The following is a 121,896-nucleotide window of genomic DNA, read 5'->3' as shown; positions in this document are numbered from 1 at the left end:
TGTAGGATCATTAGGATGCATTCATTTTTGCAGGTATTTTTAATAAGTAATGGATTGCTTTGGTTTATTTAAATGCACATGCAAATGTTACATTTTTTTTACTACGTTATATGCATGTTTATCATCTTTATATTGTAAATATTTATTTATACAATTTTCAATTTTTAGTTAAAAATAATAACAATTGTATAGATATTGAATAATACTCTTAAATTATAAATGAACAACTCTATTTGGAATTATACATTCAATTCCATGTGAATGATATTGATATGTAAGATGAAAATTCACTAAAACAATCAATATTTTAAAAAAATCCCACTTTTATGAGTATTTTAGCAACAATAGTTAAAAAAACAACGTCTAAAAAATTAATTTCACACAGGTTTTACACATTTTATGTCGATTATGATAATAATTATAATGAAAAATAACATTCAAAATTTCAATTTTTACACAAGTTTTACACACTGTACAATAATTTATTTACAATTAATATAATATATTTTTTTATCTAAATGTTTAAATTTTTCATATCATATGGATTTATGTGAATTATATAATGAATTTAAAAAGACTTACTTAATCAACATAAAAATATCTAGAGTAGTAGCATTAAGTGACTATAATTTACCTAGTTCAATAATTAAGATGAAAACCTTTGTCAAAGTGTAGATAACCAAATTTCTTCTCCTATCATAATTACAAACAAATGACCATATGTAAACCTTTGCAAGGTTTGATAACTAGGATTTTACATGTTTAAAAAAGTATTTTCAATTCTTAGTAATTATGTATCTTACACTTTTATATGATTTTACATTTTTCTCTTATTTTTTAATATATTATGTGCATGTGAACCAATAAATTATCATAAAAACGAGATTTTCAAATACACCAACACCAATAGAAATATAAAAAAATTGTGTCCTCATCTAAGATTTGACATTTACTTTAATGTAAACAAAAAATACATATGATGGAAAAATGTATTATTCCAACACCTAGAGTAAATATAAAATACGAACATATTAGTTGTTAATATATCATAAATACAATAATTGTATTTAGAATTTAAGTAGCAAAACTAAATTATGGCTTTCAAGAATCACTACAAATGATGAATCTAAAAACATTAAACCATCTACTAATGTTAATAACAAGGGCACAACAAATTTAAGTTTTAGAAAGAAAAAATTGAGTTAAATGAAAGAAATACAAGACATATTTAAAAGTAAAAATAAATTATCTCAGAAAATAGATCTATATATTTTTTATTCACCCACTTATAAAATTATTTATACTTTTACTAATTTTAGCATTGGAAAATTTTATATAAACACTAAAATAACTTAAAAAATTATGATATTCAACATATAGAAAGAAAAATAACTCATTATCAATAAGAACAAAAGAGCTTAATAAACTAAAAATAATAAATACTTGAAAATAAAAAAAATGAAATAAAGATAAAAAAACATAATTTAAGATATTTGAGAATTTTTGATTAGATTAATTCTTAAATTAAATTAATTAAGAAGGAGATTTGAAAATGAATAAGAAATAATTTTTTTTTCATTACTACACCTCCACGTAAGAAAACCATGTCTGAAAATTTGAAAATACCGAAATTACCCTCCGTAGATGTTGAGGAAAGGGTTTTGTTTGTTCTCTCACTGGATAAAGTAAACCACACTGATCCATCGATTCAAAATCGCACAGAATTTGATAACAAGAAAAATTCAAATTCACCACATCTCAACACAACGCAGCACTTGTTCATCGATTCGATTCAATTCAATCCAATTCTCCTTCTTCTTGTTCCAGTTCTTGAACTCACCCAGCTCAACTTCTCACCTAATTCTTCAAATTCCGAAAAAGCCCTTTTTCTTGTTCCCAAATGCCCCACCCCTCTTCCTCCGTTTAGCCGCCACCAACACCAACCACCCGCCCCCGATCTCCGCCAAAGATGATCGTGCGCACCTACGGCCGCCGCAACAGACCCATATCCGGAACGTGCTCGGGATCCTCATCGCTCAACGACGACGTTTCGGAGCCCTTCTCGCAGGAGACCGGCGACCCTCTCTGCGCCTTTGCCTTCTCCTCGCAGGACTCCTCCTCGCAGCATTGGCCCCTCTTCGATTCGGAGAACGACGATTTGTGCGCCGAGAGGAAGTCCAAGCGGGCGCGGCGCGCGGCAGGAAAGCGCGAGGCGGCGGGGATTCCGGCGACGTCCACCCTCATGGAAGCGCAGGAGTTCGGTGAGATGATGGAGCACGTCGACGAGGTCAATTTCGCCCTCGATGGCCTCCGCAAGGGCCAGCCTCCGCGGATCAGAAGGTCGAGTTTGGTATCGCTCTTGACAATTTGCTCCACTACGCACCAGAGGAGGCTTCTCAGGACTCAAGGGTGTGTCAATTTCTTTCCAACTTTCTTCTTTCTCGCGAATCTGAAATGGGTCTTTTGCCTTGAACTTGTTCTTCGTGTGCGTGTGTTTATTTTATTTATTTACTTTTCTTTTTTTTGTTTTTGAAAATTTTGTTGGGTTTGTTTCAAAATTTTAAATTTGGCACGAGGGGAGTGATGGGGTGGTTTTAGGTTCGTTGGATGTGTGGGGTTTTTGAATTTGTTGGCGCTTTCGAATTGTTGGGGATGAATCGGGAGCTGTAAATTCTTCGTGGATTTGAGTAATTATTACTTATTTACTTCTGCCTGAGATGACGAATTGAAAGGGTTGATGTTTTTTCAGTTTTTGATTTTGGTATTAACATTGCTGTTAAGGTAGATTTCATCTTGGGATCTCTTTGGCTACTTTTTAAGTGGAAATACGAGTTGAATTAGATATTTTACCGTTTTCAAGGATTGCGCTTGTTTATTTCACTTAATGGACTATGTTGTCGGGTTTTTTTATTCCTTAATTTTTACGAGGTAATCCCGTGCCCCTTTTAGGTGTGATATTAATCATCGCCCGTAGCCTCCTTTGCCAGTGCTTTCTAATGTGGTCGAACCCAACCCGGAGGTGCTGAACCCTAAGTTTGCTTCCCACTCTAGCCACCCATTATGGGTGCCCTTTCTTGCTATTTGATACAGTAATCATAGTAATGTAGAATTTTCCGTATCAAGATTTACGAGATTATAAAGATCCATAATATTGTTCTTATCATAGCCCCAAGTGCTATGTAATTGTCAGTGAGTGAGACAGGGTAGTATTTTCTTGAGAAAACTCTCCATTAGGTCCTCCTAAAATTTTAGTTGCCAAATTTGTTCCTCAAAATGTTTTTTTTTGGTCAAAACTTTAGCTTCTCGAAGATCTTTTTTTTTTGTCAAAACATTAGTTTCTCGAAGATGTTTTATTTGTCATTGCTCTACTCCTTTGAAGATTTAATCCCTTATAGTTTCCATGTGTCACAACTTTTGTCTTCCACAGGGATGAACACGTGCTGACATTTTAGATCTTTGAAAACTATTTGGCGATAGATTTAATTTTTAAATGAGTAATTTGGTTCCAAAACCTTTGGAGGACTACTTTAGTGACCAAAATCTTTGGAGACTAATGGGGTGTTTTGGATTTAGCTTTCGATGACTAACTCAAGTGCTCTTTTCCATGTCCATAAATCTTCATTTAGACAGAAATTTAAACTGAGTGCATGGATTGAACTCACTTTTATATTAGAAATATACCTCCTATATGGATGTTTAGCTGATGAACCCTGATTTTTATGCTTTATAGGTTGGCAAAGACAATAACCAATGCCATTTTGGGTCTCAGTCTTGATGATTCTCCCAGCAATCTTGCAGCTGCAACCCTTTTCTACATTTTGACCAGTGATGTAAGTCTTCTTTGGTCTATGGAAATGCAGATTTTGGATTTTGAATAATGAAAGAAGCTATGGGCAATACGAGCATTACTGTTGTGTATTTTACCAGATACGTTTTTGTTTCAGGGCCAAGATGATCACCTCCTTGAGTCACCTGGTTGTATTCAATTTCTAATCAAGTTTTTAAGACCAATTGTCACCACAGCCATTAAAGACAAAATACCAAAATTTGGCTATAAACTTTTATCACTGCGTCAGAATGGTGACATGCTAAAAAATACAACGGGAAGATTGGATTCTGGTTCTGCAGAGGTTTTTTCCAGAGTACAAGAAATTCTTGTAAATTGCAAAGACCTAAAAGCATGTCAGAATGACAGCAGGGTGGAGAGACCGGAGTTATGCCCAAAGTGGTTAGCATTGCTGACAATGGAGAAGGCTTGTTTGTCTGCCATTTCTCTTGATGGTATTGTAAAGAACACTTGTGTCCACAGTTTGTGTTATTGGCTGAAGATGTTTTTTTTCTTCTATCGTTATATCATGTTCTTTTAAATTTCAATGCCATTTCTCTGTGCACAAAAATAATAATAGATATTCAAATTTGTTCATGTAGTATTTAGTGTTTAGAATGCATTGATGTCGAGTTTATGTACCTGTCTTGTTAATTTTACTTCTTCCCAATTTCTGTAGTAAAATCCTGATTCTGAAATACAGATAAAATTAGTGAGTTTTCAGCACAGTGGTGCGTAACTTGATGGAATCTGGTTTTTTATATACACATTTTAGGATAGTAATATATTATCTCTTGCATTTTAGTGGTATTTGTTTATGTGGACTTCCTTCCCAATTTTTTTAAGCTTTTGCTGTTTTCACTTGTAAATTATGATTTCTGCGGTATTCTTTCTCTACAACAAGTTTTAATTCATGTAAGTAGTTTATGCTGCTTCTAGTTGATCAAGAACTAACTTCAATCGTCTTTGTAATGCTCCTATGGTCCCGTTGAATGTGTGTGTGTATATATTCTTTTGTGGAACTTTTATACTGAAACATCTTCTGAGTATTTTTATATTCTTTTTATATTCAGAAACCTCAGGATCTGTACGGAAGACTGGTGGAAATTTCAAGGAAAAATTAAGGGAGCATGGAGGACTTGATGCAGTCTTTGAAGTCACCATGGATTGTCATTCAGATTTGGAGGTGTGAGCTTGTATGTTAGTTCATATATATGCTTTACCATATTTGTAGTTGACACATGACTTTGACAAAAAGAAACTGACAGAGACACTTGATCTTACATGAGATATTGTGTTTTTTTTCTGTGCATAACCAATTCATTTATTAGCCTGTTTGGAAAACTCTATAAATCACATTTTTTGTTGATAAAAGAGATTGCAAAGAAACATGAGTATTTGGTAACTTTTTAGAATTCCAATTATTATTCTGCTCAGAATAAAATTGGTTTTGACAAAAAGAATTTTTTGACTTTTCTGTTAAATAGGTTCTTGCTATGGGACCTATAGTATGTTTATTATATACATTTACAATTAAGATCCATTTTACATTTTCATATAAAATGATCAATTAATCTAAATTCACTTTGAAAATATCATTCTTAACACAATTTTTTTAACCTTAATTCTTTCAAAAATCAATTCTTTAAACATTACTTGTAACTGAATTGTAATCAAATGCACCTATATTTGCTTCCCCAAATTAGAAACTATTGTAGCAATTACATGAAAACTCTGAATTTGTCTTTCAGAACTGGATGAAGGATAGTTCTCTTTCTACCAAAGGTTCAAGAAATGACAAACGAATGAAGAGCCTAACCTTACTTCTCAAGTGCTTGAAGATAATGGAAAATGCTACTTTCCTAAGCAATGGCAATCAGGTTTACATGTGTTATTTGCATGTTTACTTCAAAACATGTTTGCTTATTTTTTATAGATATCTGTATTGTGTAATGTATGATGCATGGTTTGTTGCATTCCTAGCTTGGTGAACATGTTAATTTACCAATAATTTAATCTTAACATTTACTCTTTCACTGTAGACTCATTTGCTTGGAATGAAAAGAAAATTGAGTTCTCAGGGTCCCCCAATTTCTTTTACGGAGGTGATTATAGCTATCATAAAGGTCCTCTCAGGTAATGATCACTCAAAGGGGTAACTTGCTTTTTCTAGCTGTTCCTTATTAGTTATTTTATTTTCAGCAATGATGTTGGTTTGTTTTGATTAGTTTACATTTCTGGTGGTTCTTAGTTTTTCTTCTCTCTCTCATCCCTGCCAACAATATTCTTACATGTAGATCTATGTTTACGTCGGTGTGTCTCTGCTCCATCCAATAATGATAACAAGTCCTGTGAACCATTCTCTATGGCCAGTCATGATTCTGAATTGGGTCAGCTCAGAGACTATAAAGGTACCAGATTATTATTCTTTGGTTGGAGTTTTATGCAGAAATTTGCCAAACTATTTTACAACCTTTATATTCTTATCCTTTTATATGAGATAGGATCTATTTCTCGAACTGTTTCCCCCTTTTAGGAGATAACTATTATCTCTTGCTCTGTTTTTTTATTAAGTTGCGGAGATTGATAGGCCTCCATTATTGAGGCATAAGACATTTGGAAAGGGGCAGGAAATAAAAGGTTAGCATAAACAGACACGGATGAGGAGGACATGACAGTAAATAAATGGATTATTTATGTTAAATATGGAGCATAACTGAAAGCTGAGATGGCAAGGAATAATGGGAGGTGAGAAATCTGTTGGGGAGAATGAGAATTTAAAAGGGAATAATATAAAAAATATAAAAGGGAAGAATAGGTCCTTGTGTAGTAGACATGTATTGAGAGGAGAAAGGGGAATGGGTTATATCTGGAGGTTCTGTGCATTTGCGGTACTCTAGATTTATCTTTTATTTTTTAACAGTTTGTTTTCTTGAATCTTAGAAGCTATTCTCCATTGTTTTGTACTTTAGTTTCTATCAGTAAGAAATGTCATTTGCTTTATTATTGAGTTTTGCAGAGTTACTATAATGATTTACCATTTAAGGTCTCATCTCACTGACAGTTGATTAATTTTTTTTGTCATCATATGGTAGGAAATTATTGCTTTAATTCAAAAAGAGAATTGAACATTAGAGTTGGGGTTGCTAATTTTTAGCTTTCTTACTATGCTTATATTCCATTCTACTAGTTGAATTTGAAATTTTGGACTCATGACTATGCTTATAGTCCACTCTACTGGTTGAATTTAAAATTTTGGACTCATCTGGCAAAATATTTAAGTTGAGCCCTTGATCTATTCCGATGATTATGTGTGGATTTTCACGCAGAATTTGCTCTGTTTATACTCCCGCACACCTTTCTCATAGTTTGATTTGAATGTTTTCATAGGGCAAACTTTATGAGAAAATGTAGTTTTGTTTAGGATGTAGCAATCTGTAGAATGACCTTTCATGGTTGTGCCTTGTCTTTCATTGTTCTGTACCTTTGTCATAAAGATAATTCGGTTCACATTCTAACTTCTGGAAGATACATTGGCCGTGACTTACTAATGTGGAAATAAGTTAGTCTTGTGATTTTCTGAATGCTCCTTCATTTGAATTTTGCAGAGAATGAGACTTTATCAACCAGTTCCACTAGAGAGTATCCTGGAGCAGAGAGAGGCTCTTATGTTAAGAGTTCTAATGCTTCTCAGATCAGCCGAATATTGACGTGTAACCAGTTGGAAAGTTCCCTATCCATTTCTGAAACTCCTAGCACTTCAACTACTGATACTTATTCACTAAAGATGAGGGTCAGTTCTTCCACGTCTGGGTCTTGTAGTGGTGCATCAAAAAGTTCATACTGTAAAACTTCCATGATTCAAAATGATCTCAGGAAGAATGTTCGCTTTATGGAATCTACCCCAGTTGTAATATTGGATGATAGCCAAGATCCCTTTGCATTTGATGAGGATGATATTGCACCCTCTAAGTGGGATCTGTTATCAGGAAAACAAAAAAAACCACATTCTAAAAAGCATGTGGTAGCAAGCAGAGAGTTCGAAATTGAATGTCAATCTAACACTTCTGTCAGCCAACAAGAATTAAGTAATGGAGACATCAACTGTTCCAGCTCTGATGATGGTGATGAAAAAGATTCCAGCCTTCTAACTGACTGCCTTCTTGCTGCTGTAAAGGTACTTTTTTTCTAATTTTGTTTTGTCCTATGTATCATTTAGATACACTTTCTCATAAATTAATGTATCAGTAATTGAGTGAAAGTAGAGGACAAGCTTCCCAGTAAACCATTTGAAAGTTATTTTTGTTTAATGTATAGTTACAATCCTGAGTTTTCTGTCATACACTGATCTTTTGGAGAAATATCTGCTGGATATAATTATTGTTTTGTTTATATATAATGATAGGACCTATCTATAGAACTATATGGCTTGTCCCTCTGCCCTCTTTTTTTATTCTCTTTCCCATAGGAGATGGTATTGTGTTTTTTCTCACACGGAAGTTAGTTACAATTTTTTCACTTGCTAATGTTGTCTTATTCTAGGTGCTCATGAATTTGACCAATGACAACCCTGTTGGCTGCCACCAAATTGCTTCCTATGGAGGACTGGAGACTATGTCTATGTTAATTGCCTGCCATTTCCCTTCTTTCAGCTCGCCTTTGTCCTTTGCTCAGATAAAAGAAAATGCTGCTGGAACCACGAAAGATCATCAATCTGATAGGCATCTGACCGATCATGAGTTAGATTTCCTTGTTGCTATTCTCGGCCTGCTTGTAAACCTGGTTGAGAAGGATGGTCATAACAGGTAATTTGAAAACCCGAAGCTGTTGGTAATGAACTATGAACAACAGATTTACTTGTTTTCATCCTTGAGTGTTTTTCTCGTAGTGTAATTTTTATTTCGAACAATTGAAAGCATCCACTCATTTCAAAAGTAAGTCTTGGGCACTTGTTCCACATAATAACCTTTTATAGGATTTGAATTAAATAAATGGAATTGTTGAATCGTGTGATAATGGTTGAATTTGTTTATCCTTATTTATTTTTAAAAAAGTGTTTTTTTAATAAAATAAGCAGATTTAAAAAATAAGTATCTTTCTGCTTTTTTTAAGAAGCATATCATATCTACTTATTAAATAAGTGACTTTTTTTATAAATTGCTTATTTAAATTATAGTGTGATAATGGGTGAGTTTGATTATGCTTATTTATTGTTTAAAAAGTGTTTTTCTTAATAAAATAAGCAGATTTGGGCTTTTTTATGTGTTTGTTTAATCTGATTATTTAGAAAATAAGCGTCCTCCTGGTTTTTTAAAGAAGCATATCATATTTATTGAATAAGTGATTTTTTTTTATAAATTGCTTATTTCAAAAATACTTATTTTAAATTTTACCAAACTAACCCAATATATTACTGATCATAAATACCAAAATTTAAATAAATTAAGCATATGTAATAAAAGTACGCTGTCCATAAGAATGGAGTGTTAACTAATTTTTTAAATTATGTGGATTTTTGTAAGCTTAATCTACTTAATGTGTATTTCTAATTCATTGGTTGGACTAATTAAGTTCGATGTCCATATATATATATGGAAATGTGTCTAGTGAAAATGCTATTCTTAAGAGAATGAGAGGAGCAAATTTTGGTCATACCATGATTAAGAGAGTAAGAATTAGAGTCATTTTTTGTACCATTAGTTGTAATATTGCACGATGTCAGGATCATAGGACTTTTGTTCGATTACTCTGTATTTGGTGGTGTGTTTTAACACTTTTATTCTATTTTTCATAATTATAATGTAGAAAAAGGATTTGTACCTTCTTTGTTTCTTCTACAAGTGTTTCATCACAGTGCACAACTATTGAATAGTATGATAAAAAATTAACAATTTAATCCATTTGATTTGGTTTATGTTTGTTTATGAATGAACGAAAGAACATAATGTCTTCCCACTAACTTTAACTTTGAATGATATACAATTTACAATATGCTTGTTGTTTTATGCAGATCAAGGCTTGCAGCAGCCAGCGTTCTGCTACCATCATCAGTAGGCTTGTGTCAGGAGGTTTGGGGGGATGTTATTCAGTTATTATGCTCCATTTTCTTGGCTAACCTGGGTGAAGGTGAAGGAGATGGAGAAGATAAGCAGTTGCAACTGGTGGGTAGAATGTTCAATTTTTTCTGAAGAATTCTTGTGATAGTTATTGTGTTTGTTCACATTTTCGTTCTGTATGTATTGGTGAGTGCTTGTGAGAAGCTATTGCTAATCTTCTCAACTTGTTTACTGTATCATGTGTGATGGTTCAGCGTTATCAGGTGATAAAAAGTTGTTTTTGTTTAATTAAGCTGAAATAGTTAAAAAAAAAAGTTAATTCAAATGAATAAGCAACGGGTAAAGAAAAATGGGTGTTGGAATCATGCTTCACTTTATTGCTCTGTTGTGGATAATACAATCTGATGCTTATGGAAAACAACCAGGAATTGGCTTCAAACTTCCCAGATACTGAAATGTTCTTCTGATTTATATTAGAAGCACTTGAAAGAGTTAGCGTGTCTTAGTTTTGTAATGTATAGGGGTGGAGATATATATGAATATTTTTTGCTATCAATGTATCTTGAATAATCTTATGTTTCACCATGCAGAACGATGAGGCAGCTGTTCTACAAAGTGAAAAAGAAGCCGAGAAAATGATTGTGGAAGCTTATTCTGCGCTGCTTCTAGCATTTCTTTCCACTGAAAGGTTGATTTCTTATAACTTCTCAAATGTCTGATGCATTTTTGAAGGTCTATAATTTACTTATCTTTTTGTTATACAGTAAGAGCATCCGTGCAGCAATTGCTGACAAACTTCCAGACCAGAACTTATCAAGTCTTGTACCTGTGTTGGACAGATTTGTGGTATGTAGCTGTTGGAATAGTTGTTTTACACATGGGGATGAAAATGTGAAACTTGCTTGACATTATTTGTTAGACACTAACTTTGTTTGGGAATGAGTGGTAACTGGGGTTCACCTTAATCATTTTGGGATTCCTGGGGCCTTTCTTACCTTTTAAATTTGAAGTGTTAAACACTGACAGCTTTGTGCCTTCATTTGCAGGAATTCCATCTATCTTTGAACATGATTTCGCCGGAGACTCATAAAGCTGTTAGCGAGGTCATTGAATCGTGTAGAATTCGATGAAAGCTCAAAGGGAAAAAACACTGTACAGCCACACCGAGTCTGACCAACTTTATTCTCGCTTCACATCGCTTATACCCTATTTTTATATCACCGTGCTGGTGATGATGCTGAGTTGCTTGTATACAAAAAGTCAATAGTGAGATCCGTACCTAGCATAGTTTGTGTAATCAATAGTGGTAATTTTTTTCATTATTCTTGTTTATTCATTCATTTTCTTGTATCGGAACCTTATATCTTTTGTTTCAAGCGTCCCTCTTCCTATGTTTCTTCATCTTTTCTTCAACTTGATACAAGCAGCAGCTTACTGAGTCAGTATTGTGTAATTTTTAATGCTAGTGGAGATTTGTGCACTGACATGTCTCGTTCAAGACCAAGTTTTGTCGATACCCAACATTGTGTGATAGTTATAAAGTCTCACGGCTCTTCTGAGATATTTAATAGAGATGAATCTTTCCTCCACCACAAATTGAGGCTTCAAAAAGCCAAAATTGGGCTTCTATGCAGTATAGATATGATAGGATAATAAAAAGAAAAAGTCAAATATATTTTTCCATCCTTTATTATATAATCTGAACTTAATGTTTATTTTTATTTCAAATTTTATTTCTGAATATTTATAATAAGAAAATTATTGGAATAGGTTTATACCAGAAGTGTTTTCTGCATAAGGATTTTCTGCAATCTTATCAGGAATGCTTTCTGATACAAGACTCTGATAAAATGCTTAGTGGCATGCTTTGGAAGAAAGTGCTGTATACTCTGTAGGAAAATCTCGGCACTAGGTTGCCAAGGGCTCTAGATCTTAGATGACTAATGTGAGTTGTTATAACTTTTTTATATTTATATAAACTAGGTTGATTAGTTATGCATATAAGTATGATTAATTTAGTCACGGCTAAATAAAAAATTAAATATGACTGATGTAGTTATTAATAATGTAGTTTAATATAATAATAAACTCTGGGAGGTTAAATTAATCATAATCAGATATCTTAGTGACTCATAAAGATATTGACCATTTTTGTAAGATAAAATTATTTAGAGTCGTTTGAATAAACTTCTTAAAGTTTTATGATTTTTTTAATAAAGTAAAAGCATACAAACAAGTAAATTAACTAATATGATTTAATATGTAAAAAGTAAAAGCGTTTATGAAAAAATATATCTTAATATACTCTTGTTATTACAATCAATTGTCACTTCATCATATATTTAACCACGGATATTTTTTAATAACTTTATCATAATATTAACCATGGTATTATTATTAATCACATAAATAATTGTAATAATTAAATTTATTTATTTTTAGTAACTCTTAAAACAAATGGGTGCTATTTTTCATTTCTGGTAAGGCAGAAGAAGGATACCAAAACACTCACCGGAAAGTACGAGTTCCCTCGTCCACGTGCCTTTAATGACACCTAGTAACGTGTTGGATATCATTTATGTCGTCATTTTGCCGACACAAAAAATGGTTCCAAGTTGGCTCCCTTATTTTAGGTTTCACTTTCTTAAAGATACCATGCACACTTATTGTAAAGTTATATTATAATATACTAAGAGCATAATCTTCAACTGATCCTGTGAAATTGAGTTAGTGATAAACATATTTATTAAGATCGTGCAAGAACTATTTTAGTTCCTATTCAAGTTTCATGGAAATTATTATGAGGGTACAATAAGTATTCAAAATATTTTTTATTTTTTGTTTAAATAGTCCGTCTTTTGTTTTTTTTTTCTTTAATGACATAATGTCACCATTAATTGCATCTTCTCATCTCACCGCACTTAGAATGACTTGAGTGACAAATTGAAACTCATATAAAAGAACAAAGAAATTCATCGGTGAATTAAAGACGAAAAGACAAAATTAACGATAAGCATTACATGTATTTTTATACATAAAATATTTTAAAATCTGATAGTACGAATTTTTAATATGAATTCGATTAAAAATAAAAAAAGCGATTTTTTTTGTTATTTTGGAGACGTTGAAAAGTATTATTTAAGGTAGTCATTGAATTTCCTTCAAAACCAGATGATATTTTCATTACTAATAAAGTGCCTATCCACACAAAACTTGTATTCATTCCAATTTCCAAATGTTTTTCTTCACTGTCTTCCTTCTCTTCCTTTCTCTTGTTTTCATCATCTTCAAAGTGTATTCGAATGAAGCAACCACCAAAAACTCACCCCCTTCACCTCCAAGGTTACCTCTCCTGGGCAATATCCTCCAACTTGGTCTTTTCCCACACCGCACACTCCAAACTTTGGCTCAAAACTATGGCCCTCTGATGCTGCTCCATTTCGGGAAGGTACCAGTGCTTGTGGTCTCATCTGCTGATGCAGCTCGTGAGGTGATGAAAACTAATGACCTGGTCTTCTCAGACAGGCCACAACGTAAGATCAACGATGTTCTCTTGTACGGTTCCAAAGACCTGGCAAGTTCTACGTACGGAGAATACTGGAGGCAAATAAGGAGTGTGGGCGTGTTGCACCTTCTGAGTACCAAAAGGGTTCAGTCCTTTCACCGTGTGAGGGAGGAGGAAACTGCCAGAATGACGGAAAACATTAGGCAGTGTTGTCGTGATTCGTTGCTTGTGAATTTGACAGACATGTGTGCTGCAGTTACGAATGATGTTGTGTGTAGAGTAGCTCTGGGAAGGAGATACCGTGGAAGAGAAGGGAAGGGGTTTCAGAAGCTGTTGTTGGAGTTTGGGGAGTTGTTGGGTGCTGTGTGTATAGGGGACTATGTACCTTGGCTTCATTGGGTGAGCCAGGTTAGTGGTTTGTTTCAGAGAGCCACTAGACTGGCCAAGCATTTGGACCAGTTTATAGATGAAGTGATCGAGGAGCATGTTAGGAATGGAAGAGATGGGGGTGTTGATGTTGATAGTGAGGACCAGAATGATTTTGTGGATGTTTTGCTTTCGATGGAAAAGAACAACGCTAACACCACCAATTCCCTGATTGATAGAACTGCAATAAAGGCTTTGATACTGGTGAGTAAGAACACCATCGTTTTCTTTGCATGGATTATTGTATACATACAGTTAGCTTCTCTCACTATTATATAAGTCTTTTTCCATTGGATTCTCTTTCAAGTTCTAACCACTGATATTTTCATTGAGAGTGGTATTATGTCTGGATTAAGGTGCACTTGGTTTTTTCTTTTCCCTTTCTGAAGTCTGTTTTGGACCTGTGAGGTTTTAAATGTGGTATTGCTTCTCCTTACTTATCGTGATGATTCTGCTTTTTACAATAAAAACATATTCAACCATTCTTGCAAAATTTTCATGAGCAAATAGCTTATTCAAATTGTTCAACGTTTATGACATGATGTATGATAGATTTGGTTTACCATTCAAAGTTGTCTTGTAATTTTGTTTTCTTTCGTTAAGGACATGTTTGTTGCGGGTACTGACACTACTCACACAAGCCTGGAGTGGACAATGTCAGAACTGTTAAAGCACCCAATTGTGATGCATAAATTACAAGAGGAGGTGAGAAGTGTGGTTGGTAACAGGACTCATGTAACTGAGGATGATTTGGGTGAAATGATGTACTTGAAGGCTGTGATCAAAGAGAGTCTTCGGCTTCATCCCCCAATTCCCTTAATAGTCCCTAGGAGATGCATGAAAGATATCAAAGTGAAAGAGTATGACATTGGAGCAGGCACTCAGGTATTGGTGAATGCATGGGCCATTGCAAGAGACTCTTCATGTTGGGACCAGCCTCTTGTGTTCAAACCAGAAAGGTTCCTCAGCAGTTCCATAGATTTCAAAGGGCATGATTTTGAGCTCATTCCATTTGGTGCAGGAAGAAGGGGTTGCCCTGGAATAGCATTTGCCACAACAATTGTTGAGATGGTACTAGCAAACCTTGTCCACCAATTTGATTGGTCATTGCCTGGTGGAGCATCTGGGGAGGACTTGGACATGTCTGAAACTAATGGTCTTGCTGTTCATAGAAAAATTCCTCTTCTTGCTGTAGCAACTGCATATGAGAGAAATTAGTATATAATGCCAGGAAGTTATGATGAATAAAGTAAAAACACATGACACTTTCATATTGTGGATGCATTTGTTTTTTTTTAATCAGCATTGTGGATGCATTTGTGTGGTTGAAGGTTGCTTAAACTTATATTCTATTTTATGATACCATAATTTATTCTAAATTAATTAAAAGAGTTGCGTACTAGGTGTAAAGAGGGTGTGAAAATATAATCACCCATTATTATTTGGAAAATGATTCTTTGACAATCATTGTTCTTTACATCCTATTAAATGTAAATATTTTAATTTTTTTTAATTTTTTTAATTCTAAAAATTATTTTAACATTTTACATTTTATCTAATATTTTATTAAACATATTTTTTATTTTTTAAATTTTTTTATTACAAATATTAATATTTTATTGTAAGTGTAAACTGGAGCAGGGTGTCAAAATATAATTACCCTTATTATTTATAGAAAGGGTTTAGTTAGATGTGTTGGAAAAAATCGAAGTCAATAGAAAGAACATAAAAAATAGTGTATAAATGAGATTAACCCTTCCTTTCCAACTTGATTAGGTAAGAATTAGTTGGATTTTTGGTGTCTAAGTTCTGTTTTTTTTATCTCCATTTCGTGTTTCTCTCAAGTTTGAAGATCTAGGTGATACTTCGCTTTTTGTTCCGAATTCTATGGTGTAAAAAGTTAAAATTTGGACAAGTCGGTGTATCTTGAGATCTGGGTTATTGACTTGACATGATTTTTGTTATCTTGAAAAGTCCTGTCAAATTAGTATGATTTAATTATTTTTTCAAATTTTTTTTTTAATAATTTTGTTTCTAAATAAATAATATTAATTATTTAATTTTAGTTGAAATTAATTAAATTTGAATAGTAGGTTAATAAAATAAATACATAGATAAAGAAAATAAATAAATTAATAATCAAAGTTGAGATTATGGTATAGAGAATGAAGTGAGAGGTGACGAAAATAATCCATCTACAGTGGATGACTGTGGAAGATTCGAATGGATGGATTGACCAACATTAAAACTATAACTGGAAAAAGAAAACCTAAGGGTGATAAGTTAGATGCAGAGACCATCTTATCGTTTCGTAAGCTCCTTAGATGTGTCATGGTTAATTTCATTATAAACATGATAATATTATATGTATATATGTAAAATGTTTTTTTTAATTTTACAACTAAAAAGAGTTTACTATACAACATTTAGAAAACAAAAGTATAAGTAAATTAGTAAAATGTTATAAATAAATATGATAATAATCAGATTTATTAGTGACATGTGTTCCAGTAGTGGATCATGTTTCATTATAATTAGATTCTTATATTCCTGAAGTTTTTCTAGTACAAAATTATAAAATGATATATTAAAAAATTAAAAACTATATTTTATCAAAATATATTTTAAAAGAAACTAAAACTTTATTAAAAAAAAATGCAACAGTTATAAAAAATAAAAAATAATATTTTTCATCTCTATAAAATTGTATATATATATCATTGCATTTTAAGATAAGTACGTGTAAGAATAAAAAAATATATCAAATTTTATATTTACTAAAATTTAGAATAGAAACAAAACAAGCAATAAGCGCATGACGAAAACAGCCTTTAGGCGCATGTTTTCAAGATGGACTAAGAACATCCATAACTTTTTATACCACCATCTTCCAATACTATTATTTTAATATTTTTTTATATCATTTAATTACAAATTTACCATTTATTATATATATTTATTTCTAAACATATACAACTCGAAGTTATCAACCTATCATTTTTCTTTCATATATTTTCGCCATTTAAAGGTCGCATGTTTTCAAAACATCATTTTCACTATTTAAAGGACCGAGACGCTGATTTGTCCTTGAAGGAGTAAGACGAACAGTGTTCACTTTCACTCTTCAGAAGAGTGATGGATCGCATAAAGCACAAGATTTTGAAGGTCGGTGATGATCTCAGTCTCCACGTTGCAGAAATTGGAAGCGGTAAGAATCAATCCAACGCCGTCGTTTTAAGCTCATGCATTTTGCTTCCATTGTTGATTTGTTCTGTATCGGTGTTTTCAGGTGAAAACGCCGTCGTATTCTTGCACGGTTTCCCTGAGATATGGTACTCCTGGCGGCACCAGATGATAGCCCTTGCCGATGCTGGATTCAGAGCCATCGCCTTTGATTACAGAGGCTATGGTCTCTCCGATCGTCCACCCCATCCCGACAACACCACCTGGTCCCATATTCTCGACGACCTCCTTCATATTCTTCAAGCTCTTCACCTTCCAAAGGTTCTCTCTCTCTCTCTAAAATGTTTTCACTCTGTAATTGTTATGTTTATTTTCTACCGGTCCAATTTTAGATTTTACATTTTGTTTCTAATTTGGACTGTTTACTCACTGTGCACATAAGACAAATGCTGGGAATGCATTATTCGGTAACACACTTCCTCTAGCTAGTTGAGATTTTTCAGAAATTACAAAATTTTGTGAGTCGTATATCCTATTTTATAAACTTATTTTTATAATTTAACTAATAAAGTGCTTATTAAAGAATGTGTTGGTACCACTAATTATCGTTTGTTATCTTGCCTCAAACAATTCATAAATGGGTGACCTAGTCTTACTAGGACTTATTCTGCATCGGATACACGATCAATTGAAAAATATTCGTTATTGAGTCAGGATTTGGGCAATTTTTTACTTTATACCCGCTACAACATTGATTTCTTTTTCTTGTTTTTAGAATCAGGTATGAAACTGTTAAAGTTAGAATTTAACTGAAACTGTGAATTCAACTCAAACTGTGAATTCAACTAAAACTGTGAATTCAACCCTACTCTATTTTATTACTTGAGTAAGATCGAATGGGTTGATGAGGTGCTAATGTAGGCATGAAGCGATGACTCCATGTAAGATAACTGAAATGATTGTATACTGAAATGTTGCCTAATTGATTCACACCCTTAATGCACTTTAGGTGTTTCTTGTTGGGAAAGATTTTGGAGCTCGTCCTGCATATCTATTTTCCATTCTACACCCCGAGAGGGTCTTGGGAGTTGTCTCGTTGGGAGTTCCATATGTCCCGTCTGGCCCCTCTTTGTTTCACAAATTCCTACCTGAAGGCTTCTACATTTTGAGATGGCAGGTAATTTTAAATTAAAAACTTTGATGCATGTGCACTTCCATAAATGCTCTTGGTACTGTTTTTTTAGTTGAAATTCCACCTTAATAACTTGTGAAATGACCTTTAGTTTTCGTTATACTGATTATCATGGGAAGCTTCCAATTCTGATTGGAAAACAACAATTTTTTGTACAATTTAAATTGCTTAGCTCTTAGCATGATGACCTGTAGTATCACCATAATTTTTATTCTATCTATATCAGGAACCTGGAAGGGCAGAAGCTGATTTTGGACGCTTTGATGCAAAGACTGTTGTGAAAAATGTGTACATCCTCTTCTCAAGAAGTGAAATACCAATAGCTAATGAAAACCAAGAGATCATGGATTTGGTGGAACCTGATACTCCTCTTCCCGCTTGGTTCACGGAGGAAGATCTTGCAATATACGGTGCCTTGTATGAGAATTCCGGATTCCAAACTGCATTGCAGATTCCATATAGGTGCTAGGTTTTGTTCTTTGTTGCCTTTTTTGTGAAATGGGTTTTCTTGCTTGCACAAAACAATGAAAGCGTAGTCTCTTGGACTCAATTTTTTTATCTGGTGAGATTCGTGTTAATGGTGTATTTGCATTGCAGGTCATTAGGTGAGGTGTTTAACTTACCAGATCCTGTGGTTAGAGTTCCAGCATTTCTGATAATGGGTGGCAAGGATTATTGTCTGAAGTTTCCAGGGATTGAGGATTTAACAAAGGGTGAAAAAGCAAAAGAACATGTTCCCAATTTGGAGGTTACTTTTATCCCCGAGGGAACTCATTTCGTTCAAGAACAGTTTCCCGCAGAGGTGAATAAACTTATCCTTGACTTCTTGGCCAAACACATCACTTGATATCACACTTAAGCTGGAAATAGCCATGAATGGTAAATGTTTTGTGAAGTACGGGGTGAAGCTAAATGATCTGGAGTTTGGTGGCAGGAAAAACTTCATTAGATGGATTTCTTGTTCATAAAACTCGTGAAATGTGGCACTGAGTTTTTAGTCAGCAAATAAATGTCCAGCTAGATATTTCTTTTTTTTTTTTGGAAGAAAATAGTTACATATTTCAATTCGAAACTTTACATAAAGCTTATAATTAAAGTATACAAGAGGGGAACTTTGGTTTAGAAAAGTTATTCGAAATACATCATTATGAATAGAATATTAAATATAACAAAATAAAAATACGCATGTTTATGTAAGATAAAAAAAACATGGATGTAGTATAATTTTGAATAAATCTCAGAATAAATTATGCTCAAATTTAAATTATACACTTTTTTATCTGAGAAATACATAAGTTATATTTTATATCGTATGTAACGTGGAGATCACTAAATAGTAGGTCATAGAAGAAAAAACTACATTGACCACCTTACGAATGAGAAATACAGAGCCATCATTTAGTTTCATGACTTCTTTCTAAATCAAACACAAAATATGTATAAGTATATTTTTTCTATATTTATTCACAAAATTAAACTTACATGATATATATATATATATAATTTTATTTTATTTTATTATTTAAAAAAAATGAAGCCAACGTGTATCAAGCTAAAACTGAAAGTGAGAAAGATAGAAGGAACAGATAAAAATAATATTAACATTTCCAATTATTAAGCACTTGACAAAAATTTGTACCCTAAAAATGTGAGGTACAAATAATTTCAGTTTTATCCTCCGTGTTTTGTGTTGTACACTAACAATTATTTTTAAAAAACACTAGATAAATATTTTTTTGTATTGTTCAATCCATTAAAATTTAGCAAATCAAACGAAGTCTAAGTTGTCTTACCATTGATCTTTGAGTTAGAATAATACCTTTGTCAGGTCATAATTGGTAGCATTTCAATGCCTTTAATAATAAAATTTACCTTTTATTAATTAAGTCAAATTTTAAATTGTATTATTGAGTAACTCATCCTTCAAGGATGAAGATATGGAAAAAATTAGAATGCACTTGAATTCATTTTATTTTAAGTATTTTTTTTATTAATGATAGATTTTTTTTTGTTTATTTAAATATACATATAAATATTACATTTTACCCTTCTTTTTATAATGTTTATCAATATATATAAATATGAATTTTAATATGCAGTCGAATAGTGGCTCAATTCCCTATCTAGCACCATTTACATATTTATTTCCCTATCTAGCACCCTTTTATTTTTATTTTTCTATCTAGCACCCTTTTGTTTTTATTTCCCTATCTAACACTCTTTTATTTTTTATTTCCCTATCTAACACCATTTTAAAAATAAATAAATAAATAATAAATTATTATTATTTTAATAATTTTAATTTTGAATGCATTAAAAAATAAATATTTTTAATGTTTAAAATAATTAGAAATATGATTAATGAATAAATAAATGAGTTTTTACAAAATAAAAATAATAAATAATAAATTAAAAATGTTTAGTTTAAAATTATTTTTTTAAAAATGAAGAAAATAAAAAATTAAACTCTACAACAACATAAAAGTTGAATCTCTAAACATAAATTAGTATTTATTTTTATTATTATTGATGATGTAATCATGTTAATTTCAAGTAAAAAATACAGGACATATTTATAAAAAAAAACAAAGTCAATTAGTATTAATTAATAGTGGACACATAAAAAATATTGAAGTGTTTACCTAAATGCAAAATTCTAAAAAAAAATAATACAAATGTTACACTTAATGCTTAAAAATGAGACAAAAAAATAAGTATAGAAAATAAAAACAGCAATAATAAAATAAAAACAAAAAATAGATATAAATAAAGAATGACAGAAAAAAAAACAACTAAAAACATAAAAGATATAAAATAAAGACAAAACAAAATAAGATAAAGATAAAAGATATAAAAAAAATTCAAACAAGATAAAGATAAGAGATATAAGGCGATATTAAATAATTATATGTTGATCATAAAAAGGAAAATAAATAAAAGATGATCATTCATTTGATATTTTCTTCAGTGGTACATTAAATAGTTTGTGTAAAATGAAACATAATTAATGACGAGAATTGCACAATCAAGTAATTTTTTTTATAATTTTAATTTTGAATGCATTAAAAAAATATTTTTAGTATTTAAAATAGTTAGAAATATAATTAATGAATAAAAACATAAATAGAAATAAATAAAGAATGGCAGAAAAAATAATAACAACTAAAAACATATTAAATGAATGATCATCTCTCATTTATTTTCTTTTTTATGATCAACATATACTTATTTAGTATCGTCTTATATCTCTTATATTTATCTTGTTTTGATTTATTTGATTTTTTTTATATCTTTTATCTTTATCTTATTTTGTTTTTCCTTTATTTTATACCTTTTATGTTTTTAGTTATTATTATTTTTTCTGCAATCTTTATTTATTTATTTATGGTTTTTGTTTTTATTTTATTGTTGTTGTTTTTATTTTCTAGACTTATTTATTTTTGCATTTTTTTCTTCTCATTTTTAAGCATTAAGTGTAACATTTGTATTAGTTTTTTTAGAATTTTGCATTTATGTAAACACTTCAATATTATTTATGTGTCCACCATTAATTAATACTAATTGACTTTGGTTTTTTTTTATAAATATGTCCTGTATTTTTTACTTGAAATTAACATGATTACATCATCAATAATTATAAAAATAAATACTAATGTATGTTTATAGATTCAACTTTTATGTTGTTGTAGAGTTTAATTTTTTATTTTCTTCATTTTAAAAGAAAATAATTTTAAACTAAACATTTTTAATTTATTACTTTTTTGTTTTTATTTTGTAAAAACTCATTTATTTATTCATTAATTATATTTATAATTATTTTAAACATTAAAAATATTTATTTTTTAATGCATTCAGTGTAGCATTTGCATTAGTTTTTTTTTAAAATTTTGCATTTAGGGTAGACACTTCAATATTATTTATGTCTTCACTATTAATTAATACTAATTGACTTTGGTTTTTTAATAATTATGTCCTGTATTTTTTACTTGAAATTAACATGATTATATCATCAATAATAATAAAAATAAATACTAATTTATGTTTATAGATTCAACTTTTATGTTGTTGTATAGTTTAATTTTTTATTTTCTTCATTTAAAAAAATAATAATTTTAAACTAAACATTTTTAATTTATTACTTTTTTATTTTTATTTTGTAAAAATTCATTTATTTATTCATTAATTATATTTCTAATTATTTTAAACATTAAAAATATTTATTTTTTAATGCATTCAAAATTAAAATTATAATTTATTATTTATTTATTTATTTTTAAAATGGTGCTAGATAGAGAAATAAAAAATAAAAGAGTGCTAGATAGGGAAATAAAAACAAAAGGGTGCTAGATAGGGGAATAAAAACAAAAGGGTGCTAGATAGGGAAGTAAAGATGTAAATGGTGATAGATATGGAATTGAGCCGTCGAATAGTACTTAGATAGATAATTTACTTTTATATTCTAAATATAGTTATTTTACCATCTTTATATTATAAATCTTTGTTTATTTAGTTTTTAGTTTTTAATTGAGTTAAGAATAATAATAATTTGATAATTGTGAATGCTATTATTATTTAATTTAATTATAAATGAACGAGTTTATTTGAGAATTGTGAATGCTATTATTATTTATGAAGGAAAACCACTAAAACAATAATTTTTTTTAAGCACCCCTACTTTGTATATAACAGTTATTAATAGAATTATTATAGGGTAATTCACATAAAAGGTAGTAGCGTCGAAAAAAACTCATTTTTACAGAGGTTGCATATTCGATTAACTTAGATTTTGTACAGTTGATAAAAAACTGACATAATAAATTAAATTTATTATATTTTTTAATTGACATTAAATAATTAAACTTTCTATATTGTTTAGATTTTTATTAATTCTGTCTTTAACATGGAGATTTCTGTAAAACTGACATAAAAAAATTCACTAGAACCCAATTTGTATGAATGAATTCAATTAAATCAAAGTGGTTGAGATGTTTGATTAGGGATATGAATCCTTTGCAGGAACCCAGCAGCAAGGGATGGAATATTGAAGACTACTTCTTCGGCGACATGGTGAATGGTATGGTGAGAGAATTTGTGAAGATGTTCAATCAGAAACATTTCTTAATAATGAAAGAAGATTACAGTAAAAAATTGTTGTAACTTAATATGAGAAGTCACAATGAAAAACTCAAATCAGAAAATATATATTGAATTTAATATAGTGCATCAACCTCTAAATATAGTATATCAAAGTTAAACTATTATTCTTATTTATTTATTCCAAAAATCATACTGCATACCTTAGTAATTCCCTATCCTACACAAGAAATCCATCAATAAAGTAGTTCTTTGTGTAAAGTTCACGTTATTTAGCTTCAGCTATCATTCATAGGCTCCCACAAAATAAAAAGTTTTCTCATTCTAAAAACCTTGCTAAATTCTCACACTCCACATAACCCTTCATGAAGAAAGTCCTGCACTGTTGGCTAAGTATCAAGTATGCTTGGCCAGGAAATCCAGAATAAGTCGATTCACCTGTTCGGGAAACTGTTCTTGAACAAAATGAGTTCCCTCAGGTATAATCGTAACTTCCAAATTGGGAACATGCTCTTTTGCTTTTTCACCCTTTGCTAAATCCTCAATCCCAGGAAACTTCAATATATAATCCTTGTCACCCATTATCAAAAGTGCAGGAACTCTAATCACAGGATCTGGTAAGTTAAACACTTCACCAAATGACCTACAAATACAAACAAAACCAACACATCATAACAAGAATGCACCCCTGCTTGTAGTTTTGTGATAAGAAATTGGATTTCACAAAAAAGGTAATAAAGAACAACTGATAGTACCTATATGGAACCTGCAATGCATTTTGGAATCCAGATTTCTCATACAAGGCACCGTATGTTGCAAGATCTTCCTCAGTGAACCAAGAGGGGAGAGGAGTATCAGGTTCCACCAAATCCATGATCTCCTGCTTTTCATTAGCTATTGGTATTTCACTTCTTGAGAAGAGGATGTAAACATTTTTCACAACAGTCTTTGCATCAAACCGTCCAAAATCAGCTTCTGCCCTTCCAGGTTCCTGATATAGATAGAATCCAAGTTACAGTAACATCATTATAGGTATCATGCTGAGTGTTCGATTTTGTAAGTTATGCTTATGTTTAAAGTTAACTTCTTGATACTTAATATCAAATGGAGTCATCTAGAGAACATATTTCTAAATTTTTCTTGAACTTATAATTGAGTTAGTTTTATAGTCCAGTTCTTAATGACAAGAGTAAAAGAATTTAAGACTTAAATAAAGATTCTCAATTGTTTAGTGTTTAGTGTTTGCATTAAAAAAGAGTAAGAAAAAAATAAATTTAAGTTAAAATTACCTTCCATCTCAAAATGTAGAAGCCTTCAGGAAAGGCTTTGTGATAGAGAGAGGGGCCTGGGGGAACATAGGGAACTCCCAATGTAACAACTCCCAAGACCCTTTCAGGGTGTAGAACGGAAAACAGATGTGCAGGACGAGCTCCAAAATCCTTTCCAACAAGAAACACCTAAAGGAGGAGAATCAATTAGGCAACAGATTAAGCATGGATCATCATTTCATTAAGGTGATTTCTTAAATTGGTTGCATGCATGTATAGAGGAAACCATTTTAGAGAGAGAGAGTACCTTTGGAAGATGAAGAGCTTGAAGAATATGAAGGAGGTCGTCGAGAATATGAGACCAGGAGGTGTTGTCGGGATGGGGTGGAGGATCGGAGAGACCATAGCCTCTGTAATCGAAGGCGATGGCTCTGAATCCAGCATCGGCAAGGGCTATCATCTGGTGCCGCCAGGAGTACCATATCTCAGGGAAACCGTGCAAGAATACGACGGCGTTTCCACCTGAAAACACCAATACAATACAGAACAAATCAACAATGGAAGCAAAATGCATGAGCTTAAAACGACGGCGTTGGATTGATTCTTACCGCTTCCGATTTCTGCGACGTGAAGACTGAGAGAATCACCAACCTTCACGAACTTGTGCTGGATTCGATCCATCACTGAACGCGGAGCGAAACTCAACTCTTGTCAGAGGAACTGTCTCTGAAGCTCTTCTTAGATTTTTCCGCTTGCAAGTTGCCATGTTTACTATAAAATATTTATTTATATACATTAATTAATGAAAATATGATATTATTTACAACTCCAATTTTTTATACTATCACATCATCACTCTTACTAATTAATTTTTAAATCTATTACATTAAGGTTCAATTTGGATCCAAATAAATCAATTTGGATTCAAATAAATACTATTCCCTCGGATCGGATCGAAAGACAATCATTTATAAAAAAAAAAAAGTTGCGTATGTTTCAATTCAATACTAAAGATCGTATACAATTTTTATAGTTTCCTTCTCTTTTACTGTGCAGTTTTAGACACGCTTTTTAAAGTAATATTTTCCTAATAAATCTAATAAAATTTGTGTCATCACCAATCCTAAAGCAATTAATTCTTGTAAATGTTTTTCTAATATTAGTATTTAAATTTTATTTTGGGAGTATTCAGAAAATGAAATTCTTTGAATGATGCTTGTATTGTTACTCCTGATAAAAAGTTGGTGGTTTTGAATTTGTTTGGAATTGATTAATGGAAGGTTGAAGGACAGGAATTGAGTTGGAAGAAAGAATAGAGAAGACTCTGTAATAATTCATTTTCAATAATCCATGAAAAATGACAAATTATTGACACGTCTTATGCATTGTACAAACTAATTAAACTATTTTGAAGTTTTCTTAACAGTGTACGCGTGAAATGATGTTCTTTTGGAGTCAGCGTGATTCTATTCCAATTTTTTTTTATTTAAAATTAATAATAATAGTAATTTAATAACCAAAATATGATATTATAAAATACAGTAACAACGTGTTTGATTCGCTGAACGTGTGAATTAATTATCCACTTTCTTTCTTTAATTGATATAATTGAATAACTGATAGGAATTGAATGGAACACCCAAAAATGAAAAGTATAACTACTATTTATACACTATTTAAATAAAGATTATTGTTTAACTTAATATTTTTTTCAATAGTTTTTAATGATTTATTAGGACACATTACACATATAATACTTTGTCACAGTTTATTTGTTATAATATATATATATATATATATATATATACTAAAAAACTTAAATGTATTTTCATGTGAAGAATATTTGTGAAATTAAACTTCTTAAGAATGTTATCTTATATTGATGTTATAATGCAATATCTTAATTAATGATTTTAGGGAATTTTTAGATGTTTTTCTTGGGTCTTTCAAAAACTTACTCAAGAGTGATAGTTACTTGTATCACTATTTATCTTAATAAAGGTCTTTCGTCTCAACCAACCATTAAGACAAATTATAAGTTCTAATGTCATTGTTGGATCTTTTACGGAGGTATACATTATGAAAATTTGATAAATGAGTTATTGAAAAACTCATATATAAGAGCTTATGACATCACCTCCAACTCAAAACATTAAGACAATGAGTTTATGTCTGTTGCTCAACTTTCTCATTTATGCTCTGTAACAGGTATCAAATTTGGATTTCTAAGACCTCATTCAAGTCCTCTTCTTCCTCATTCGAGATGTTGTCTACCAAGTCTACCATGGGCTGAGTGAGTCTCCTCAAGCTTCCCCCTAACTAGGTTTAGACAGAAGGTGGGTGGGCAATGTGTATCAGATTTTTGAAGTAAGCTAAGCGGGAGGTGTAGTCTTTATATTCTCCTGACAGGAATTAAATGCAGAAGATGAGGAGGATCAAGAAGAATAAGATCATCAACAATTTCAACTGCTACAACATTATGGACATTTTGGTATGCATGAGTGTATCAAATAAAACACTCATAAGTCATAGGTTATGCATGTGGTTCATTTGGCATGATGTTGAATTAGAAGTGGCCCACAAATGATTTTCATCCATAAAAGCATTCGTGTGTCCACCTATACTCAATGATACTAACTCATGCGCATAGAGTTCGGGATCTATCATCTAGCTCTGATAATGTTATGTATGGAGTGAGTTTCACACTCATCTTCCAAGTTCCAAAAAATTATTTCAATCGCATACAAACCATAAAAATCATTTCTACGATATTTAGTCATAATCTTTTGTCAAGTCACTTACATTCTTAACTTATCATATCTCGAGTTTGTTGTCACTTAAATTCCTAAAACTTGGTAAAATTACTTTATTTAAGTTGGATGATTTTGAGAACACATTCCATCCTTAACACTAAGGTGGATTCTTACCAATTGATGTTGACTAGTATTTACTATCGAGATTGTCAAATTGATTATGAAATCTTTTGTCATTGTTTTCCAAGACTAATAAACTTTATTATCTTCTTCTAAGGATATAATGTTCTCAATGAAATTAGTGTTTAAGAATTTGTACCTCACAATTAAATGACTAATAACATAATTTCACAATATGGAGACATTTCTCTATTACACAAACTTTTATCTAAATAACATTGTCCATCACACTAATCACAATCACCTGATTGGAATCTTCCAGAGAAACAATCATTTTCATCATCATTAAATAAGTTTTATGAAATATTTATTTTCTTAAAAAAAAATTCATACAAATATAACCAATTGATAATATATAAAACCCATTAAAAAATCACATAAAAGATGATTCTTGATGAGATAATTTGTTATTCTAAGAAAATTGAGGTTGACTCATAAATAACTTTTGAAAGCACAAAATATATAATTGATTATTTGTTGAAATAATTGACTATTTTATTCTTTTATCCTCTTAATTTTTTTTTCAAACCATTTACTAAAGTATACTCAATCTTACAATACCCAACATTCTATAACATGGATATATTTATACATTTCAAACACACAAATGATTTTTTTTTCCATAATGGGAGTAATGTATGAATAATTATTTTCTATATCTTTTTGCTATCCTATATTGTGATTCTTGAATGTATTGCTATTAACTGCTAATTAATAATGACATTAAGAGTAACCTTCCACCTTTTCCAAATAAAATTAAATTCTTATCTTAAACAACAACTCTATTAAAAAAGGTAATTAATAATTATCTACAGCAAATGGAGAAATCAGAAAATGACAAGGCAAAATGCACTAAGCATTTACACGTAAAAGGTAAGAAAAATGTTGACCACATACTTATTACTTTTTCATACTGAAACTCATACGCAGGAATTTGAAACGGTGAAAACCGCAGAGAAAAAAAGCGTTTTTCTCTTCTCTTATTTTCTTCTCATTTTCTTCTCAGTCCTTCTCACTCTCCCACTTTCTGCTTCTGCAAGGTATGTGTTACCATTTTTCATTTCTCCTGAATTTCACCACCTTTTTTCAATACTACAACCATCTCTTTTTCATTTTTGGTTGCATGCAACAGGTACGTGATTATGATGGGTGATTCACCACCCCAGAAGCATAGAGTTCTGATGGCATCTGATTTTTACTATCCCAACTTTGGTGGTGTCGAGAACCACGTTTATTACCTCTCTCAATGCTTGCTCAAGTTAGGCCACAAGGTCAGCGTCTTAGATTTTTCCCAGTTCATCATTTTGAGTTATTGTGGGAGTTGATATTCAGAACCCAAATTATAGGACTTCTTCATGTTACATTATTGGTACTTCGTTTTGATAGGGAGAAATTGATTTTAATTGTTTGTTGTTGTCAGGTGTGGTAGTATAGTACTCAGGATTGAGTTATATAGCTTCTTATTCTTCTTGAGTAATAAATTCAAATGAAGATTAATGTAGTAAATGCATATTAATTGTAGATGGCGTAGTTTACCATTTTTTGTAGCTTGTGCTGTGGTAAATTTTTATTAATTTGAACAGTTGATTTTTTTGACTATTTAGGTGGTGGTGGTGACTCATGCTTATGGAAAGCGCTCTGGGGTTAGATATATGACTGGTGGTTTGAAAGTTTACTATGTTCCATGGAGACAGTTCTTTAATCAGAGTACATTTCCAACCTTGTATGGGTTGCTACCAATTATAAGAACAATTCTCATTCGAGAAAGAATTACTGTAGTACATGGACATCAAACCTTCTCAACACTTTGCCATGATGCACTTTTGAATGCGAGGATCATGGGATACAAGGTTGTGTTCACAGATCATTCACTGCATGGTTTTGGGGATGTTGGAAGCATTCATATGAACAAGGTGATGCAGTTTACCTTGGCAGATGTGAGTCAAGCAATCTGTGTTTCCCACACAAGCAAGGAAAACACAGTGTTGAGGTCAGGTTTGGCACCAGAGAAGGTTTTTGTTATTCCCAATGCTGTTGACACAGCCATGTTCAAGCCAGCATTGGACCGTCCCAGTGGATCAGAAATTGTTATTGTTATTATCAGTCGATTGGTTTACCGGAAAGGAGCAGACTTGCTTGTTGAAGTCATTCCAGAAGTATGCCGGTTACATCCTAATGTGAGTTGTTGAAATTTGAAATCACTGTTCGTTTGTCTTGCATAATGAAATTTATGAAATTGGATTTTTGTCTAACATGGAGCTAAGGGTATTAATTTAAGACTCCTTTGGTAATGTATCCCTTTCCATTCTCGTGATTGTAGATAGCAAAAGCTGAAATTTCTGTTTGTTAACAAAATTCAATGATGCTTCTTCTGGTGCTCTGTTAAGTATTTGTTTTTGAGAAACATCTAATGACTGTTTTTCAAAAGAGCATTGCTGTAAGTACATTAAACACGTATACATCTCTACCTTTTCAAGAATTCTAACTTCATAATTTTCTAATTCAGTATCTATTAATTTTATATTTTTGTTGTATGATACTTATAGTTTTACAGTAACATGTACCAATAACTTATTTGATGGCTTGACCTTGGCAAAAAATTATATGGTGATCTTACTGTATATGCAATTATGCATAACAAAGATAATACTCTTTAAGTGCATTCTTAAAACCCTTTATGTTATAACCTTAACATCTTGGTAGAACCTAATGAAATCTGTGTTTCATGTGTATGTGATCACTACGATGTGAACTTTTTACCATTGACAGAGCAACCCCTCTCTATATTGCATCTGCCTCAACCATTCCTATGATTTGTGATCTCTCTGCATCTTTGCATGTAGCGTTACTATTTTATTGATTTCATCATCTAGGATTCACAGTAAATTATGTACCAAGAGAAATATGTTTGTCCAGAGTACATTATATATTTTAGCTTTTTTACTGAATACTTTCGAAGGCATAACTTATATATCTATTTGAAGGTTCGATTCATTATTGGTGGTGATGGACCTAAGCGTGTGCGGTTGGAAGAGATGAGAGAAAAGCATTCTCTTTTTGATAGAGTTGATTTATTGGGAGCTGTACCACATACACAAGTTCGATCTGTTCTAATATCTGGACATATCTTCTTAACCTGGTTCAGTTTCCTCCAAAACTTTACTCTTACTTGGTGATGAGTTTATAATTCTATCATAATTTGTAGCAGTTGGTCAGATCTTCTACATTTACTTTAACTATTGTTGTTACTTCGCTGGCAAATATTCACTACCATAGAACGTTACTAGTGTTAGAAGGACAGGGCGTAAAATATAATTTCGATAAATAAGAGGGACTAGCCATTGCAAAGTGGATGAAGATTAAATATTAGATTTGCTAACTTAGTTTGATGCATATCAACCTTCAAGAATTTCTTTTAGTTGTCATCTGTTTTACTTCTCAGCTATAGATTTGGATAACATCTTTAAGAAAGAAAAAAAAGGAAAATCTTCTGAGATTTGAGGGATTTATTTTATAGATCATTGAGGTGATTGCAGAGAAGCTTAGTATTTTCCTCCATCATGTAGGGTTGAGAGTGATCTCGCTATCTTCCTTGAGGATAAAAAATTGTTTTGTTTTACAATCAGCAAAAACAAGGTGCAAAATATGCTGTGCTGAGATGATAGCTATTTTTAAACCAGAGGATTGGTTAGTAAAATATCATTGACCCCCCCAAAGTATTATTTTATTAACTGTCATAAGTTCATAACAGAGGTATTTTTAGGCTATATACTAGCCTATACAATGATACAGATGGCTAAAAGTAAGGCTGACCTTGAACTAAGGGATTTGACGGTTGATCTTTGTAGTTAATGTTCATATTTTCTTGCGATTCTAATGATGCCTTCGTAAGAATATCTTCCAACTGGTTTTCGGACTTGACAAAAGGAAATCAACTAACATACTTTGAGATTCTGCATTATGAAATGCCAATCTACCTATGCATGCTTCGTTCAATCATATTGGAAAGAGATTTGTGAGATATGACAATTGCAACTTTATTGTCACAAAACAGGTTCATCTCCATTCGTAACCTTCTCTAAGCCATAATAGTTCATTCAATCCTTTTGCCATGCCCCTAAACTCAGGTTCAACGCTAGTCAAAGTCACTACCTTATGCTTTTTACTTCTCCATGTAACTAAATTTCCCTCACATATGAGAAGTAGCCAGATGTGAATTTCCTGTCAAGAATATTCCCTGCCTAATCCGCATCAGTGTACCCTTCAACATTCAATTCAAGTGATTGTTCTTAGAGAACATCAACCCCTTTCTTGGTGAGGATTTTAAAAAGCCAAGTGTTTGGTTCACTGCATCCATATGTTTGATCACTTGGATTGTACATAAATTGGCTCACTACGACATAGGTAATGTACACTGATCACATAGGTAATATACACTGATCACATAGGTAATAGGTAATATCGGGAACAAAAAAAATAAGTCTACCCACCAACCTTTGTATTTCTTTTGGTAAGACTTCCATTTCCTCTTGTATGGCTTGCGCCCACTTAGAATCAGCTAAGGCTTCCTCCACATTATTTAGAATATTACAGGACAATGTATCCGTGAAGATCTGGGTTGGCTTTGATAGATGTTGAGTAGACAGATAATTTGCAATGGGGTATTTGTACCACCTTTCTTCTACATCAGGGGAATATCTATTGGGTGGCTTTTCCTTGGTTGTTGTTCATGACAAACAATATATATCTTATAAATACATTAGCAAATGTGGAGATAATATGACAATTTTATCTCGACAATGGGGCTTTTGAGAGCACTGATCGTGAACAAGACTACGTTGTTGGAAGTATGGTTAACAAACGCCGCTCCATTATCCTACCGAAGGACTTGAAACCTTGCAAAGAATTGATTTTGAATCATGAATGAAAATTCTGAAATATTTGAAACATCTCATCTTTAGTCTTCATCAAGTAGAGCCACTTCATCAAGTACAGCCATGTCTTTTGCTTGCAATCATCCACAAATATTACAAACCAACGACGATTAAATACGATAGTTCCAGGGGAAGGTACCGGCACATTAGAATGTATTAGAGTAAATGGAACAAAGGTTTTATTCAAACTTGTCTAATAGAAGTTCTATGCATTTTAGCCAAAATGCAAGTATCAAATGCAAATTTGTTGTAAATGTAAAAATAAAAGTGCCTTAACTAACTTAGTGATGGATGTCCTGAAGGACTCTTGTTCTTTTCTACTGTGTTGATGATGCGACCAACATGTGCATAAACCTGCTCGACTGGGAAATGCTTCAGTTGGAGTATGTCACTCCTAATGTTATCGAGTCATTCATTCAGTTCATCCAGAAAGAGATAAACTTTCCTCATGTAGTAGAAGGTCATAAACCTGCTAAGTGTTAGAACCATCAAAACATGTGGTAGTAATGACTTCCCAAACCTGTGGGGAAGCTAATTAAATTCCCCATCAATGAGGAATCCGTTGAGTTTATCAACCATCCTTTCATATGGCATTCTCAGTCCATTTTTTAAACGTCATGATCAGTTGTTAACGATTGAGGGTATGATCTGTCAATATATCCCAGTTTGTTTTTGCTTGAGATGTATGTCTCAGCCACCTGGGACCATAGATCATAGTTGGATCCATCCAATTTGGTGCTGATGGGTACAGTAGGCGAATCAGAGATTGGGGATTGTGATGTAGCCTGATTTTTGGACAAAACCTCTGCCAATTTTGTCGTAAGGTTTTTCAAATGGAGTCAGCAAAAGTTTTTTTTTTTTGCTCCATTGTCTATGTGAGATCACTCATCTCTTCCAGATTGTTTGGGGTCCGAAGATCATGCTCGGCTATACAACGCTAAAATGATACACATGGCTAAAATTAAGGTGTACATTGAACTAAGCCGATCTTAGCAATTCTAATGACTCAAACTTGTGACCATGAACCTTGAAGAACCCCAAAATGATAAATGCTACGTTCTTTCTACCTTTTTTGTCATGTACACCTGGTTGGCTTACATCACATAAAGTCAATGTGGAACCTGCACATGCTGATACATGACATATGAGTTGCATAAAATATCAAGATCTGATCCAAGCTATTTAGTATTGCATTCTTCTAATATGAAATTATTGATTTTAACTCAGTATTGCATTCTTGTTTTGAGTACTTCTGAGTTATTTCCAATATTATTTCTTTTATATCTGTTGTCTTATCGGAGCTTTGCACTGTTATAGTTCCTTGACAGAAGCTTTTTGCATGGCCATATTAGAGGCTGCTAGTTGTGGATTGTTAACAGTGAGCACACGAGTTGGAGGTGTTCCTGAGGTAGGTATCTCGCATATTCTTTTTGCACCTGTTTGGTTTGAGTATAAATGTTTTTAACATAGTTTCTTTTTGATAAACTGTCTTATGAAATTTCATTTCTAGCCAGTTTCGCATTCATGGTTAATGAGTCAATTGGAAATACTATAATCAGTTGTTGATATATATTAAATCCCTTGCTGTAGGTTTTACCTGATGACATGGTAGTGTTGGCAGAACCTGATCCAGGTGATATAGTGCAAGCAATCCAAACGGCAATATCTATGCTTCCCAAAATTGATCCACAAGTCATGCACAATCGAGTGAGTTTGTAGTTTAAATAGCCTCATTCTGTTGCTTTCAGTATGAAAACTAGTTACCCTTCAATTGATTTATTTATTTTCTGTAGCTGAGGGAACTCTACAACTGGCATGATGTTGCCAAGCGGACTGAAATTGTATATGATCGTGCTTTGAAATGTCCCAATCAAAGTCTATTAGAATGTCTCTCACGGTAATACTTTCCTGGTTCTATTTGATTCTATCAGCAACACAAATTGTACAAAAAAAGTCCACTATTCATTCTGTTTCAATCATGTGAAATTAGCATTATCTAATCTTCTTGTAACGTAAGTCAGAATTTAAGCACTGTACTTTGGGATCTTCATTTAACTAAACTACAGCTTTGACAATTCTCTTGTTGGCGTAAGTGGTTCATATGTAAAATAAATACCTAAATTAGGAGTAGGAACAAAAGAATCTGAGTATTTATATATTGTATGCTTTGTTGAAATGGTGTCATCTTAATGTGAGAGCATTTTTTCAGACCCTACAAATATCAGGGGCTACTTCTACAATTTCTGATTGTCTCTTCTCTTTTAGATACTTGTCTTGTGGAGCTTTGGCAGGCAAGCTCTTTTGCTTGGTTATGATATTGAGTTTTTTGTTTTGGCATCTACTGGAACTATGGCAGGTAAGTTGGTTGTCTTGGATATGTTACAAATTTTATTCTTATTCATGTTTGGGAGTTGTGACATGTTTGTGTTCCATTATTAGCCTGCAGATGATATTGAGGAGGTGCCAGATGTTATATTTTCAAAGAATTGTGATGAAGATTTTTCGCAGAAATCCTAACTAATGAAGTACAGAATATTAGTGATGGTATTCCATTAGCTTGAAATAGGTAGTAATGTACTTGTACCTGTTAGTAGAGCCTAACATAACAAGTGAGGTAACCCAGAAATAAAAGATTGTGAACTCACTTCAAGCATTCAACTTTACTTGAGTACTCATGAGTGCAGGAACTTTCTGAAAATTAGAATGTAAACAGATCCTTACAGTGTTCTATAAAATCTGCAAGGAGGAATCTTCATCAGAAAGAAAAAGATATTTTGTTGTTGCAAAATATTGTTAAGAACTTCGCATCAATGCTTGATCGAACTTCTAAAAACTGCAAATAACAAAAGAATGCACATGTCTTTTGCCAAAAAATATATCCAGGGGTGTAATTGGATTCTCATTCATTCAAAGAACTGTGAAATAGTATATTTTGTAAAAAAAAAATTTTAACCTTTTTTTTCCTTTGTATTCTTTATATTTACTATCCAACTTTTTAATTTATATTATTTAAAAAGATTATCCACAAAAATTGAAAGTGTTTTTATTATATAATTATAATCATGATTTAAAAAAAAAAATACTTTATAAATACTTTATACATATTTCATTATAATTTTACTTTTTATTTTAAAATTTACATGTATTCTTATATCATAATCATAATATTATAAAAATTTAAAACAAAAAGTGTATTTATTGTATAATTATAATCATGATTTTTTAAATAAAAATTGAAATATAACTACTTTTTTATACATATTTTATTATAATTTTACTTTTTTATTTTGATGAAAGTTTACCCGTGTTCCCTTGATATAATTACAATGTAAAAAATTATTTTCATAATTGCTTTTTATCTATATAATTTTTTATAACTTTAATATAAATTATAGTACTATTTCATAATTAATTTTATTATAATAATTAATTTTCTTAAATATATTTTGTTATATTAATTAATTAAAGTGGATGCAGATGCCCGTAGTAAGATATAATTATTTTATGTTAAGTTAATTTAAAAATGTATCTAGTTTTAAATTAATCTATTTTATGTTTAACTTTTATTTAGAAAAAATAATAATTCTTGAATTAAGTTTTGGAAATCAAATCAGAATTTCCTTAAAAAAATACACTTTATAAAAGTATGTTTAACTCAATCATTTAATTAAGTACTAAATTTTTACTCTAATATAACACATGTCACGTGCCTGTGCTAACTCTTCAAAGGTATAATGAAATTAATTACTTTATTTTTTCAGTCCAACTTAATAAATCTTGTCTTAATTGGCTCTCCGTTGATCTTCACACTTGGTTTAATTCTACTTGTTTAGTGTAGTTTCACACGTGTTTGGATTAAAATAATTATACACATAATCATGTAGTTTTTTCTTCCTCTAACTTTTCTAATATAAAAAATAAAAATATTTAGCGTAGTTCTGTTATAATATTTTATAATTAATTTAAAACTATGTTTTAAAATATTTTTAATTATATAAAAATTATTCAAAATATACTTCAAATAGCATAATTTAAAATAATCATATTCTATGGTATGTAATTCAAAAGTATATTTAGAGATGATAACTAAATTCGTTTTCGTGGTATTATCCACACCTATACCAATTGTGATAATTTTTTTATATTAATTATGAAGACTAGGACAAATATAAGAATAAGTATGATATAATTTAATATTTACAAAGTTCAATAAAATCCATAATCTAGTTTTCCTTTTGTCGTAGTCTTATTAATATAATTTTTGTCTTTACGTGATTCTCTTCTAATATCTCACTCAAATCTTTAATCTTTAATTTAATTTTTCCTTTATCAATTGATAACATATTTTTTTTCTTCCAAGTTGTATAATGTATTTAAGGAATACAAATATCAAATTAAATGATAAAGTAGTTTGTAAGGTACACATTTAATATTTTTACTCTTTACACTATTTTTAAAATTTATGTAATTATTATTATTTAATTGATATTTGATATTAATTTTTTTTTTGTAAGGTACACATTTAATATTTTTACTTCATTACAATATTTTTTAAAATTTATGTAATTATTATTTTTAATTGATATTTGATACTAAAGAAAAAAAATTCTTTACTATTCATTTTGATATTCAACATTTAGTAATATCATATTTTATTTACTATAATTTTTTATAAAAACTTATTTAATTAATATTTGAAATAAAAATACATCCATCAGCCAATGAAAGAGATCAACTTCTATTTTCAAAATGAGATCAAAATACTTAAACTCATACTCAAGCTTAACTACACTTTAAATTATATGTTTTAAATTATGCAATTCGAGATATTTTATCAAAACTTATTATCTTAGGTTATATTGTTTAAAACTAATTTTATACTACATAATTTAAAACTATTTTCTTAATTAAATAATTTAAATACTAAAAATTACATAATTTGAATATTGTTATGTTAAGGATATGTTTGTCATATTTTATAAGATGGTACAAGATTGAAATAGAGGAACCCTCTGCTGTTTTGATAAGATTTAATATTAATATTTTCTTACAACAAATATCTAATATGAGTCATAAGAGCTTCCTTGTTCAGGTCAAAAAAATAGAACCCATTTGAAAAAGGACAAGAATTTTGCCGTGAAAAGAATACCCAATAGTGTGATTGTGAAAAGGAAACCCTAGACAACACAGGCAAGCCTCTTCCCTGAGCTTGTGCCGCCTCTGGTCGTCATAGTTGAACGAGCTTGGGTGGTGCAACCGATCAAAGAAGGTGTTGCTTCCTCCACAGTGTCTGATCTCCCTTTCTTTGCTCCCTCTGGCTTCTTTAATAGGTATGTCAATGTCTTTTAGAAACTGCATTTTATTGTTCAAATCTTGTTTTTCCTTGTACAGATCAAGTTATAAGAGTTGGTTCTTCTTGGTATACCTGTGTTTAGTGCAAAGTGCAGTTTTTTTTTATAATTTATCAAACCATTGATTGTGAGTTGTCTCAATTACAAAGAGGGGTTATTTTCTCTTGTATATCAAGTGGTTTGTCCCCTTCTCCTTCTCTCCATGCAATCACATATTCTCACTCACTCACTACTGAGTCTGTGATCATTGGGTGAACCTCCTTTCCTACATTGAATATTTCAATTACAATAGCAAATAATTAGGAATATATAGCTACTCTCAACTTATACATCTTTTTTTTTTTCAGTTTCTTTAGCCGTAAGCTTAAGCTTCCCGATCTATCAATTCTTTTTTTGTACCAAGATCTTGTTGTTCTTGAATATTGTTTAATGGAATTTTATGATTTGGTGTACTTTGGTTAATTGATTTTAGTTATGGTTTCTGTTGGCATGAGCATGGTTGCATTTTTCTCCCAATAACCCTAATAAGGGTACTGCATTCCTGGTTATTTATAGGAGAAGTCTTCTAATGATATAGTGAAACATGAGACCTTGCATACCTAGATATTGTAATTATAGTGTGAAAAATGACAAACCGCTTCTGTACGTGAACCATGTTTCAATCCGACCCAATTTCAACTTCCCTATATAGAATATCCATTTGGATGTATCGGGGATTGTTGTACAGAGGAATGCTAGCTGCACAGTAAACCATTAGTTAAAATCTATTTGAAACTACAAGATTTGGAGAGAGAGGCACATTGTAAGAGAAGTTTGAACCACCAACATTTGTGAATTTCAAAACATTTTAACCAATAATTGAGTATGCTCAAGAGATTGTGTTGCTTTACATAGTTTTCCATTTTTTATTATTCAATAGTAAATCATAGTTGAAAAATCCCAAGTAGAAAAGGTATGAACTTATTAAAATTGACAAGTTTGGATAAAAAAAAATGTGATGGAACCAGTCCGAACTGACCCGTGTCCTCTTGTATGGGTGGGTTCCATGGTAGTTGAATTGAGATATAAATGATGTAACGGAAAGATTCATGCATGGTAGTTGAATTGAGATATAAATGATGTAACGGAAAATTATATTTTGAATCGTGTCGTAACGTAAACATTAAAAAAATGGAGCATACACTTAAATATTAGTACGTGTAAAGTGTAAAGCAAAGGAAGGGAGCAAAACTGCAGCAACACGTGTTGTTCGGGAGTAGAAGGGAACATTACTAACATTTATTGTGTTTTTAGTAGACATGAAGAAAGGCAGAGATAAGTGGGTCAGGGGCGTAGGTGAAGAAAAGAGATTATGGATGAGAGGCTGGAAAGGAAAAATAATGAATAGAAGAAAAGAACGACATGTTGTCTCTCTTCCTGATCAAATTGGAACAAAAAATAAAGCATATCTAGGGTTTTTCAAACTGGGTTGCATGACCCTAGCCGTTTTGGAGTGTGACCCATGCACAATTCCACCCATGTGCACTGAATCAATCCAGAATCCTGATTCATGTGATTCTGAAAGCGATTCAAACAGTACAATATTGATTCAGGAAAAAATTGAGTGTTGCAGCAATTTGTATCGCTGCTTAGATAATTGTATCGTATAACTTTACGACACATGTACTAAGTACTGATTTCTCTTTAAAATTAGTCTTGTAGTAATAATGAAAACAGGTCAAATTGCATAAATGTGGTAATAATGCATGAGTCATACCCGTGTAAAGAAGTTTTTGTGATAATGTAAAAGAGATCATACTGCACACCTGCATTTGAATATTTTACACATCATAACTACTACCATATATGGCTTAAATACATTTATGCACCAAATTAATTGTTTTCATTTAATGTATGGTATTCTCATCTGCAACTGCCTTTGTGGATTCTTTTGATGCATGCAGGATAATATTTAAGTTGAAGCTGGGTCAATTATGGCCGATTTGGAGAATTTACTTTTGGAGGCTGCAGGGAGAACTGGCACATCTGGGAGAAATCGCCATTCTCTTCCGCCTTCAAGGAGACGACATGATGGAGCTTATTCAGATGGTGGGAGTGATTCTAGGGATGATGATTCAGATGATGAGCTCAATTATGCAAGCAGAAAGCCATCTGGATCACAAGTTCCTCTAAAGAAAAGGTTAGATCCATCAGAAAGAGATGATGATTTAGGCAGTCAGGAAGAAGCAGACGATGATGATGGTCACAGTGATCATGATGGCGATAGCAGTGATGAATCAAATATTGGTGATGATCTCTACAAGGATGAGGATGACAGGCGGAAGCTTTCTGAGATGACTGAACTTCAAAGGGAGATGATTTTGTCGGATAGAGCTACAAAAAAGGATGATAAAAATTTATTGGGGAAAATAGCATCTAAGCGTGAGAAAGGAAAGGTATCAGTGCCCAGAAAACAGTCTCCACCTATGTCGTCATCGCGAATGCGTGCATCAGCCAGATCTGCTGACAGGTCAGCCAAGAATGATGCACTAAATGAATTGCGTGCAAAGCGATTGAAGCAACAAGATCCAGAAGCTCACCGGAAACTGAGAGAGGCATCAAGAAATGCAGGGCCCCGGCATTTTTCTCCTCCAAAGCGCAAACCATTCACGTCAACTAGTCTCAGTAGTTCAAGTCATAGTGAGAGTGAAAGTAGGTCCCACAGCGATGATGAAGGATCAACTGGGGATGGAGGAATTGGTGACAGTGATGATGACAGGGCATTAACTGGGTCTGAGGGTCCTTCATTTCAGGATATAAAGGAAATAACTATCCGTAGATCAAAACTTGCCAAATGGTTTATGGAGCCTTTCTTTGAGGAGTTAATAGTTGGTTGCTTTGTAAGAGTGGGAATTGGTAGATCAAAAACTGGACCTATCTACCGACTCTGCATGGTGAAAAATGTTGATGCTTCAGAACCTGATCGACAGTATAAATTGGAAAATAAAACTACATACAAGTATTTGAATGTTGTTTGGGGAAATGAAAGTTCTGCTGCTAGGTGGCAAATGGCTATGGTTAGTGACTCTGCACCACTTGAAGAGGAGTTCAAACAGTGGGTTAAGGAAGTAGATCGCAGTGGTGGAAGGATGCCCACTAAACAAGACGTGTTAGAAAAAAAACAAGCTATACAAAAAGCCATAACATTTGTCTACTCAGCGGCTACTGTGAAGCAGATGTTACAAGAAAAAAAGTCTGCCTCAACAAGGCCACTAAATGTTGCTGCTGAGAAGGATCGGCTGAGGAGGGAATTGGAAATAGCACAAAGTAAGCATGATGAGGCAGAAGTGGATAGGATCAAGGCAAGACTGCAAGAATTAGAGGCATCCAGACATGCAAAGCAGAAGGATGCCAAGGCATTGAAGCTGGCTGAGATGAATAGAAAAAACAGGTTTGAGAACTTCAAGAATGCCTCTGAATTGAAGCCAGTGAATACTGGTTTGAAAGCTGGGGAGGCAGGTTATGATCCATTTTCAAGGAGATGGACTAGATCAAGGAATTATTATACTGGTGAAAAGGCTGCAGCTGGAAATAATAGTGTCAATGGCATTGTGGCTGGACCTGGCACCAATTCAACAGGAGCGCCAGTTACAGCGGAGGCTGGCCTGGTGGCTACTGCTGCTGCCTTGGAAGCTGCTGCTGACGCTGGGAAGTTGGTGGATACAAGTGCTCCTGTGGATCAGGGAACAGAGTCAAATATGCTGCACAATTTTGAGCTTCCAATTTCGTTAGCATTACTTCAAAAATATGGTGGGGCCCAAGGAGCTCAGGCAGGATTTATGGCAAGAAAACAAAGGATAGAATCAACAGTTGGATTTAGAGTATTGGAAAATGATGGCAGGAGGCATTCCCTGACGCTGTCAGTCAGTGATTACAAAAGAAGAAGGGGGCTTCTTTGAATATTTTTGCTGCTCTTGCAGAGTTGAGGTAAGTTCAAGCTTATATGGGCTGAAGATGGTTTGTGTTGACTGTGTAATATATGTATCTTGAATAAGTGGTCTTGTTTCCATATGTTTGTGTTTCTCAGTGATCAAATATTAAACAGCAGTTATTTGATTATTGGTAGTAAAGAATGCATATGATCTAACAATGATATTTGAGCCAGATCGGAAGTTAAAGAACGCCAAGAAAATCTGATATCATGATGAAGTGTTATTTCAGATATCTGTTCTTTTGAGCCGAGACCATTATTGTCTAGAAGAACACTGGTTTGTTTCACTTTCAATTTCGTGTGTGCCCGAGTCTTATGACACATTTTCCTGTGCTCTTGTTTTTCGTAAGGGAAGCTTCTCTTAAGATTGTTGTAGTTCTCAGGGCAACATTAGAAATGCCTTATTGTTGTATTGTTGATTGACAGATACAAAGTATAAATTATATTGTAAATTACATTAATCACCTTTGGGATTTTGTGAAATTATACAAACCAACCTTCTGTTTTTTGTATCCGTATACTTGTCTTCTTTCAATGTTGATATTGTTTTTACATTATATTAACTTCGTTGTGTTTGAGAAACATTACACATACAAGGAAGATTTATGTATGTGTTAAATAAAAACAGCAATGGTGAAATTCAAATTAATGGCATATGAAACCATAGCTTGTGAAAATATAGAAACGTATGGTCGAGGAGACATTCATGGTTGTGTAGTCATCAAATTTCCATCTAAATAGAGCTTTGTGGAAAATTGGAAGTGGCAAGGAGACTAGATTCAGAAACTTTTTTTTTACCGTGGGAATGATTTTTAGAAGAGCTAAATCTATGGGAGGTTCTTCCTGTAGCTCCAAAAGTCTACTTTATCCTTAATAAAAATTAAAAAAGACTTCTAAGTCCCTGCACATAAGCTTCTTCGTTCAATGAGAGCAGCTGTGAATCCTTTTTGGGAAAACTTGTGGAAGAAACCATCTTTAATACTTTAAGTGAAAAAAGTCTACTTTACCCTTAATGAAATTGAAAGAGACTCCTAAGTCCCTGCGCATAAAGAGAATAAAACTGATATGAATTTTTATAGAAAACATGGCTAAGCAAATTTTTATTTTGAATTATAGAGTTTAGGGTTTAGAATTCTTTTAATTTCCGATTTAACAATTTAAAATTATTTTTTAATTTAAAAATAATTTTTAAATTATAGAATTTAAAAATTAACTTTGTATTTCGAATTATAGAATTTAAAATACAAATTAGAAGGGTATTTTGGAATCACAATAATTATGGGGTGTAGTAAGTAACTATGAAGGTGCAAGAAGACATTCCCTAAATTAATTCTTAAATTGATAGTAAAGATTTTTCCTCCTTTTTTTTCTCATTCTTTTTCAACATGCAATTGATAATAAAAGAAAAAACAACTTTAAATTAGAATAGGAATTTTATATTTTGTATTGGATAATTCTATTTGATCTATATTTTTGTAATTATTATTTTTATAAATATTATTTTTTATTAGTTAATTAAATTGTTTATTGACCTGTCTAGTTAGCGAATGACTGTAGGTTTATATTATAAATAAATTTAAAGTCAAAATTTAAAATTTATTTTGAATTGAAGTTTATACTTTAAGAAAAATTCCATTTATTTTTTAATAGATTTTTTATTTTTAAATTATTAATTTAAAGTGATAAATTTTTCTTGAGTGTTCTTTGTTGTCTTTCCTTCATTTTTGTTATTTTTGTATCCTTTTAATTGTTTGCCAAAAATTGTCAAGGAAAAAAAAAAGTACTCTCTAATATTTAATCAGCTTTCATCCTTTGATCGTGGATTTAGACTACGTGTTTCGTAATTTTACATTTTTATAATAGATCCGGTGTCTCTGTATCAGTATCCAAAAGTTTCTGTAAAACACAAAATTGGACTATTCGGTGCGTTATTCAATTGGTGGATTCAAATTAAATTATGAATCGAAGTATGTTTTAGCGATTTGAAGTCTAAGCATGTTCAGTAATTCTGCAATGTTTTCGAATTAAAGCAGCATTAGTTTGATCTGTTCGGTGTATAATTTGATTCGTCGAACTGGAAATTGATCACGCAGATGAAGGCGCAAGCGCAAGCACAAGGTGGTATCGACTTGGAATTTGTTGGTGAGATTGATTGCAATTTTTAATTGTAATTTCAAATTCAATTGCTATTAATGATTACATGGATCGGTGCCTCCGTTCTTGATTTAAATAGGACAATTGGTTTTTCGTGGTTCAATGGTTGCAAACTGTGACAATGTAATTTTCCGTGCAATCGATAGTAGAAAATGCATTCGCATTTCCTCGCAGCTAACCGCGCCATGATGCCCGCCGAAACGGCTTGGTATCAAACGCCGATCTACATGCCAACTTTCCTCCGCCACCACCACAAAAAAATTGTTGGAGCGAACTCCGTCGACGGAAGCAGAAGGATCACAATAGCAAGGCCTGAAGGAGGCGGGCTGAAGACAGTGACGACGGGAAGGGAAGTACCAATCCACTGCAGGTTCTCATCGTTTTGCTGGTTCTATATAGTTTGGTTAGCTTTGCAGTTGACAATGGCGCTATCAATGGAAAGGATAGGAACCGATTGTGAAATTAGATGTTTGCATTTATTCTTACATTGCTGCAGTGAAGTTAGGATTTCTGGAATTGGACCGAGCGTTTCCTTTTGCACGTGAGATCTTTCTGGTGAAGCATGAGATTTGTTTGATGAAGAGAATTGGAAGGGAGAGGACGGATAATGGTCTGTGAAGTGGAACTTTTCCTTTCTATTTCCAATTCCATCTTACTGTACATTGCTGAGTTCAGTGTATGCAGGTTCAAATGTTCAATAAGAAGGTTGCGATTTGGGATTGCGAAGTGCAAATTCTCTTTGGGGGTGAGTTGAGTACCTCTTTAAGCGATATCTGAGCCGAATGCTTTTTTCCTACCTAACACTGGGGTGTCATCTTGTCTCCCTAAATTTCTTTTCACTAAAAATAATATTGAGTTGTTTAATTGGGCAAGAAGAAGTTTGTCTATTAATTATTAGTTTAGGACGTTTTCTCCTACTTATAGGAATTGGATTTTGACCTCTCGGCAAATATTAAAACCAGGACTTGTTTAGATTAACTTCTCCATACAGAATAAGAAAATAGGAAGAAAAAAATTAAATGAATTTCTCCATAACATAAGCTAATTTATAGAATTTCTCTCTTGTTAACCTGTCCAAAATTATGTTTTTAATTATATACAAAATTTATGGAGAAGTTTATCCAAAAATGTTATAGTGCAGACTGAGAAGCTATAGGTTGATTATTATCATAGATGTTTGTTAAATATAATATCTGTTTATTTTTGGAAACTAGAATTCCTTGAGGTTTTTCATTCTAAGCTATTTTTTAGTGTTTTGGAAACTATACAGATGGTTAAGTCAGACCTATATTTTGTTTAATAGTGAAGCATTCTATCGGTTTCAATTACAATGGTGTTAATACACAAATGATGGTAATGCCCATTTCATGCTGCCATTCTCTTAAATTTTAGGTTGTTGAGCAAGTTTAAATTCAGGACAGGGCAGAGCCAGATGATAGCTTGGATGAAGAATTCAGAAAAAATATTTGACAAATTTAGTTTGGCGATATTATAGGTTCAGAGGTAACGAGTTTGTGTCAATTGTTTATTTGTGCCTTGCATCTTCATATATTTCTTGCTGAATTGTTTACTTGGATGCAACCAGGATACTGATAAGAAGCATGAGTCTGTCGAAAAGGCAACTACCAATAAGAAAGCAGACTCTGATTCTAAAGAGGAAGAAAACGATCATTTGCAAAAAGAGAGGCATCTCAAACAAGGAGAGTAGGTATAGCGATTTATAGCATATTTATTTATTTGTTGAATTTGACCATTAGATTCCTTCCTATAATTTGCTAAAAGTTTAATTTTTATGTTAGATTCGACACCAAATGAAGATTTCTGAACTGAAACAGATTTGCTCCTGGCCTGATATTGTTGAGGTTGGAATACTCTGTTTAGTATACTTGGTTTTGAACTTCTGGGCCTTCACTCCTAACTTCTGTTTATTCGTCATTTGATTTTGAAAATTAAATATTATATGAACCAAGCGTATAAAAGCCATTACATAACAAGTCCAACCTTTCTTTCTTTATCTTCTTCTCACACAAACACAAATTTTCGACTCATTTATTTTCTGTTTCCAATCTAATTCATTTAATCCAAACAATCTCACTCTCCCTCTCACTTCTCTTCTTTCCCTCATTACCATCACACCATCCAAACAAGGGCTTGAGTGCATGATAATATGGCTGTTATATACAAGCACAGTATTTAATTGCACTGATTCTCATGGTACAGCATCCTGTTGCTCACCAAACTGTCATTGCACTTCATCAGGCCATCGCGGTGCTTTCAGCCAAAATTGCGAAAAATGGTATCCAAAGCAGGCAAATTGCACTGCACTGCAGTTCTACAGCCTCCATTGAATGTTTTTGTGTTGTGTTCGTGCATGCTTCCTAGTGGGTAAGAGAATAGAGATGACCCAATTCCCAACCCTTAGTCTAAATTACACTGTACCTACTTCAGTAACTTTTGTTTTATAGAGTTCCACCACAACAAATCGTGTGTTTGGATTGTCAGATGCTTCCAATTTGCTCAAGTGTTAATGATCTGTTACAAAATCACATTTTATTTATTCAAATTGTGGCCATGTTACTACTGGTCTACATCTGCAATTTGTTTATATTGGAAAGTGGACGTGTCATTAGTTTTCTGACTGGTGTTTTACATACTTTTCTTACACACGCTTTGTTGCTTTCTGCTGTTTCTTTCAACCGAACTTGATATAACGTGAAACTCTGTCTTTGCAATGTATCTGTTTCTCTCTTTTTAGACATTTAAGTAATTTTACTAAATTACTGTACTCCTTACTTATCTGTCGGGTTTTCTTTTGTTTTCTCGTGCAGGCTTATATTGAGAAAGAAGAGAGTAAAATGTTCAAACAAAAGCAAAGGGAATGCATGCAACCAAAAATGGGGAAAATGGATATTTGATTATCAGGTTTTATTATATACTTACTGTTAGAATCTTGTAGATATGTTAAAATCCTATAGATCTAGTAACTCTTGAATTAGGATCAACGAGTTTGATTCTATATTTATGTTATTAGGCTTAAATAGGGTAACTGAATATTTTGTAATCATGGTTTCTCTCCTATAAATTGAATAGCTCCGCAAGTGGTCTAAACACATGAAATTCATCATATGCCTTCTAAGTTTCTCTCTTTTCAACATCATATCAAGAGCCAATGTTCATAGGTATAAATTTTTAGAAATCATGTATGTTTTTTTGGATTTTGTTATTTTTTCTATCGTGTTTCACTATTCACCACTACTGAAACTATTGTTCATTACTGGAAAGTTTCTGGCAAGCTCTTTTCATCCTTGACCACCACCAATGCTAGGATCATCTGGCAAACACTGTGTATACTGAGTGTTTTTGCTCTTAGGTAGCTACGCACTCTCCAAACCTTTATGCTCTCTGGCAACTGTCGTTCCTTCCAAGCCTTTTTGCTCTCCGGCAGCCACTGCACCCTCCAAGTAATTTTTCCTCAATAGCAATTGCTACACCCTTCAACAGCCGCTGCAGTCTCTTAGAATTTTTGCTCTTCAGTAGCTGTTGAACACTTCAACCATTTTTGCTCTTCGATAGTTGTTGTGCTCTTCGACAGTTATTGTGCTCTTCTAGCATTTTTGCTCCTCAGAAACTGCCACACTAAACATTTCGATGCGCTCTCCATGCATATATTTTTGTTCTCCAGTAGTCACTGTGTCCTCTGTGCATTTTTGCTCTCCAACAACCTCTGATCAATTTTGCTCTCAAATTTTATGATTTTGTTCAATAGGACCTCTTGAGGTTCTACATTCCAACTTATTTGTTTCTTTGAGGAGATCAAGTACATATTTTCTTTAGGAGATGAAAATCTCCTGTTTTGAACAAGGAACTTCAAGGAAATACTTCAGTGTTTCCGCGTCTGTGAGTTTCAAATCTAAGAGGAATCTCAAGTCTCATCCAAAATTACTTGCTAGATCAAGAATAACTCGTATTCATCTTTGCTACAGGAGAAAAAGTCTCCTGATAGTCAATTCCATAAGTTTGAGTGTACCCATTTGCATCTAATCTAGCTTTATACCTATGTACTTACCCATCTACCTCCTTATGTTAATTTGTAAATATCCGCTAGTACCATAGGGTCTTTTTGGCTCTTGGTTTGTTGACAGTCTTCCATGTTGAGTTTCTTTCTAATGCATCAATCTCCTCTCACGGTTTGAGTCTAATGTTCACTTCTCATGGCTTCTCGAACTGAGATAGGTATTTCTATGGCAACAATACAGCTTTTATCTATTAGAAAGATTGTCAATACAAACATATTAAGAAATAAGATATTTAACACAATCTTTTTATCTTTCTCAACACAATGGGTAAATATTTTGTAACATGTATCTTCTCTTCTCATGTTACCTTCAAGGCTCTAAACTTTTGAGTCAGACAATTCTTCTTGCTCAGGAGTCAAAGTGGGTTGTCTTGATAATTTTTGCCAAAGAATTTTTCTTCTTCTTCCTCACCATGGGTTGGTTCAATCTCATTTGTGGTGGTGGTTTCATCACTCGGATCTTGAGCATCCTGTAAAAATAAATTGATAATGATAACAAGGAGAGCTCTTCCGCTCTCAAGTGCTCTCTCCCTTGAAGCGTAGAGCTGACAAAGAAGGATCATGTTTCATTAAAGGTGACATCCATGGTGATAAAGACATGGTGACTCATAGAATGATACCATTTATACTATTTGTTATTTTGAGGATAACCAATAAATACACTTTTAAGAGCTCTAGGATTTAATTTACTTCAGTTACAATTTTGAGAGTAAACAAAAATAGAACGTACAAAGACTAGACAAGATAGATTTGACATTAGGGAAGTAGAGGGACAAAAGAAAAAAAAAGGAATCAATAGGACTAATATTACTTAAGATACGAGTGAGTAACCTATTGATAAGGTATGTGGTAGTTAATACTAAGTTGATAGGGTATGTAGCTGTTAATACAGTTGATAAGGTATGTGGCAGCTAACACAACTTCTTCCCAGTGGGTTTTGGGAACAAATATTTATAAAAGGAGGGTTCTAGCTACCTTTAGAATATGGTGATTCTTCCTTTCTACAACTCTGTTTTTGGTGTAGAGTGTTAACACATGTTAGTTCATGAACAATGCCATTATAAGACAAAAAATTGAAGAATTTATGATTTACATATCCAGTACTATTATCAGACCTAATTCTTTTGATGTTTTTTCCAAATTGATTTTGGATAAAACAAAAAAATTTAACAAAACTTTGAAAGACCTTAGATTTACTTTTCATAATGTGTCCATGTGACACAAGCACAATCGTTATTAATTAAAAGTAACAAGCCATTTCGCTCCAAAAATAGATTTTCAAACAGGTACTCAGATATCCGAGTGAATCAAACCAAATAGAAAATTACTCTTTCTATCGGAGATGGGATAAGATGCATGATGATGCTTTGACAATTGACAAATATCACATTTGAAAGACTCAACAGACTATTTAGAAAACAAATGAGGGAACAAGGATTTTATAAGGTCAAAGGAGGGATGCCCAATTCTTTATGATGAAGCCATATTTTGGAACTTGCTCATATGTCTGATGTTGCTGGTTGGTTTATGATTTTTGTTTTGTTTTGGTCTTTGGATTCCAACAGATACAACCCACTTCGTTCCTTAGCAGTTAAAATCGTCTCCTTGTGACAAGGTCTTGAAATACACAAGAAAAAGGTTGTTGAACAATTAAAATCGTTTGTATAGAAATAAGTCTATTGGTTAATTGTGGGACATAAAACATCCTTTAATACAATAGATTATTCTAAAGTTATATTGCCGGATCCGCATATGGGTACACTATCACCATTTGTAGTTGTAATGAGTTGTTTACTTGTAATTTTGACATACAAATTGAAGGGCTAGGAAAAGGAGTCATGTGATAAGTTGTTCTTGAATCAAGAATGCAAACACCCTAAGACAAAGGGTCAATAGTATTGAATATACTCTTACCTTTAAAGGCCAGAAGACTTAGTCATTGATTCAATCATTGTTCTCAAACAATCAAGCTTCTCTTTAAAAGTTTTCATACCAAACATTGAAAAAAAGCACAAAACAAAGAGATAATAGAGATTTAGTCCTTATTGTAGCAAATAGAACATGTTTGATGAAAGAACCAAATGAATTCAAATCTACTCAAAAGTCAAATGAGACATCACCACCCTTTGGAATGGGCTCAGGAGGTCTCAACGAAGTTGTATGTGGCGGGGCGAGTGAAGCACATCTTTTTGGCCGCCACTAACCTCGAAGATGATGGCCAACAGAGTGGTGGCAGCTATTAACAAGGCAGTGGAAACATGATTTCCAAGATCTTGCTCTGATACCAACTTGAACTCTGTAAGAAAATAAAGAATTATTTTATTGATAACAATCACACCAATTTCATTCTTATTGTTTCTATTTGTAATAATCAAAACTTTTAAATTAAGGAAATAAAAATATGCTAAAGTAAATAAGATGATTCTAGAGATATTTTGTCCTAATTATTATGAATATATTGAGAATACTTTTACCCTAATAATCTGGTATTTATAACAATTTATTAACAAATACTTTTCTTAGTTATGTTGTTAACAATGGCACCAGGACAAGTTGGGTTAAAAGGGTAAAACTCGAGTGTCCTCTATGTTCTTCTTAGGGAGAAAATAGGGGAGGGGTTTTATGATGATATTGATTGGTGGGGTAACAATGTTTCATGTTTTCCAGGTTGATTTACTCAAGGTCAAAAGTCAGATAAATTGATGTCGCTTTACTCCCATAAGAGATGGATGCCATCGAAAATGTTTTACCCGCAAAAGTACGATTTCTATTCTTTAAATCACGTGTTGTTGCCCCCAAAAGAAATCATGGGTTTGATTTCTTACCTCTGCTGGAACTGTTCCAATTATGAAGAAGCAAGGGAAGAAGAGAAGTTACGAAATCAGCGTCAGGATTTCAGTGACGTTGTTGCAGAGCTGTGTTACATTTGATTTCATATCATACAGACCTACCCATATTGTTATTATTTGTAATAACTTAGGTCTTCGATTGTTATATTTAATTATGTAACCAACTGGTGCAGAATAAGAAGAGGACTAGAAGAGACATTAAGTTCTGAAGGTGGTGTAACATCTTGTTCCTTTTGCAGAAAAAAATGGGGGACCTGGATGTTACACATTCATCAAATTGTCATTTCCCATTAAGCGAGGATTAGTTGTTAGCTGTGTTGTATGGTACTTCTATCACATGTAATTGCCAGCAAGTAGCTTTCTATGTTTAAGTTAGGAATTTATAATTCGTATAATGAACACCTTATAAGCGCTGATGCTTTAGTTGGAAACCCAATTGCAATTAATCGTTATTAAGCCGTCTACAAGGTTCTGGTATTTAGATGATCCCCCGTGATAATTCTTAGTATGACATCGAGGCCTGATAGAGCAAACAGGAACGCTAAAGTATACTGACTTAGTTATTCTGAATCCCTTCTGTCTATTTATCTATCCAAAAATTGAAACTTAAGATTGCCTTCTTTTGTTGGTCAGTGTTTTATTTTCTTGGGTTGTGTTGGGGGTTGTTAATTGCTGTAGGTTTATGGAAGATGGAGGTAGTCTTTATGGGAATAGTGTCTTTTTTACCTTTAAATTTGCCTCTCATTCTTATTTTTACAGAGTTTTATTTAGATCTAGTCTCATCTGCGACTATAATGAACTCGAATGATGAATACAGGTAAATGATGGCTTTCGGACCTGTTTTGCCTTTAAAATTCTTGAAGTTATTGTTTTTACAAAAGATTTATCTAGTTTTTGTTCATTGAAAAGAGATTGAGTTGTTCTTAACTGGATAGTATTGCTACTTTATATCCACTTCTTTTCACTCAGGTATCGCAGAAGATAAATTAGTGCTAGATTAAAAAATTAACGAGCGAGATTTTAACTAAATATTGATATACATGCATGCTTTTGTTAGACATGCATGCTTTGTTCTTAAATGTGCATGCATTATAATATGGTTTTAAGTAACACCTATATGACAAAGTGCGTCTCTTGAGTTTAAAACAGGTAAATCTTCACAATTGCCAAAAACTGGTAGGTATGGGGCGAGTGCGGGGCAGTGCCTTCAGCTAATTAGGAAGTGAGAGAAGTTTGATTCCTAGGTATAAATAAGTGTGATTCTATCTCAAACAAAGCCAGGTGAGATACAGTACTATACTACATCTATAAATAATTATGTCACTAACAGCCCTTTTTTTACTATTATTTTGTCAATTTACACTTGGATCTATTTGTACAGTGGTTCAACTAGACGTAAATGACAAGAGTTGTATTGTGCAATAACCGTTACTGAAATAAAGTAGTGGTTTGATCATGCAGAATCATTCCCCACCCACTGATAATATGAAGACAGGGATGCCCTTTGGCCTTTGAGACAGACCAAACAATATAAGAATTGTTAATTTTTGCTTACTATTTAGGTAGTGACACACTGATACTAAAATTGTTCCATTTAGATTGTTTGAGGCAGCTATAAATTATTGGAAGCCGTCCAATCCATGAGTGACTTAGGCATGCCATTATTCTTGTGGCAACAGAGGTTGGCTCCACTCTGAGTCAAATCTGTTACTTCTTCCCTACTCAGTTCCCTACCTGTAGAAACTACGTCCCTATGCTATCTTATTCTTGTCCCACCGCCATCACCGCCTACACCTATCAAAATTTCAAATGGAGGGTTCCCATTGGTTTTGGCTTTTGAGAATGTAAATGGATGCATGTTACATGCAACTATATTCGTGCCCGTTTGACACATGACAACTACTTTTCATTTGGCAACAAAATGTTCAATCTAAAGGTCAGAAACGGGAAGCCATTCGTCATGGCTTCGTGTCTTGATTTTCTATATCTAGACCCACTTCTTTGATGGCTTTTCCCCACCATATATGGTACGTATCAAATGGAAGATTCGACCACTAGCTGTAGGTATCTTTTCTGATGCTTCTGTGGCATGCCATTGCACTGCCATTCGCATAATTAACATGCATTCTCCCCCTCATGGATGTCTACGTCTCAGTGCTGCACAATTAGGTGGAGGGTCCTTTCAGAGTTACCTATTTTATCAATTAAGAGATTAATACTGAAAATCTCACACACCAAATATTTGGAATTTTACAAAACAAAACCAATCAGACCAACTATAAGAGGAAACATCCCATCAAACCACAAAGGGTGCGACTTCAGGTTCCTTAAGGTTTACATGTCTAATTTTTATATAAATATGCAGAGAACGACATGATATGTCTGTTTTTATCAATTTACACATAATTTACAATCGACAGTATTAAAAAAATGTAGATGTGAATCTTGGAGTTCAAGTTCTAAGAAGCTTTCTTAATAAAAAAATTTCATGACAACAACGTGAGTGGAGAGTATACCTGTAAAGAAGCTTGTGTCTAAGTAAAAATGTTGATGTTAGATCATGTTACTTGGGGTCAACTCCATTTATACTTGAGATCCAAGAATGAATAGGATATATATATGAATCATAAAAAAGAGTTATCTCTTTGATTAGATAAAGAAGTTGGGGGAGTAATTCAGATTTGTTTACACTGTCTTTTCATTATTAATAAATTCATTTAAGTAAGATTCTCTGAAGAATTTTATAACTATTGAGTTCAGAATTATTCAGAGTTTAGTGTAGACACAATGTCATACACTACCTGTCAGATAATATCAAAATACAAAAACAATATTTCAATATAAATTAATAACAGTTTATTACTAGGTTTTTACATCATTATTCAATGATGTACAATAAAAGGTTAAAGTTTTTAAGACTGTGGTTTAATTTTTTTTAATAATGTAATAATTTACAATTAAACAATATAAAAAACATTATTAATACTTTCAAATTAGTTTTTTACAGCATAAATTTTGTTTAAGAATATAAACAACTTTCAATGAAATTCTATCATAGTTTTTTCATTCAAAAAACTGAAATATGGCGTTTTACTTAAAACGATTGAATTTAATATTATTCAAACAAACAACTAATTATTAATAATAAAAATATTATGTGAACACTTGCATCATATATCCATTTTAATATTTTATTGTGAATTCACAACTTTTCTTTTAATTTCACAAAATTAAAAGTAGAAATTCATAAGAGCATAAAAGATTGCTCTTTAGAGGTTATTCTCATTGAAAATGATTAAATTATAAAATATATTACTATTTTAGTAAAAAAAATACTTTGAAATATAAAAAATAAAAAAACTAGTACTAGTTAAACATTTATTAATAAAATAAATTATAATTATCATCGTACTCAACTCTTAAGTCATTTCCTTGTTATACAACAAATTTTATTGGTAGAATTAAATAGTCCCTATCATTTTCAAAATTATTTATTCTCTAGAAATGTAATAGGAGTGTGGCAATAATATGACACTTTTTTATGATGTGATATGAATTCGAATAGACACACGACAACCCCTTGCCTACAGTTGAATAGAATGCAGCATTTCAGCTTTAGCAATCACAATTTTTGGAATAAACGTGGCTATAGGTCAAAATCTCATTATTTATATCAACAATTTCAAAACACTTTTAATGAATCAATATTTTCTACGGAAATAACTATTCACATGTTTAACATATATCTTACCAAATCTTTGATGAGTGGGAAAATTAATTTTGAGGGAAAAAAAAAGTACATTTGCATCAATTATTACTTTTAATAGTATAATGTGTTAATAGCATTCTGTGTTAAATGATTACTTAATAACATAGTTTATTCTAGTAATTCAAAACATTGTTTTATTTTTATATTTTATTTTATTTTTTCGTTTATTTATTTAAAAAGGAAATAAAAAAATTAAAATAATAAATATTATCATGATAATAAATATTTTTTAAAAATAAATACTTTTGAATAAAACTGTAGAAAAATAAATATAATAAAAATTAATAATTTAATAAACTAATTATATTAAGAAATAATTATTTAAAAAACTATAATTTAAAAAATTATTTAGAAAAGTAATAGTTTAAGAACTAATTAATTAGAAAATTAAAAATGTGACAATTCAATTTGTTAAAAAATTAAATATTTAGAGAAGTGATTATTTAATTTTGTATTGAATTAAAAAAATTATTATTAATAGCTATTTATTTATAAATAAGATACATATTAAGTAAATATAAAAACAAATCCTACATTGTAAAATATTCTAAGTCAATTTTCAATATTACATTTATAATTATTTTAATTATTATATTTATTATTCATAAATCAATAATTTAAATCATATAAACAATTTTTTATTATTTTTTAAAAGAAGTTCTTTCCTTTTTTTCTAGGAAATTATCAAACCAAAATTTCTAAAATAAATTATTTAAAAATTTATAAATATTAATTTTGTTAAAAAAATTTATTTACATATTTTCTAAATAATTATTGCGTAAAATATATGTTTTTGTAAATAATTATTTTTTAAAGTTATTATTATTTTCTAAGTAATTTTTTTAAGAAATTATTTTTAAACTAATCTTATTAAATAATTATTTTTTAAAAACTCAAAATTATTAATTATCTTTTCTTCTTTAAATAAAAAATAAATCAAATAAAATTTAGAATGGATTTGAAATTTGAACGATTATAATAAGTCATATTATTAATTATTTGTAAATATTTAGCACAATGTGCTATTAAATTATTTAAGTATGTTAATTTGATTGAAATTTTGATAATTTGGAGATGCATATTGCACAACGACAAAGTTTTGGTTTTCACTCGAGATTCTAGGAACTTTTTGTGTTCAACATATTTTCTTAGAACATTTTTAAGTGAAAGTTGCTTATAAATAAAAATATTAATTATTTGAATATACATAATTTTTTTAAATTTAAATAAATTTTCTTATTAATAAATTAAAGAAAGTTATTTGTATAAACAATTCTCTTTAATTTATTAGTAGTTTTTTTAAATTTTAAATAATTTATGTATATAATATTAATATTTTTATTTTAAAATAATTCTTACAAATAAAACTTGGATAAACAATCATTGTTATTAGATGTCAAGACCATTAATGTAACTTTACACCCTTTTGTCCATTGTGTTACACTAATCACTATATCACTTTCATCACAAAAATTTGAAAGAAATATGCACACCTTAATAAAATCACATATGCTTCTCAAGTTTGATAGATGGGTTGTTAGTTCCTCTTATTTATTCCCCACAAAACCTGTTCTAAGAATATATATGATCTTCTAGCTTAAAAAAATGAGAGAGAATATATAACATCATTTCCACATGGTGGGAAACCTAGGAATTGGTGAAGAATTGTTTTAAAATGAAACAGTTGATGACACCAAACTGTGTTGAAGAATAAAGAAAGGGTGAAGCTGAGAAACTACCTACACATTAAGCAACACATTGATGAAGTGAACAAAGAAAAGCAAAAGGGAATGTGAAATAGTTAGTGAAGTGGGGCATAGCCAAAGCCAAAGGGATAAACAAAACCAAAAATAAACATCACAATCTTTGTTCCAACCTGGACCAACCATGAATTGGCAAAGTGGTCCACAGGTGGCCCAGTGATTCAGCAACACCAAAATTATTCCTTCAATTAACCTAAGCAATGCCAAATGACTAAGAAACAATTGATTTGAGTTATTTTAATTATGAAACTAGAAGCATGTGGTTGCTTGGCTCCACCAGCAACACCAAGAGTCACCAAAGCACAGCCACAGCAATTTGTTGTTTGGATCCTTAATCAATTTTTTTTGATGGTAATGAGTGAGAGTGAGTTGTTTATGTAAAGTAGTTTGATGGACATAAGTGGGTTCTTAGTTGGAGATAATAGAGTCTTCCCTCACTCCACACTTCATTTTTTATTTATTGATTCTGTCCTTTTCAAACTTGTCCAACAAACATTCTTTGTTTTGTCCTCTTCAATCACTCCCATACCCTTTACCTAACCAACCGACCAACATCCATTTCCATGCACATTCCTCCTCTCTTCTCCCTTTCGATCATCCTTTCAACATGCTCAAGTTTAATCATTTCTTCTCATAATTCTTATTTCACACCCTAATCGTGCCTTAATTATATCTCTCCATGTGACTTCTCTCCTCTTCAAATCCTAATATCCACAAATCATGCTCTCTCATCACTCTCACCATTTCCGGATTCTAATTTTCTTTATTTAATCACCTTCTTTTTTTCTCATCCACCCTTCTTAGTTAAATATATTTGGTTTCAAATTAAAAACTACTCAAACTTTTACAACCTTAATTTCCGAGATAAAAAGGGAGGATTTCAATAATTTGTACATAAGAATATTGTTCATAAATATCAAATTTGCTAAACAAAACTCAACTACCATTAGTACAAAAAGATGGTTTTACAATATGTATAGACATCGATTTAAGTGGAGCGTCGTTTACAAAAATACGGTGGTAATTATGAAAATAAGATCAACATATACTATAACTCTAATTATAATCGTTGTCTATTTGAAAACAGAGCATATAGATTTTGATTTGGTGGGCAACTGTCGTCTATAATGACCACTATAGACTACGGGTTTTTAGACAATTGTCACCTATACTTGTGTATACCATATAGAAGGCAATTGTCATCTATATGTTTTTTTTATTTCTCATTCTAGGCATTTTCATCTTTGTGATTTCTTCTTCGTTGCTCTCATTGTTCTCTTTTCTGCGACCTCTCCTTATTGTCATTACTCTCATTCCTTGTAATGCGTCTTCCTTATTATTTTTTATGTTGTTTTTCATACTTTTGTGCTTTCTTAATGATTTTTTCTCCATTTTCAGTGTTGAATAAGTGGGTTTCCAAGCTCGAAACGGTTGCTCGTGTTCTCCCACTATCATTGTTGTGCGTCACCATTGAAGCTTTTGAGCTCCTCTGCAATCTTTTTTCCTTTACCACAACCTTTGTCTGCCCTCTTGAGTTTCCACAACCCAAAGTAGTTATCTCTCAAAAATTTCTCAACATCAAATTTGGTGGTCATTTCTTTATGTCTTGACTTCATTTTCTTGTTCCTACAAACAATACCAATTGTTGGGTTATCAACAATAACAAAGCAAGAAAGATAACAAGATTGAAGAAAACATTTTAAAGTCACCTATGTTATAGGTGATGATTATGTACATAATTGTTATCTATAATGGTCTAATAGACTAGTGATCATTGTTTATTATTCAAAACTATAAACAACATAAATTACAGCTATAAAACTGTAACCTAAGACTTTTGAAAACTGTTGTGTAAAGACATTTTTACAATAGTGTACAGTTAAATTTCTCAAAGTAGAAAAATAACATGTAAAACTTGAAACTAACAAAGCCTAAATTTATCAAAAAAATATTTTTTTTTTAATTTAAAACACAAATTTTTGCCACTATATTTTTAACAATTTTCATCTTGATTTAATACTATATATACATTTTTACAATATTGAACATTATATGTGGATATGATAATTTGGGATTTTCAATCCAAACTACAATAGTATGCCACATTTATATTAATTATAACTAATAAATGATATAGGATAACATATTTTACATTAGTTGTTATCTATAATTAATATAGAATAACTCAAACTCATATTTCACAATATTTTTAAAGACTTTCACATTTAACAATATTTTATATTATCTAAATTCATTATCAAACTATAATCACTTTCAAAACAACCACTATATCATTACCACTTCAATAAATGTCATACTAATCTTGTATAAATCATATCATTTAATTTTAGTGTATTATTAATTTAACATTTTCATCATACATTTTACATAATATCCATAACATACAATTTATGCAATTCCAACCAATATCACATTATATACAAGGATTATTAGTTTTCCTTACCTAGATTTTATTCAAAAAGAAAAATTATTCACAACCTTCCAATTAACTCTATCAATCCAGTTATGTGTAGTCCTACATCAACAACATATTCTCTTAATATATTTTTAAGAAGTAGAAAATGATTAAAACTTATATAGGAAAAAAATAAACTTTGATTGATTCAATATACTCTAAACACATCAAATTTTTAGAGACATTAATTTAGTCGAGATTCTACCATCAAAACTTTGTATGTATTAGAAAATTAGAGATAAAATATGTCTATAAACTAAATATTTTAAAAAATTTAAAAATGAATATAAATTTTTTATTTATAAACTTCATTTTTATGCAGTTTAAAATGTATTATTAAAATATTTAAATTTTAAATTCATTTATTTTTTATGAAATTAATGTATTTATCCATTTATTAATAATACAACACATACTCAATGACAAAAGAATCATCTCACCAGATACAATGTTATTAAATCACTATAAAAAAATCATTAAATAAAAATTAATTTTAGATTAGTTATCATATTAACTAAATTAAAAATCAACTTATAAACTAAAAAAAATTATTAATATCTAAAGTAGTTTTTATTATTAATAAAGATTTATAAATTAGTTTTTAAATATTTTATATTCTAAATTGGTCTCTATTAGTCTTTTAGATACTAATTTAAATTATTTTATAATTTTTTTATTAATAATAGAAACCACTTTAGATACCAATAATTTTTTAGTCTCTAACATATTATCTAATTTTTATTTATTTTTTATTTTTATAAAAAACTTTCATGTTAGGCATCACTATGATACTTGACATCTTAACTAGGCTGACACCTTAAGTAACCACAATCATTTGTCATCACATGAAAAAAATATTATTAAAAAAATAATAATAATAATATAGTGAATAATTATTTTTGGTTTCTAAATTTAGTTACTATTTAATGATTTTTATTTAATGATTTTCTTGTAGTGACTATAGTCACTTTCCATTATTAATTTAAATTTATAAATATTTTAAAATAAAATTAAAATTTATGAAATTATTAATTTAAAATTTGGAAAATTTTGTTACTCTTGATAAAGTAATAAATAATGTTAATTTAATATATTACTTATTAATTTTTATTATATATCTCATTAACTTTATTATTTTTATTGTTATCTACTTTTTTCTTTTTAGTTTTCTCTTTGCTATTATTTATTTAATCCATGCTTACAATGTGCAAGTGATTTCATCATAGTCTTGTAAAAGCAAAAGATAATCCAAAATTATGAAAATGATCAAATTGACAAATGAGAAAGTGTACTTACGTCACATATATCCATTTCTAATTAATGAAAAAGTATTATAGTATCTACAAATCTTCTTTTACATTAGATATTTAATACTATACTTATTATTTGTGTGCTGGTTAAGTTAGAATGTTCTACAATTATATATTTACATATAAAAAGTATTTTGTGTTGTTGAAGATACATTGTTATAATATATGGAATTATTATGATAAAAAAAATTCAGGAAATTAAATAAGAAATCTAAAACTCATTCAAAAATCAGTTAAATTAAAATATAAACAAATATTTCTTAATTAAAAAATTAAATTTTATATTTATTTGATATCCAACTTTTGAAAAAAATATTAGGTATTTAAGAAAAAAAGCCTGTCCCTAAAAATCTAAAAATTATGTAACCCTAATTTTATATGTGAAAAAGCATTTATTTATATCAATGCTGGATTTTATAGAAAATATATTATTATGGCTAAGATTTTTCATTTTATTGTATATAAATTATTTTTCTATTTTAATTACAAAATTTATGATAGTGATGAGAGAAGAGTAACTACCACCTCTACAAAAATGTAAGTATACATATTTTAATAATCTTCTATTGTACTGTATATTATTATAGATTAAACAAAATAACAAATGGAGTATTTTATTATGTATTGAATTATATATTAATATAAATGATATATTGTTATAACTATTATAAAAAAAATCATCTAAAAAATAATACACTTATTTTATTTAATATATATTTGAAATGAAAATTAATATAAATTTTAAATTTTATTTTATTAAAATAAATTAACATAATAAAAATGCAAACAAAAATCTATGCCACTTTGTATTGTTACTATAAATAATAATATATAAAGGGATTCTTCCCTTTCTTATACACAAATCATTCTCATATTTTATCTTTAATAATGTCTTAAAATCGGAACACAAAACTTATAAAGAAAAATTAATGACGAGAGAGAAATTTAAAAAAAAAAAAACTACAAATACATATATTTTATTTATCTTCTACGACCAAATAAAAACATTTCATTATAGAATACTATAGAATATATGTTAATATAGATTATATATTATTAATATAATAAAAAAATTCACATAACATACATATATTTTATTTAATACATTTAAAATTAGAATTAATATAAATATTAAATGTATTGATTAAAATAAAATATCGTAATAAAAACATATATACAAATTTACGACAACAATATGTTTTCACTAATTACATAACAAAGGTAATGAAATGTCTTTGATCCTTATCTTTTAAGAAACTCTGGTTATTTGGTAATTAACAAGTATAGTTTTTAACCTGATATTAAAAAAAATATGGCAAATAGTGCAGTACTAACAATGTTCAATAAGGTAAACAAAGAAAAACACCTAACTATAATATGGTAAAATTTGCATTACATTTTTCATTTGTTTTGTTTATTTATTTAATGCATGAGGTATTGAAAAATAAAAATTGAATGAAAGAATTAGAGAAAAAAATAAAAATTATACATCTTGTATGGAAAGAATGTAGTTATATATGCTTACGGATAATTGAAAAAGAAGATTGTATTACCAAAATAATGAGAAATTTGTGATTATATATGTATTAATTTATGAAATGGTAGCTTGAAACTCACATTTCTGACAAGTTCATGTCATATTGTGAAAATCAATTTGGTTTCTGCAACACTTTGGAGATTCGTTGACAAAATTCAACTGCCGACTGCTATTGATTATTGATCCATTGCATCTGAATTTTTGTGTTCAGACATTCAAAATTGACAACACCTACTTATTCAAAAACTTCACATTCCATTCTTTCCACTATATATATATTTAGGAACATGTGTCTATTACAAAGGACAAATTCATGAGACTAATATTTTATGTCATTCTGCTACTGTACTGAAATAAAATCAGAATTGTATCTTCTATCAATTAATTTTAATTAAGAAATATATAGTACAATTTTGTCTCAACATATAATATATTGCTTAAATATTATTTAGTATTAAAAGAATGCGATAATAGTAATACAAATAGGGTGAGATGGTTGAAGAATCCTCCTTTTGAAGAGTTGGAATTATTTGACTGAGTGGTTGTGATTTCTCTGACCATCAAACTGTGTTGTAGTTGCCTAATTTTCTTTAAATAATTTCCCCAACTTCAATTATCCAATCCAAACAACTCCTATGTGTGTGTGAGGACCACAACCCTTTTCATTTTTGGTGTGTAGCCAACATATTATGGGTGCAGAAATCAACACTCCAATCCATAGACATGAAATGAAACTCAACACGTGCATGCAACACATAACATAACCCAATGTTGAAGAGTGAGATCTTAGGAACAAAACATAAGATTATTGGAGTAAATTATGTAAGTGTTTGATGGTGTTTGACAACTGTTATTAACCTTAGAAGGAATCATTGGCCCCACTCTTACAAAAACAAATTTAGCCCCATCGACCGTACTCTATTTCTTCTCTTCTTTTCTTTTCTTTCCCAACTTTCTATTTTCATTGCTGCCCAACTCTATCTAATTAAATTATTATACCATCATCATGCACGCACATCTACGTTCATTTCACAACACAACCCAACGGCCTATAATCCTCCACGTGTCAACCACCCACCTTCACCTTAAGGGTTAAGCACTTCACTCTCTTTCCCATTCTATAATAGTAGCAACTCACAACAAAGAAAACTGAACTCGTAGGTTATTACCAAACACTGCATTCATTTTTATAGAACTACCCCCACAAACACTAATCAAACCCTTCACCACACACAACCTTCAACTCATTTTTAATAACATCATAAATACCCTTTAGATATCGACATCTCATAAAAGACATGCTCACTCATGCTTATCACCTTCATACGCCTTTCTTCATTCCAGTGAACAACTCCAAATACCTCCACACCCTTTCTCCTGTAACCACCATTCTCATCCTCTTCTTACTTATCCTCCTTCAAAGGGTTCTAAATTTTCACGGTTTGATAGATCTTAGTGCTTTTAAGCCATGGGTTTGAGTTCTAAGCAGGTTTCTAGCAGTGGACTTGATTGGAAACAAACCTTGTTGGAGGCTCAGGACTTGGAACTCCCAAAGCCTAATCTCATGAGGAAACAACAGCAGCAGCAAACTCAGCCCTCGGAGTCTTTGAAGTGCCCAAGATGTGACTCTGCCAACACCAAGTTTTGTTACTACAACAACTACAACAAGTCTCAGCCTCGCCATTTCTGCAGGGCTTGCAAGAGGCACTGGACTAAAGGCGGAACTCTACGAAATGTTCCAGTAGGTGGTGGAAGGAAGAACAAGAGGGTCAAAAAAACAAACACTCCAACACCATCTTCCACCACTGCCACCACCACCCCGACCACAGCCACCCCTTCTACTTGCACTACCACTGTCACAAACTCAATTGGCAACATGGATGCTATGCTGGGTAGTAGCCACCTGACAATTCATACTCCTCTTGCAGATGATCAGAAAAACATGGCTTCCTCTCTCTACCAAGCTCTAATTCGTCCACCACCTTTGCTGCTACAACAGAATCTGATGAACGCGAGAGACTTAGACGGCAAAGATTTTGGTATTGGTATTGGTAATAATGGTATCTTCCCGAGTTCAACTTTGCCTCTTACTCATCAAAGCCAAAGCCTACTCTTCCCTTTCTCAACCTCGAGCGGTTCTTTTGACACCAACCCTTGTTCGGTGTCAACCTCTCTGAGATCATCCAACGTTTATAACTATGGGGAGGAGTTTAAAGCAGTGGAGGAACCAACCATCAACAGTACTGCTATTGTGCCTAGCACAGGTGGCACTAACACACAGCCATGGGAGATAGCAGCAACAGGTGGTCTTGGCTTGGGAACTTCAAACTATTGGAACTGGGAGGACTTTGATTCATTGGTCTCTACTGATCTAAAAGATCCTTGGGATGATTCTGACATCAAACCCTGAGACCAAACAATAAGCAACACATGGTACTGGTAGTGTCCATAGATTAGTTATTTAATTAAATTGGGGTGTTTTGTGTTTCATACAGGTTAGTAAGTGGTCTTGTTTTTTTCAGATGAGGCATATTCTGTGCTGGTCTTTCTGCACCTGTAATTCTTTCAAACAGAAGTATTTGGAGCTGTCATGTTTTAGTTTCAGCTTCAGCTTCAAGCAAAGGGTTCAAAATTCCTGATTAGTTGTAACCCACTCTGTTTGCCTCTTTGTTCATCTCTCTTATCATTTTCTCTAATCTCTAATAAAGTGGTGTATTAATGTATGCAAGTAGTCTAGCATCATTTATCAATATAGGATTTTTATCTCTATTTTTTTAGAGTTTTCTGAGTCCTTTGTGATGGGAGTGATATCGATATGGGGTCTGCTCCAGCACTGCTGAACTGACAGAATGTGATTGGAAGATTCTTTGGACATGTATATATCTTGTAATGATATTGTCATACGGATTTTATTGCTCATGATTCATCATCACCACCACCAATTCTTGAGAATCATTCTTTGATTTTGGGAATGAAAGAATTTTTGTTGTACATTAATTTATTATATTATTACTATTATTTTTATTATTCTATTCCTATCTTATGTTTCTGGATCATGTCTCTGTGGGCTTTAAGTTCACATGGTGTTTTCATCCTTGTTCCAATTTAATAGAATAGTAAACAGTGTACGGTATCTTGGGCCATCATATTTTGTAGGCTTTGGTTCTGATTAATTGTCAGTTTCTTATATTATTGAAGAGCTGTGGAACACCAGTAGACCCCCTTTAGCCACGAGGTTTTAACAAATTGAGAGTTTTAAAGTGTTGTTGAATGAAATTTAGATCTACCTTGGAGCAATCCACGAGTGTGATTGTTGTACATTTGAATATTTTGATTCATTGGTAAACACTGGGAACTTTGTACTTTATGCATGTGAGGACTGAGCTTAATCAGCAGCCACAATCATGATGGTGGGATACGCATGCGTTTCCCATATATTCTAACTATGGCCTAGAAAATATTGAGCCACCTTGCAAGTTGTGACAGTAAACGACGCCACAACTCCCAGTCTTTCTCTTAGCCACCTAAAATCTTACTAACTCCTACTGCTGATTTGGAAAAAAACCAATAAATTGAGCCACTAAGTTCTACATGATTTTCCACTAAAAATCTCATCAAGCATAAGGTCAAAACATAACTTATAAATATCTTATAATAAGAACTAAACTATAAAGAATTATTGAGTTACGACTGTGGACTATATCACGGGTTTAGCAGATTTGATTTCTAAATTAACAATGTAAAACCATCTTACAGTTCCAATGCCCATAGTCTTATTTCCTCGCAATTTTGTACTTGTACTGTTTGTACAAATATGTTTATTTTGGAAGTTGAAGTTGATTGTTTTAGAGACAGTTAAGGAAGTTGGTGTAAGCATATATCATCCACCCTTGAAAAGCATTGTATTTTTATTAAGATGTGTATTTGGCCTAAAAAGTTATGGATTCCTTACTCTGCTCTCATAATAACTAGTATGATCAAAGCCAACCAAGACTGCAAAAATATAACTAGTAAATGAGTATTGAAGTGAGTAAAGATTTACATAGGACCACTCCAGACTCATGCAGCAGCCATGTGTGTAAAAGTTAAAGTTATTGTGTTTGAAATGAGTTGTGTTGTGTGTAAATACAGCATTGTTAGTTAAGACATGTTAAAGACAGCATAGGGATTTGAAGAATTGAGGAGGGGTGGCAGTGAGTCAGCAAATGGGTTGTGAAGGTTGAAGTGCAAAAAAGTAATGTGATGAGGTCTTGATTGGTGACTAGAGAGATGAAGGTAATTGAATGGTGGAATAGGTACACATAATGACTAGGGCAGTTAAAAAGATTGGACCATTTTGATAAAACACTACTCATATCTATCCCTTCCCTATCCACTCTTTTTCTCATCCTATAGCAGAGCTGCCTCTTTCTTTCTAATGCCCAAATGGGGTACCATCACCACCCCCAAAAGGAAAATACTATTATTATGTTAATTGTTAATGTCTGTTTCTTTTATTATTTAAAAAAAAAACTTATTATATTTCACCACTTATCTTCATAATATAAAGCAATTTGTAATTAATTTTGTAAGTAATCAATATTTTTCCTCAAAATTTTAGATTAATTTTCTTAATTTAGTATATTATATTACATTTGTATTGCTTTATAACTTTATTTCATATCATTAATTATTTTAAAGCACATAAAAATATAATTAAATATAAGGGTATTAAGCTATGTAGCACAGACACAAACACTTATACAACATGAACACGGACACAGAGATACGTAAAATCTCTAAAATGTAGGACACAGAGATACGTAAAATCTCTAAAATGTAGGACACGGGAACACGGATTTATATATTATGTAACTATGAATTATATAAATTGACAATAAATATTTATGTGCACAAGTATGTTTCAGATTATTTTTTGAAGCAAAAAGATGTTTTTCATGACTGGTTCACAAGGATTTGTTTTTATTTTTATAATCATAATAACAATTTATACAATAAAGTTTGAATTTTTAGAAAATTAATGTATTTTTCCTTTTTAAAATTGTGTTAGAATCATACTATAATTGTCATAAGTCTAACAAATACTTTTTGAATTGGACACTTCACGGATACGTGTGTCCTACATGTGTCATACGAGTGTTGGTGTCCGATACGAATATCGGACATCGACACGCCATTTAAGAGAAGTGTCCGAGCTTCATAGGTATTAAGTTTATATCAAAGTAATGATAATAAAAATAATAATAATAAAAGTTTATATTAAGTTAATATTTTACCTTTACTTTTTTTATAACTCTATTTTATACTTTAAATTCAACAATGGAATATGATTCAAACATAACAAATAGTTAAATATGTTGTGATTCTAGGTAGATGGTAATATCATATTTCATTTGTTTTGTTTTGATTTTTATTTTCTTATAAAAAAATTAATAAATACAGAGATATAAATAAAACATAATTTTTATATCGATCAAATATTATTTACGAGAACGGGTATAATTAAATTTAATCAGCTTTCATCCCTGAATAGAAGCTATATTAGTATCTAGATTTACATTCTTAAACTAACAACTGAAACTTATTCTTTTATATTCACTTACACAAAATCTATGAGCTAATAATGTTCGAATTTTAAAACAGTCATAAACATTATGAAAATAACATGAAAAGGAGGTTCGCACACAATTTAAAAAGTAGCAAAAAAAATATTTTTAGATCTTTTATAATTTCTCGTGACATTCACTTTTTAAGCAATTTTCACGATATTTATTACACTTTTATAAGTTTCAACATTAATTGGGATCTATAAATTTCATATAAATTAATATATAACAAGATAAATTTCATGCAAATTGGTTAACAAAAAAGGTTCAAGAACTATGTCCAAAATTGAAAACAACCATTTATTGGAAAGAAGAACATTAACTCAAATTGAGTAATAAAAAAGGAAAATAAACCTTTTTAAAAGTAAAATACCAAAACAAACTTTAGAAATGATAAATTACTCTATATGTCCCTGAACTACTGGACAGTTTTTAACTAGTCCTCTAATTTTTTTTTTTAATTAGATCATTGAACAATTGTATTTGTTTTTTAGTTGGATCTTCCATTTATAATTTTGATTCCAAAGAAAGAAAACTGTCAAAAGTGAGGGGATTGCAGATCAATTTCCTGGATGCATGCTTGTAGAAGGTGTTATTTGAGATGCTAACAAATTGAAAAAGGTCACAACAGTACATACATATCAGAAAAATCATACAAGCTTTTATAGAAGAGAAATTCTTAAAATATTCTTTTATTAGGTTTAGTTAAACATTTGTATATTGGTTTCTTAACTTTTTAGAGCTCTTCCTAATGAAGTTAAACTTTAGCTATTATTTTTTAAAATATATTTTAGTTCAACTTCTCTGTTATAATTAAAGTCAAAAACAACCTTAATATCTGAGTTTTGACGTTAATTTGGCTTTAAAGACACATGAAGTTCAGCAACCAAATTAGGTCATGCTCAATAATTTTATTACAGACAATAGTCTTCCATCATATTTACTGTCAAGTGAGATTAATTTACAGCATGACCAATAATTATAGAGGAGTGGTGTAATTTTCTTTCATGACATGACACTATATTTTTCTAACAAATGAGAAACGTCCATTTAAGTGTAAGTTTAGTGAAACTCAAACTTTAAACCTATCAACAACAACAAGAATAGCTATCAGTTTCCTACAAAATATTATCAGTTATAATCTGATTCAATTCATAGTTCTCAATATATCTACACTAAAAAAGAAAAGTGTTTCTTTTACACAACTCCATTGGCCACTTTAGAAATACAAAGAAAACGTTTTGATATATAAACCCTCCAAGAGATAATGAATTAGGCAACGTGAAACTATTATATTTTGTAATACAAAAAGTACAACAATTTGATTCCTACTTTATGCAAAAACTTGTTGAAGCAATAATTGTGACATCATCACAGACCAGAGACTAAGGTAAAGATGTATGAGCCGCAGCGCGAGGCAGCACCTATTGTGACATAATTGAAGAGTGAAGAGGGAGGAAATAGTTAAGACATTGGGTGGTTTTTCAACCAAGGTCCATAATAATTTACAAGTAGGCTTTCACATCCACTAGCGAGGTAGCCAACATAACATTACAAACAATTTCAACAAAACACTACAACTGCTACTACAAATTGCCCATCCTCACACCACTGTCTCGAGCATAGGGAGGGGGACCATTATTAGCTTTTGAAAAACTAACGTAGTAGAGCTCCGAGGTTATGCCTGTCAAAACAATGAAGGCTGCTCCTGCTGCGAACACCCCCTTCCTCAAGGTCTCACATGAAGGGGCTCTCTCTCCCATCAGATCACGGTACTTGGTGTGGTATGCATTCCTCACTGAACCCGCAAGCAAGCACGAAGCACCAATGATAAATGTCACCCTGGATCATGCATGCAACAACAACATTGCACATTTTACAATTCTGTTGTGTTGTGAACAAGGGAAAACATCATACCAGGTCTTCTACGTAGCCTAATCGTTACCTCATGACACGTCTGTCTTTTTTGAAGTCAAACAGTATCAAACGCTTTTTATTACATTATTTTTGTCGGTTTAGACAGTTAAGCCAATTCCTCTACAAATACATTTGAGGTGACACTTTCATATGGATGGACACATGCTGATATTCATCTTTCGACATGTAGAGAACTTATTTAAAAATATAATATAAAACATTAAAAGTTACATATGCTGTGTATGTGTTATGTCTTGTGTTTCATGATTGTGATCTACTTTAATTTCGCTAATAATGATGATGTGGTATTTTTCATTTTGTTCACTGATTTCAAATTTGTGTGCTGGAAACGGTAAAAGCAATGTAATTATAATAGTGAAAGACTTAGAGAAGCGAAAATGAGATGGTATTTATATAATTTATCAGAGAAAACATAACAATTCCTTAAAACTAAATAGACCAGTTGATTCTGTGAACTGAAATAAAAAGATAATTTAGAGAAAACATGTAAATTTGTGTTTGAAAGAGTAGGGTCCAAAAATGAGTACATACCAACTAGTGATGAACAAGCAAATTGCCCATGATCTGGATCCACTGGGTCTCATAGCTTTCCCACAGCATAGACATCTAGTGACAACCATAATGATCACTTGACTGGCAACTAGGATGAACAATGACCCCACACCTAGGCCGGTTGCAATGTCAGAGTCGTATTCACAGTACTTTCTTCCCGCACTGTCTTCAGTTAACGAGGCCTGTCAGAGCAACAAATAGTTACACTTCAAGTATTCCAACACTGCAAAAATTGTTTCTGCTTTTTACTTCTCATCCCATCTCAACTTCTCACCTTACTATGCAAGGAAACAATACAGCAGGAGAAAATGTTGAACTAGTACCTATTAGTTTTCTGTACAATGAAACACTTTAATCAATACGAACTTTGTTTCCCTCAAATCACAAATAATGCAACTTGGAATTGCCGATGCATTGCAACAACTAACGTAGTTAATGCAAATAACAGTAGCTTTTCACCCTATGGAATGGTGTTGTTGGAAAACATTCCTAAAGTTTTGCTTTCCATTTTCTAGAAGTATAATTCAGGATCCAACATGAGGTAACATTGAAGAACAAGTTCTTTCAACTGCCAAATCTTTTGAAATGAGAGTAACACTCCCACGTTGACTTGAGACCAGAGAGATTAGCTATGTTTGGAAATAAAGGAAAATTAAAATTCCACATCTTTGAATAATATAAAGAGATTCTCAGCTCAAAAATAGCCTCTTTACAGTTTTGTTGTACCATAGTAAAAAACATAGGATTCATGTCTAAAACAAAAATTATAGTCTAAGAAATACAAAAAACAAGATTAAAGTGTTTCTATATGATTTGGAAGTTATTTTTGTAAATTACCTGGAAGAGATTTTAGAAATAAGTTTAAACAACTTACAAATATATCGTAAGTCTTTTAAATACTCACACAAGTGCTTCTGTCTTAAAATAAGTATAAATAAGCCTTTCCAGACAAGGCCGAATCTTTTTTAAGTTCATTAATTTGGTATTTTTAGTAGCATCTCTATGGTGGAAAGATGAAGTAGAGATAATAAATGACCTTTTGAATATTGGAGTTAAGTGGTAGATTGCAATAAGTAAAAATTAAAATTCTCTACAAAAAAGTATAATTTATTTATAATGTAATAGCAATATATAAATTGCATATGATCTCCATTTCTTTTCCGAATTGAATACACAAACAAGCCATTTGGAAGCTTTTAAAGTTAAGGCTATACAACTTGTGCTTGCCTTATTTACTAACCAGGTTTAAATATGAACTTCCCCTTGTTTGTTTAGATAAATAGAAGAGAGTTTGTTTATATAACCAAACAACAGATAAAACAAAAGCTTGTGTTGTAACTCAATAACTTGTTCAATGATGTTCTAATGTACTGTCCCTGAAGTTCATCAAATGCAACTTAAATGGAATGGCCCTTCATAAGATCTTGTATGCCGTCATTTCTCAGTTTTAAACCTATCATAGTGCAAAATCAGCTATATATCACTTGTCTTTTTGTTTTTATAAGGTAGTGTTTGGTAATGTGTCAAAATCAGATAGAATTTGACACATGAGTTTGATCTGTTTTATACCTAATACGTTTTATCTTAGAAATAGAATAAAACACATAACATGTGGTTATAAAATGGTACATCTTCATTCCACTTAAAAGGAGAAAAATGAAATAAAGGGAAACATAGAGTGTTCCACTCTGTTCTGTTGTGTCCATGAGCCAAATGCTACTTTAAAGTTTCTTAATAATTAAGTATGAGATATTTCAAAGAGAAAAAGAAGTCTTGGAGGCAAAGATATGATGTGGAGAGGATTATATAGAATTGTAATGTATTGTTACAGATCACATTCTGCTTTTCTAGGCATTGATTTCACCTTCTCATAACATAACCCTTTCTGGTTTAGATCTATACTCAGTAATCTAAGCCAACTTTATATTCTTAACCATTAAGTATAATAAGACAAAACAGTTAATATCTCCAATATATTTTCTTCAATTGCCTAACTACTGCTTCTAATTATCTTATAAGTCTTCCTACCCTTTTGAGCATGTATAAGTTTTTTCATTTTCAAAATGTTAGAACAATAAATGTTTCATTATTATACAATAATGACCAAGATCAAAACATAGTATCCTTTTGGTGAATGTCAAGAGATAGTGAATACTAACATCATCACTTAAAACTTTACATATATATAAATACAAATTAATCATTATCATTTTTCTTGCTTATATATAGGGATGTATTTGAGATAACTCTTTTCACAGTAGAGGTGAGAAAGGTAAATCTAAAATGTATAATTATAAATAATCAAACTTAAAAGTTTTTAAAATTGTATAATTACACACAACAATAAGATTTAAGTATGTTTTTAAATCTTATAAAGCAAATGGGTTTTAAATTTGGTCTTTGTAAAAAGTTAATTTAATTTCTCAAGAAGTTAGAATCATTGTTTTTTATTATTATTAGGCGGTCTTTATTATGTAATTAAATATTTGGTCTATCTCTAAATTTTTTGAGCCCAAAATAAATATTTGTTTATCTATTTAAAATTGATATTAGAGACGAAATAATAATTTTATAATTTAAATGGGTAAAAAATAAATTATACAAGGATAATTCATTTACAGTTAAATTTAACGAAACCAAAATCATACCAGTCCCCCAATTCCAAATCAATAATCTTTTCAGTCAGTATATAATTAAAAATAATTAATACTAAAGAGGAGAAAGTATTTTATAAGAATTAAAAATCTGTTTAAAAAATATAATATGACATTTTGTAAAAAAACTCACATTATTTGTGTTATAATTGCATGATATAACAATACCTGAAATCAAGGAAAACTTAGCCAAGAGAGAACAGACTAAAAACACAGTGAATTTATCTGATCTTTTCATAAAAAAATAAGAACATCATTATGAACTTCTGGGAAGACCAATAACAAAGAGATATTTTGAACTGAATTTATAATAGCTCTTTATCAAAGAAGAACACAGAAGTAAACGAACTAAAAATCCAGATATGAGAAGAAAAAAGGGTATGAATGAAGAAACAGAAGAAGAGAGTAACTCACAGTGTTCCTCCTCTGTTCTGCAGCAACAGCAAGAGCAAAAGCAATGAGATCAAACACAAATACCGCCGCCAATAACAGAGATGAAGCCATAACTCAATATTTCTTCAGAAAACAAATTAGTTAAAGTGAGAAAGATTAAAATATTGTAAGATTTATAATAAACAGCAAGAGAAACGCACCAGTATGCTTTGATTTTGATATGAGAGTGATTTTTCCTTGTCTTGAGAAGCAAATGGGAGCAGACCAAAGAAGCAAAACCATTAAAGTATGTAACTTTTTGATGCATTTTTAAGCTTTCTGCTGTTTTAATTTAATTCTCCAACAGCGCCAATCTTTTATTATTCAGTCACATCTTCTATACATATTTAAAAATTCAATTAATATAATATGTCTCTACACTTCATTTAAAATTCATTGAACCTAAATAAATGTAAAAAGCTAGATTCATCAATTATAAAATGCATTAATTATAAATAATAGTGTCATATTTTGATTTGCTTCTTTGCACAAGTGTTTAGTTTAAATATTTGGTGCCTTTGAATTTAACAATAATTTTATGTATAACTTTGCTTCACACGTAAATCAAGCAAAAAATTTGTATAGATTTTTAATATTGGTTTGAGGGTATAGTGGGGTTTGTGCTGTCAGGATATATTTAGTTTTAGGGTGTTGGGCATGATAGTGTGGGTGCGATACACATGATGATCAATGAGGCTTCATCTCCACTCGTGGATGAACACGTTGTTAAAAAGCATGATGTAGATTTGACTGTGGCCATTCACACGTTCGTCATGGTGACTTCATTTACTTAGTTTAGAAAATGGTGAATGTACGAAGGGGAGTATTTTAGTTAAGAAAATAATTAATGGCTTCACTTAGTTAAGATTTGTTGTTAAGAAAATGATGAATGACTTTACTTATTTAGTTAACATTTATTTTGAAAGTTATTTTAAAAATTTAAATTTTTTTTTTAAATTGTTATTAATAGGAATTTTTTGTATTTAAGTTTAGACAATAAAAAGATCATGTTCACTAATGTGAAATCCTATACATGCTCATTAAGAAGCTTTGAAACATGTGTTAAAATATTTGAATAGAACATTATCATATAGATTTATGTATATATAGATTTATGTATATATGGTATACTAATAACATATAAGTTATATAAGAGTTGAGTTTGTATGTGTAGACTATGCAGGGAATGTTGATACCAGAAAGTCAATTTATAGATATGTTTTCACATTGTTTGGAGTTGTACTTTGTTGAAAATCTAGTTTCCAATTAGTGGTGGTTTTATATACTACTCAGATTCAATATATTGTGCTCAATAAAAGGGTGAAGGAGACTTCATGGCTGAAGGGAATGATATGAGAGTTGAGTGTTGTATTGAGACTATGTGATGTTAGATTGTATTTTGTAGAGATATTATTGAGTTTAAGGAGGTCAAGATTGTGAAGGAAACTTAAGAAGACAATTCTGCAAATGTTTTTATAAAGTCATTGCGAAGATTGAGATTCAAACGTTACTTGGAGCGAATTAATTTTTTGTTTGAGAATAAAGAAATTGATGTAAAAGTTATTCTATGATTTGAAGTCAAAGTGAAAATTTGTGTTGTATTGACTTTAAATCATTATTATCTTATGAAAAAACATACAAGACCATTTACTAGAGAGTATCTAGTAATGTTAAGTTTAGTTAGACCATTTATCGTCTACCACTTGCATTAGATTAAATGTACTATATGAACAAAACCTTTTATTATAATATAATTGTTTCCATTAATTCTAATTCTTGTATTTTGTTTGTTGACAATTGTTAAGTTATTCAAGTAAACACATAAATGAGAGTTGGTACATGTCGAAGAAATTTGGGACGGGTGAGTCATGAGACAACCCATATAAGAGTTTTGACACAACATTTAACCAAAAACCTTAATGAGTTTATGGGTATTTCTCCTTATGCATTAATATATTGCTCATCTCCACCCAATTCTCAACTTACACCTGAATCCTAACAGTACTCTTTTGAAGTATGAGTCCTTACCACACATTGCAAACTCTCTTTTAAAATTCAATTGTCCTATCCATGAATCTCTTACCCGCGTAACAATATTCATAGATAATGTCAATTGTTATGTTTTCTAAGTAGACATACAAAAAGTCAATACTTGATCATTTATCCTATTCATAAATGTCTTACTCGTATAACATTTTTTTTTATAGATAATACCAATTATTTTGAGTTGATATATGTAATCAAATAGATTTATTATCAATTAATTATGAATTAATTTATATAAACTCTAAAATTTTATATGAATAATTATAATTTACAAAATGTAGTTGAATAAAACTTCTAAATTTATTAACATTTAACGTTTTAAAACGAGTGAGAATTGAGGTCAAGAACTTCAATTACAATTTTGTTTCTTGGATATTTGCACATTCCAATTCATGTGCTCCATGAAGAAATTAATGTAATAAGTAACACTATCTTCTATAAAAAGAAATTTAATTTATGACCTTTTGGATAGATGGCGATTGAAATGGTGGAATCATGAAAATTATGGGAGAAAGTACATAGTCACATAATATGCATCAAGGGAGTACCAAACAGGATAAGGATTAAAAGAAATCAAACCTAACAAGAAAAGTTGGCCAACACATGATTGAGAAAAACTTGATGGGACAACTTGAAGACATATCCAAATAAATAACAAGCAGATATTGAATTCAAATGGCAACATAATTCCTCAAGTACAACAAGTAACCAAAATGAAAGCAAATTTATTGATAATCCTCCTTTTGATCAAGAATGAAAAAAACACAATAGAAATATAAATGATTTAATTAAAATATTGAATAGAAATTTTTTCTATTGATTTTTTTATATTTTATTTATTATCATTCATTTATTGTTATATAATTAATACTATTTTATTTATTATTATTTGAGTGGCAAGTGAGTATTTGTATGAAGGCAAGTGAGCTGATTTGCATATAAAACCCATTACTATCACCTTTAATTCAGAGAAGAAATGACTTAAAAACCATCTGGATGAAAGAAAACCTCTTAGAATCTTAATTAAGATTTTTATCTATGATGCAAAGACTTATAATTATTCATAATATTATTAAATATGACATAATAGCTCTAAACCATCATCAAATAAAATTATATTAATTAGACTTTTAAAATTAAGCACAAAAAAAAATCAAAATGATTGGATTTAACTCAATGAACTTCCCAGGACAAACTTTAAAACTGCAGACTTGAAATTTCTCAGACCTATTTAGCTTAGCTATGTTAAAATTATTTCCTTATGAAATTTATGTAAATTTAAGGAAAAAATAAAAGACCAGAAAAACTGTGACTTGAAATATTTTTAATGAAGTTTAACCAACTTTTAGCACCCTCCATATCGCGTGCCTCTGTTTTCGATATTTATATATTTATAAAATTGGAGGAGTTAATTAAAATATTAATCACAGGTAAGATAAAACGTGAACAATAAAGTTGCAATTTTATTGTAAAATAAAAAAGAAAAGTAAAAATGCAATTAAATATTTTAAAAACATTATTTGGGGGCAAAACGGTGTCGCTTAGATCGTAGTGTAATTAAATTTGGCGTTGTTTCGAGGAGATTTAAGATCTCCTAAAACCCTTCTTCCGTTCTGTTTGGGACACTGCGTGCTGAGCGGCTCTGCCTCAACCCGAAGGCTGCGCCACCGTCGTACGCCGTCCACCGTCCACCGTCCACCGTCCACCGTCAGTTCCTTTCATCACTTTTGCATTTTCATCTGCGTTCCTTGTCGAAGTTCTGTTTCATTGCTTTCTTCACATTTATTTGATTTTACTCTATGCCTTTACACCGTTTTAACCTTAAAGCAATTAACATAGTTATCGAGGAAGGTGGTTAAGTTGGTTGATATGATAAATAGAAGTACCCGGAAAAATTATTGACACGTGTTCTTTATGTCTACTGTGCGAAATATGCTTAAGGTTTTGCATACTTTATTTGATTGATTCATTGGTACCAGAATTTCGAATCAATCTGAATTACGTGCAGTGTGATTTTTTTATTCTGAACTCAATTTGTTATTTGATGCTGTTTCAAAGAACTGGCCAAGAATACCAATGGCTTACCGGCGTTGCCTTTTGATAAGAGGAAACCTTGTAGATCGGAGGTGCCATCCCTCTTTCAGTTATGTTCTTCATAACGATGAAGGGAGACAGGAAAAGTCTGAGGAAAAATCATCTTCTGCAGGCGTTAGTAATTTCGCCCAAATAAGGTCCTTTGGAAGCTCTCTTAATGGACCATTGGGGTTTTCTGCTCCTTCACGAGATAGATTTTTTTCTCCCTGCACTGGATATGGTTTCTGCCGTTATATGTCGACAGTGAATCAGGGTTCAGATAAGATTGACAGCGACATAATCACTGATGTAGCTGATGTACTCACTGACACTACCATAGACACCATAGCTTCTCAGGCTCCCATTATTAATGAAGTTGCAATTGCTGCCGCCGATTCTTTTTTGCTTGTAAAGGGCTTGCAGTACGTGATAGATGCTGTGCATTCCTACACTGGCTTAAATTGGTGAGTCTGCGTGTGTATGTGCGTCTATATATATCTATACTAAAATAGTCCAGAATTAGTTTCATGCTTGTCAAGTTATCGTTGGTCTATGCTTATACCAGGGATTTGGGTTTTAAGTTTAGATTATCTGTTTAATTATACCTTTCTATGGGCACTGAGTTTCCTTTAATATTTTCTAAATTGATATATCAGCTTATTTTATGTCAGTTCAACATGTAAAGGGAATTTAGGGTTTCAAGATTATGCTACTGTTGGCAAGGTTTTTCTTGCCCTATTTGTAGTATGTGATGTATATTCCGGGATTTGATTATCCAGTGGTTATTCATAATTCATACATAATACATGTAATATTTGGTGGCAAATTGGCTTTCAATGGTTTTTGTTAATCTTATTGCTTCTTTGTTTCAGGTGGGCAGCAATAGTTCTTACAACCCTGTTGATTCGAAGTGCTACAGTTCCACTCTTAATAAATCAACTTAAGGCCACTTCTAAACTTACGGTATATTATGCTTCTCTTAACTTCATCTTTGTTTCTTTCTTAAATAAAGTAATGTCAATTGCCTCTTGCTTGTACCTTCCTCCTGCCCACATCTGATTGTAGTGGACACAATTCAAACATTTGAAGGGAACTGTTTCCCTTAGTTCACTTTCTTTTTGGATTAAGATCTCCTTAACAGGGCTTAGAAGGTTAATTCTAGCTTCATAATTCTGTTCCATCTTTTTTATTCTGTTTTCTGTAAAGGTTCTCAAGCTTTATATATCTATAATGCACTTTTTTTTTATATTCTAATCTATATTGTTACTAAGCTTACTGTTTCACGTATGACAGTTAATGAGGCCTCACTTGGAGGAGATAAAGCAACAGATGGACGGGATGGTAATCTCCAAATATTTTTTATTACTGATGAAATTGCCATGCTATTCTATTGAATATGCAGTGAGCTAATGGGGCCTCACATGTTCTTTTTCCCTTTTTTTCCATAAATTTTATATTTGTTTGAACATTTTAGTTGGTTCATCTATAAGAGTCAAAATAAAAAATTCCACTTAACTAATCTCCTTTGCTCTATACACTAAGCAATGTGACTAAATTCTTTTTCTACAAGATGATTTATATGATATGTTTAACATAAGCCTTTTCATTTGGCTTAAAATTGACTTTAAAATTAAAAATCAAAATAAGAGTTTTACTAGAAAGTTAAAGCTGTTCGACCATCATTACTTTTTTAGCTTGGAAGAGATGAGTCTAGAGTGGGAAAAGAGGGGAGTGTGGAGAGAGACAAGAGAGCAAGGCAAGAGAGAGAGAGTGGGGAGGAGAGACTATAGATAATTGATGGAGCTCATTCCATCATTTTAAGCATGTTCTCTTACATCCTGAACTGGGGTGTAATGTGATGGAATGGTTTTTTTTATTTAATTGTAAATTTATTATTTTAGCCCTTTTCTACTCACAATAGAAGCAAAGCAACTACTACCTAGATTTTGTACACAATGTTTATCTAGTTTCTTCTTGCACAACTGAAGGTATAAAGCTTCTCACACAATTTTTAAATGCAAAAGGCTTCCAGCAGAATGTACTCTGTTTTTTAGAAAAAGGTTTATATAGTATACTGTGCTTTCATTGGTATGAAGTAGATGCAGTGGTCCGGCAAAACTGTACTTTCACAGTTTCAGTTGTGATATAAGCACAAAAATCTAGCATTTGGCAATCGTAATTTTTAGAAGCTGAGAATTCTCAAAACTCAATAAATTCTGTTGGTCCTACCGAAATATAAAAGACCTGTTATTTTAAAGGCACTTTGTCTGTTTCTCGTTTATGTTGTTTGACACCAATCTTATTTTCATGTATCGTGTTTGATAGTTCTACCTTAATTGGCACTGCAAGGAATTGGCCATCATTATGTGTCATGAAAGTTGCACTATTACAACAATAATTTTCTTTTAGTGTATTTATTGATATTTGATTTTCTTTTAGTGTATTTATTGATATTTGATTTTCTTTAAAAGCCAACTCATCTAACGGATTAGTTTCTTCATCACATAAGACTTTAAGAGGTCTCATATTCTTCCAAGAATTTGATGAGGAGATTGGTTAAAAAGAAGAGAAAAATATACTATTGCATATTATTTTTAAGATAAGGGTAATTTAGTAATAGAAAATGATTTATTCATTCATTATCCAAATAGTAAAATGAAAATTTTGTTCCATTTCAACATAATATATCCGAACAATGGAAAGAGATGCTAATTGGAAATTTTACAAGCCGTCCAAAGATGTAACTTAAGCTATGTTTGTCAACATTGACTAATGCTACTGTCTTAATCAGAACTGCTCCAATCAGTGTTGTTACCTCTGTCAAAACATGTCACTCAAATATCTTCTGACACCACCAAATATGTCATTGTTGCTGCCATTGCCACCATCACTTCCCATACCTTGTTGCCACCATTATCATCATGATAACCTTTTTAGCTATGTTTGTTGATATAGCACAGGCCTTGATTGTGATTGTGCACTGAAAAACAATGCATAATAATGAATTCATCTAGATAATAAATGATCTGTATTAAATGAATAAATGCATTTTCAGAACATACATTTTGTTTCTGGAGTTGTTTGTTAGTTTTGATGTTTTAAAAATATGTACTGTTCTATGTAAACACACACACATATATGAATTTATTGTTCAATTGTTGCATATTTATTTATATATTTGTATGTAAGAAGACACTTGATTGCTGGATAATCATTCTTCAATGTTTGCCTGTACCTGTTGATGAATGGCCTTGCAATATATATAAATTTTAATGTCTAAACATGCCGAATATTTATCAACCTTCAAACTTTACTTTATGTGGTATTTTGGTGAAATTTTTATGTTTTGGATTTTATTGCATGTATTATCAAAAACAATTTTCTCTTTGATCACAATAACAACCAATTTTCAGGCTATGGATCCCGTTGCTGTAGCTAAAGGTCAGCAGCAGATGAAGAAGCTATTTAAGGAGTAAGTGGTTTCTTATTTTGCTTCTAAAGACTATCCTTGACATTATTTTCGTGACCTCTTCTATTCGATTCTGGTTTCATTTTTGGTGTATAATGGTTGCACTGTGTTTAGAGCCTAGGACCTCTCTCCCACCTGCACTAGGCCGATCCTCGTGAGTTTCTTTTATTCTGTTCTATAGCTGCTTATAACATTTTTTAAACCACTGAATCTTATGTAATCACTACCCTTGGTGATATAATATTATTAGGCATTAGTGGAGCAATCTTTGTGGTGACTTGTGAACTGAGATGGCCATATCTTAGATCATTAAATAACCAATGTCTATTTTAACTTTTATGAACAACTAATGTTGCTTCACTTATCAACAATTTACATCCGATGGGAAGACAAGTGGTGCCTGATATTTAAACATTTATTTTGCTTAGTGTGATCATTTAATATATGTTTAAGGAGTAAGTGGTTTCTTAATTACTATTCATGTTTAAGAACTAGGACTTAAGTGGTTTCAATGGCTTTTAGGAAACAATGTTTCAAGTTAGGAAGCACATACACTTTTGTAGAATGGCGTCTTGATGTGTTAGATACTTTTAGACACGATAGTTGTTGGACATGTCATATGTCCGACATACCTCTACTGTACCTTTGAGAATAGTGAGTCGCCATGTTGAAACTATTTGGACAGGCTTTTGACTCTCCTTATAACGAGGATTGCTAGTAATTTTGTAATCTGTGTGCACTAAGTACTCTTATTTTATGATGATGAAGAGACATAACAATAAGGAATAAAGTCAATACTTAAATATTTGGTATGATATTTCCCTATCAAATCATATCATATCTCTATTTAATGTAATTAAATCGTATCTTTAACACTTCCTTTCAAGTTGGAGAATATGTCATATGGCCAAACTTGTTACATATGCTATCAACATGAGAGCCTTGAAGTGACTTATTGAACATGTTTGTGAGTTGGTCATTGGAGTTAATGAAGTAAGTGATGATTTCTCCTAGGAGCACCTTCTTCCTCACAAAGTGACAATTAGTCTCTATGTGTTTGATTTGCTCATGGAAAACTGGATTTAATGTAATGTGATAACTTTATTGTTGCATGAGTACCTTGAGTGCCTCCAAGTTTTAAATGCTGGAGGAGTTTCCTAAGCCATGTAATCTCATAAGCAGCCATTACCATGGTAAGATACTCCAACTTCAAAATTGGATCTAGAAACTATTTTCTCCCTCTTGCTATTCCAGGAGATGTAGTTTCTTTCAATGAGAACACAATATCTAGAATTGGATTTGTTAGATTGTGATCTTGCCCAATTAAAGTTGGAGTAACAAACAATTTCGGAATTACTTTTGTCCACATATATTAATCCACGACCTAATGCATTTTTGAGTTATTGAAGCATATCATGACAACTTTCCAATGATTATCACATGGATCCTTCAGGAATTGGCTTACCACACTAACTACAAATGTGGTGTTTGGTCTAGAGACAATGGGTGATTAAGTATTCCTACTGAACGATGATATCTTCTAGGGTCTTTCAGTTTCTCTTCTTGACCTAGAAGAAGCTTCACATTGGGGTTCATAGGGGGTAGATTTAGTGGGGATATTTAAGGCATATTTTCAGTGAGAAATGACAATATCATTGGATGATTGGGCAACATCACTATCGAGGAAGTATGTAAGTGGACCCAAGTCCTTAATTTGGAATTGTTGTGGAAATGAGACTTGAGATGAAGGATTCCAAAAGAATCATTGCCAATGATGATGATATCATCAACATGTACAACAAGATAGAATGGAGGTGACAAACTGATTGATCAACTTTACAGCGTGTCATACCAAACCCAAGCAAAGTGGAGGTGAGATGACCAAACCATGCTTCAATGTATTGTTGGCTTTCAATGCACCCATTGCTACTAGCATTACCTGTTGCCACTTGTGGTCATTCATGACATCACTTGTAAACTTAGGAATAGACACAAAATCCAAAGAAGAGATAAAGGAGTAGTAGGAGGGAAATAAATGGTTGTAATTAAGATTACAAGCATGCTTAGGATTAGGACTACAAGTGGACTAAATACCCGACGAAGTGTTAAAGGAAGTTTAGGTGTAAGTGACAATGGCGGAAGGACACTTGCAACAAGATATGGTGTTGGAGAATTTGTTAGAGGTGGTGCTAATTGAGTCTGTGTCTATTGGGTGGTCAGGAATGACAAGTGATGCGGTAACAGGAGCAACATGTGGGTTTGGAAGTACATGTGGAACCTTTAGGGGAACATCTTCAACAATGGAAGAAAAGAAAGAGGTATGTTCGAAGAATGTAACATCAACATACTAGATATTGTTAAAGTTGTGGAGAGAAACATTTGTAACCCTTCTAGAGACGAGATTAACCTATAAAAATACATTCCAAGGGTTTTCAAGATAGTTTATTTTTACTTGGAGTTAGATCATAGGCAAAACATGTACTCCTAAAGACATATAAGGGAATACCTACTTAGTATTCAAGAGGAAGTAAGGAACTTGATTGTTTAGAATTGATTAGGACATGCAGTTAATGAGAAGGCAAGTAGTAAAAATGGCATCCCCCAAAAACATGGGAGGTTACAATGAAGAATGGTACAAATTGTTTTGACCACGTGATAGTTTTTGCATTTAACACTTGTTTATTATGACCAGTGTTGTCAAGATCGCGAGTTAACTCGCCGATCTTCTGAGTTTATGATCTTTCCAGGCAAAATCGCGTCAAATCGGAGATGGGATCGGACCATCTCTGGATCGGAGCGATCCAGCGATCCAAGGGCTGGATCGGACGATTCATGGGCCCCAGCGATCCATGACGCGGCCCAAATTGAAAACCCTAAATTAATAAAACCCTAATTTTAAAAACTGAAACCCTAATCTGAAACGAAACCCTAATTTTTCTTAACTTGTGCCGCTGATTGTGCTTGTCGCCGTAGCTCTTCTCGTTGACGCCGCCTTCGCGCACCACCGCGTACCACCGCGCACACTCTTGCTCGCCGCCGTCGCCTTCGCGAACGTTGCTTTGCGCCGCCGCCGCCTTCGCGCACCACCGCGAACGCTCCGCTTTCGTGCTCTCTCTGCTTCGCGATCGCTCCGCCTTCGTGCTCTCTTCGCTTCGCGATCGCTCCGCCTTCGTGCTCTCTCCGCTTCGCGATCGCTCCGCCATTGCCTTCCGCTCCGTCACTGCCTTTCGTTAATTTTTGGTGATCATTTATAATGGCTAGTGGAAGAACTGATTCAGCTTGGAAGCACTGTGTGTCTGTTGATGGAAAAACAAGGAACCTAAGGTGTAAATACTGTGATAAAGTACTCACAGGAGGGGTTTACAGATTAAAACATCATTTAGCCGGGACTTCAAAGGATGTGGGGGCATGTGTATCAGTGCCTGAAGATGTTAAAAAATCAATGATGGATACTGTTGTTAATCTGCAGCAAATTTTTTTAAAGAAGTCAATCTCTAGAGAAGAGAGTTCAGTGGGACAGACAGAAAGTGGTATAAAAAGATCAATTGAAGAAGAGATTGGGAACTCATCAAATATTTTCAAGAGAAAAGGATCTCAAAGTACTATTAATGCCATTTTCAAGAAGAATGACAGAGAAGATGCATGTAAAGAGATTGCTCGGTTTTTCTACAATAATGCTATCCCTTTTAATGTAGCAAAGAGTGAAGAATTTAAGAGGATGGTTGAGTTAATTGGTAGACATGGTCCCGGATTAAAGCCACCATCCTATTATGAAATAAGAGTGAAATACTTGAAGCAAGAGGTTGAGAAGACAAATCTGATTGTAGAAGAACATAAACTTTTCTGGAAAAAATATGGATGTACAATAATGACAGATGGCTGGACGGATAGGAAGAGGAGGACTATACTGAATTTTTTGGTAAATAGTCCAAGGGGAACGGTCTTTTTGAAGTCTATTGATGCATCTGATATATGCAAGACAGCTGACAAAATCTTCAAAATGGTGGATGATATTGTTGAAGAGGTTGGGGAAGAAGATGTCATCCAAATTGTAACGGACAATGCAGCAAATTATAAAGCAGCTGGGGAGTTGTTAATGCAAAAGAGGAAAAAGTTGTATTGGACTCCTTGTGCATCCCCATTGCATTGATCTAATGTTGGAAGATTTTGAAAAGAAAATCCCACTCCATCACGACACAATCGCCAATGGGAAGAAGATTACAACCTACATCTACTCCAGAACTGATCTTATCTCCTTGTTGCACAAATATAGTGAAGGAAAAGATTTGATAAGACCAGCCAATACTCGCTTTGCCACCTCTTATCTGACTTTAGGATGCTTGAATGATAATAGAGGATCACTTATTAAGATGTTCACATCCTCAGAGTGGCAATCTAGTCAATTTGCAAAAACTAGAGATGGAGGGTTGGTGGAAAATCTGATAATGGACAAGGGATTTTGGAAAAGCATTTTAAATTGCTTGAGGGGTGCTCTTCCCCTGATTAAAGTGCTGCGCATGGTTGATTCAGATGAGAAACCAGCCATGGGATTTATTTATGAAGAGATGGATAGGGCAAAAGAGAAGATACAAAATCTCTTAAATGGAGTTAGTAAAAGGTAATTTCCCTATATTTGATTTCTAAATTAGATATACAAACTTGTTTTGGAGATTTATTTATTTGTTTTTATCTTATTTAGCTACACTCCCCTTTGAGAAATCATTGATCGGAGATGGGACAACCAATTGCATAGGCCGTTGCATGCTGCGGGCTATTATCTTAATCCCATGTTACACTATCATCCTGACTTTAAAGTTGATTATGAAGTGAAACGTGGAATGTATGAATGTTTGGAGAGGTTGGTGAGAGACCTTGATGTGATGAGTAAAATTGATTTTCAATTAGAGAGTTTCAAGAGCAAGTCTAGATTGTATGGTACTCCCTTAGCTCAACTTGGACTCAAGACCAAAACTCCATCACAATGGTGGGAATCATATGGTGATGAGCATCCAGAACTACAAAGATTTGCAATTAGAGTATTGAGTTTGACTTGTAGTTCATCTGGCTGTGAGCGTAATTGGAGTGCTTTTGAAAGGGTAAGAATTTAGTTCATCTGGCTGTGATTTCATAATTATTTTTTAGATGATCATATGATGTGTTAATTATTTTTATAATTATTTAGGTTCACACTAAGAAAAGAAATCGTTTACACCAAATGACTATGAACGATGTGGTGTTTGTGATGACTAATTCAAGATTGACGAAGAAGAAAGATGTTAGAAAGACAAAAGAATATACGGTTGATGATCTTTCTTCTGATGATGAATGGACTGTGGAGGAAAATGAAACATTACATGGTTTAGATGAAGAAATATTACTTGAAGTTGGAGCTAGTAGAGGAGCAACAATTGAGGTTCCTCCAATTGATGATGATAATGATTTGGAAGTTCCTCCAATTGATGATAATGAAAATGAAGATTTTTTGGAGGATGAAGATGATTATCCTATGATGAATGCGAATGATTTTGTTGGATAGTTTATTTGTATTAAACATTATCTTGAATTTACTTTCTTTTAATTATGTTATGTATTTGAACCGTTTTATGAATTATGAATCTATGTTAAATTATGTTATGTATTGCAACCATTTCATGAATTATGAATGTATTTTTAATTATCTTATGTATAGTAACTCGAATAGTAACTCTTCCGAGTCGAGTTACGATCCCCGAGTTACGAGTTTTTTCTCCCTCTCCGATCCACCTCCAAGTTACGAGTTTGACAACACTGATTATGACACATGGTCACATGATGTCTAATGAAAAATCTCCTGATTTTAGGAATATTGAAATTGGGAAGACAAATATTATTTTTGTATTATTAATTTGTAAAATTTTAATTGATGAGTGAAAGTGATTTTGAATTTCAAAACAATATTTTGTTAGAAAAATCCCATAACAACCGTACACATAATTTATAAATGTAACCAAATGAGAATATCCAAGTGTTGAATAGGCACGATTGAGATCCCAAATATCAGAGTGAACTAATGCAAATATGACACAACACATTTATTGACACAATTACGCAACTTGTACACATGTGTTTACCTAATTGACACAACTCACATGAAAAGGATTTACCATTGAACATCTAAGAAGTAAACACAATTTTTCTCATTTTGGTGCTTTTAAGATGATGCCTAAGAGCAAAGAGGCAGATGAGACTTAAGCAATTGGAGGCTCGACTAAGATCCCAAATATCGGAGTGAACTAATGCAAATGTGACACACCATAACTTGTTCACATATGTTTATGTGATTGAAACAACTCACATGAAAAGAACTTAACATTGGAAAATTTGGGAAGAAATAAACTCAATTTTCTTACATTTTGGTGCTCAAGATGATGTTTAAGAGCAATAGAAGCAAATGAGACTTAGGTAATTGGAGTGAATTAATGCAAATTTGATACAACGCATTTATGGACACTAGTAGCATAATTTGTACATGTGTTTACCTAATTGAAACAACTCATGAAAAGAACTTAACATTGGAAAATTTAGGAAGAACTAAACACAATTTCTCCACATTTAGGTGCTCAAGATGATGTTTAAGAGCAACAAGGGCAAATGTGAATAGGCAATTAGAGGATCGATTGAGATCCCAAATATCAAAGTGAACTAATGCAAAGTGAAACAAGGGCACAAGCCATTGTTTTGTATCAATTTCTTCGTTTTCAGACCTCTGAGGAATCTTCCCCGCTTGAGCCATAGTAAAAGACCTAACCACTTTGCTTGGGTCTTTGTCAAGGGAGAGCCTGCATTGAGTACTAGGTGAAATGGGTTACCACACTCCTATCCATTGATGTCTTGGATGGAGATATTCTTGAAAGTAAACCTTAATTATTGGATAAATGCTTTCTTGCTGCTCCCCTTATTATATAATGATCTACTACACTGCTTTGAATGTCCCTGAATAGATGCACACATTTATTGACACAAGTACCATAACTTGTACACATGTGTTTACCAAATTGACACAATTCACATGGACTTAACATTGGAAAATATAGGTAGAAGTAAGCACAATTTCTCTACCTTCAGGTGCTCATGATGATGTTTAAGAGCAATAGAGGTAGATGAGACATAGGCAGTTGGAGGTGTTAGTTGTATAATCTTCCAGACTCATATTGCTCTAAACATTAGTCCAATGTGTTGATCCTTTGCAAGAATGAAATTATTAACAAACAAGACATAAATATCAATAGTATGGATGAATTTACTAATAGAGATAGAGATTAAATTAAATTGACAACTAGTAACTGTTCCGACCTCAAGTTTGAGAGATAGCATCCTTAGGGTCAATCACTTCATTCGAGGTATTGTCCGCTTTGGAGGTCGGTGCTTCGTCAAAGTTTTGTCCTTAAAAGGCGCCTCAGTGGGTTGGAGGAAGAAAGAGTATATAAACTGCCCTTGGTCTCGACTCCTGAGCAATGATGGGATGGTTGTAAGACAAAGTCAAAAGCATCACTCGATAGTTGTGAAAGAGGATGCAGTATGTTGAATGGTGAGACATCAACTGCTCTTAAACTTGTCGTAGGTAGGAGCAATTAGTCTTAATGAAATCTGATTTCGAATTGCAACAAGGTTAGATGTTAGTCCAACAAAAGCAACAAGTTAGGAATTATCCACATTGGTTGTGAAATGTCTATGCATCTTTATAAAGGGCATAAGAGTGGAACAATCCAATGAGGCAATTAGGGATGGTAGTTGGCTGTTCTTGTTAGTTTTTCACATGTTAGGAGGGGGACATTGGTGAAGGTCACATCAAAGTCAACTGAAGTGGGAGTAGCCATTAAACACACAATATTGTTAAAAAAAAGGAAAGAGTTGGATTCACGAACAACCACAAAAAACCATGTTAATCTAAATACAACCAAAGAGCCACAAAACAAAGTCATTGGAAGTGGAGGAGCTTGGTGGAAGAGTTGTCAAAGGAAGGCCCCCTTCGAAAGAGAAGTAGCGTGTCGGGGACAAAACTGGTCATTGGAGGATGTCAATTCTGGTTGTGTGGCAGCGTCAGTGGTGGTTCACGTCGAAGAAGATAGTGGGACATTGGACAATGGCAAGCCACTATGTGGGGGGCAAAGTAAAGGAAGGTGAAAAACCTAGAAATTTGATACCATGTATAGAAGGTAGTTGGTAATTGTAAATACATGAGTACTCTTATTTATAATAAAGAATGGATACAATAATAAGAAACATTAGCTATGTGCCATGTCCTATATTTTGGATATTAGCTATCTCTTGGTGTTTGTCTCGTGTTTGTGTTGAAGTTGGGGCTTCATATCTCATATACCACTTTGACACATCTTGGACTCCTATTCAATTGACTTCAGCATGAGTAGAGAAAGTAAACTGACACCTACAATGCTCATGACTTCCTAGACATTAGTATCATAAAAACATAAAAGCAAATTAAAAGAAAATAACTTGTTTTATAAATAATGCAAGACTTGAAGCTTGTTTTGAGGTTTATGTCCACAAAACATAACTAGTTATTTTAACTATAAAGAGATATGTTTCTTAGAATTCTATTGAAAGTTGTTATTATAGAAAAATGTGAAACTTAGTTTGTTTTTATAGTGTTAATTATGTAAATCTTAATTCTCATTTGAAATTTTGTGTTAATTACACACACACATAGAGAGAGTGTGTGTATGCATGAAAGGTGTCATATATATTAAACATTAGCCATGTTTTATGTCAGTTTTGGAGTCAGTGCTCCATAGGTTTCGAGTATAAGTCAAACTTCTCAGTTTGTGGATATTTTGTTTGACTAAACATTTTCTTCCTTTGGTTTTGACAATTGCAGATATGGTGTGAGCCCTTTTACTCCATTGAAAGGACTCTTTATTCAAGGCCCTATTTTTGTTAGTTTTTTTCTTGCGGTAAGCTGTTTCAATTTAATATTTTACTTAGTTGCAAGAGTCTGAAGAGCTTTTATATTGTTTCTATCCGTTCTCATTTTTGTGTTTCAAGATAGATATCAAATATGGCTGAAAAAGTGCCTTCATTCAAGCATGGCGGAGCTTATTGGTTTACTGATCTCTCAACTCCAGATACCTTGTACGTTCTTCCAGTTTTGACTGCATTGTCATTCTTAATAACGGTAGAGGTAAGCATTTTTGCTTCAGAAACTTTCTACTTTGTAATAATTCTTTCTAGATTGACTTTCATCATTCATGATTAAATGTTTTTTGAGTCTGATACATTAATTCCAATTTGGACTAATTGATTTCATACTGTCTCTTAGTGTAATATGCAAGAAGGGATGGAAGGAAATCCTGTGGCTAGCACCATGAAAAATGTCTCCAGGGGTCTTGCGGTTCTTACAGTTCCTTTCACCATGGGATTTCCGAAGGTAAACTATCCTAGCTTAGTTTTTTTTTTCAGAAGAACACCTGTCCTTTGCTTACACTTGCTTTTGCATTTGAAATAATTGTTGGATGAACTTGGAAAGAAACAGTAGTTCTGTCTGAAGTTTCAGTATAAATTGCTATATACAATGCAGAGAATGAATGATACATGTGTGAAACCATTTCAGAAAAACGAGAGCAAACAAATTATTAAATAGAGTGCTTTTGGTTGCTCCTTCATTTTTTGGTAAACCACATAAATTTAGTTGACTTTTCAATTCTTTTTTATGAAAATTAGTTAAAGAAAAGCAGAAAGGTAAACATAGCAAATTGCTTTATTGTTGTACGTTTCATATGGGTAATATGGAATTGCACTGTTTCATCCAAGCTTTTCACAACTTAAAGTCACATGTAGTTAATCACATGATCTGAATTGCTGACTTGTCCAATTGAATTAGATTTGTGATTCTAACCAAGGTCCCGTTTTGGGTGGCTGTGAGTTAGTTTTTTATTCAAACTTTATTTCTAAGCAACCCCAGTTGACAAAAAAGGGGTAATTTGAAAACCATTTTACCTTTCTTTTCAAAACAGAAAAAAAAATTTCAATTGAGTTTTAAGTTTTGTGAAACCTCTACGTTTAACCTAGCCTCCTATCTGCCTTTGCTGGGTAACCCTCTCTTCCTCCTTGTTGCCTCTCTATTGTATGATTTCTCCTCTACGTAATAGGTTTGTCTTCCTCTCTCTCCATTCCCCTCTTTCTTTCCCCATCTTTTTTGTTCTTCTCTCTTTGTGTCTGGTGCATAAAACCATGACTAAATTATCAAACAGAAACTTCTCTCTTTCTATGTTGTCTGGGACTACAAATATAGTTTCTTGGTTTCTGTGAGTTTCAGTCCTTGTTGTTTTAAGGGTGTTTCTCTTTCCTGGATCTCCAAAGGTTTTTCTTTTCCTCCCTTATTGTGTTCTTGGTCACTCAATTATTATTATTTTATCAGAAAGGCAGGTCATAATAATCAGAAAATTTAATGTTTGAATTATATTCGGAAACCTAACAAATATTTTGTATTGACTAAGCAGAATCATTCTATTTGACTCTGAAAACTTAGAAAATGCTCTTTTTTAATTTGAAAAGAGATGCCTTAATATTTATAAAATTTAATTTTTAATTTACTTTAAATTGAAGGGTATCTTTGGCAATCAAAGGTTTGCGACCCATGCCTTGTATATGCTATAGATGTAGATATTGATTTTCTACATTCCATCCACATGTTCTAGGTTTATGCGCTTATTTTGTTTGTAATATCTAAATGATGTTTAGCTAATTGAGAAAGAAATGAGAGATTGCCAGTTTTCTCTTTACCGCTTCATGTTCGCTTTCATTTGTCATTCCATGTAGTTTTGAATTCGTGTTTCTTTATAATTGTGCAGGCAATATTCTGTTACTGGGTTACGTCAAATTTGTTTTCACTTGTATATGGACTTGGTAAGGCTCTTGAACATTTTTATGTGCAATCTTACTGTCTTTTTCCTATTTTCACCACTTAAATAGGCAGAAACCTGAATTTCTTGAAATGCATATTGCTTTGGGCCTTGATTCTACCATGGGAATCATGATTGCATTTATGTAGGCTAGAATGTATAGTGCACGTAATTGAAAAATCCATGGCTCCATAATCTTGGTATTCTTTTTGAGTGCTTTTCTCTGTATCCATGATGATTCAAAACAATCCAAGATGCACTTACAAGTTACCGTATTGCACTCTTAGTTTTACTAATTGATCTAATGTTTTAAACATATCAATGAAGTTGAATGCCTCTTACAATCTTATGTTACCTGACTGACTTTCATTTAGTTGTTAGTCCCTTCTAGTAAATCTGCTTGCTTCATGACCTACACCAAAATGATCATAATTCCAGTCAAAATTATCATCCTACAAAACAATGATCTCATTAGGGTTATGTTTTGTTCTCTCAATCTTTAGACTTTTCAGAGTATTTCTATCCTCTGTTTTAGTCATTACGTATTTATTTATTTGCATTTAATTTCAAAACACATGCATAACTTGCATACCATTTTGTCTGGAATATTTTCTCTAGGTTGTCAATATTATGGTCTTTTTTATTGTAATAATATTTAGTTCCCTTATTATTACCCCTAGGATAATTTACTTAATCCAAATTGTAGGATCAAGAACAAGATTAGTTTATCTAGTAGATAGCATCTTACCTGTGCGTATCGGTACACTTACTGTAAATCATTCAGCTTGGTCTAGATTCTGTTCATGTTATTGGTTGGACTGGAATTAGAGGACTAAAATTTTATTTGAAAAGGAGTAAATTTGACATAGATTTAATTCTGTAGTCATGGAACATGCTGTCAAAATTTCCTTATATTCGAATGGTGAGATTTAACGATTAAATTCATGTCATTTTTCTATGATGATGAAATTATTCCCCCGATGGGTGGGTTTAAGCTGAGTTAAAAAAAAAAAAAAAACTAGAGGACCAAAATTCTCTTAACAAATAGATCTGTTTTTCCTCTCTGAACTGTATAAAACAAACACAATGCGATCCTTTTTATGCACTTTGTTTTTTTTTTCTAATCCCTATTTGTTCTCTTATTTTACAGCTCTTAAAGTTCCTGGTGTAAAGAAAACATTGGGTATTCCTGAAATACCTGTTACAGTCCCCACCAGTGGTCCGCAATCGCCCTTTTCTATATTTCCCGCTCTAAAACAAGCTACCTCCGCAACAAGTGAGTCAAGCTCAGTAATACGTGATGAACCTTTAAAACATTCAAATACAAGGATATCTTCTTCTTCTGTTATTAGTCAAAGGCTTAGAAGTTTAGAGAAACAAGTGAAAGGAAGAAAGACAAACAAGTGAGGAGAATTTACTTTGTCTAAATTAGGTATGGAGCAATTGTGCTCAGATTTTGGTTATATTTTATTTATCCCGGGATGAGGGGGAAATTAGTTCAAACATTGATTGCTAATAATTTTGCTTAGGGATTTGCCTATCGCGTAGTCTACACTCAATTCAAGGCTTTCTAAATTCTCGTGTAAAAGCTAAGTCGCTATGGGCTTTATGTATTTGACATCTGTTATAGTAAAAGTGTGATTATTTTTTATTGGGAAATTTTACAATTATTTTTTATTGGGAAATTTGGCAATTATTTTTTATTGGGAAATTTGGCAATTATTTTTTATTCTACATTTTGTATTTTCTTTCAGACATCGTAAATGCCGCACAGAATATTCAAGCTTGACGAAGAAATATGAAGAATGTTGTGTTGTGAACATAATAGTATAACAAGAATAATAGTCTTAATTTTAACGTCTATTTAAGTTTTTTATACGCAGAAAAGTGAACACAAGTGGGAATGTGAAGGAAATTTTGCTGATATGTCGGTTTTCTAATTATCAAAGCTATTGAAATACTCAAATTAGAAAAATGAAAGGTTTGGGATAGAGAAAACGGCGAGTGATACTCTAAACTATATTCTCACTGTGAGGAAGGGAGACTGCCAATTTGAGTTTGTAACTATATTTCTAATTATATAATTTAAAATATGAATCTGGATTATATAAGTTGGAATAAGGTGTTATAGTAGAGTATTCCAACTAGTTTACTCTCTTTTTAAAGAATTTTTATATCAACATATTGAAGTAAGTTATCATATTTCGCTTAACATATTATTTAACAATCTCTTTGATGTGTATTATTTTTAGAAGAAAGTCAAAGCTATTTGAGATTCTTTTATTTTTAAATACATTGCCAAATATATGCTGAAACCAATATTCATTATTGGAAACTAACAATAATTAACAAATATATCTTCACTGGCTTCCACTCGGGCCTGATATTTGAATTCTCTCAACTCCTCCAGCTGCATAAACTTGTGGATACTACCTAAGCCCGTCCAAGCTTTCACCCGGTTGCATGCACAAGCTATCAACGAAAGGTCACGAATGCAAGGCTGTGAGCATATGATGCATTGTTATATCCGGGATCAGGTTTCGGATGCTCATGACCACTTTTCCAAACCTGTCCACAAACTTCCTCGGTGACTCCTTCTTTTCCTAGCGAATGCTGACCAGGGCGATGGAGTTCAGATGGTGCAGTCTGCTGTGGCGAACTGTATCTCAAACTTGGATACTAGTGTCTCAAGCCAATCAATGGAGTTTGGAGGAGTTTCATAAATCAACTCAAAGCTTCTCCTTTCAGCAATGTGGGGAACACTCGGCATAGGATCACATCGTCCGTGGTTTACAAACTCATGTGCATGGTGTATGTGTTTATGTGCTCGTCCGGGTCAGTCGTGCTGTCATAACGATCCCTATTGAAGCCTTTCCACTTGTCCGGTAGTGGTATTTCGATTATGGAGTCAGTAAAAAGGTGTCGGCAGAGAGAGTCCAAAGTACCGGCCATGGGGATCGACTTGTTAAGATAGGACTTGCCGTTAACCTCTTGGGTGTGAATTTTGTCTTTCGGCTCCTAAACAATTTTGGGGCCGGTGGGGGTGGTGAAGGACCTCCCGACAGGTCGGTCCAACAGAAGGTCCCCCTCCCCGAACTTCCTTTACAATTCTTCGTTCTTCTTTCGGAGAGTTAGGATCTCGTCCTCATTTTTTTGAATGATCTCCTCATTTCTTCTCTTCATCTCAGTCATCTCTCTATGCAGAGACATGAACAATACCATCTGTTATGCTTCAAACATCAGTCATGCTTCAGGTTGATACCATCTACTCTCTTTTCCAAGTTGATTCTCTCGGCTCCATGGTGGACGCCAATTGTTCTCGAACGGAGTTGGAACTAAGAGAACAATTGCAGTACTCCTCGGTCGGCTAGTTAACTCTTCCTTCCTTCCTCTCGAAGTGGGCTTCTTACTCCTCCCTCATTTCTCAACTTTTCGGTTTCCACAGGTCTAGGCTCAAATGGTACCTGCAAAAGGCACTCTGACGCTCAAGTCAAAATTAAGTATTTTGACACTCGGTATCCTGAGCAGTGTATATGAGGTACATGATTCTTGGATTTTATGTCTTTTTTATGGTTATTATAGATATTTTCTTATTTGGTCAGATCATGGAGTTGAGTCTTGTTTAGGAATACATTTGACTACTGATTAGCCTTATTAATCCCACTTAAGCGTAATGATATTTTTGGTGTCGATCGGTTTGTCGAGACATGATCTCGGTCGTACGGATCCTACCAGTACAATTATTATTATTATTTTAAAAGAATATAGAATATCTATAACTTAAACAATTAGTTTTTTTATTATACAAATGTAGTTTTTACTCAAATTTACTGAAATAACTAAACTTAAAAAAAAATTAAAAAAACGAGTAAATAATATCTGTAAGCACGATTTTTGTTTTGTTTTATTTTTATAGAAGTCATACAAGTAAACTAAGACTTTTTGTTTTTTCTTATTTAAAATTCAAATCACTGTCTCACAACTTAATTTGAAGGACAGACAGCATCTTTATAATATTTTGGTGTCTCTCATCTCGACTACAAAACCATGGCTATTAGGTAGAAGATGTTGGCTTTTCAGGGTTTTAACCTTTTATGTCTCACTCTTCTCTCATCTAATTTCCTCATAATTTCTTTATCTTATTTTTCCTTTTCATATATTTAATTTTTAATGTGTTTCTGTATTTGAAAACCTATTATAAAAAATATTTAAATAGATATTTAAATTGTGAAAATTTTCCAAAATTTACTCTAGAACCAGTGCAAAATTTAGTGAGAACCGAACTCCCACCTTCCTTCTCCTTTTCCAGCGTCACACACCTCACTAGAATAAGACTATCTGAAAATTGATTTTTAGAAAGATTTTTGCTTTCTTATTAAGAAAAAAGGAGAGGAAAAATGGATAATTATTTTTGAAGGTAAAATGTTTATTAAAATAATTAATTAAAATTGAGGAGAATAGTTTTTATTTGGTTTGAGAGATGGAAGAAAATAAAGAATTATGTAAGGTGGAATACAATTGGGATTTGTAGAAGATTTAAAAATTATAAAATAGAAAAAAATTAAAATTGTGTGGATATTTATTATTCTTGGTGGAATTTTTTTTGGAATGATTTAAAAAACGCATTAGGAAGTATAAAATGAGTGAAAATATAAAGTGTAATTTTATATTAATATTGAAGAAATAAATTATCATGCACAACAAAATTTTAAAATAAATACTTAAATTTTTTGGGATTAAAACGTAATTAGTTTGTGAGAAGGAAAAAAAAAATATAATTTAAGGGTGAAAAATGTTGGTACTGTAATATTGATTTTGTAAAATAATAGAGAAGTAAATTTATTGTTATTATAATAGTTTGTATAAGAATTGAATGAAAGATAGAAAAGTATTAAATTTTGTCTTTACACATAAGAAAAGTTTGAAAGCGCTGTTCTTAGGAAGAGGATACGCAGGCCAATTTGCTGAATGTCAATGTCACTATTTTTTTATTCAAAAATATTTGACACCCAACCCATGCTTCCCCGTACATGTTCAATAAATATTAATATTTTAATTATTTATAAAAATTTATATTTTTTTTAATATTTGAAACATTTTGCATTTTCTATTATAAATTCTATTACAAAATGTTAATATTTAGTGTATGATAATTTTTTTTATTTTTCATTTTTGCAACCCAAGCATGTGCAGAATTTCTCTTTAAAAAGTGAAAAGTATGGTAGAGAATTAGGAGCCACAAGAGGAATAAGCGATTAATATCATGCTCTCTATCTCCACACTCCCCATATCCCTTTCTTCATCTTCTTCCACCTTCACCAAACATACCAAACCAAAACACCACTATGTTTGCAAAGTCTCATGCCACACTAACCACAACAACACTATACCAAGCGAAGAAGGAGAACCATCACACAACTCTGTAGCTGCAAAAAACAGGAGGGACCTTCTGATTGGGTTTGGAGGACTCTATGGTGCTTCCACTCTTCCAAACAATATAGCCATTGCTGCTCCAACTTCCCCTGACTTCAAAAGTTGTGGCCCCCCAGATTTACCAAGAGGTGCAGAATCCACGGATTGTTGCCCTCCAAAATCTTCCACCATTGTAGATTTCAAGTTTCCACCTAGAACACCCCTTAGGGTTAGACCAGGTGCTCATTTAGTGGATGATATCTACCGAGACAAGTACAAGGAAGCTCTCAGTATCATGAAAGGTCTTCCTTCTGAAGACCCTCGTAGTTTCATCCAACAAGCTAATATCCATTGTGCTTACTGCAATGGTGCCTATCACCAAGTTGGGTTTCCTGACCTTGACTTACAAGTCCACAACTCCTGGCTATTCTTCCCTTACCATCGTTTTTACCTTTATTTCTATGAGAGAATATTGGGAAGCTTGATTGGTGACCCAACTTTTGCTATTCCATTTTGGAACTGGGACCACCCTAAAGGTGGCATGACGATGCCTTCCCTTTTCACAGATAAAAACTCCCCTTTATATGACCCTCGCAGGAATCTTTCTCATCAACCACCAACTCTTATAGACCTAGATTATAACAGAAAGGACGATAACAATCCCAACCAGAGTGAAAGTGTTGCTGACCAAATCTCTAGTAACCTTACTATAATGTATAGGAACGTTGTCTCGGGTGGGAAACTCCCGAAGCTCTTCCTTGGAAGCCCTTATCGTGCTGGTTCAGATCCTCACCCTGGTGCTGGGAGCCTAGAGCATGTTCCTCATATTCCAGTTCACTCTTGGTGTGGTGATCCCCGAGAGCCTAACCGTGAGGACATGGGAGTCTTCTATTCAGCTGGCAAAGACCCTATTTTCTATGCTCACCATGCCAACGTGGATAGAGTGTGGAGCATATGGAAAACAATACCAGGTGGGAAAAGAAGGGATTTCACTGATCCTGATTGGCTAGAATCTAGCTTTTTGTTCTATGATGAAAACAAGAACCTTGTGCGTGTAAAGGTGAAAGATTCCCTTGACACGAGAAATTTGGGGTATGTTTACCAAGATATTGATCTTCCATGGCTCAAGAAGAAGCCTAAGCCCAGAATGTCTAAAGCTAAGAAGGTGGCATTGGCAAAAAGTTTTGGAGTTACTGCAGCACGGGCTGCTGAGACCACTACGTCAAGCAGTGTAAGGTTTCCTCTGAGTTTGGATTCAAAGGTAAGCATAGTTGTGAAAAGGCCAAAGCTGTTGAGGAGCAAGGAGGAGAAGGAAGAAGAGGAAGAAGTGTTGGTGATTGATGGGATTGAGTTTGGAAGGGATAAAGCTGTGAAGTTTGATGTGTTTATCAACGACGAAGATGACGAGGTGATAAAAGCAAGCAATAGTGAGTTTGCAGGAAGCTTTGTGAGTTTGCCACATACTCATTTGCACAAAAGCATGAAGGTGAAAACCTGTTTTAGAGTGGGATTAACGGATTTGTTAGAAGATTTGGAAGCTGAAAATGATGATAGTATTGTGGTGACGTTGGTGCCAAAATATGGAAAAGGACTTGTCACAATTCAGGGCATAAAGATAGAGTTTGAAACGGAATGAGAATAAGTCATTGTAAACAAAATAGTTATGGCATGCTTCAAAAGGTGTTCTGAATAATGATTTCATCGTTCAAATAATTTGAAATTTGTATTAACATGTTTAATTTAGAGCACAAATAATGATCTTACTATATTCAATTTAAAAAAAGTAGTTTTTGATTGTTTTATTAACAAAAATGGAGTAAATAACGCTTTATTTTGCAGATACAGGACCAATTTGACCTTTAACCTTGAGTTTAACATATTAATTGTGTCTAATTCCTTGATTTTTACATTAAACTTGCTGTTTAAAAAAAATTACACTATAACCTTTTATACAATACACTAAATTTTTACTGTTTAAAAGAATTACATCATAACTTTTTTTTATAAGAAATGTTGATGTTAAGAAAACAAAATTAAATTTTATTTATAAGAAAAGATTGAGTTTATATTTGCTTATAAAAATGTTGATGTAAAGAAAACAGTGAAATTTTACTAGATCTTAAGAATGTTTAGCGTAATTTACTTAATAAAATTTCATTATGTTTAATCTTTTTCTGGAGTTTAACACATGTTTGATTCTATATAGATTTTGTTTTCAGTGTTTTAGTAACGTGAATCAAAATATATTATTTTTATATTTATATAAAATGTACTTGTGATGGATGCCGGAACATTTATAATGAGAGGTTGTTTAAAAAGGTTACTGAGACGGAGGTATGGTTAGAAAGTTTGTGTGGGAAGGAGGAAGAGTTATATCGTCACTTATTTTTTAACTGTGATTTTGTTTGGCGGGTTTGGTGTCTCTGTTTCGAGTGACTGAGATTGTCGTTTGTGTCTCACAATGACCCTAAGTCGAACTTTGCTCAATTTAGGATGAATACGTTATTTGATTTGATTAATGAAGTGTGGAATACAATTTGGGTGGGGGGTCGTGGGGGAAATATGAAATCACAAAAATTCTATTATTTTCAACAGGGACGCGACTGAAGTTTGTACTTTGAAGTAAGCAAATGTCTGGTCTTAGATTTCTGCAAAATTGCACATTGCTTCGATTTCCTTTTCCAGTTGGTGTTTGGAACCTTTGGAATGTATTCGTTTGGTTATTTGATGTTTTTTTTTTTTTTTTATATTTTTAGGTTCTTAGTGTGAAATGTGTTTTTGCCGGTTTAATTTGGAGGGTCCTCTTAGACGTTGGATTATATATTTTTTGTATAAGGGTTGATAAGTGGTTCACATTTGTTATTGTTTATAAAAAAAAAATTACTAATAAAGAAATTATTTTAACGCAAATCCTTTTATATTAATAAGATTTATAATTAAAATAATATTTTGTAAATAAGAAATGTAAGCTATTTCGAGGAAATATCTTTAATTTGAAAGGGACCTATCAAAGATTTGGCGTCTGTCTTATAATAGAAGGATTGTGTGATGATTATTGCTGCAATCTCAAATAAACCAATGAGGAGCAGCAATTTATGCAGCCATAGATCATGTGAGTCCCACAAATAATAACCATATATATCCTTTTGTGCCGTTTCTCTTGTCTATACACTAACACTACTTTTATCAATTCAGAGGAAACTCAAAAAGTACAAAACAAGCATTATATAGATCGGTCACATTATACCTTACTTAGTATACTTAAACTAACATCATTGTTTGAGTTATTCTATGTAGGGTGTAGGGTGACTATTTTCATTCCTCAATCATATTAAAATAATTTTTGTGTACATGGTTTAACGTAATGTTAGACTATTTAATATATAAAAAAATTAGTTAATGTCATTTCTTAACAGATCTAATCGTTAATCTAATCAAACCGTATTCAAAATTTGTTTTTAAATCATAAAAATTAACAATAAAAATTAAATAAAATAAATAGAGGGTTGAAATTGTTTAGCAAATAAATATAGTAGACAAAAAAGAAAAGCCATAATATAACAAGTTTACTCTCAAATACTCTCAAATTTATTCAATACTGAATGCTTCAATAAAATCATGAAATAAAAATCATTTTTAAAAAAAATAATAATTATTTGCTATACTGACTAAATTAGAGACCATTTTAGTTTCTAAATTAGTTTCTATTATTGTTAAATGGTTTTTAAATTGGTATCTAATTAGCAACCAATGTTTTTGTTACTAAATTTAGAATTTAAATAATTGGTAGTTAAAAACTTGGTAGCTAATTAAATACCAATTTAGAAATCATTTAATAATAATAGAAATTATTTTTTTTAGTTTCTAAAATGGTCTCTAATTTAGTTACTATAACAACTGATTATTTTTTGTCTCTAAAATTGGTTTCTATTTCATGTTTTTCTTGTAGTGTATATCAAGTTTGTAGCAAGGATAAATGGAGTAATAGTCCATGAATTAGTGCACTATTAACACAAGGTTTCAAAGAAAAAATAGAGGAAAGGGAACAACTATAGAACCTGAAGCTAACAAAAGGTGAAAAGATGAAAGAAAACAAGAGTAACAAGAGCGTACATGAGGAGCACAAGAGACGTGAAGTTGGGAATTTTTGTGATTTAGAAAGAGCAAATGAAAAGTTGAAGGATGGAGATGTTGGGAAAAATGGGTAATTTTTCCACTAAAACAGAACCCTAACAGAGCTACCCGACAAATAATATTGAATAAATAAAGCGAAATAATAAAAGAGATAAAGAGGAAAAAACACACCAGAAAATTGTTAAGGGAGTTCAGCCAATTTAGCCTAATCTCCGAGCACAGCAAAAACAACTCACTTTTATTATTATGGGAGAAGATATTACAAATTGGGATATTTAACACTGAAGGAAGAGAGTTTAATTTATAACCCTCAAACCTCCTTCCTTCCCAAACAATGAACCCATCGATGTGGGACTTGAGATTAAGCCAAAATCAACAAATCTCCACCTTGGCTTAATTTCAAGTCCCACCTAAAACAAATCTTCTCAAAACATAACAAAAACAAACTTTGCAGTGCTTCAAATTTGCGCCTCCGGGCGCCAACTTCAAATGTGCAAGATATTAACCAAGTCTAAACAATGTTCAAACTTGGTCCTTGTAACCACCTTGGTGAGCATATCTGCAGGATTCTCCGTAGTGTGAATCTTCTGGAGAACAATCTCTTCTTCTTCGAGAATCTCACGCACAAAGTGATAACGAACATCAATGTGCTTCGTCCGTGCATGAAAGACTTGATTCTTTGCTAAATGAATAGCACTCTGACTGTCAGAATATAACTCAAGTTGTTTCTGACCAACTCCCAAGTCTTTAAGCAACCCATAAAGCCAAATTGCTTCCTTCACAGCCTCTGTAATCGCCATATACTCTGCCTCTGTCGTAGACAAAGCCACCATAGACTGCAAGGTAGACTTCCAAGTAACTGGCGCTTTTGCTAAAGTGAACAAATAGCCAGTTGTAGATCGTCGCTTATCCAAATCACCTGCATAATCAGAATCACAATATCCAACTATGCATTGACCAAGTGATTCATCTTGCTCAAATGTCAATCCAACATCTAAGGTATTTTGGAGGTACCGTAGAATCCATCTCACAGCTTGCCAATGACCCTTGCCCGGATCATGCATGTACCTGCTAACAACACTCACAGCCTGTGAAATATCTGGTCACTTACACACCATTGCATACATCAAGCTTCCAACTGCATTTGCATATGGGACTTTCGCCATGTATTCTCGTTCTTCATCAGTCGTCGGAGATAAACGGCTACTCAATTTCAAATGAGGAGCAAGTGGGGTACTTACAGGTTTTATATCTTCGTGTATACCAAAACGTTGTAGTACCTTCTGCAAATACTGCTTCTGTGACAACCAAAGTTTTCCCCTCTCTCTGTCCCTGTTTATCTCCATGCCGAGAATCTTCTTGGCTTCCCCCAAATCCTTCATCTCGAACTCTTTACTCAACTGAGCCTTTAGCCTATCAATCTCAACTTGGCTCTTTGCTGCAATCAGCATATCATCAACATATAAGAGTAAGTAAATGTAGGAACCATCTTCAATTCTGCGCAAATACACACAGTGATCATATTTACTTCTCTTGTACTTCTGATCCTTCATGAACTTATCAAATCGTTTGTACCACTGTCTCGGAGATTGTTTCAGTCCGTACAACGATTTGCTAAGTTTACAAACCCAATATTCTTTACCATCAACCTTGTATCCTTCTGGTTGAGTCATATAGATTTCCTCCTTCAAATCACTGTGTAGGAACACGGTCTTTACATCAAGTTGAGCAAGCTCCAAATTCAATTGTGCTACCAAGGCCAACAAAATTCGAATGGAGGAATGTTTAACAACTGGAGAAAATACCTCATTATAATCAATTCCCTCCCTCTGAGCAAAGCCTTTAGCAACCAACCTTGCCTTGTAGCGAACATCTTCTTTATTAGGAAATCCTTCTTTCTTTGCAAATACCCATTTGCACCCAATTGCCTTCTTACCTTTTGGTAATTGTGTCAGCTTCCACGTCTTGTTCTTCTTCAAAGACTGCATCTCCTCTTCCATCGCACCTACCCAATTACCACTCTCTGAACTAAGAATGGCTTTTGGGTAAGTGGATGGAATGTCATCAACAACTGGAAGTGCATAGGCAACCATATCCATGAAACGAGCAGGCTTCTGAATATCTCGTCTCTGTTTTCTAACTGCAATTGGCGCTGATTGCTGTTGAGATTCTTGGGTAGGAACCTCTTCCTCATTTGACTCTTCTTCTGCCATAGAAGAGTCACTTGTGGTATTTTGTGTTGGGATCACCACTGTCGGCTCAAAACTCCACCTGCTTTCAGGCACACTCCACCTGTTGTGGAGTACTATCAGCTTCTTCTGGATTTACCTTCTTTAACATGGCAGATTCATCAAAGGTAACATCCCTACTGATAATCGTCTTCTTTGCCTCTAGACACCGCAAACGGTATCCCTACACTCTAGGACTGAAGCCCATGAAAAGAGTCTTCTTTGCCCGTGGATCCAACTTTGATTCAATCACATGATAATATGCAATAGAACCAAAAACATGCAAAGAATCATAATCAGTTGCAGGTTTTCCAGACCATACCTCTAACGGGGTTTTGCCATCTATAGCAGATGATGGCAAACGATTGACGAGATGTTGAGCGTATGTCACAACCTCAGCCCAAAACTCTTTGCCTAACTCAGCATTAGACAGCATACAACGAACTTTCTCCACAAGTGTCTTGTTCATACGCTTTGACACCCCATTCTGCTGTGGTGTTTTTCTAACAGTGAAGTGTCGAACTATGCCGCAATCTTGGCATACCTTCAGGAACGGATCACTCTTGTATTCTCCTCCATTGTTTGTTCGGAGAACCTTAATCTTCCTTCCTGTCTGGTTTTCAACTTGAGCTTTCCACTTAAGGAAAATTTCAAGCACATCATTTTTGTTCTTCATAGTAAACACCCAAACTCTCCTGGAAAAATCATCCACAAAAGTGACAAAATAATGCCTACCTTCGATTGACGGAGTCTTGACAGGTCCCCACACATCTGAATGCACATAATCCAGAATACCCTTGGTATTGTGAATTGCAGTGCTCACAAAATTCAAGTTTGCAAGCCTTCGTACCTTTCAACAATCCCTGCTTGGTAAGAATTTGCAAGGATTTCTCTCCAGCATGTCCCAACCTCATATGCCACAACTTCGTTGCCTCAGCATCCATCTTAGAGCTAGAAGTTGTTGCCGCTACTGTCCCCACCACTGTACTACCTTGGTAGTAATAGAAATTGTTCTTCCTCACGCCTTTCAACATCACCAGTGCTCCTGAAGTTGCTTTAAGAATTCCATCTCGCATCGTCACAACTAGGCCTTTAGATTCTAAAGCCCCCAATGAGATGAGATTCTTCTTCAACTTTGGCACGTACTGTACATCCCGCAAAATTCTGGTGGATCCATCATGATTCTGCAGCTTGATTGAACCTATCCCAGCTGTGTTACATGGATTATCATTACCCATGTAAACAAACCCGCCATCAAGTTCTTGAAATTCAAAGAACCAATCCCGAATGGGACACATATGATAGGTACAACCTGAATCCAATATCCACTCATCTGGATACGATGATGCTGAAAGCGAGACAATTAAAGAGATATCTGATTCCACATCATTTTTGCATTCTGCAACATTTGCATCTTGCGGAGCCTTCCCTTTGTTCTGCAGTTTTGGACAGTCTTTCTTCACGTGTCCTTTCTCATGATAGAAAGCACACTCATCTTTGGCAACGACCCGACCTTTAGACTTAGACCTCCCTCTTCTCCCCTTTGTGTGACTTTGCTGACGACCTCTTGCCATCACAAACTCAAAATATTGTATTCAATATTACAAACAATTTCAAACAACCCAAGGGCGAACCTTCGGCTCTTGATACCACTTGTTGGAAAAAATGGGTAATTTTCCCACTAAAACAGAACCCTAACAGAGCTACCCGACAAATAATATTGAATAAATAAAGCGAAATAATAAAAGAGATAAAGAGGAAAAAACACACCAGAAAATTGTTAACGGAGTTCGGTCAATTTAGCCTAATCTCCGAACACAGCAAAAACAGCTCACTTTTATTATTATGGGAGAAGATATTACAAATTGGGATATTTAACACTGAAGGAAGAGAGTTTAATTTATAACCCTCAAACCTCCTTTCCAAACAATGAACCCATCGATGTGAGACTTAGGATTAAGCCAAAATCAACAGGAGAAAGGCAACAAAGTGATGAAATTGAGGATAAATTGAAAACGAGAAGTTGGAAAGACAGGGAAACGAAGTGCAAGGGAGTAGTAGACAACTATCAGAATATCATGAACGTAGTCCAAAGTCTTCATTCTTTATTGTTAAATGTTGAATCTAGCCCTGCAATGTTCAAAAAATTTTAACCTATCAACTTTATCATTGCTTCTGCAACTCAACCAAGATTTTCTCACTTCCATGATTGAACATTTTATGTCATAAGGCTATTTTGGAAAAGATAGCATTCTAAGTAGTAGATTCTAAAATAAATACTACAATACCTTTCAAGGCATACAAGTTGTTCTTCCTCAGACCCTTTATTGTAACCATGGACCTCTTCATTACCTTTTTGTTACCCGTTTTCAACTTTGAATACATACCCCTTCTTCTCAAGCTTACTAAGGAATATCATAATATCTTTTGAAGTTAGGTATTGACACTACAAGGAGAACAAAAATAATTAGTTATATTAGATTGATTAAATTAGATACTAAGTTAGAGAATAAAAAATTATTGATATGTAATGTAGTTTCTATTATTAATAAAATATTATAAAATGATTTTTAAATTAGTTACCAAAGTTTTAGTTACTAATATTTTAGATTCTAAATTAATCTCTAAAAGACTAATAAAAACTAATTTAGAACATAAGTAGTTATTAGCTAAAACCTAATAGTTAGATACCAATTTAGAAATCATTTTATACATTTTTATTAATAATCGAAACTATTTTAGATATCAATAATTTTGTAATTTATAAAATGATCTCTAATTTAATCAATATAGTGACTAATTATTTTGACATATAAAATTAGTTTCTATTTAATCATTTTCTTTTAGTGTTGATGAGTGTATGGATAAAAGGCAAGAAGAAGACCTGAGGTTGAAATAAGAATTTTAATTGAATTTTAATTTTTAATTAAACATTTGTATTTATATCTATTTTGTAACTAGAAACTTCTATGAACATTATTTTATCAATTAACTATATGAGTTATTGAATTATCCTAATTGCTGGTGAACCTACTATTCTTGGTCCCTAGTATAAATAGGCTTGTATTTACTTTGGAATGTCAAGACTTATTTTATTGAATATAACCTTTTGTTTTATGAGAGAAATTCTCTCTAGTCTCTTTAATTTATCAATCATTCGTGATATGACGTCTTTTTCATGTTTCAATCCGTGTCCTTGTTTTCTATTATCATTTGGTAGAAATTGTTGGAAAGAGTTCATTCTCTCTAACTTTTGATCAAGGTGTTCATTAGCTACATACTTAACTTCATTGGCAATTGTTGAGATTCATCATGCAACTTGAACTTTAAACTTTAAGGTCTAGCAGACCATCCTATAGAGACATGTACATGACCCACAGATGATCCACTACCATGAATTTGATGAAAACAAACGAAATTTGGTACTTGTTTCTGTAATAAACCATTACCATGAATTTTTGTCAACAAATGTTTGATGATTGGTACAAATATATAGGATGAAAGCAAAAGGGACAAAAGGGAATTCATCGCTGTGAAATAACAGTCCACTATACAATATGTATATAATAAATATACAATATGTATATAGATATGTATAGAGGAAACTAAAGTACAGGCTTAGGTTCATGCTTCAGCAGAGTTCCCGCAATTATTTTCAGAACTCTGCAAGCATGAATAGCTCCTATCAAAATTTAAAAAATTATAACTCCAAATCGCCAATGATCATTAATATACAAATGGCTTTGACACTAAAAAGGGGGTTAATGATCAATATGCAGAAAGAACCTCACCATCTCATTTTTTTACCCGAAATATACAAAGCATAAGTCCAACTATATATATATATAACCATTTGTGTCATGGTTGGTTGGGATCACTCTCTATCTCCTGTGCCAATTCTCTTGTTAGGTTGTCAGCACGATCATCAAGACCACCAGCGAATGTGTAGACCCGGAATGCAAATTGAAACGCTTTCCAAAGAATTGATACACCTCCCTTTTTTACTCCATCTTTCTTATCACCAGAGTTGCGCTTCTCCTGCATTCAGTTTCAAAAAATAAATTAACCCAATTTAGTTTCATGGTTTGCTCAAAAGTGTTTTATTGTGTTATGTTCATCTCCTTTTGTTCTAACTTGGATATACCTTAAGTGATAACTCCATGCAATTGGAGGAAACGTCCACCAACGCTTCCTTGATCTTTACGAGAATGTGGAAGTCAAATTCGATGTTGTGACTCTTAAATTTCTTACATTCTTCATCTTTGGTTCGTTCCAGGGCATCTAGTTCTGTTTTAATCTGTGTTTTGCTCTTTTGGGGTTAGAATTTAGAAATGAATTTGCACAGAGGTTGTCAAATTAATTTGATGATTTTGGATTACCTTGCTGAAATATCGCTCAACCTTGTCCAGTTGCTGAGCCATGGGAGGTACTATTTTCCAGTTTTGAAGCTCGGTAAGTATTGAGTACAATTTATTGTACAGTGCTGCTGACATTCTTAAAGCTTCCAACTTCTTTGTGGGGAATCCTTCAAACCGTGATAGTACCTATGCAGCAGAGGAATTGCTTAGCGTTGTAAATGAAAGAACCAGCAGCAATGAATGGAATTGAAAACTATATGAACGCAGATTTTCTTAACTCACCTGTGATTCATCAGTTAGATTCTCAAGAACGAGTTCAACATCTTTGTGGAACTTGGCCAATTCTGTCATATCTTTTGTCTTGAAATTAGTAATGGTAGATCTCAGCTCCAAGATTTGCTTTGTGTAATTCTGAACATCTTCTTCTATTTGTTGGAAGTAAGAGGATCTAATTAATTAAGTAAAGGGAAAGATAAGCGAAAGTGCTCAAGAAGTGGGACGTTTAATACCTACAAATTTAACATAATAAAATGCATTACCTACTTAGAAGCTCCAAAAAGCAATCATACTTTGATTGGCTTCTCGGATGTGATAGCAATATTTTACATACTTTAACGATACGCATCATTAAAGTATGCAAATCTTTACCGGAAGTTATAAAATTCTAATACAACTTCAAACAAGGTGCAGAAGCATGCATAGTAAAAAAAATGAAATTTATTCAGTTATGAATGGTTTTAAGAAGGGAATAGGTTTATGATATTATAGTTGTAAACAAAAATTGAAGTATATTATGGGTTAGGATCTGTGAATATTATATTTCCATCGTAGCTTAGAAGTTCCTATTGCTGCGCCATGGTTTAAAACCCATACCTTTTTGTCATCTCTGCTAGAGCATCAGCCATTCCTTGTTTCCCTCCAGAGGTTGCTCCTCCAATACCACCCTTTTTTCCAGCAGAAGATTTTCCATTCAGGCTAGACCCTTCCAATTTTCCCTTTAGGGACCGATACAGGTTGCCTAATTGTGTCGATCTTTTCAACTTAGTAGTTGCCTTAGCGCGCAAGCATCTTCCTCCTCCCGGAGGAGGTGGTGGCGGAGGGCCACCTGCTTTTGGACCACCTGGCACGGTTGGCGGAGGTGCTGGAACTGATCCACCTTTCAAGGGAATGGGTGGTGGAGGTGGTGGAGGAGTAGCAGTTGTTGCTGAACCTGAACTTGGAGGCAATGGTGGTGGTGGTGGTGGAAGCATCCTAACTGCTGCTTCACTTTGCTCCGCTTTATGTGCTGATGGTGGAGGAGGAGGTGGAGGTGGTGTTGGTACTGGGGTTGATAATGTTACATTTGTTATTATCTTGGACGGTGCAAGAGGTGGAGGAGGAGGTGGTGGGGCTGGTATAGTCTTCATCTTTATCATGCATGGTGGGGAAGGTGGTGGGGGAGGTTGTGGAATGGAAGGTTGGGAAGGGGGAGGGCTTGGGCTTGGTGGTGTAACTGAAGGTGAAGATACAGGTTCTGGTTCTTGCTGTGCAAGAGGTGTTTTTTCTGGTTTAGGAGATTTTTGTTGAGGTTCTGTGTGATTGGTAGATAGTGATAGCCTTACTTCCTTTATAGCAAAAGGTTTAGTTGGGCTATCCAATTCCTCAGTTGTGTCCAAGTGAAACACTAGCTCTTCTGGTGAGTCTTTTCCATGATTTGAAGCCTTGTCATCCACTTCTATTTCTCTGGTGTATTCCTGCTCTATCTTATGGACATGTGTTGGTGACATCTGAAAAGACAAGCGCTTTATATCAATTGGGTTCAACTTTCCCACAGCTTGAACTCTGAGAGACAGAAGAAGAGGTGAGGAACAAGAGCTTCTTGGACTGTCTCCAGATCTTGAAGAGTATTTCATGAACTCTGGGAGAACAGATTTAGGTGTGACAGGAGAAGAGCAGTAAGAGCTGCTGCTATCTGAAAAGGAGGTCGATCTATATTTTCCAAATGAATTAGATCGTGAGCTGAATTCTTTCTTATGCTCATCTTCCTCTTTGTCAAACCTCTCACTTGCTAACTTCATCAAAGAATCTAGAGTGGTCAACATGGTCTCTCCTGCAAAACAAATGAAAGAACTTGAGTGATGGAAATGGCGTCAACTTTGACCATTGTAAATCTCAATTAGGCCTTTTTTTCCTTCCTTTTTTCCAATAAATCATTTCACAAGAACAATAAGACTACTAATACCATACATACCCAATTCACGCATATTGCTGTTATCCTTGCACAATGGTAACACAACATTGAGCTTATTCATCCAATCATTATTCGTAATCCACAACTCTCCAAGAGACTTCAAAGCCTTGCAGAAATAGGCCATAGCCTGCAGTAAACACTCCTCATTTAGTATTCTGTAAAGGGCCTGTTTACTCCGACAAAACGTGTTTTGTTTTCACTTTTTAATTACAAAGTTGTCGCTATTTTCAATCTTTCAACTGTTTTTCCAGAGGAAAAAAAATCACTGTTTTAAGCACAAATCTTTGAAAATAGGATAAAGTTGTAAATAAAATAACAGTTTTGCATGAAGATAGAAAACAGAAAACGTTTTTTCCAAGTTTCATAATATTTCAGTATGATAAAGATGACATGAGGAGCAACTAAATGTTGAAACCTGGTCCATAGGCTTGTCCTTAATCTTTGAGACTTCATGTTTTGGTATGCTACCTGGGTAAAGCCCTTGAAGATCTTGCAGGGTTTTCATGACCATCTGCAGTGTGACAGATGAAAGACAAATTTGTGAAGCGGGCAAGAAAATAGGGAGGAAATGCTGGCATTGCTCTGAATGGAAAGAAATTACAAAGCACCTCACGTAAAGAAGCAGAGCTGTTACATGCAGCAAGGTCCATGAGGTCTCTGAATGCCAAGATCTTCTTATGGATCTCCACCATTAGAATCAATTGGTCATTTCCTACAAATGACAATTCCAACGACTCTCCATTTGCTTTGCTCTTAGCCTTTGAAGACTTCTTAGGAGTGCCTTTCAGTCCCTGCAAGGTGTAGTATATACGTTGTGAACGGTGTCCATAGGCATTCTATTATTATGTCATATAACTAATGCTTAAAATTCCAGCATCTTCAAAAAATTTCCTTCAATTTTGAACCATGGAACCACGCATCATATATAAAAAAGTAAGACATGATAAAAATGTATATACACAGACTAGTTTTATTTTAGCAAATTGCACCTAACATAGCCTCAGGTTTCCTTACAGACATGAATGTGTTATTAACGAGAGAAGGTGATGGAAAGAAGACTAAAGTTTTACCTCAAGAATGTTATTTGTCTTGCGTCGAAAGAGTAATGGCTTCAAACCGCAGAAGCCCGCGGTGGCCATGTCTTATATCCAATACAGACTTGAAATTAATCCTACGACAAGGTTCAGAAAATAAATTTAGAAGAGAAAAGGAAAAGATATGTAAATAATTGCATAGAAGGAAGAAGGAGAGAAATATTGTTGAAACCTCAGAGAGATGAATATATCCACATTAACTGGGTTGGTGATGATAGAAATTTTGAGAGCATGCACGTACACATGCATGCAATTAGGGGTTATGCTAATAATTTGTGATAACGGAAAACGAGATGATAATAACAATGGAACTTTCTCAGAAGAGAGAGCCGAGGAGGAAAATGGAAAGAGGAAGGATTATAAAGGTTCCTTCCTCTTTCTCTGTTATGGATTAGTTTGAGTCTTTGGGTATGGCTTAGTGTTTACGCTTTGTGTCTTCATCATCAACGGCTAACTGATATTGCAGGAACCTTGATGTGCTGGGTTGGCTTATGCCTAAAAATAACACCATCTTAATCTTAAACAGCTTCCTTCCCTCTAGATTAAGGTGCCACATTATTCGAATTATTAATACATATGACTTCTGGAATTTCTATATTTATCCAACCTTTCTTTTCGATTTTAACAAACTACTATGCATTATTGTCTTATCTTATGTCATATTGTCTTATCTTATGTCTACTTTTAAATTAAAATAATTGTGTGACACAGATTTATATCAATATTTAATACAAAATATTCATGTGTTGCTTTTAACCGTTTTCTACAGCCACCACAATTTTGCTTCGTATAATCCAACGTAATGGTACACTCGATGTTGAATTGTAAGCGAAATAATCGGTTAAGAAAATTGATTGTGCAACTTAAGAAAGTAGTTGAGATTGTTTTGGACCTACAAAATCATGTTCCTATTCTACCAAACTATTTACTGGCTACAACTTAGTAACATGAAACAAAATTAAAATTATAACATTACTATCTAGAACAAGGTGGTAACATGAAACCTTCTCATAATAGTGTCATTAATATTAAAGAAGTGATAAGCTAATCATATTTCTTTGTTCAAAATTTCATTTTGCAGGAAATGACGAAAAGATTCTTACGTTGTTATTATTCCCTACTACATAACTAATTATATACTGATTCAGGTTGTCAAGATATATTTTTGTTAATCTAAATAATAATATGATTGATCATTCGTCCAAATATAAATATTTAATTATTATTTTGAAATAAAACTAAAGCAACGACATTAACATATGGAAGATCACCGGTCTTAGAACAAAAAAATATAAAAGTTCAAAATTAACTAGCTACCAAGACATTAATAATAAACAATGAACATCCCTTTACTCGAAGAATTATCAAGGTTTCTAAATCTTTCTTCAAAATTAACAAATCTTTTATTATCCCTTTCACAATCTTGATAACTCCAATACCCACTGGCGAGATCAAACTATATATTGACTACATTCATTCAATTTTTCCAAATATCTTTCATTAAGCTAAGTTGATCACCGAAGATTTCTGTTTTTGTATCAACAAGCATCTCAAAGTCACATATTCCAAAATGTGAGTAATATAGATACTATAGTCATTAAGAGTACTCGTAATGTATCTCCTCCCATACGTATACTTAGTCTTGGTACCAAGAAATTTCCTAGAACTAGAATACATGCAACAACTCCAAGCAGTCAACAATATCATATCACGATCATAATCCAATGAGGGAGATTATGAGAGAGAGACGATGGCGGTGGGAGAGGGAGGAGTCTTGGAGAAAACCTGAGGAATACAAAAATTTCTTGTTGATGTATAATTGCTCTACATTTTTCTTCTCTAACTTTCCATACAGTCATGGGGAATACAACATGCTTAAGATTTTCAGAGATGGGCTAGAGTGAAAGAGGTGTTCATCTCAAGACGTCTTAATAGGTTGGGAAGAAGGTTCGATTTTGTGAAGTTTTTTACTGTAGCAAATAAGGCTAGGTTGGAAAAGGAGCTGAATCAAAATCTACATTGGCAACATGAAATTATATGTCAACCTACCGAAGCATAGGAGAGCTGGTCACGCTCAAACGGTTAGTAAAGTGAGAAAACATTCCAACCTTGCACCAAAGAAGCCGAAGGGTAAGGAGATTTGGAGAGTACTAAAGGGAAAGTAGATTCGTAGGGATCATAAGGCGAAACATTCTTACGTTGAAGTCGTTAAAAAACCCAACAAGATGTTTGGAAAGGCCTTATCATTGAAACAACGTCATATGTCTCTCCTTGGATCCCTAATAGGGTTGTTGGGTGGATGTCTTCAGAGTTCAACTTTGCATCTCTGTGTGAAGAGTTTGTCAAAGGGAATGTATAGGGTTAAAGTGAGATACATGGAAGATAATCTTGTCCTCTTAACTCCTAAAGAATGCGAACGAATGAAAGATATTATTAAGTTAAACAATGAATGGTTCGCTAGTGTTTTTGATGATATAGAACCGTGGTCTGAATCATATGTAGCGAGTCACAAAGTAGTTTGGGTCAGATGCTATGGTCTACCTCTACCTTTGTGGAACAAGGATTGCTTATCCAAGGTGGTCGGAGAAGTGATGTCTTTGGTTACTATTGATGAGACTACATCGTCGTGGGAGAACTTGGAGTATGCTCGAATCCAGGTTCGCCTGCTTAAATCCTGTAAAGTAGGGGTGGCAAATGATTTTTTGATTAATGGGCAAGTGTATAACATTTCTCTTGTTGAGGAGGAACCGAGTCAAGGGGGAGGAGAGTGAAAATATCATGATATTCACTTTGCATCTTCCGAAAGTGTCTAATCGACGAAATCATTCACCTGGTGCACGACTCTGAGGTGCTTCTTCCGGGCACTGTTGGAGTTTCTATCGCCGTCGAACACTCCAATGATGGTGTTTATGATCTCCTTGCGGTCCCTTCTTTCGTTTTCCTGAGAAGGGTCGTCCCTGCGCGGGCGGTCGACGCTCTGGTCGGTGGTCATCCCTGGCCCTTTGAGGGGAGTAGTTTCTTCGCTTCGTGGGCTGGTCCCGCCTGGGGGACCGTCTCGTGCTTCAAGCACCTTAGACGAAACACTATAGATGTCCAACTTGGCATTCTTCGATGGAATGCCCACTCTTTTTGTGGTACTGACACTGTTTCCTACAGTAGCCATTTTCAGGGCTTGATGCCTTCCTCGGTGGAGGGATCAACTCAACGCCGAGAGCCTCATCCAAAATCCTCCCCCTCTCGGTTGTCAGGGGGGTATATCTTGAGAACTGGCTGCCCCGGTTGTCCCTTCTCCTATCTCCTCGGTTGGTTGGTTGACCTTGACACTCCTTCTCGTCCTTCCCTTTCTCCTCACTAGCCTCCGCACGGGCTTGGTTGAGGAACTCTCTCAGTTCCTCCAACTGCATACTTGGTGATCCTTTTCTAGAGCTCATCCAAGCTTCTGGCCGGTTGCATGCAGAGGTAGTCAGCAAACGACTCCGGATGCAGAGCTATCAACATATGGTGCATGGCTACATCCGGGCTAAGGTTCCAAATGCTCCTCACTATCTTGTTGAATCTGTCGACGAAGGTTCTCAAAGACTCCCCTTCTCGTGACGATTACCAACTAGAGCGATGGAGGTGAGATGATGCGGGTGGCTCGTGACGAACTACGTCTCAAACTTAGACATCAGTGTCGTGAAGCTGTCGACGGAGTTGGGAGGGAGTTTTATGAACCAGCTGAGAGCTCCTCCCTTCAACGATGTGGGGAAGACTCGGCACATGACCGTATCGTTAGCGGTGTACAAGCTCATGTGCGTGGTGTACGCATCCGTATGCTCATCTGGATCAGTCGTGCCATCATAGCGGTCCATGTTGAAGCCTTTCCCCTTGTTTGGAAGTGGGACTCCGATGATAGAATCGGTAAACGGGTGTCGACGCACAGAATCCACTGTACCGGTCGTGCGGATCGACTTATTAGGACAGGACTCGCCATCCATCTTCTGAGTGGGGGCCTTGTTCTTAGTCTCCTCAATCGCTTTTGGGTTGGGAGGGGAGGTGACCGACTTACCGACGAGATTAGTCGGCACGATGGACGATCCCTCGATCAGCTTACTCTTTATGTCTTCGTTCTCCATGCGGAGAGCTTCAATCTCTCGCCCGTTCTTCCTACTCACTTCCTCGTTCCTTCTTCTAACCTCAACCATCTCTCTCTGTAGAGACAGTAACAATGTCGTCTGGTCAGCCTCAAACATCCTCTCACTTGTCATGCTTCAGATTGATACCATCTACTAGCGTCTGAAACTTGATTTTCTCTCGGCCCTATGATGGGTGCCCAATTGTTCTCGTGTAAGGGTTGAGGTCTGGAGAACTATTGAGAGGATTCGCCTTCTTCCTTCTTGTCGGTCGTACTGCTCTTCAACTCCCTTGCTTGTTCCTCACCTGTCCTTCCTAGCCTCATCTCTCGACCCCCTAGTGATTCCCAAATGGGGGGTACCTGTAGAAGGCACTCTGACACTCAAGTCAGCAAAAAGGTTGACACTTGGTTGTCAGAGTACTGTAGATAATGACGTACCTGTTTCTTGGAATATGCATTATTTATATTTTCTGTGATGGACTTTCTTTATTGGGTCAAGTTAAGGGATTGGACCATGTTTAAGGATGAATTACCTAACTCCTAATCATCGACCTAACTGACGTATACCTTAAAACATTTGGTTGATCAAACATTCCTCACTAGTACATATCAGAATTATCATGTAAAGAAAATGTAAAGAAATTTTTTTTTTCTGATAAATAATTAACAAGTGTTCAATGGGCACGTTGTTTATGGAATAAAGGCTCCATGAATAGACACATTTTCGTTCAAGTTTTGTCTTGTATAAAGATTATACCACTTTGAAGTGGTCATACTTTTTTTTGTTAATAAAAAAAAAACAGACTCTAGAAAAACGAAAGTATTTTTGAGTCTTTATTACATACTCTTTCCGTTTTTGGATGAATTTTACGTTTTGGAATTTGCTTCTAACCAAAAGTGTGGTTGTTACGTGATTCTTTGACACCCTATTACAAAATTACATTCATCTCATAACCCACTTTAATAATATAATAATATATATTAAAATTAAAAATGAAAAAATAAAATAAATATTATTATTTTAAATGTCAAAGTATGATCAGCAGAGACAAATTGAGACGTTACATCAATCAAGATCATCGCGTTTACGAAGACTCGGAGTGAGAAAGTAATTCAGTCTCTTCCATGATGCATGTGGGAGGTGTGAGTCTCGTCACAGCAGTCCTATCATTAATTTTGTTTACTTTAATATTTAAAATGTTTTGTGATTGTACCAAAGAATATCATCTCCCTTTTCAACTCCCCTACATCATTCGCTTTCTTTGCAAGATCCAAGTGCTGGATTTTCCAACTTTTTCTACACTTTCCAAACATAACTTCACTTAAAACAAATAAAATATTGAAAAAAAAAAGTTTATGCATATCTAAAGTTGATCGAAGAATAGATTCCCATATTCATTTGGTTTGTTGAAATCTCCCTTTAATTTCCCCCTAAAAAGATTTTGTTAGATGCACATGTCTGAAATATATTTGATCAGCAAGCTACATCATAACTATATGAACTTTTAGTATGTTAAAACACATTTTAATTTAAATTCAACATAACACAAGAGTACAACACTAAATCACATCAATATTGCAATTCAATCCTCATCAAATCAAATATTGGTGTTAGAGGAATCAAATCTTCTTAAAGCATGCTTTACTCTTTAAATTCAAAAAAATCTCCCCTTCATTATTTTATTAAGATATAGTATATCTAGTTTCTCATGCTTTTGTCATTGTAAAATAAAAATATATTTTAGATGTAAAACATTTTACCTATTGTTTTTGTTATGACACTTTTTTTTTTCACCAATATTTAAGGAATGTCTCTATCCTTACACACAATCAAATAATATTCGACCGTTAAGATTTTATTTAACATAATTCTTCATAAAAAAAACTACACATTTACCCAATAGTTGAACTTACAACTCCACTGCAAACTATTTCTAAGTCTTGATAGAATTACGAGTAGAAAAATCACCAAGTACATTTCATGTATTACATTTAAATAAAATTACAATTGTCCAAAACGCTCCAAGAGGTTCTTACTTGTTTTTGCAACAAAAAGTGAATTATTCATCTGCATATAGTCTTTGCACAATTCTTTCATCGATTGTTCCAAATTCAAAACTACAAGAATATATGGTAGGGGTGGCAAAGCGGGTCCGCCCGGCATAGGCCCTCCCAACTTAAGCTCGCAAAATGCAGGCTGGGTTGGCCCGCTTTGCATACAAAATGCGAGCTGGTTTTCATGGCCCGCCCCGCATGTGGGCTGACCCACATTTTTTTTAAACGTGGAGGAGGAGTGGAGGCAGCAGCGGTGCGATAGCGAAGTGGCAACAGGAGGCAGTTGCAAGCGAAGCCGCACAGAGTCGCAGGTGGAGCGAGCATAGTCACAGGTGGAGCGAGCGATGACATTGAAAAAGAGAGTGCTTCGTGTGTTGTGTGCGTTTTTTGGAACAAAATAGCTGTGTTGCTTTTTGAGTGAAAACCTAATTTTCTTTCACTCAAAATTGCGACTCTTCCACTGGACATTGCTACCAATTCAATTTTTTTTTTGCGGGCTAGTGGGTCAACCTACCTCGCCCCGGTGCTGGCCCACGAGAACTGCGAAATATGCGAGACGGACTAATGCGAGTTAGCAGATTGAAAAGTTCAGTCACCTCGCATTTTTTACCACGTACCGACTCGCACGATCCGCCCACTTTATGACCCTAGTGAAGAATAATTATTCTTTGGTCCTAGTTAGATAATTCAACATGAGTCATGTTGTTATGTGAGATTCCTAACCTATTTATAGATGAATGAATCATTATAATTTTATACTTCTATAGGTCAATACGATCTAGACATGTCTTGTTGCTCTTAATTAACTGGATGTCATGATTTAAGTAGGTTAATTTACCAGAGATTTGTCTCAATTGGCTATGAAAAGATTTAGTGATTCTGTAAAACCCAGATACACGATAAGTTTACTAATAATGAGTTTTATATTTTAAATTTAATTTGATTCAACAACTAACTCCAAATAAGATAGTTGTTGACTATAGAAAACCACTACTTCTTTAGCATAATATTTCTTTTATGTTTATCATCTTTATTTCGGAGTTAAATTTTAATATTTTAAAAAAATAATTAAGTAGTTAAAATGTCCTCATATCATAATATAAAATATTGATCAAATTAAAATGTAAATTTGACGAACGTTGGTTTAATATGGATTTTAATTAAATTTATTAAAAACACTTATTTATTTACTGCAAATTAATTATATAAAAAATATTTAGTGTAGATGTTTATTCAAACTAAAATAGTGGCTAATTTTCTCTTACGTTCTGATCCGATGAATTCTAGCAACGAACGGGACTGTTTCAACCATCACACTTGTCAATTTGGAAGGGAGAATAAGAAATCAAATAGGGCACTCAGCTGCACCTGACTTATCTTCAGATTGGAAATCGTTTTGCGACTTATTCCAATTCCATGACAACCCATAACAAACGAAGATCAAAACTTTTCTCTTAATTTTTCCTAAAGTTTTCAACACTCCAGAAAATTACACAGAAAATAAGAAAAGTAAGCAAAGTGTGAAAAATAAAGGGTGTCACCGTGTTCTACAACAAGATGATGACAAATTGAAGCAACATAATTGGTAGGGTGTGAGGTGCCACATAATTGTGGGAGTTTATGATCGTTGTAGGGTGTGAGGTGCCACATAATTGGGATTTTCTTATTTGTTTGTCATGTTTTTGCACTCTTTGGATAAAGAAATTATATGCTTATACTCAACATTTTTATGAGATTCTATTTTTAAAAAAATGTCTTAAATTTACGAGAAAAAATATAGTAGTTTTAGAGAATAAAAATTACTATTCTGATATATTCTTAAGGATAAAAAGTTATCTTTGAAAAGTTACACTTTTTAAAAAATATTGGTTTAATTATTTTTTGGTGTCTATATTTAGAATTTATATTTAATTTAATACAATAGTTTTAAAAAAATAATTTGATCCCAAAATTTTTAAAAGTCTAAAAATTTGTTTTTTTATTAAATTTTCACCAACAAGTTAATTGGTGATGTGGCTTAAACGATGTTATGTAAGTATAGTTTGGACACTTGGTATAACATTGTGTGCCACATAACACATATGGACATACCATATTTTTATACACCATCTAAGTGTGCAAACCAATAAGCCACATAATCACTAATTAATATTGTCGTCGATGAAAAATTAAAAACATATGGTTTGCACATATGGTATGTCCACATAAAACCTCTAATTGTCGTCTTAGATAAAACCAAATAAAAAAATCCTACCTTATCCAACTGTCTCAAAAGCTAACTCTCCTAAATAAAAGCAGACATTATCCTGCCATCCTAAAAATCTTTTTTAATCGAGAGCATACATACATGTGGTTCTCTAAGAAGGAAAATTTCACAAAAGACAACTTTTAAGAAATCCAAGACCAAATATTTAAATGTAACAAGGAAAAAATTTCGGAATAATCGATCACTCGTACCTTAAACAAATTATTATTCCTATGTTATTATCTAGTCTTTTAGATCCCACACAAAATATTATTATCTAGAACTTTGGTAGCTAATTTAAATATCAATTTAAAAATATTTTATAAATTTTTATTAATAATAAAAATAACTTTAAATACTATTAATTTTTAATTTAAAATAATATTTAATTTAATTAATATAATAATTAATAATTTTTTATTATTTAATTTAATTACTATTTAATGATTTTGGAAAAAACCATAATACAAATCTGATCCATCTTTGAAAAAATCTTTTGATCTCAATCTCGTCAAAGTTGACTGGAAAATGAGACAAGAAGAAAAATTCCTCCATGCCACTTAAGGCGTAATGAGAATGGTGATGGAAGATCTGGTTGTCGGAGATTGCAGAGGCTTTCAACACTGTAAAATTCTTCTCGTAAAATCTAAAAATGTGGATAGTAGAAAGGGATGTGCACGATTTGTTAATTTCCAAAAGAAAAGAAAATTAGGTACAACACACAAATAGAGTTTCAAAGAGTTATAATGGCGCTAGAATCTTTGCTTTTCTCTGCATTAGTACTATAAGCACTTCCAATAATGCATTCTTGCCATGCGTTGCAGCAAATATATGATGGTAGAGAATCTGGTGTGTGGTTTGTGTGGGAAGGTGGAAGAATCGTCCTGTCATCTGTTTTCTGTCTACGAGTTTACCTGGCGGGTGTGGTGTCTTTGTTTTGAGTGGCTCGGAGTGTCGTTTGTTATTCACAAGGACCCTTTGGTAAACTTCCAACAATTCAAGTTGTGTTTGGCTTCTGATGTGGTTAATGACGTTTGGGGGGCGATTTGGGTTGGTGTTGTGAGTGGAATTTGGAGACATAGGAACTCGGTGACCTTCGACAAGGGCGTGGTAGATGCGCTCGAGATATTTGCACTGGTACATGTAAATGTTCGGTCTTGGATTTTTGCAAAGTCCTGTTGTAATTCCTTTACGTACCCCAACTGGGTTTTGAACCCAGTGGATTGTATGAGGCTGGTTGTTTAATACTTTCTTGAGTAGCTCTGGTTGTTCCTTATTTAAGTTGGAAGGAGTTCCTTGGTTGGAGGTTGGTAAGGCGCTAGCTATTTATGTATAAGGGTTGGACCACTCCTGAAGTGGTTCCCATTTATTTATTTATTTATTATTGCTGATAAAAAAAACTTATTTAGCATTATTTTATTTTAAGACTAAATAAAAATATAAAAATATTAACATAAACACAAATTAAACATGCATAACACACCAAAAAACCTAATTCAGTTTATTGAACATAATTTTGTTTACTCTTTCTTTTCTTTACTTTCACTCTTATTTTCTTTGATGACTATTTTTTTTATGAGAAAAACAAACTTTCTTCCTAATATTATCCAAATTTGGATCTTATGCAGTACTAGATGAAGAATAAATCTAGGTTTTGGTGGTGACGTTTTTGGTGCAATATGGGGATTAAAAATGGAAATGGAGATTAAGATGTGAGGATTTAGGGCTCTAGAAAAAGATTCTGGATTCGAAGTATGAGTCTTGGAAAGGATTGAAAGATATTAGTAGTTTCAAGTATGAATCATGGTGGTGGAAATATATTAAGAAAAGTTGTGGGGGAAATCTAAATAACTTGTTTGACATAAGTAGGAGGTGGAAGATAGGTATAGGGAGTAAAATTATGTTTTGGACTGATAGGAGGGTAGGAAATCACAACCTTAAAGATAGATATCCCAGGCTGTTTTTGAATTCAGTAAATAAATAGGGGTTTTTGGTGCAATATGGGGTTTGGGAAGAGAATATGTGGTGTTGGCAATTATCATGGAGAAGAGAATGGTTCTAATGGGAATACAAACATGTTAGTGCTCTCATGGAGGAACTACAAATTGTATCTCTAGTTGCAAATAAGGTAGATCTTGGTCGGCGGAATCATCAAATAAGTATTTTATGAAATCTGCTTACGCAATTCTCTTAAAATTAATGAATGTGTAGCCACTTCACATTCCTGATTTAAATACTTTTGGAATTTAAAAGCTTTACAATCAACACACGTTTTTGCATGGCGTTTCTTAATAGGGAAAATTGCAATTTATGATAATCTTATTAGTAGAGGGATTCAGATTGGTGAGGGGATGTGTGTTATGTGTGGGATTATTCTGGAAAGTGTAAGTCGTATATTCTTTACTTGTAAAGTGACTTCTAAGTGTGGTATATGACCAATGCGTGGGTGGGTAGATTATTTGTACATTGTGATAAAGCTTAAAAGCACTTTGAACAAATTGGTTTGATGGACATTAATTGTGTGGGAAATAACATGTGGAAATCCATGTGGATGGCTATAATATGGGGTATTTGGAATCAAAGAAATTGTATTATTTTAAAAAATGTAGTGGTGGATCCCATTGAATTTTTTATTGTGGCTCAAATGGAAGGCTTGGACATAGATTAACTATAAGTTTCCAAAATCA

General features: G+C 32.8%; 13 protein-coding genes and 1 long non-coding RNA gene across 19 annotated transcripts in view; 11 read left to right on the top strand and 3 right to left on the bottom strand.

Annotated features, from left to right (window-relative positions):
• The first annotated feature begins 1,610 nt into the window (after nucleotides 1-1,610).
• On the top strand, nucleotides 1,611-11,366 carry LOC137812017 (wings apart-like protein 1). The gene is made up of 13 exons (XM_068613886.1): nucleotides 1,611-2,409; nucleotides 3,731-3,830; nucleotides 3,945-4,281; nucleotides 4,900-5,012; nucleotides 5,578-5,706; nucleotides 5,869-5,962; nucleotides 6,124-6,237; nucleotides 7,435-8,003; nucleotides 8,369-8,631; nucleotides 9,837-9,987; nucleotides 10,473-10,570; nucleotides 10,647-10,728; nucleotides 10,929-11,366. The coding sequence occupies exons 1-13, from the start codon at nucleotides 1,970-1,972 to the stop codon at nucleotides 11,010-11,012; spliced, it is 2,574 nt and encodes an 857-aa protein (XP_068469987.1). The 5' UTR covers nucleotides 1,611-1,969; the 3' UTR covers nucleotides 11,013-11,366.
• Nucleotides 11,367-13,036: 1,670 nt separating this feature from the next.
• Nucleotides 13,037-15,084, top strand: LOC137812016 (cytochrome P450 736A117-like). The gene is made up of 2 exons (XM_068613885.1): nucleotides 13,037-14,017; nucleotides 14,417-15,084. Exons 1-2 carry the CDS (start codon nucleotides 13,118-13,120, stop codon nucleotides 15,029-15,031), a joined length of 1,515 nt encoding a protein of 504 aa, XP_068469986.1. The 5' UTR covers nucleotides 13,037-13,117; the 3' UTR covers nucleotides 15,032-15,084.
• A 1,708-nt stretch (nucleotides 15,085-16,792) lies between these two features.
• Nucleotides 16,793-19,315, top strand: LOC137812015 (uncharacterized). Its single transcript, XM_068613884.1, has 5 exons — nucleotides 16,793-17,021; nucleotides 17,103-17,317; nucleotides 18,006-18,173; nucleotides 18,415-18,650; nucleotides 18,786-19,315. The coding sequence occupies exons 1-5, from the start codon at nucleotides 16,949-16,951 to the stop codon at nucleotides 19,033-19,035; spliced, it is 942 nt and encodes a 313-aa protein (XP_068469985.1). The 5' UTR covers nucleotides 16,793-16,948; the 3' UTR covers nucleotides 19,036-19,315.
• Nucleotides 19,316-23,425: 4,110 nt separating this feature from the next.
• On the bottom strand, nucleotides 23,426-25,529 carry LOC137812010 (uncharacterized). The gene is made up of 5 exons (XM_068613881.1): nucleotides 25,159-25,529; nucleotides 24,858-25,072; nucleotides 24,572-24,739; nucleotides 24,038-24,273; nucleotides 23,426-23,925 (listed from the first exon to the last, which is right to left on the bottom strand). Exons 1-5 carry the CDS (start codon nucleotides 25,229-25,231, stop codon nucleotides 23,679-23,681), a joined length of 939 nt encoding a protein of 312 aa, XP_068469982.1. The 5' UTR covers nucleotides 25,232-25,529; the 3' UTR covers nucleotides 23,426-23,678.
• A 2,859-nt stretch (nucleotides 25,530-28,388) lies between these two features.
• LOC137812014 (phosphatidylinositol N-acetylglucosaminyltransferase subunit A-like) lies at nucleotides 28,389-35,212 on the top strand. Its single transcript, XM_068613883.1, has 9 exons — nucleotides 28,389-28,523; nucleotides 28,616-28,754; nucleotides 29,088-29,660; nucleotides 30,468-30,622; nucleotides 33,735-33,825; nucleotides 34,008-34,124; nucleotides 34,211-34,314; nucleotides 34,683-34,773; nucleotides 34,857-35,212. Exons 2-9 carry the CDS (start codon nucleotides 28,626-28,628, stop codon nucleotides 34,932-34,934), a joined length of 1,338 nt encoding a protein of 445 aa, XP_068469984.1. The 5' UTR covers nucleotides 28,389-28,523; nucleotides 28,616-28,625; the 3' UTR covers nucleotides 34,935-35,212.
• A 2,222-nt stretch (nucleotides 35,213-37,434) lies between these two features.
• Nucleotides 37,435-42,250, top strand: LOC137812013 (protein RTF1 homolog). The gene is made up of 2 exons (XM_068613882.1): nucleotides 37,435-37,747; nucleotides 39,712-42,250. The coding sequence occupies exon 2, from the start codon at nucleotides 39,742-39,744 to the stop codon at nucleotides 41,704-41,706; it is 1,965 nt and encodes a 654-aa protein (XP_068469983.1). The 5' UTR covers nucleotides 37,435-37,747; nucleotides 39,712-39,741; the 3' UTR covers nucleotides 41,707-42,250.
• A 1,721-nt stretch (nucleotides 42,251-43,971) lies between these two features.
• Nucleotides 43,972-51,247, top strand: LOC137812012 (uncharacterized). 5 transcript variants are annotated; one of them, XR_011081220.1, is made up of 10 exons: nucleotides 43,972-44,262; nucleotides 44,389-44,502; nucleotides 44,577-44,637; nucleotides 45,285-45,395; nucleotides 45,478-45,600; nucleotides 45,692-45,754; nucleotides 46,152-46,277; nucleotides 46,721-46,814; nucleotides 50,109-50,265; nucleotides 50,635-51,247. It is a non-coding gene; the product is annotated as an uncharacterized lncRNA (long non-coding RNA). The 5 variants fall into 5 exon arrangements; XR_011081222.1 differs by lacking the exon at nucleotides 50,109-50,265 and having other exon boundaries at nucleotides 45,478-45,596; XR_011081221.1 differs by lacking the exon at nucleotides 46,152-46,277.
• An 11,544-nt stretch (nucleotides 51,248-62,791) lies between these two features.
• LOC137812009 (dof zinc finger protein DOF3.4-like) lies at nucleotides 62,792-64,703 on the top strand. The gene is made up of 2 exons (XM_068613880.1): nucleotides 62,792-64,104; nucleotides 64,194-64,703. The coding sequence occupies exon 1, from the start codon at nucleotides 63,140-63,142 to the stop codon at nucleotides 64,079-64,081; it is 942 nt and encodes a 313-aa protein (XP_068469981.1). The 5' UTR covers nucleotides 62,792-63,139; the 3' UTR covers nucleotides 64,082-64,104; nucleotides 64,194-64,703.
• A 3,846-nt stretch (nucleotides 64,704-68,549) lies between these two features.
• LOC137812008 (uncharacterized) lies at nucleotides 68,550-73,229 on the bottom strand. Its single transcript, XM_068613879.1, has 4 exons — nucleotides 73,015-73,229; nucleotides 72,836-72,937; nucleotides 69,747-69,949; nucleotides 68,550-69,119 (listed from the first exon to the last, which is right to left on the bottom strand). The coding sequence occupies exons 2-4, from the start codon at nucleotides 72,923-72,925 to the stop codon at nucleotides 68,864-68,866; spliced, it is 549 nt and encodes a 182-aa protein (XP_068469980.1). The 5' UTR covers nucleotides 72,926-72,937; nucleotides 73,015-73,229; the 3' UTR covers nucleotides 68,550-68,863.
• Nucleotides 73,230-76,458: 3,229 nt separating this feature from the next.
• LOC137812005 (mitochondrial inner membrane protein OXA1-like) lies at nucleotides 76,459-92,998 on the top strand. The gene is made up of 10 exons (XM_068613877.1): nucleotides 76,459-76,606; nucleotides 76,958-77,436; nucleotides 77,845-77,935; nucleotides 78,266-78,313; nucleotides 80,386-80,444; nucleotides 89,317-89,392; nucleotides 89,488-89,619; nucleotides 89,758-89,865; nucleotides 91,289-91,343; nucleotides 92,490-92,998. The coding sequence occupies exons 2-10, from the start codon at nucleotides 76,976-76,978 to the stop codon at nucleotides 92,744-92,746; spliced, it is 1,287 nt and encodes a 428-aa protein (XP_068469978.1). The 5' UTR covers nucleotides 76,459-76,606; nucleotides 76,958-76,975; the 3' UTR covers nucleotides 92,747-92,998.
• Nucleotides 84,933-86,190, top strand: LOC137812006 (uncharacterized). The gene is made up of 3 exons (XM_068613878.1): nucleotides 84,933-85,059; nucleotides 85,141-85,537; nucleotides 85,624-86,190. Exons 2-3 carry the CDS (start codon nucleotides 85,229-85,231, stop codon nucleotides 85,975-85,977), a joined length of 663 nt encoding a protein of 220 aa, XP_068469979.1. The 5' UTR covers nucleotides 84,933-85,059; nucleotides 85,141-85,228; the 3' UTR covers nucleotides 85,978-86,190.
• A 3,422-nt stretch (nucleotides 92,999-96,420) lies between the features above and the next one.
• LOC137812004 (polyphenol oxidase, chloroplastic-like) lies at nucleotides 96,421-98,490 on the top strand. The gene has a single exon (XM_068613876.1). It carries the CDS (start codon nucleotides 96,603-96,605, stop codon nucleotides 98,385-98,387), a length of 1,785 nt encoding a protein of 594 aa, XP_068469977.1. The 5' UTR covers nucleotides 96,421-96,602; the 3' UTR covers nucleotides 98,388-98,490.
• An 8,051-nt stretch (nucleotides 98,491-106,541) lies between these two features.
• On the bottom strand, nucleotides 106,542-111,276 carry LOC137809766 (uncharacterized protein At4g04980-like). Of its 2 annotated transcripts, none has more exons than XM_068610848.1 (10): nucleotides 110,968-111,276; nucleotides 110,772-110,872; nucleotides 110,310-110,492; nucleotides 110,117-110,212; nucleotides 109,702-109,828; nucleotides 108,345-109,560; nucleotides 107,754-107,919; nucleotides 107,493-107,657; nucleotides 107,258-107,410; nucleotides 106,542-107,151 (listed from the first exon to the last, which is right to left on the bottom strand). In XM_068610848.1, exons 2-10 carry the CDS (start codon nucleotides 110,838-110,840, stop codon nucleotides 106,972-106,974), a joined length of 2,355 nt encoding a protein of 784 aa, XP_068466949.1. In that variant the 5' UTR covers nucleotides 110,841-110,872; nucleotides 110,968-111,276; the 3' UTR covers nucleotides 106,542-106,971. The 2 variants fall into 2 exon arrangements, with proteins under 2 accessions (XP_068466949.1, XP_068466950.1); XM_068610849.1 differs by having other exon boundaries at nucleotides 106,623-107,151; nucleotides 110,315-110,492; nucleotides 110,968-111,223.
• Nucleotides 111,277-120,043: 8,767 nt separating this feature from the next.
• Nucleotides 120,044-121,896, top strand: part of LOC137809486 (probable 2' cyclic ADP-D-ribose synthase BdTIR) — a 5,511-nt gene continuing 3,658 nt past the window's right edge. Inside the window, exon 1 of the mRNA XM_068610594.1 lies at nucleotides 120,044-120,434. Coding sequence (XP_068466695.1) covers nucleotides 120,044-120,434 — 391 coding nt within the window. The remainder of the gene's footprint in view (nucleotides 120,435-121,896) is intronic.

The sequence above is a fragment of the Phaseolus vulgaris genome, chromosome 2 (genome assembly GCF_000499845.2).
Source record: "Phaseolus vulgaris cultivar G19833 chromosome 2, P. vulgaris v2.0, whole genome shotgun sequence".
In the NCBI taxonomy this organism is placed as follows: Eukaryota; Viridiplantae; Streptophyta; class Magnoliopsida; order Fabales; family Fabaceae; genus Phaseolus; species Phaseolus vulgaris.
The sequence above is the reverse complement of the archived record's forward strand: the minus strand, read 5'-3'. Positions and strand labels throughout refer to the sequence as shown.

Bases quoted from the DNA above. Each gene is read 5' to 3' on its own strand.
- LOC137812009 (XM_068613880.1), top strand. From the start codon at position 63,140: ATGGGTTTGAGTTCTAAGCAGGTTTCTAGCAGTGGACTTGATTGGAAA.
- LOC137809766 (XM_068610848.1), bottom strand. From the start codon at position 110,840: ATGGCCACCGCGGGCTTCTGCGGTTTGAAGCCATTACTCTTTCGACGC. The intron at 110,213-110,309 runs GTGCTTTGTAAT...GTCACACTGCAG, and splicing joins GCTCTGCTTCTTTACGTGAG to ATGGTCATGAAAACCCTGCA. The intron at 109,561-109,701 runs GTATGTATGGTA...TTTGTTTTGCAG, and splicing joins CAGCAATATGCGTGAATTGG to GAGAGACCATGTTGACCACT.
- LOC137812004 (XM_068613876.1), top strand. From the start codon at position 96,603: ATGCTCTCTATCTCCACACTCCCCATATCCCTTTCTTCATCTTCTTCC.
- LOC137812013 (XM_068613882.1), top strand. From the start codon at position 39,742: ATGGCCGATTTGGAGAATTTACTTTTGGAGGCTGCAGGGAGAACTGGC.
- LOC137812010 (XM_068613881.1), bottom strand. From the start codon at position 25,231: ATGGATCGAATCCAGCACAAGTTCGTGAAGGTTGGTGATTCTCTCAGT. The intron at 25,073-25,158 runs GTAAGAATCAAT...TGGTGTTTTCAG, and splicing joins CGTCGCAGAAATCGGAAGCG to GTGGAAACGCCGTCGTATTC. The intron at 24,274-24,571 runs GTAATTTTAACT...TATCTATATCAG, and splicing joins TCTACATTTTGAGATGGAAG to GAACCTGGAAGGGCAGAAGC.
- LOC137812006 (XM_068613878.1), top strand. From the start codon at position 85,229: ATGTTACACTATCATCCTGACTTTAAAGTTGATTATGAAGTGAAACGT. The intron at 85,538-85,623 runs GTAAGAATTTAG...ATAATTATTTAG, and splicing joins ATTGGAGTGCTTTTGAAAGG to GTTCACACTAAGAAAAGAAA.
- LOC137812005 (XM_068613877.1), top strand. From the start codon at position 76,976: ATGGCTTACCGGCGTTGCCTTTTGATAAGAGGAAACCTTGTAGATCGG. The intron at 77,936-78,265 runs GTATATTATGCT...CACGTATGACAG, and splicing joins AGGCCACTTCTAAACTTACG to TTAATGAGGCCTCACTTGGA. The intron at 80,445-89,316 runs GTAAGTGGTTTC...TGACAATTGCAG, and splicing joins ATGAAGAAGCTATTTAAGGA to ATATGGTGTGAGCCCTTTTA.
- LOC137812014 (XM_068613883.1), top strand. From the start codon at position 28,626: ATGATGGGTGATTCACCACCCCAGAAGCATAGAGTTCTGATGGCATCT. The intron at 30,623-33,734 runs GTTCAGTTTCCT...GCACTGTTATAG, and splicing joins GGACATATCTTCTTAACCTG to TTCCTTGACAGAAGCTTTTT. The intron at 33,826-34,007 runs GTAGGTATCTCG...CCCTTGCTGTAG, and splicing joins GAGTTGGAGGTGTTCCTGAG to GTTTTACCTGATGACATGGT.
- LOC137812016 (XM_068613885.1), top strand. From the start codon at position 13,118: ATGTTTTTCTTCACTGTCTTCCTTCTCTTCCTTTCTCTTGTTTTCATC. The intron at 14,018-14,416 runs GTGAGTAAGAAC...TCTTTCGTTAAG, and splicing joins CAATAAAGGCTTTGATACTG to GACATGTTTGTTGCGGGTAC.
- LOC137812015 (XM_068613884.1), top strand. From the start codon at position 16,949: ATGGATCGCATAAAGCACAAGATTTTGAAGGTCGGTGATGATCTCAGT. The intron at 18,174-18,414 runs GTAATTTTAAAT...TATCTATATCAG, and splicing joins TCTACATTTTGAGATGGCAG to GAACCTGGAAGGGCAGAAGC. The intron at 18,651-18,785 runs GTGCTAGGTTTT...TTTGCATTGCAG, and splicing joins GCATTGCAGATTCCATATAG to GTCATTAGGTGAGGTGTTTA.
- LOC137812017 (XM_068613886.1), top strand. From the start codon at position 1,970: ATGATCGTGCGCACCTACGGCCGCCGCAACAGACCCATATCCGGAACG. The intron at 5,707-5,868 runs GTTTACATGTGT...CTTTCACTGTAG, and splicing joins TCCTAAGCAATGGCAATCAG to ACTCATTTGCTTGGAATGAA. The intron at 6,238-7,434 runs GTACCAGATTAT...TGAATTTTGCAG, and splicing joins TCAGCTCAGAGACTATAAAG to AGAATGAGACTTTATCAACC.
- LOC137812008 (XM_068613879.1), bottom strand. From the start codon at position 72,925: ATGGCTTCATCTCTGTTATTGGCGGCGGTATTTGTGTTTGATCTCATT. The intron at 69,950-72,835 runs GTGAGTTACTCT...TTGCTCTGACAG, and splicing joins CAGAACAGAGGAGGAACACT to GCCTCGTTAACTGAAGACAG. The intron at 69,120-69,746 runs GTATGTACTCAT...TGCATGATCCAG, and splicing joins TGCTTGTTCATCACTAGTTG to GGTGACATTTATCATTGGTG.